Source organism: Rhea pennata, chromosome 1, assembly GCF_028389875.1.
Source record: "Rhea pennata isolate bPtePen1 chromosome 1, bPtePen1.pri, whole genome shotgun sequence".
NCBI classification, from domain to species: Eukaryota; Metazoa; Chordata; class Aves; order Rheiformes; family Rheidae; genus Rhea; species Rhea pennata.
Genome location: NC_084663.1, coordinates 78149982 through 78294160, shown reverse-complemented (window position 1 = coordinate 78294160; position 144179 = coordinate 78149982). Strand labels below are relative to the sequence as shown.

Genomic DNA, 144179 nt, shown 5'->3' with positions numbered 1-144179 from the left:
ATTAGATCCAGTCTGATTCTCTGACTTCAACTTATGCCTGTTGTCTCTCATCCTCCCACCATGCACCACTGCAAACAGCCTGGCTCTGTCTCCCTGATAACCTCTTCATAGGTACTGGAGGGCCTTTAGTAGCTTTCTGAAGCTTTCTCTTCTCTGGGCCCAGTTCCCTCAGCCTCTCCTCACATGGCAACTGGTCCAGCCCAACCACCTCGGTGGCCCTCCCTTGAACTCTCTGCAGTTTATTGATGCCTTTCCTGTGGGGGAAGCAAAACTAGACATATATTCTAAATGTACTCTAGCAAATGCCTGGTAAAGGAGGATGATCTCTTCCCTTGATCTACTGACTATGCTTCTGATTAGTTCAGCCCAGGATGCTTCTGGCTTGCATCATTGCCAGGGCACACTGTTGGCTCCTGCTCAGCTTGCTGCCTGCAAGATCCCCAGGTCCATATCTGCAGAGCTGCTCCCCAGCCTGCAAGGTGTTCTTCCTTCTCAAGTGCAGGACTTCGCATTTGTCCTTGTTGAATTTAAGGTTCCTGTTGGCGTTTTCCTCCATGATCCTGTCTAGGTCCCTCTGAATGGCATCCCTGCCCTCATGTGTATCAGCTATTCCATCTAGTTTTGCATCATCTGCAAAATTCATGTGAGTACATTCAGTTGCTGCTTCCAGGTCACTGATGATGATGTTAAACAGGACAGGTCCCAGGGGAGATCCCTGTGACGCTCCCCTTTTCACTGACCTCCAGTGAGAGTATGACCCATTGATCACTCCCCTCTAAGCCTGACTACCTGATCATCTAACAAGTTATTTGTTTTTTTGTGTGTTTTTTCTCTTTACTCATCTAGTTGTCTAGCCATTCTGACTATAACATCCTAAATTGTTTACAAGAATACAGTGCTGAAGGGCCTCACTAAAGTGACATACACTGTTCTCCCTCATCCACAAATCCAGTCATTTTAGTATAGAAATCGAACAGATCAGTCAAGTAAAATTTACCTATTTGGTACTCTCTCTTCTCAGATCTTTTCAAAAAGAAAGGGAATTAAGTATGCTTAGCATCAAGAGGCAATTCATACCTCCTCACAGAGCTGTACTTTCACCATCACAGAATTTACAATAGCCAACAACTTACAGATAAAATATCCTCTCAGAGAGAGGGCCACCAGCGGTAAAGAAATGACTAAAAGCCTTGGCAAGCTTAAGAATCAAGGCACCACGGAGATCAGCAGGTACATAGAGACCAATAAATTCAGTGCCTGAGCTGTTTTTAGGCCCTAGAACATGACTGCCTGTATCATTAGCAGGTTCACTGACATTAGTTGGCCTGTGCCTACTAAAGCTCTTCCAAATATTTGCTGGGCACAATCTGGCAGCTGAAACATCCCAGGTACTGTTCACAACAGGCAGCTTGCATGCAGTTGCCCTGCTTTAAGGATCAAGAATTTACTAGCACAGACACGGGCTCTCCATGATAACTGGCCTCAGAGACCAAGATGTTCCCAGGCACATTTAATCATCTATTATATACTTAGCTACTACACTTTTTTCCTCAATTCACCTTGTTCTGATGCAACACCTTCCTCTTCCCAACAATGTGTGCCTCTTCCGCCTATGAAAATGTCATAGTCGAAAATGAGTTGCATATTATATAACTTTTTTTAAGATACATGCTAATACAACCAAATCACATCTTCTCCCATATGCATTTATGTACCTGAAAGCTACTCTGCAGCTAATTTTCAGAGTAAACTTATCCAGCAGCTGGCTTAATTCTTTTTTCTCATGAGTGTGAAGAAGTACCATCATGTAGCATTTTTTCCCTTATCTGAAGGGTATCACTGCACTGATGACACTCAGACCCATTCAGACAGTTAAATTCCTCCCTCATGTTAATCCATTAAGGATTAATCCTCCCATTAAAGATCAATGAGAATTAGCCATCTGACCACACTTGGTGCCTTGCAAACTTAGAAAGGGGTAATTTTGAGCCAATACTAAGAAAAAGCTCTAGGTTTAGAAGGTCACCCATCTATTAGCTGTGTTTGCATTTACATACTCACTGGTTCCTACAGCTGAGTGGGACACAGTCATATCAGTACCTTCAGCAGGCTAGTGCTGCTTCTCAGGAAGGTAGGAGAGCAGGGAACAGCTTGTAGCTGAAATCTGCCTTTAGGAACAATTGAAGCATCATTTCCAAGTTGGTGGGAGAAAACCCCAACGACATCAAAACTTTTGTATTACGTTAGCTTTGTTGCTAGCTAAACAGTTCCACAAATGCACTGAGCCACGAAACACAAACATGCAATAGGAAAGACATATTTTGTCAGTAAGCTTTTTGTGAATGTAGCACAGATATGAAAATATCAGTAATGAGATATGGCTTAAATGAAAGCACAGTCAGTTTTCTGCAGACAAACAGGCAGTTCACTGAAATACTAGTCTTCTTTGTTAAGCAAGTAGCTTTCAATTACAATGAACCTTCTCTGCTGATAGAACTGGTAAAATCTTAGCCACATTGAGAGTGAGGAAGAGGAGAAAATTATTGACTTTCAGTCATAATTTGGTGTGACACCAGATGTGCAGTGAAGTTGCAGGATGCAGAGATTCCCTAAGCCATCTGTGTTCAGGAGAGATCCAGAATGCAAAGCAACAGAAGTGAGGTAATGATGTGACCATTGCAGCTTGTACCAGCTTGCTGTACTTTTCTCACTATTCACCCTACCAAAAGCAATCAGGATGACAATACAAAGTGTCATGGCACTTCACTCCAGCACAGATAAGCCTTAGGCCTACAAATTGGACTTGTCTGTTATCAATCAAACACAGATCTCTTAACTACGTAACACTTGATTCTGTTTATATTGAAGAAGTACAAATCTGTCTGCCTGTCTTTGCGGCTTACAGTGACGACTCACTGATTACATCAATGAGAGGGATGCATCAGTTCATCAACAATGAGGAAACAGCAACTGGCTACAAAGACTTTGTTCATCCACATTTTGGAACAGATCAGTCCAGTTTACATTATGGTGCCTGTCTCCACGGAAGAAAGCTCAGCTCAGACTGGGAAGTGTCTTCCAGGTTTTGATCAGGCTCCTTGTTGATTCCAGATAGGCCAGGACAGCTGGTTTTTGCAACTTCAAAGTCATGGACAAAATCACATTTGTTAAAGAAAGCTGAGACTTCTCTTAGCTTTGGTCTTGTCCTCCCCTAAAAGGTTCCTCTGGCATGATGGTGGTTTTTTATTAAGATACATGATTTTGTACAGATAGCAGTGGTTACATCCTTTCTCAGGGAACTAAGCACTCCATGAAGTCTGTGACTTCAGCTTGCAGCTGTCAGTCAGAAAGAGAGTGCAGCATGAAGCACATGGGAATAGTTCATCAGTTGGGTATAAGAGAAGAAGGAAACTATCTCTGCATCAATGAGAGTATAGTTTCTGGATCCTGAAATGCAAAAAGCCCAGAACAGGAGCAGAATACTCAATAACTTATTAATACAAACAGAACTAATCTTAAACTCCATCCTCTGCAGGTATTCCCACACACTTAATATAATGGATACTTGTAAACAGACTGTGATTCATATAGTCCCAGGGAAGATGTCACCTAGCATTTAATTTTATTTACATTTATATCTGCCATACATACTTTTACTGGAGTTCCAGTAGGCACATACTCCCAGGTGTTCAAAGTGCATAGATCTTAGTTTTCTTTGACAAAGTCTAGGCAAAAAAGCAGATCTCAGAAAGAAAATCTAGCTCCTTTCTGCAAGTTTTGGCATGATAGCATTTAAAATAATTTTTGTGAGTTTTAAAATGTATATATTTATATACAAATTTAAATATACAATTTTGTACAAAAATAGGAGCCAAAAGGATCTTTGTCCTTCCATGGACTACAAAGGAAGTTCAGATGGTGAGCTTATCTGTCAACAGCTATACCATATATTTCTAAACATGGACAGTTAAGAGTGTCATTGATTAACCAGCTCTTTCACGCTGTTGATTTCAGACTGGAAGAGTAAAGGTTTATCTGGAGGCACATGGATTCAGGCAGCAGGGTCTCAGTTGCATCCAGTCAATGGACAGCTGAAAAACTGTCTTCCTGCTTAGCCAGCAAATAGCAGGGAACTTAGAGGTTGATTTTGTTGGATGCAAGATCCTTTACTTTGTATCCTGGACTGTTGTGTCATGCTATGATCCTCATTTATGGTTTGCAAATTCTTTGTGTGCTTTGGGTTCTCTGAATTTTAAGAACTGTTGCATAAATGACCACTCATAAAAAAAAGAGCACAAGAGTGTGAAATAAAGCTTATAGAAGTCAGTGTGCAGATACCAGTAACTTCAAAGGACTCTGGATTAGAGCCTTATTTCTGTTCAAAATGAGAACATTAAACTGAAGAGTTTATAAAAGAGCAAAATTCCTATGCCAATGTAACAAAATAGCACAACTTCTAAGATGCGCCTGCTCAGAAAATTTAACTCTGTGACAACAAATTAACTACCTATATGCCTGAATGAGATAAAATGAACTCCTTGCAGAAGACTTCCCAACTATTTATTATGAATATAGAAAGTTTACATGATGTTATTCTGTCCAATTCACCGTTTCTCCAGACCATGGCATTCTTCTGTTATGCCAAGGTCTCTTCTTATAGGGGCACCATTTGGAGGTCTATCTCCTTTACATGACAGCACTACATAGCCTCCCTCAGGAACACCAGATCTTGAAGATCCCATTTTAGACTCCATTTTGTAAATGACAGCACTGCCTCCATGGAATTTAAATTACTTGAAGAAATGAACAACAAACTGCTGGGCAATTCTATGAAGAAAAATAAGGCTAAGTGACAGGATTACTCCATACTAGTATAAAACAAGGCAGCTCCAACAAACTTAGTATTTGCTGGCTTCAGGAGATTTCTGAGTAATAGGACTACAAATGAATTGGCAGTGTATCTGAGATTGCTCAGAGTTTTGAGCTGGTATCATCCAGATATAAACCTATAGACCTAGATGTGAAAGGAAGTACTTTGAATACCTCTGCAAAGGAAAAAAGCTAGATCTTCTCACTCATCTGCTGTTTTCCCATCTGGAATAAAATCTCTGAGGACAAGGTGAGCTTTCAGAAGTTTCATCTGGAGGCACGCTGCAAGTACAAACTCTCAAATATAATAAAAAAAATCTAGTTTTCCCATTTTAAAAATATGCCTTTAAATATCCTCCTCCTCTCCTCCCTCTTGAGCTCATCTATGTAATAGTTCTACCACATCAGAAAATCATTCTTAAATACTGGGGAAAAAAAAAAAAAAAAAAAAAAAAAAAAAGTTTCAACTAACATGTTTCTTCCACCCACCACAGAAAGCTCTTTTCCTGTTAAAATTTCCCCTGTGTTCCCCCCTCAACCCCAAAACCCACAATGGGATCACAGTATGTTTAAATTTGGTGTAACCTATAAAGCAGACCCAGAAGCAAGGGCAAAGGAAAAAAAATGGGAGTAAAGAATATTTTCTTTTGGGAAGAATTGTTTGAAGAAAAGGGCAGCATAAAATAGTGGGCTCTGTAGCTTGACAAAAATATAACAGCTTTTGCTGCACTCATCCAAAGGTCTAGGGAGCATGGAGTACCTGAAGGTATGTATATTCTTCTATAGCCAAAAGGGCTAGAATGGTAAGTGATGAAGACTGTGATTCCGGTATCAGACCAGGATTTCACAAGAGATGCAGAAAACCATCAAACGTAAGATCATCAGGAATGACACTGAGTATTTTTGTTGGGTTGCTTTTTTTTCAGCTGTTCATTGTAGGATTTTTAGTTTTTACTGTATTTTGTTGGATTAAAAATTATTTAAACCTTGATGTCTGTCCTCTAAAATGCTCCCTGAATGCACGTCATTGCTTAAGAATTTGGAAAGGTGGAAACAGATGCTTGATCATGTTCTCACTGCATTTTAGAGCAGACAGGAGATTTTCTGACTATGAGCCCATCTAGTCTAGAAAGCTTCTTGCATTAGATAACATCAAAATACAGCGGACAGCTAACTTGCAGGGAGGTGAAAGGGAGTCATGTAATCGCGTACAGGAAACATGAGGGGAAAAGCACACAAATCTGCTTCTCTGCAGTCATAATTTTGTTGAAACGCAACACAAGGAACAATTCCAAATTGCCATCTAAATCTACCTTAGTCACTGCCTCCCCTGCAGAAGCAGACCAAGTGCTCGCAGTCTGCTGGGAGTAGTTCAGAGCATTTTGAAAAACAAAACAAAACAAACCAACCAACCCCCCAAAACCCCCACACAACAAAATCCCGCCTAAGCCCTCACAACCAAAAGTAAAATTTATGCTGTCCTAATACAATCCAAAGGAGGCTAAGGCAGAGTAGCATGTGGCAATCATGCTACTTAAAGTTTGGCCAGTTCTTGCAGTCACAAGGGCTAAAATCCAGAGGAGAAGGCCAAGCTATCACACACTAATAGACCACCCTGGTCACCAAACCTAAAGCAAAGCATCCTCATCTATTGCTGATTTCAGCCATTATCATTTTCCCAGCAGGGTGCAATAGGTGAGATAATTGTATCTGTTCAGAGTAAACAATCTCTCAGTGCTAATGAGCTTGCACACACATTGACAGAAGCCTGCAGTGAGTCTTGGATAATGAACTAAATGATAATTGCTGTGTATAAATGACTTTTTAAAATAAAATTCACATTTAGAAAAGTAAATGGAATATTAGGTACTTAAAGTTAAGCATCCTTTAAGAACAAAATAATCATGGCTTCAGCTTTCCTGCCTACAAAATGGGGATAAAGTTACATAGCCATTTTCTAAATTACTACAGGATGTTTAGATGAGAGTCCCTACATTAAAGTGCAACAGTGTTATTTTCAGTCTCTCTCCACACAGTATGAAGTGCAATGCTTCCACAAACATGCCCTGTCTATAGTATCACATAGTCAAGTCTGATTAAAAAAAAAATAAATAAATAAAGGAGAGTGATCAAGCACATGCTACAGCTGTGCCACTGGGTCAGTAAGTGAGAAGTTAAAATAAGAAGTTCATTCAATAAAATATTGATTCTGGAAACAGATTACAGGAAATCATACCATACCACTAACTTAATTTATGAGTATTTATATTGCAGGAATTATACCAATATATCAAACACAATGCCTTCAACCTTAGTTCAAAAGAGAATTTTATCTCTAAGCTTTAACAACAGGACTGAGAATAATTCAGATTATATGGGCAGCATTTTAGCAGCCCATTTTCATCTTCTTTAAAAGCAACACTCTAATTCGTGATGGTTAAGGATCAAGTTGGGATAATGTAGAGAATGTTAAACATATACCAAATAGTACATCTGTTTTGAATAAAAGATGTTGCACAGAGTCCCAGTTCATTTTTGTTCAACTCTTTGCTGTAAATGTTATAGCTGCTAAGTGAAACCATGCATCAAATAAATACATCACTTAAGCAACACATTGCTAATCAACTGCCAGACATTTTCTGAAATACATGGGTTGAAAATACTTGGGGAAAAAAAGAAAAAGAAAAAGACTTTTCTAAACCAGAAAAAAAAAGTTTCATGTTCTCTCAAAGCACATGCTTCCATCTCTGAGCTGTTGGGAGTGCTACCATAGTCTCCAGGCTGGTGCTAGATCACTGCCTCCAAGTGGGAAGGTAGCAGACATTGTACCATAATCTCTACCAGTCTGGCTGCAGGATGCATTTGCAGATCTGCCTGCTAATAAACAGAATGCTGTCAATAAAAGAATCACCAATATATTCTATTTGATTCATCTGTCTTACAACTTTAATACGATTTTGGCTATTGAACCAAGCAGCCAGCTCATCAGAAAATAGAATTCTTGTTCTTTCTGAAATTCTGATACTTTGATATATTAAAATAATAATAATAATAATAAAACTTCAACTGGAATGGGAAACAAAACTTTCCAGAGCATACAGATTGTCACAAACACTGTATTTGACTCACAGGTAATTTAATTTCAATAATGTCAAAACATTACACTATAACATATTGATTCTAAATATTTAAATTATAAAGTCCATATTAGCTTGGCTCATTATCAATATTTAAACAAAACAAATATTTTTAATATTATTCAAACAAGCGTTTGGCACTTTCTGTGGTCCATGGAGTGAGCAACTAAAGAGGACCCCACACAGCATCAGAGAGGGTTGCTCACACATGCAGACCATTTCCTCCTTCAGTGACCCTCCCCCTGTCCCCTTCTCATGGGCTGATCCCATATCCAGACTTGCTGCCCAGCCCTCTGGGGAAACCCATGAGGAAGTCCAGATATTCACCTCAGGCACAAATGTGACAAATGCAAATTACAGCCAGGTAAATTCTTCTCTTGAAGGACACTAGGGAAGAAGCATTTTCTAGGAAATCCATAGTTGAGATTTGATCCAGGGCAGGCTCACCTGGAGGGAGAATGACCCCTAACCATGGGACTTTGACAAGGCAAAATCACCTTGCCATCATCCTACATCAGGATAGTAACTTTTGTCCAGGTGCTAGTGTGTCTCAGTCTTCTTCCATCTGTCCCAGCACAGGGCACTGAGGAACAAGTTGGCTCCTCTGCATTACCCAGCAGCCAGGCTCCAATCCCTGCCAGTGAGGAGCCAGAACAGGGACTGTCATTCCTGGAGCATCCAGCATGTCCCAGACACAAGTCTTCCCAGTAGCCAGGCTGTAGGTGCCCAGCTACCACAGCACCTGAGCTTGCCACCAACACTGACTCCCCCAAACTCTTTCCCCCAACCCTCCCACCTCTGTGCCTGTAATGTAATGCCCTATCCCTAATCTAAGGCCACACTGCCTTTGAGGTCATCATCCCCTCTTCTTCAGAAGAAAACCCTCTGAAGATAATATTCACATTTCCCTCCAATTTCCCCCCCAAAAAGGGCTGTACCCCTCCTCACCTCTCTTACCCCCAGTGTCAAGAGATAAGGCAGACCAAGGTGTGCCCTGGTGCTGTGCCAAGCCATGGACCTTTAATACCGTCTTGAGTGACCCCTGTGAGAAGGTAGGACACCCCAGATCCTGTAGAGCTCTTCTGCCTCATAAGCATTCCTGGACACTTCCTGCACAGCAATATAGTGAGCCTCAGTTGTGTCCCCAAAACAATTTACAACCTGGTGTTCCTCTCACTCTTTCCCTGCTGCTAGACCACAAAGTGGCTGCCCCTCTTACCGTCACAAGAGGCAGGGGAGGTATGGTAGGCTAACTTATACTCAAAGCTAATTCCTTGGTCCAGGAGAGATGCAAGTTGGAAAATCCTTCATGGAGCTGTAGACATGGGTATGCTCACAGCATCCTCTGACACACCTCACTTCCATAGTGCAAGAGAAACTTGGTGCATATGGACATGTTAAGCAGTGGCTGCTCTTCTGGCTCCTCCAGATCTTTGACTGAATTTCTGGTGGTGCTTCTTCTCTCTCCTCATTATTGAAAACCTCTCCACCCGCAGCCTTATTTCCTTGTTCTCACATGAGCTCTGTCAACCTCCTCTTGATTCTAACCAAGCCAGCCATCCACTACAGCAGGAGGATGAAGAAAGGCAGCGAGGATACTAGCAGCTGTGGAATCTATTTCCATTCCTTTGTATTTTCATGCCTCCAGGCACAAAACCACTGGACACCAGCCAAGAAGGGAATGGCAGAGGTGCCCTGTTCAGATGTTCCCTTCTAGCTCCTTGTTTTTCTGTTTATAATCTTTGACCTCACCCCATGCTCAAATATATATATTTTTTTAAAAAAAAGTTCTCCCAACTTGCCTTTTCTCCTTGTTTCCTTCTCTTTACCCCTTTCTCAGGGGACAGATGAGGAGAGCATTTAGTTTTTATTTTCCTAATGGGGAAAGACGACTAGAAAGAGCTGTCTTACAGAAGCCTAGAGAAGAGTTTAAGACCAATGTAAGTATATAGTATAGTATATAGTATATACCCTGAATATTCAACCAATCTCTCACAGTCTCCATTTTCAGAGCCTCCTGAACAAGACATCAGGGTACTCAGTATTTTAAACTCTATTTGAAGCCCTCTACTTCTTGTATTGGAGGGGGAAAAAAAGTGACTGATCCCTCTTCAGCTTCTTCACCTCTCTTATTCCAACTATGTCACTGTATAATTGCCTCTTTTCCATGCTGAAGTGCTTAGGACAATTGATTTTGATCAAAGAGTATCACAGTCATGTTTCTCTGCAACCACAGTCTGAGCCTTCTCACATTCATATCAGAAAGAAAGAGCAATCAAACCAGTCCACATATACTAATGAATTCTGGACCTGTTGGCTCCCAGGAACATCCAACTATTCCTACATCAACACATATCAGAGATGGAAAGTTTGTAAAAGTACACTCTCACTTGTCACCCAGACTGATCCTAGACTGATCTTCAAATATTTCCTCGCCAGTGTAATTCCCTGTGGTTTTCTGATAACCTAAAGCAGATGTATGTGATGACAGGAGAAATACTTTGAACTTGACATACTGTCCTGTTAGTTTTTTTGTGCAGTCCTTTATTGTGATTGTGAAGCAAGGACACTCCAACTCCCTGTAGCATCTGCTAAACACCATTTACAGTCCCATAGTGATCACAGAATCACAGAATGGCTGAGGTTGGAAGGGACCTCTGGAGATCATCTAGTCTAACCCCCCTGCTCAAACAGGGCCACCTAGAGCATGTTAGACAGGATTGCATCCACGTGGGTTTTGAGTATCTCCAGAGACAGACTCCACAGCCTCTCTGAGCAATACGTTCCAGTCCTCTGTCACTCTTGATCTGGCTGTAGACCCAAGTCCTTTCTACTAAAAGAAGCAATCCTCCTGTAACAGTCACTTTTCAGCATAAAAAAGCTGCCAGCGCAAGGGCATACACACTCAGTGCTTCTGAGATGAGGAAAATCTAGTCACACCAGCAGATGTTCCTGCAGCCAGCGGAAACTGGCACACACAAGAAATGTAACTTCCAGAAAACAATTTGATTTATGGAGTGGGAATTTTTCAAAGGGGCTCTTACAGTCCAAAGGGACCCTTATTACCAGCCCTGCAAACAATTCTTGTTGCTGGTCTTAGCATCTTGTCCTCAATAACTTGTTCTCCTCTTTGTTATCACACAACATAAATCTAAACTACTTGAAATAAACTTTTGTCTAATATTTGTCTACAATTATAGTCACTGTTAGGTTATACCAGCCCAGCAGTAACAGCAGAGCTCTTCAATGGAGGCGCAAGGTATGCTAACCAAAGGAGAATTTGTGCCACTGTAGTCACACCGGGCTCTGAACACCAGTTAATCTGGCAGCAGCTCTCCCCTGTCAGCACAGCTGTGTGCACACCAGCAGTTTTGCTGGCTGAGCTCCACATGCACATGTGATTATTTTTCATGCCCAAGCTAACATTGCTATGAGAGTGAAACTTCCTAATGCAGGCCTGGTCCTAAACTTCCAATATTTCCAACGCTGATCTAAAAGCTCAGATCTCCCTGACTATCAATGAGCTTGCTTGCACATGAACTACAATATGTTAATTTATATCAAAAAAAAAAAAAAAAAAAAAAAATGTGGAAAGGCTGGTGACTCTGATGGATCACAGAACATCAGAACTGCTCTATTGAGAGACACAGGATCATGATGCACATTAGAGCAGAATCAAGCTTCAGCTTTGAAAAGCAGAGAGAAAAACATCCACATTTTTTTAAAACAAGGTTTGGTTGTTTAATTTCTGGGCTTACAGATGTCCTACCTTCAACTCCAGTACAGGGCTGGGAGAGTAAAAAAAAATAATAATGTGGGTTTAGAAATGAATTAATGCATTGAACATTAATGCCAATTAGCCCTTTAGTTGATCTTTAGTAACTTTTTGCTATAGCACCTTACTCCTCTTGCCAGAAATCACAGAAAAAATCCTCTTTGTATGAAAATTCTAGGAAAAATGATGCAATATACACTATTTGATAAACATCTTTGAGGAGAAAACAAAATGATGTGAAAAGGCTTTTGTTCATGTACCCCACATTAGAAATGATAGTTTCTTCTTCCCAATAGTTACATGCAGGTAACTTCTTTTTACAAGTGCTGTAACCAAGTGCATCCTCTGCTATCCTGAAGCATCCTGTAACCTTTTACAGATAATTTTTCCAATTCACTTGATTTAAAAAAACAAAACATCCTTCACTGAGATAACTTCTGTAACTTGTGTGACAGATGCCAGGACTTGTCTGACATCTTGAATCACATGCCAAATAAAACAGTAAAATGGTGCCAATGCAATATTAACAGTGGTCACTTCATATTTTATAAATTAGGAAAATGAATAAGATCTTGAAACATAAAATGAGAGTCTTTGTACTCAAGTATTATTTTACACGTCTTTGATTACTAAATATGTGGATTAACTTAATGGTTTTTACTGTAAGTGGAAAAAATATTAAAGGCATAGGATATGCACAGCATAGTCAAATTTACACCCCTGTAAAATCTTTATCTTTGCATTTCCTGACTTAAAAAAAAAAGAAAAAAAGAAAAACTGAAGACTTTACAAAATCTGTAATGTTGTGGGTAAGTAGAGGGTGAATGGGTAATAAGGGGAGAAGAATGGAGGAATAATGTGAACTACCATTCATCCAGGTATACCATTTGCTCTCTGAACTTTCATTGACAGTGATCAGAAATATTTTATATGGACAGAGCAGTTGCATTAAAATGACACGTTATTAAAATTTTGAATTTGGCCCTATTTGAAATTATGTTTAAAAATTCATCACGGCTGCCGAAATCCAAATATCATTTGTTCACCTTTTTCTATCAGTATCTTTAGTAACGTGGCTTCCGCATCCCTGTTCCTTTGCAAAATCAATAGGTAGCATAGGAGAACTGTCTCCCAGATCCCTGCCGCATCCAGTGAAACAGAAAGCAATCAAATGCAGCAAGGATGCAAAAAACTCCCTGCAGCACTTATGCAGGAGTAGGAAGCAGAAGCAAAATTTCATTAATAATTAAGAGAATTAATACAGAGCCATAGCTTTTGCCACCAAGCACAGATTACTGATGCTGTAAGCAACATCATATTCAACACACAGAAAAGCAGATTAGTATCAGGTAGAATGCTTCATTTCTCTATATAATATAAATAAACATGGTCATCAGTTACAGAGTCTGGGCCAGGTATATGGTGATGGGCCTCCAACCACCCCTCTGTACTGTGGTCAGCCTCTCTGAGCGCTCCTTCCTTTGCTGCATTTAGAATTAATCTCAGATGATCCAGATCAGAGGGAGCTGAAACCCGGATTAGATTCCACTCCCATTTAAAATATAAAAAACTAAGAAAATTAATTAGCATATTGTAGAAATTTGTATAACAACTCAAGTCTATCTAACTGAGCAAAGAAGGTTAAAGAAATCACAGCAAATAATGAAGAAGGGACCTAGCTGGAAGCTGCTTTTCCCAGGCTTGTGGACACCTTACTCATTTCCTTTTTTTTTTTTTTTTTTTTTTTTTTTTTTAAAAAAAAAAAAAGTTTCTTGTCTTAGACCTTTTAAGAAGAAGTTTTCTTTAAAATTTAAAGAAAAATTCTTCTCAAGAATCAGCAATATTCTCTGGGGGTTATTTGAGGCAATTCTGATTTTACAGTTTCCTCTTGACATTGGATAAGGATCTTGGATAGTGTCAGAGATTTGGTATGTACATAAGATCTTGGCACTGGAATATTAAGTTGTCATAGCTACTTTGGATGGTTTCTAAACATGACCAAATCCACAACAGAATCCTTCCCAAGTTTAAAGGGCTCTTTTGCAAAATCTAATTCCGGGTGTTTCAAAGCAAGTGTCACCGTTTCACCAATATGTATTCATACGGCTGATATGAATAAAAACAGTCACAAAAATCAATAACAAGACTTGTTAGAAAAGGGAAGGAGTTCAGGACTGTTCCAAACCAAAGAGTGTCCCCCAAATAGTACATTTTCATGCTCAGCAGGACAATTTTTGTTTAAAAACCAAGATTCTTGACTTCACATGTAATATAGTCTTTCACATAGAGGGTTTACCATTGTTCTTTTAAAAATATACATATTTAACAAATTACAAAATAAGGAGGGGAAAAGAAAAGAGAGAGAAAGAGACTACAAAGCAACCAAGGGAAAAAAGTCGTCTTCTGAAGTAGGAAAATGATCCAAAGCTTTGATGCCGTCTGTAAAATAAATTCTAGTTTGGTAACACCAGTGTAAAACAAGAATAAATTCATCAACTCTAGAGAAGCTAAGCTGTAATTGTACCAAAACAGCTGAGACCAAACTAGGTCTTTAGCTTTACATTTTGGTCAGCTCTCCTATAAGTTAATCAGAATCTTAGCTCAGCAGCTCTTTTTCTCTGGACGTAATGTGGAAAACTAAGCCAGCTTCATCTGGACCTACAGGATGCAAGAACATCTTTGGCTTCACAGCAACAATGCTACTTTGGAGGCATAGTTATACCCTAGAACGTGATATTCTAAACATTCTAACACAGATGAAAGCAACCTTCTCCAAATTTTGTTTTGCCCTAGGTCTTCAGGCAAATATCCATTTTTCCGTTTTCAATGAAAAATGCAGCATCAGAATAAATTGTGAACTCAGACTGTTAAAAGAAGAATGTGGATTGTTGATTCCAAACATAATTACAGAGTAGCTAAAAAAGGAAATAGTAAATAGAAACAGGTTTGGAACAAGCTCTTTAACAAGAACCACTGCCATAAAATATTGCTATTGAAATATAAGTTGCTTATATATATACACATACATATAAATATATAAATATATATATTCAGTATATATATATACACACACACATACACATACATATACACACCCACACACATTAGGTCCATTATGGTTAGAAGACTGGACTAGATCACCTCCAATGGTCCCTTCCAACCTAAATTATTCTATGATTCAAAATAAAATGGATTTTTTCATGTAAACATATTTGGTCAAGAGTTTTCACAGATATTGACTGGATAGGTACAGATATAGCAAAATAATGTACAAATAATCCTAGTGAGACTATTACTTCCTCAGTAATACAAATAATAATGACAATATAGTTTGATCATTTAAGTTAAGTCTGCTCAGAGAAAAATATAATGTATAATGCTTTTAAAGCACTTTCCCTGAGAATTTCCACTAATGAAATACCACTTTTTGGTCATGTAGTACTTTTCTTTTCTCAAAAGAAGTGCTCTTGTTGTGCTCCAAAAGACTCAAGGAAACAAGTGCTGTTGAAAACAAAATTTTATGAACCTTAGACAGGAAAGGCCCTTTGAAAAATGTTTCACTGTATAACTTCTAGGAAATTTAGTCTTAATATGGGATATGCATCACTCATGAACAGAGCATTTAATTTTTATTGCCTTGTTGGTTGAGTTAATTGCATTATAACTGCTAGTAATTTTTCATCAAAACAGGAGAGTATTTTACCATATTTTTTCCTTTTGCTCCACTGGAGTGCTCTGTCTACAAATGTAGACAGAGGATCACTGTTAAATTGAAGTATTTGTGAAAGGAAAAGGAAAAGGAAAAGGAAAAGAGAGGGGAAAGGAAAAGAGAGGGGAAAGGAAAAGAGAGGGGAAAGGAAAAGAGAGGGGAAAGGAAAAGAGAGGGGAAAGGAAAAGAGAGGGGAAAGGAAAAGAGAGGGGAAAGGAAAAGAGAGGGGAAAGGGGAAGGCAATCTGTAAACCAACAGTAAAGTGGAGTCTTAGGCTGACATTACGGTAAATGAGCAGAACTCGCCACAGTGAAGTAATGAAAAGAGGAATACAGCTTTAGGTTCAGATGTAAATTAGACAATAACATACAATAAGTTTTTTGTACTGATTCGCTTATTGCACTTGTGTTACTTGAAAGTGCTTCAGGGTTCCAGTTACAAATATTAACACTGTTAGGTGAGATACTAATCAAATACAACCATAGAAGAGCCATGAACACTCCATCGCTCCTAGAGCATATGTACAGACTCAGTCTTGTATTATTTACTGAAAACCCTACTCCAATTTGAGTACAGTCACTTCTACTCAACTCGATTCAGTATCTTCATATAGAATTCCTTTTTCTGTCAAGGAAGAAAAAGATTAAAGTCAAAATGGGCTATATCGCACTAATTTGAACTATAAATGGAATATTCATTCCAATACAGTTAGAATATGTCCAAAGAGTGCAATTTGTACAAATCTGATCAGTTTAATGTCTATGTATCTTTGCGCAGATACATAGTTGAGGCGTCAGGTTTGATGAGTTATTTTAGTAAATCTCACGTTTCTCCAATGCTTTGATGCAAAACCCGTGTTTATATCTTCATGCAAGTTTCTGAGTCAGCAGGAGTTTAGTTCCCCAAGGTAAGGAAGGCACAATCGGCTCTAATCACTTGCTGTAAATGTTTATGCTCAGGCCTCCCATGAAGAGGGACTGAACTGCTTTCAGCAATTAAAGGTAGATACCAGTAAACACTTTCAGGAAGCAACTATAGCCCCTTTCACTCTTACTGGAAGAACTAAGCTGCTACTGAATTAGAGTGTATTGAGCTTCTCCTCTATCAGCTGAGAGTACTTTTAACCCACAACATGTGAAACACCAAGCTATACACTATCACCACTGTCCTAAGAGAGGCCTGGATAAGGTTTTCTTCAAGATGGGCCCAAAGCACAAATAAGAGTTTCCCAGCTGCTAAATGTAAATGTACAAGTACTGTTATAGAAATATTTTCCATTTCCTCTGCTTTCATCATGGCTTCACTGGTAGTATTTTTTTTTCTCTGAAAAGGACATGGTTTCGTATTCTAATGACGGAAAGATATCTTTTCTTCACACAGTCTTATAAAGTTGATTTTCCTTGCAGACATTTCTAGGACATCCACTGCTTATGAGGAGCAGCAGGGATTTCCCGAGCCAATGAAAGTGCATCTCCTTTCTCACCAAACTGCCTCTCCTTTTTTTTTTCTCTCTCTCTGCTAATCTTGGAAATATAGATTAAAAAGATAGGTGTGCCTTCAGGTGAGGGCAGTTAACCATCAATATTTGCAATCCTAGGGCACTGCGCAGGATATGTACATCCTATACTGCAAACACAGCTGCTGTTCTGAAGAGCTTACAACTGAGCGACAAGAGACCACAGTTAGAAACAAGACCTGAAATACAAAATACCAAAAGAGACCTGTTACGGTATTTGGCAGAAGAGCAGGTAAATTGTAATTTGAACACCACTACCATGTTAAAAGATCACTGATAAGACCTAATTGAATGCTACTCAGTTGTGTTTATCAAGCCAAAATAAATCCAGGAAAAAAACAAACAAACAAAAAAGCTTGTTCATGGAAATAGTGTTTGCTTCAATGTGTCCCTAGAGGTAAGACAGGGTGTTGGGCAGGATGCAATAGCAACTCTATAGGACAAGAGATTCAGGTTTCGAACTCTGAAATCCCAGTTTATCTGGAGAAGGAAATCCCTGAGACCTTCCCAGCGCTGAGGATGTTGAGCGCTTTTTCTGCCACTCTTCTTCCTCTTAAACCTTTCTAAAGCCACAGTGTAGGTGGGAAGAAAGGAACTGAAGATCAGACCTTACTGTTCTCTGAGGTCCCAGAGACAGAAGACTGCACAGCTGAAAAAGATCATTGCCTCCTTCCTCTTCCCTCCTCCCTCTTCCTCCTCTCTCCATACAATTCCTCAGTACTCTTGGGATATTTTGATTTTAGCTTAACTGTAACCAAATTCTGCACTTCGCTTCGGTACAGCTAAGCTAAAAGGCTCGATGAGGAAATGCTGCTGGAACACATGCGCTTTGTTTCATGCAACTGAGGAGTTAAAAATATTTTTGTAAATACTGTAATGCATAAAGGCTGTGAACACCCAACTGAAATTTCAGACTTCCAAATTTTATAAATGTATTTGTCTCTTGTATTAGTAAATGTTACTTGGACAAAAATAGCACATTGTAACAGTCTAATAAGAAGCAGTCTTTCTGATGACGTTTGAGACTTCTTTGCTCCACTGTATGGAAATATTTAAGACTTAAAAGATTTATATTACAGCATTTAAAATGGCCCAGTCCTGTTTTCAGTGAAGTCAAAGAGGGTTTTCCCATCAACTTCAATGGAAATGGCATTAAGGGCCAAGATGCATTTTAACATGATGATCTTTTTTCCCTGTTTTGTTCTAAGAGGCAAGAAGTTTCTATGAAGGTCAAAAAATAAAATATAATAAAAATAAAACAAGTTATCAGGCATCATTCCCTTTCATGGACAGTCATTAATCTCAGTTGAGACCTCTATGAAGGTAAAGTAGGCTCTGAATATTGAAGTTCTGCTACCCACAGTTTGTCAGACATAGAAAAAACATGTTGTATTGCTAAGTTCATTATTGCGAAATTGCAATTACCTTTTAGGATCCTTTCCTGCAATATATAGTACACTGCCTTGTTTGTTCTGAGATGAACCAGTAAGTGATAAAAGCTGGTCCTATAAAGGGATTGGAATATTAGCAAATTCAACAGCCTTTGATACATTTCCTTTTATATGACTGATAAATGCCAAATTAAATAAGCTAAGTATGTCAGTAAGTTACTAAAAATTCACATTTTAATTTAAATAAGGACAAACACCATTCCCTTCAACTGAGTTTTTCCATCAACCTCCAGTGTTCTGTTAGCTTCTTTTCTACTTGCTCTTTAAAATAATGTCATGCATTTCACATTTCAGTTGAGCCTTAAAGACAGGAAAATATTAAAAGCGAATTTAACTTATTGACAAAAGTTACAGAAAATATGAAAATGACATGTTCAAGTATCTATTTTTCTCTTCCTCCCCCTTTTTCTTGTCTTTTAGTAGTGCTTCTGCTACAGTGTCCTAAGCATTAATGTAATTAGTAGAAGGTTTTCTCTGAAGTACCCTCCACTACTTTCCTTATTGGTGTATTTTCCAGTAAGCTTGTCTGACATTCCTTCAAAGATCAATTACAACACCACATCAATCCTCACAAAATGAGCAACTATCACCCAGATAACATATCTGTCTTTCTAACTGCATCCTCTGGGTTTATCTAATCACAGACATTTATTTCAAATTGCTGGTTTTCAGTGATTTATATTGGCACAACTACAAAGTGAAATGAATAAAAAGAAGGATGGAAAATAGTGACATTTCTCAGTCCGTATCTTTTAAAGAACACCCAAGGATAACCTTTTAACGAGCTGGGGAAAATTTGCTGGCTTGGTTAAAGACTTTTATTTAAATTTAAGTATTAGCTGTTCTGAAACTCATTTTTTAATATAAATTTTAAATGAGAATAATACTTGATTTCTCTCTTTTTTTTTTTAGAATTATAAATTGAGTCAGGAAGTACCTAGTATGCATATGCACTGTGCCTGCACTGATGGGTTATTAATCTAGTTTGGTATTACTAAATGGTAGAGTTGCAAAAAATATATTGATCATGAATAAAGGGAAGCTTCTGTGCTTCCTAAAAGATGTATTAACAAAAAAAAAAAGAGCATTTTCAATGTGGTAGCATATATCATATTACTACTTGAATCACCTGATATCAACATTCAGGCCTGCATGGTCTTTTCACTTAATATGTATGTTGTGAGTCATTTTAGAAATGCTCCCATTGTAGTTCGTAGCTGAACATGTTTCAGAAAGAATAACATGGAGGGAAATGGGGTAAGAAACTAAATTGCTTCCTAAATCTTTCAAGCACGAGTTGATACTCTAGGAGGCTTCAGCTCCTCATAATCTGGATTATATTATTATTATTATTATTATTATTGTTATTATTATGATGTTTGGAAGAGGGCTGCTAAAATAAATAAATAAATAAATAAAAACATTTTCCCACCTGCTCTTTGTCATAATTTCTGTCCAGGACTGATATATATGTTCATACATGGAGTGAATAAAAGATAGACTAAAATATTTCCAGATTGCCTTCCTAGTTTTTAGTGAATGAGAAACACACCCAAGAAGGTCTAGCTGTAGTTTAAGGTTCATAATCCCTCAAATCTTCTATTATTTCCTGAAATACTTGCTGTTCGAGCTGAGGTTACTTTCTCTCAAACTACTTTTGAAAACTGCAGCCAACTCTAGTATGGCTCTTTGCCCTTCTCCACCCCTGGTCTGAAAGCATGCAGGTACCGAGTGCTTTTGCCATTATGCACAACGCAATGAGTAGGTCTGAAAACTAAGCCTCTAACCCCATCAGCATCACCCACAGTTATTAAGGCACGGAAACAGTACATGTGCAGCACAAATACCATGCATTTGCAACACGCTCATGCTGCAGCTGCCATGAGAAGTCCAACTTCGAGTTTCCTCATCTCTCTGCGTTAAAAACTTTGTCCATGTAGCATTAATACCGAGAGGCTGGTTTTGAACCTTTAAAAAAATAAACGTGAGCAATATAGGTGTTAAAGTGAAATCGTTTTTGAACATTTTACTTGCTTATTCCTTCGGCATTATGCTTCAGCGTTGTTCTGCTTAAAAAGCCCTAAGTGACCCTTTAAGCTCAAACACATCCAGCCAAACTTTTATCCCAGACAATTACGGGGGAAAACACAGTAATGTCACGCAAACGTGATGCAGTGCCTTAATTAGAACCAAGTTAGCAAAGACAGAGCGAAGCTGTAAATCTCCCGAGACTCCTTTTGGCGCTGCTGCAGGAGGCTCGAAGCCCGCGCAGCGCTGTGAAAGCCCGCAACGCAAGGGCGGCACAACAAAATAGATTAAGATAGTAATAATAAAAAAGGCTTTCAGAGAAAAGCTGTTAGAATAGGGGTGGTATATTTTTAAATGAGAAAGTAAAAGCCAGAAGCGTGAAAAAGCCACGAGGGCAAGAAAACAAAGAGTTAATTTCCAGCCACACTTGAAAGCACAAACGCCAGACACGCAGCAGACGCCAGCCTGGGAAGAAGGCCGGCGCCCTCTGGTGCGAAGGAGCAGCAACAGTGGAAATTTCCTTTAGAGAGCAGCTTTGTTGGAAAGTTCAGACAGATTAAAACGACTCAAACGTGCCGCGCGGACGAGGGTTCACCGCGCCGGGGGAGCTCGCCGGCCCGTCGGGGCCGCAGCGCCCGGTGCGGCGGCGGCGATGAGCGCCCTGCACCCGGGCAAGGGCCGCCTTGGGGGACGCGGGGGGGGGGGGGGGAGGGGGGAGAGAAAGCTTCCCCAACACATGCTTTGCTTTTGTTTATTTTCTTTTATTTTCGCTCCCGAGTCTCAAGCAGACAGGAAGAAAATCTTGCAAAAACAAAAATCGGGTAGTGCACGCGAACACCGCAGGCTGCTCAGAATAATGGTTGCAGGGTGACAAATTTCTCTCAAAGCCGGGCCCGCCTGCTTGCCTCCCTCCGCTCTGCAGTTTCGAAGGGAAACCTAAACGCACCCACAGCAGAAACGTGTTTTTTCTACATGACTTTTATACTAAACGGACTGGCTCTAAAATAGGCATTACTAAATTAAAATTCTGCCCCATTTCAGGTGGTACCCTTAGTTTGACTGCCGCGTGCAGACCTCTCCGCTACCCGGCTTTGAAGTCGTATTTTTCCATCTTTAAAATGAAAGCTGAAGCGGAGAAAAGCAATTGAGCCGTGGCTATTTTTTAGAAACAAATATACACAAAAAAAGCCTACCAACGAACGAAAGGGACGGACAGACTGAAACAAGCGAGCAAGCTGCAGGATTATTCTATTATCTACCTGCTAGAGAAATGCATCTTGGTTTTAACCCCCCAAAAAGAAGGGGGGGTGGAAGCAGAGCGGGAGTGCATGGAGACAGCTTCCCCGCTCATCTTTCCCAGCTGTTTCTCGTTCATTCCCAACGCCTGGGAACAGCCCGTTTTTCAGTGAATGCACGCTGGCAAAAACAAACAAACAAAAAAAAACCCAACAACAAAAAACAGGTAGCCTTTTTCCGCGGGGGCGGCCTCCTCCATAGCAGCCAGGCTGCGGGGCCGGGGGCAGGCTAGGGGCTGGGGGCCCGCCCCGCGGAGGCGTCCGCGGTGCTGCGCTGCCCCGCCAGGGTGGCCGGTGGTCCTCTCCGCACCTGAGGACTGCTGATGCTGGTGATAGGGGTTTCAGCTAGCCCCGCCAGCATCTCTTCCTCTTCTCAGGCTTTGCTCGGGGGGGGGGGGGAGGCAGGCGCTTGGCCTGATCTCTCCTGATACCGCTTGAGAAGGTTTGGGGAAACAAGCAGTGCCGTACAGCCACTCCGTTTTTTTTTTTTTTTTTTTTTTTTTGTTTGTTTGGTTTTTTTTCTTCTTTTTTTCCTGCATACCAACCGAAACGCTGGGAGACTTCTTCCAGCACCACGTTTGCTGCGAAAAAAACGAGCGTCCCTAAGAAAAGCCGGCAGATTCTTGCTGGCAGTGTGCGGGCGAGGCTCTGCACCTCACCTGCTTGGCAGATGTACCCGCAAGGGCTCTTCTGCCGCCAGTGAACTGCCTCAGGAGGGAAAAGATATTTTACTTTTTAATTAAAGGACCCCTTTTGCAGCCAGCAGTAAGTCAAAGTAAACTGTCGCCGAATATACGCAGGAAGGGTCATGTGAAAGCAAATTTTTCCTATTAATAGGACACAGGAAAAGACAGAAGAGCAAACGCGTGCCCTGGAGACAATGGGGGATGTTATCTGGGGTAATGGATTGAGGACAGATTTTGGAGCTCATTATGTAGTGGATACGCAAACATGTCGTTATTTCGTGTTAAATAACATTTTAGAACCAGCTACCACGGCTTGCTGGAAGGAAGCGGGCTTATTTGGAAGAAGTAGTAAAATAGGGGAAAAATGAATACAGACGACAGCTCCCTGTTGGGAAGCTAATCAGCATTATGGATTGTAAACGGTCAACCATCAAGGACTGCTTTGCCACAATTAGTTTTAAATCATAAACGTATAAATACAGGAACTAATTACAAGACTGCATCGGAGTTTATCTAAAAATGACTAGAAAGTAAAAGACCACTCTCGAAAACTGGTTGTATCTTACAGTGTTGATACCAAATAGTCGACTAAGAAAAAATACTGTGCGGGAGAAACCATTGTCCCCAGGCTTCGAATACAACACAGTCTGTTTCAAAAAATGCCGATCAGCTGATTAGTATTTTTTCTAGATAAATATTACAAAATAGAGGCTGAAATTATAGATGTTAAAGATCTGCAAGTACCACGTTATTGCAGATGCAAAAGAACATTTAAAATACGACCTCAACAGTTTAAGAAATAAACGTTTTAGATAGGAAGACTACGCTATCTATTCATTTTCCCTAATTGGAAATAATTGATTTTTAATTAAATGTTTTTACAATAGAGACTTTACAAAACAAGATTTCACTCTTTCGGCTTACAAATATTTTTTCGAATTCTGTCTCCTACTGTTTTTACTTATTGCCCACTTTGTGTTCGTGTTTATTGCGATTTATAATAATATCCAGAAAGAAAAAAAAATGTACAAGGATGAGGGGGCCGATGGTACTCCTTTACTTAAGTCAAAGACAAAATTTCTATAGACTTAAATGGGAACAGAAAGAGGCCCTCCAAAAATTATTGCTGGATGTCTCCTGTTAAAAGGCTGGGTTTATTTTCCCTTCTCACTTCAGTCTTGAGCGAACAGATTGACGCCAAGCCAAATACTCATTTCGTATTTCTTCCATGCGGGTGCGTTATTATTATCGTTTGAAGCTTGGAGGCAATTACACCCTTCCAAGGAAAGAGCTGTTAAACCGGCAAGAAGTACCGCTCGTCTGCGGATCTGAGCGACTCAGTCCGAAAAAAAAAATCAGCGTGATCTTTCCCTACCTTCTCCGCACGCGTCTTTGGCTTGTGCGGTTCTAGGGAAGCTGTGGCACCGAGCAAAGGGGACACGCGAGGCAACTGCCCGCTGCAGCGTCTGTCACCCCTGTCTGCACGGAGCACAGCGTGATCCTCCGGCAGCGACACCGACAGACAGATGTATTAGCAGGCTCACGCACCTGCTTGCTCCCTAGTTTCCCAGTAAGCGGGTGTTCCCACCCAGTAGAAACAGGGCATTTGCTTTGCAACTGTTCTTATCAAACCAGAGTGAAAAAAGCTGAATTAGCAAGTACCCCGAAATATTTTGCTTTCATTTACGCTTCTGATAATTATGTTAACGAGCCATTAACTGTTTTAATGATCCATATAATTTCCTCACCATTGCTCCGTGAAAATTATTATTTATCTGAAACTTCATTGCAATTTCCAGTCACTCTCCGCTTACTGGGGGGTATAATGTATTCTATGAGGAAGGCAAGAGTGCTCACAAATAGAAAAACCCAGAGCTGGTCAAACCTATTGAAAGATGAACGTACTCGTAGGCTCTCAATTCCATTTATAATATACAAATAAAAAGTATTTTCCCACTTGCTAAGCACTCACTATTCCTCTTGATCTCAGTAGGAACTGCTATGTACTCACTCCTTACGAAAAAAACAGGCCACCTTTCAGTAAAGGCCTAACTATGGATTTAAATAACCTAACTTTTAAGTGCCTACATTAACAAACAAGAAATCCTAACGACTTTGTTTCAATCTCCAATTCACTGTACCACGCTCCGAAGATGACATAAACAGATGTGAGCACTGCAGAAACAGTCTGCAAAAGTTAAAGTGTAAAAAGGTAGCCTACCGTTGAAGAAAAATTATTATAGGGGATGTTAGCACAGTAACAGCTGCACTTTATAGTATCAACTGCAAACTCCCTCATTCTCCTTTTAAATTCTACGAGTCTACTAAAAACACATATTCAGTGTGTTAAACTCATTTGTAAATTACTACAGAATCGGGAACCATCTGCAGGCAGAGGGTTTACAGAGCAAGGGGCAATCAAATAAGTATCGCACGGAAAAACTGCTGGGGCCGGGAATCAAGCAATGCCGTCCGAGACCGACAATTTCTTTTTGTGCGGGTCTGCCCTGTGTAACGGATCAGATTTTTGCTCCAAGGCGGGTCATAAATAAAACCTCAGTTTCCAAATGCTTAACTGTGATGTGTCTGAAATCCAGTCCGGAGCCTAGCATGCATCTTTCAAATGCAGTAAAATAAATTAAGCTCCCGCGGGAACTGAAGAAAACAGCCCGAACAGTTTTGAAGGGTAACAGCCGGCACTCCCCGCTCCTCCTGCCTCTGCTCGTGTCGGTGGGGCTGCTCAAAACTGCCGCATCGGGCCCGGCCGGTTTGTTCCCTGTTAAACTAGCAACACAAATAGTTTTTAAAAACAAGACAACAGGCCTCGAGGTAAAACATTACCTCTGTTACAATCTCAGGAAATATAAAAAAAAAAGAGGAAAAAAAAAAAAAAAAAAAAAAAAAGATTAAGGTCAAAGATCAGCAATACAGTACTACGTATTCTTAATTACTGTGCCGAACTCTTCCTCCGCTACGGTCCGACCACGGAGGGAATGAACTTTTACTCGCCTTTTGTCTGCAATTTCTTTTTTATTTCATCCACAAGGCAGAAATCACGTATCTCCATACTAGGCCTCTTGCAATGTCCTAAAATAGTTCAATGTTTAAATAAACGGTATACCGAGGACTGAGATATTTTGACTGACATTTATGTGATTAAAACCGCATCTTTAAATAAATCGTGACAAATTTGTCCTGTGGTAATGCAAAATCAGTAACAGAAAAAACTTTTCTAGGCAGGCACTGTCTTTATTTCTAGTATATACAGTGCTTAGTACAATGGATTAAATGCAGTGATCCCTCAGTGAATCTAAGCCATATGATAAACTACAACGATAAAATATGACTATACCATTCCTTACATAATACCTCCAGATTCTTTTATAATGGTACATTCCTTAGTTACTAGCTATTTTCATGACTAACAACTGCGGGGTTGGCAGAATTAAAATGCAGAGCCTAACTGAAGAAAAGTTTTAGATTGTGACAGAGAAAAAATCGAGTAATGAGCTACCTCTTCCAAAACAGTAAAAAAAATGCAGAGCTTAAGACGATTTACTTATCGTCTCCTCTACCAACAAACTCTTAAAAACTGCGACATGGCAGCTATATACGTGCTTGTAAATCATCGATAGTATTCAGCAACCTTATCTTTAAAATATATTTCAAGGGCCCTAAATATTGCGTGCTTTATTACTTAGGTGATAAAAATGCAGACAGCAGCATTCCGAATTTTCATACTTGGGTAATTTGTTAGAATTAACGACTTAACAAAAAACCCGAAGAGATAAGAAGTGAGAGAAGAGAGTTTTCACGTAAGCAGTATGAAGACATCCTTACAAATTTAAAAATGTGTATGCCCCAGTTCTGCATTTCTTGCACACTGAAATACAATAACATCAGTGAAGGGTATAATTACATCACATAGCAATGAAAGCATTAATTCTGGGATTTAGAAGGAACGTAATGCCTCGGTTTCTTCGTGCTACCTCCCCCCCCCCCTTTTTTTTTTTTTGCCCCCTCCCCGTGTAAGTACAGCGGAGCGCAGGCCCTGGGACAGAGGTGCGCATCGGGTCCCCAGCACCCCGCCGTGAGCGCGGAGGTCGCGCAGCGGCGGCGCCGAGGCAGGGCGACCGCCCGTGCGGCAAACGGCTCCGCGCGCGGTGCGGTGAGCACGGGGTCGGGGCTCTGCTCCGCGCCCTGCGTCCGCGCGCAACTTGTGTAACGCAGCGCTTCCATCATAACGAGTCGCCGCCAAGAAGGGGAGAAATGGATGTAACGTGTCTTCCACGGGGCGACAAAGAACACACAAAAAGGCAGTTACGGCTTCCTCCACACCACTTCACTATATGCTGTCAACACGAGCGCTGGAGTTCCAAAGCACTGAAAACTATCCCCCCCCCCCCCAAAAAAAAAAAAAAAAAAAAAAAAAATCCAACGGGGAGGAAATCGCTCCGCTCAGGTGTTTATTCCAGAGAGAAGCCCTGACAAGAAAGTGAGGAGAGTGAAAATAAAGATGTCTCCGTTGTTTCTTCCGACCGCCTCCCTCTCATGCTGCTTCTAGCTGCAGAGGGTTTGTGGGGGTGCCGGGACTGCTTTTGATCGCGATGGAGTGCGTGGCGGGGGGGAGAGGGGGCACACATATCCGCGAAAGGTCCGTACTGCTCAACCGCTACTAGTCCTCCCTGCCTCCCCCCAACTGCCCTCTTCCCCTCGGTCCGCTGGCGGTGGCTGCCCCGCTGCCTCCCGCCGAGCAGGTGGTCCCTTAGGTGGAGGGCGCCCAGCGTGAGGCGCCTCAGGCCCCACGAGAGCCAGGGTGTGTGGGGGGGAGAGGTTCACTCCTTCCTGCCCGCGGCGGTGGCCGGCGGCGGGACCCCCCTTCTTGCCTTCCGTGCTTCCCCGGTCCCCCGCACCGGGCGAGCCTCGCCGCCCTCCCTCCGTGCCGCTGCCTGTCCTCCTGGGCCCTGAACGCCCTCTGGCTTCCCTCCCAGCCCCAGGAAAAAAAAAAAAAAAAAAAAAAAAAAAAAAAAAAAAAAGCAGGCTCGGCGCGACCGCGTCTTGTCAGCGTGCGGCGGGAGCCATCTGCATGGTCGCTGCAGCCTTCGCCGACACGCACGGAGCTGGAACGGGAAGGCACCGAAAGGGTGAAGGAAAGCCCCTGGCAGGCGATGGGTGGGGAAAGAAAATGGAGGCACCGAAGGACAAGGCGGGCTGGGAGCCCGGCGGCGGCAGCTGGGCCAGGTCCTGCAGCTGCATGGCGGAGGAGCCGGGAAACATACGGACATCGTCGTCCGTTTCTTTTCCGCCTCTTGAGGACCAGGGGAGGCGGGGAGAGAGGAAATGACAAGGTGGCAGCAAAGCGATCCGAGCTTCGCGACAAGTTGGGACACGGGAGCCCCGGTCCGCCTGCAGTGCTACTCCCACGCCTTGCAACACCCCACGACACACACCTTGCCGTGTGTGGTCCGCCTGCGCTAGAAACTCGCGTGTAGCCACGCAGCAGTGCCGCCGCACCGGGGGGAGGGGGGGAGGGGATGGGACTCAGGGTTGGCTCGGCGTGACCCCCGATCTCCCGTAGGGGGACGGCTCCGCAGCGCCGCGGCGCAGGGGGTGCCCAGGCCGCCGCAAGAGCCCCTCCCTGGGCACACGGGCGGCGATGCCTCCTCGCTTCACCAGGTCCGTGCCAGAGGAGAGCAGGCTGCACGCTAATGCCGGCCCGAAACGGTTAAACCCCTCACTGAACTGTTAAACGCTCTCCCGGACGAGAAACGTAAACAGCCACTTCCAGAATATTCTCCGCGCGCTGACTGACAGGCTTGAGTAACGTGTGGTGGGCGCTGGGCGCCCTCTGCCGACCACTGCGGGCGCCGCGCCGCGGCAGGCCGCCGCCCCTCGCCCGGCGCTGCAGCCTGCTGCTCTGCTGCTCCGCTTGCTGGTGGGGGCCGTGGGTCGGGCCGAGCTGCTCGTCGGGTGGCGAGGAGGCCCCTGTCCCGGGTCTCCTGTTCCCCTGCCTCGGCCTGGACCCGTCCCCGCGGGGCGCCGAGAGGACAGGCCTGGGAGGGAGGGGAAACGACCGTTTAACCCCCCCACCACCACATACAGGCGATTTAGGGGAAGAAATACACAGCTTCTAACGCCGATTCCATGGTGTGCAGTCCCTGTGTGTTCCCCCCCATGCTGTTTCTATGATATATTTCTCAAGATGGAAACAGGTTAGCCTTTTCCCTTCTTTTATTTAGCACGTGGGCATTTTAAGACAAAAATGCCGAATTTCTGGCTAAAGCCAAACAGCTGATGAGAAAAATCAATATATAGTTTAAAAGTATATCTCCAGTTCATTAAATCTTTCTCGATTGTTCATAGTTCCTCTGAAAGGGCTGTGAATATCGGATTGCAAATACCAGAAAAATGTAAATTAAGCTGGTCTAATCTGCGATTTAAAATATTCTTGTGATGTCACGAAAGGATGGCTTATAAAATATTTTCATTTAATTAGGAAGTACTAAGAGGATTTCATCAAGGGAAAAAAAAAGAGGAAACTCGTTTTGAATTATGTATATGCTGTGAACTACCATGATTTCTGCAGAAGCTTTGCAAGTAAAAAGATGCAGGCAGTTTTCATTTTTAGGCCCTAATTCTTAAATTATGCAGGCATGCAAATTCCTGTGGACAAGCATTAATTATACAGGTAATCTGGGTTTTATTTCAAGTTTACTCTTAAAAAAACAAAGATTATTTGATGCTATATAAGCTATTCCTAAAGCTTCCATATGCACAAGCTCAGTGCTTGGTCCCTGAAGTGGAAGGTCAGCCTTGTTTTAGACTGGGGAGAATTAGGAGGAAGACCCTTATTTCCAAATATTTTCAAAGCTGAGCTGACCTCTATCTTTGGATGCCATCCAGTTCTTTCAGAATCATATCTCTTGCAAAAAGGAATTACATTTACTACACAGCGCTGTAGCACTTTATTTTGCTGCCCTGTTCCTTCTTACTTCATTGGCACTCAGGTACTGAAATGGCATTAAGATCTTAGATAAATTTAGGTGCCAAAGCACACAAATCTAGTAGTGGGAGATTAGAACAGTAAGTGGTAGAAACTTGACAGCTACCAGTATGTATTGTACAGCTTTCCAAAATTTTTCAAGATTTCAAAAATGCAGTGCCATCTTGTGTGAAAGGATGGACAAATTATTATTACATATTTTGATGGTTACCTGTGTCACTTGCAAGCCATCAATCACTTCAGTGTTTCTGGATTTAAGATACAATAATTTGTAAAATCAACATGTAAGAATTGTATGAATTTTGAATACTGCTTAATCATCAATCCCTTCAGTAAGTTAAGGAAATAAAACCATACTATAAAGGAATACCTTTTTGTAGTAGGAAAACAGAATTGTTGTATGTCACTGTCAGAAGAACTGGATCTGAAGAATAAAGAGTAATGTTACTTTATTAGTGGTCCAAGGAGAAGTAAATCAAATTTTTAAATACCAAAGGAATATTTTAAAATGTTAAGAATTAGAGAGACCTATGAAATGAGTAGTCTTGAGTTCTTTGGAGACGTAGTAAATTCTTCATTTTCCTTCCCCCACTGAATTTTAGCACCATTCCAATTGTTAAAGACAACCTCCAAGCATTAGGTTGTGGTCTATGCCATTAAAAAAGCTATTTTATTTCAGTCTAACAAAAATGTACTCCATCAACATGTGTCTCATTGCACATATAGCAACTAAGAAAATCTTTTAGCTCCTTTCTACCAAAGTAGCTTCCTCAAGTCTTCCACAATCGCTACTCCCTAAAGTTGAAAATACAAACAAGCAAACTCCCAAACCATTTTTCCCACACCAACCAGTGCTGGCAGATACCTGAAAGGAGAACTGGACCTCCTATTTTAATAGAGGTTTTATTATCTCAACACACTGACAAGACTGATAACTAAGCAGCATTTACAATGTGTCAACTTTTACAATATTAAAAGGAAAAAACAGCACGGGTACTGATATGTCAGGGAAAAAGTTTAAGTATTTTCTATACTTAATCAAACTGAGTTAGGTGAACATTGTTAAGCAATTAATAATAAAGGTTTATTAGGGGCCTGGGCAGCCATAGCCTCTCAAAAGCATAGAAAAAGCAATTTTAATATTAACCAGTATCTGGTTAGTAGTTTTTAGGCAGGTTATAATATTGAAATTTTCCTTAGGAAAAACTTCAAAGACACCCTTTTATGAACAGAACATAGATGTCCAAGCTCTTTCTTTGTTCTAAAGATAACTTCTATAGTCCAGGTAAAACTGCTCAGAAAATGAACATGACTAAAAGAAATCAGCATTACAGAACCTGTATACTTGCATCTTCTGGTGACATTTTCTTGAGATAGGAAAGGGAGAGAGAGGAAGAAGGACATTAAGCCCTCTAAAAGAAGTCCGATTCAACCCATTGTTTGTGAAAACATGATGAAATGTTAAAAAAACACACATGAATTATCAAAACATCAGTATTCCATTCTCTTTGCTTCATTATAAGGGTAACGTGTCATATACTGTCTGCTTTTAGGACAGCTTACAGATGATTTACTGAATGTACATACTTAGGACTTGCAAGCTATAAAACTGGATGCTGTGGTGTGCTGCAGTTAAAACATAAATAAATACAGTGTAAATCCCGTGTAGATTTGACTTCTAAAGAAACTTCCTGCCTCGGGAGAAAGTAGGGGGACCAGACATCATGTCTTCTTCCCCGTGTTGCATTCTGTCTCTCTATACACATTGTTTCTCCTGCCCTAGGGCAGGAAGCCACTTCCAGCTTAAGGGTGGCTGGAAGAAAAAAGGCCAAGGAGCTGATCTTCAATTGTATGGAGTGAACAGCAACAGATGGAGAAGCAGGAGACAAATGAATTGTTCCTTCTCTTCCCTTTCTGAATCCCTCCCTGGGTTTATCAAGGGTAGTTGTCATTGTCAACTAATGGATATGTAGTCTACCAACTCCTATTGGTTAATCCACTTTTTGGCTATATTAGATTGATAGAAAAAAAAAGATTAATTAATTGGATTAGAATAATATTCTTCTGTAGCATAAAACAATAGTGGGAAAATAAGGAAGTCTATGAAAGAAGTACCACTGGTATCAGGAAAAGAACTTCAGGATTCTAAGAAGTAAACCTGTGTTTAAGTCACATTGGTATAGCATCACAGAGATAGAGATACACAAAGGGATGGCCTGGTTCTTGTGAGATTGAGAATGACATAAAAAAAAAAGAGAAGCAAAAATTAGCAAAATACCAACAGGATATTTGGTCCTGTGGTTTAGTAGGAATCCAAACAGAGGATAATAAATTTGGGTTGTGTGGTCTGTAGCATCTTACAAACTCAAGCGCAGAACATACAGAGAGAATGGTAAAAATAGTAACAACTGGTGGAAGAGAAATGGAGAGTTGTAGACCTGTCAACAATACAATTGAGCTCCTTTAAAGAAGCATGTGAGATTTACATAGCCAGGTATGTGTCTCAGGCTGTGAGAATTTTGTGTATGTGTGTGTATCAAGTTGCTTGTTATTAAATATGTCATGGGCCAATGAAAAAAAAAAGAAAAAAGAATAGTGCATAAACCAGAATCTATTCTAACACTGTGTATCTATTATTCTGTTCTTTCTTCTTTAAGTAATGGTTTACACTTGAAGCAGTGATTTGGAGTTGAACCCTGAGTAAAACAAAGGATTATCTGTTTATCTTACGGTCCAAGGAAATTTGTTTAGTATATAGGATTTTTTATATTTCATGCTCAGTGCAACAAAAGCATTGGATATTTGGGGGGGAGGGGCAGAGGTGTGCAAACTGTTTCCTTCTCAACAGTCTTTATCATTCAGAATTGTTTCCTGTTAGATATATCTACATATCAGTATTGCCATTGTCTTAAGTGAATTTATTCTGATCTGGTCTACTCTTCCATTTTCTCTAAGAGACTGTGAAAGTATTTTTTCACAGACTGTTATACTGAGCAGTCATAAGATAGTGTCTCTGGAAACTCCAGTAGTCTTGGGAAAGATGAGTAAATTACCATTTTAGTACCCAATCTTTCTGAAGGGAGTAGCAACAGCCACTGAAGGCTGAGGCCTTGTACTTCCACAAAATTCCCTAAACAAGCCAACTGATTCAGGGAATCTCAGGATGTATATATGGTGTCTTTAACAAGGTAAGCCTGATCACCTTACTTGTTTTCATCTCTTGGAGGAAACAGTAATTTTTCCCCATTTGACCCACGTCAGTAATTAAACAGATAAATAGAGGTCAGCATGTGAGAATACTTTTCCATCCTTTCCCTATAAAGAGCTACAGTTGAGGCAGTCACCAACTGTAGAGATGCCTTCTTCAGGAGTGCCCTCATTGCAAGTTGCCTGAGACTCGCCAATATCTCACCCTCTATCTGCTAAAGCATTAATAATCTTCTCAGTAATAACATCAAAACATCCTTGCTGTTCTTTGCAAGTCATGAAGACAAAGGTCTGGCTCACAGTTTTCGCAAAACCATCAAACATTCAGCAAAACCATCTCAAGCATCCAGAGAGGATGGTATATTTATATCTTTTGGCTTTGTTATTGCTTCTTTTATATCAGCCAAATCTACTGGATTTATTTAGGTTTCTCATAGCTAATAATACTACCACTGTCCTTCATAGCACTATTTATGAACTGATAGCAAATCATGTAGAGAAGGAACTGGCATCAGCATCCTCATCTCCTAGCTGAAGTAGGAGGCAGTGATGGGAATGACTCGTATGAAATCATTCAGGAGGCCAATGGTTCAGTGACAGCACTAGGTATGTCAAGGTCAATACAGTATGTCATTTTTCCAGAGAAAAATTCATTATCGTCATGACAAAGGCAATGAACAATGATCATTGAGGTAACCTATGAGGAAGAAATGTAAGGTGAAAGGCATCCTTTTGTCAGTCTTTGTGTTGTTTGAGTAGGGGAATTACTGTTTGACGACATTCTCAGCACAATGCTCTGAAAGAAAGTAGTACATTTAAAACAACTGGAACTGAGTTGGTCTGTCAGCATCTCCAAGAAAACCATCAGAAAAGCCACATGAGTCTAAAGTAGAAGTGACAAATTCTGATTTCAGAAAGGGAGCTAACCTGGCAAGATTATCTCTAGAAACAGGGCCTTGTGGAACTATTGAATTTGCTGTAGGATAACACTTTTGAACTCTTCAGTTTTTATTTTTATTTCTTAAAAAAAAAAATCGAGCTGTTGAGTTAAAAATAAATTCTAAGAAATGCCGAAGAAGTGTCTTATTTCCTGTATATTTTTAATATAGTTGTTCTTTTTATCAGTGCTTCCCTTTCCAAAATCTTTCTCTCCTTCACTCTCATTCCAAGTAACACATCTATTTTCTTTTCATTGCTTGCTGACTCTCTTCTCCACCCCATTTTTTTCTTATATCACTGTTCTTTCCCCACTTCTCTGAAAATTACTACCTTACATTTTCTGTTCTTACAGTCCTTTTTGTCAATCAGTAAGTAGGTATAATAGCCACCCTTAAAGCCCTTTGAATACTTACTGTCCTATATCAAACTCTTCCAAAGCATATACTTATGCTACATATAGAAGACAGATTGCTGTGTATTATGCCACCAAAAAGTACAATTTATTAATAGTGCAATCTCCAGAAGAGTTGACACAATTCACTTCTAAGAATTGACAGGTGATTAAGATTTGGCTTCCATGTTACAAAGGAGAAGTACCCATATGACAATAGAAGAGCTGAAAAGAAAGTTCTAGAAAATTGCATGTCATTTTTGTGTAAAAGTAAATGGACACCTACAGCTGTCAGCCCAGAGGTTTTTTCACTCTGCCTTTATGCTCCGTTGACTGAGAGACATTGTCTGTAGACAAAGTGGAACATTGCCTTTACAATCAAACTAAGTTATGACTTTATAAAAGAAGGTAAAATTCTAATAAGGAGAGATTCAACCAAGACTCTGTGTTCAGTAAAAGGAATAAAAACGTTTTCATTTATGGCTCATGGAGCTTCAATAGACAATAGACAGCATAACAATCAGCTCTGGTGTGAAAGATCCCTGTTACGTTAAGCAAAGAGCAAAAGGCAAAAGACAGTATTAGCTCTGTCACGCACACAGACAATACAAACCCATAATGATACTGTGAATGAAGCTTTGTATCCCTTCGGAGAAAACAATTTACCCAACCTAAGGCTCTCCTACATCCAGAGACTGTGCAAAGCTAATGTGAAATCAGTGAGGAACATTTTGCAGTGTGGTTCCAGCCTCCCAGGCCCCACACGAGGTCTGAAAGGAGAGAGGGAACTCACCACTAGCGCCTGGGAATCAGCAGTCCTCTATTTGGGTGCCAGTTTGGGGAGGAGGAGGAGGAGGCAGTCGAGTTGGAATTCCCAAATTCTTGCCTGCAGTTGCTATGTCCACACCAGACAATAAAGAACTATAAAGATAAAGGAAGAATTATCAGTGGCTCACATGCATTTGCATGTATGCAGAGACCTTATCAAACTGTTTCCTAGCATGAGTTATGTTAGATACATATGGATCAGTTTTCTTTGTTTAGGGCCTGTAAGCAAATATAGCTACCTCACAACTATTCTACTTTGTATAAAAAAATCTCCATGGACAGATGATATTGTATCACCATTTTCTGTTAGTATGTATGAGCAATAGCACTACTAGCATTCCTTATTAATATATATATGTAATAGTATCACGTAAAGGTCATAAAGAATTTAGTCTCTTGTTTGCTAGCCTTTGTACGAACAGGTAGCAAAAGTCATTGCCTGCGCTCAAAGAACAGGGAAAGAATTTCATGTATCTCCTGGTATGAAACCTGTCTGTCCTACATTTTCTCCAAAGATACCATAATTTTTCACTTTTCTGGAGGCAGAGTTGCAAGCACAGAGGCATCTATACTTGTTTTCCCCTCTCTGTTAAAAAAGCAAAAAGAAGCCTTGATTCTAGAAGCCACGGAGAACAGAAGGCTTCATAGTAAGGCAGTGTTTGGTGACTTGATTTGCTGAACTCATTAAATAACTGATAGTGGCTCGTTACTTTACATCTTTCCCCATTGTGATATCACAGCCCAATCTGAGGGCAAACCTGCACAGCACATGAATGTTCCCCTGGCGCATGCGAGCCCGATGGCTTACAGGATTTGTTTTGCATGCTCTCACAGGTCATCTGCTCCCCAGCTTTGCAGCTTTCAGGGGGGCACATTGTCTGGGCAACGGAGGCAGGGGCTGTGTTGGGTCACACAGCAATTTCAGATAAAGCCGAAGTGCAAGTGTCATGCCAGACAGGCAAAATGGGGAAGCTACTGCCGTTTTGGGCTTCTGCTCAGTAAATCTGCATGTAGTTTTGAAAATATTTTTTTCACATTGTTCGTAATGCATGTAAGGTATGTTAGCATTGCATTCAAAAAAAAAAAAAATAAAAAAGTTGAGAAGCTTCAGCTAGAGTGGTAGAGTGAAGGTGATGAAAGAGTAGAGGCAGTCAGCACTTCTTAAGATTTAAACAAAGGTCTCTGCAGAAATCTTGTTCTAAGATTAATCAGACACTGGAACCAAGCAAAAAGTTACATCTGAAAGCTAAAGCATGTGCTTTTAAATGTTTCATAAATTGCTTATAACTGCACAAAATACCACAGGGTACATATGAGCACCCCCACATGTAGCTGAACTGCAGCCAGATAAAATATCCTGCAGCCTTTGCTGATAAAACTGATGAAAGAGAGGCTTATTGTAAGAGAAAGAAAATGTAGGAAAGATCTGTAGATAAGTGATCATTATAATTCCATGACCTTAAACTGGATGCATGTTGCAAGGGGAAAGAGGATATATGACACAGACACAAGTATCTGATTAATTGTTTAAAGGTAAAGGAAAGCATGTCAAACCTTTCTAGATTGTTTTGAAATGTAACAGATGTGATACAGTTGTATGACAGAATTGCAGTGTGACAACACAACTAGGTTAGTCAAACTAAGAACTGATACATAAAGGCAAAGATGAAAACATTAATGTAAAAAGGAACAGAGGTTTTGGAAAAGAGACACAAGGGCCAGTAAAAGAAATTTAGTTGGATACAGCTTTGTAAAACAGTACTTACAAGACATCTTCATCTAGAAACCTCTTTAATGGGGCAGATTTTTTACATTTAAGACACTAGAAACAGACTGATGTCTGAAGAAGTAGACTACTGAAGTATATCTCCATACTGCTCTGCACCTTTAAATGAAATGTACTTCTGTCTAGGTAGAACCAGTAAATGCCCCTTGATGATGGCTCGGTGGAAGTGACAAGAAGCCAAACAGGCCAATATTCTCATATTTTAAGTTCACAGAGTCACAAAATGATGAGGTTGGAAAGGGACCTCTGGAGATCATCTAGTCCAATCTCCCCCACTCAAGCAGAGTCATCTAGAGCATGTTAGGATCACATCCAGGCAGGTTTTGAATATCTGCAGAGAAGGAGACGCTACAGCCTCTCTGGGCAACCTGGTCCAGTGCTCTGTCACTCTCACAGTAAAGAAGTTTTTTCTTACATTCAAGTGGATTTCCGGTGTTTCAGTTTGTGCCCATTGCCTCTTATCCTGTCACTTGACACCACTGAAAAGAGTTTGTCTCCATCCCCTTGACACTCTCACTTCAGATACTTATACACATTGATAAGATCCCCCCTCAGTCTTTCCTTCTCCAGGCTGAACAGACCCAGCTCTTGCAACTTTTCCTCATAGGAGGGATGCTCCAGTCCTCTAATCATCTTCGTAGTCCTACGCTCGACTCTCTGCAGTAGCTCCGTCTCTCTCTTGTTCTGGGGAGCCCAGAACTAGATGCAGTACTTGAGATGAGGCTTCACCAGGGCTCTCTAGAGAGGGAGGGATCACCACTCACAACCTGTTGGCAAAGCTCTTCCTGATACAGCCCAGGATACCATTGGCCTTCTTGGCCACAATGGCACATTGCTGGCTCATAGTCAACTTGTTCTCCACCAGCACTCCCAGGTCCTTCTCTGCAGAGCTGCTTTCCAACAGGCCATCCCCCAGCCTGTACTGGTGCATGGAGTTATTCCTCCCTAGGTGCAGGACTCTGCATTTGCCTTTGTTGAGCTTCATGAGGTTCCTCTCTGCCCACTCATGTAGCCCTCATTTCCTGAGCTTGCCTATGAGAATGTTATAGGAGACAGTGTCAAAAGCCTTGCTGAAGTCAAGGTAGAAAATATCCACTACTCTCCCCTCATCTACCCATCTAATCAGGTTAGTAGCATTAGTATCATCAATTCTATGCCTTCAAAAGTAATACTTGACTCTCTTTCCCCCCAGCCTGATTATGAGATTTACTTTAAAAAAATCAAAGTAATTTTTTTAATGACAATTTATATGTATTTTATTTTCTTAGAGGGACATACTTTCTGGGAGGAGAGAAAAAAATCACATTTGGTAGTTTTTCTTGGCAACCCATACCTAGTAAAAAAAAAATCCGGAGGTTCTCATCCAATTTTTTGTTTAAAAACAGTAAGCATTGGAAAGCATGCAGTTAGTTATCAGAGTCATTTTTAAACACAGCATTCACAAAACTGAAATGTGACACTTGTATTCCAAATGGGAGGAGGCACACTGATACAGATTTACCTCTAAATGATAAGAGGTATACAATAAGAAAAATAATAGTTCAAATGTTGGTGTGAATAAAGCTGATAATTGCCTGTTTTTATGCCAAGATGATTATTGGGTCTTTTAATGAGTTAGAAAAAGAAATGAATGAGTAAAAGCTCAGTTACAAGGTATATAATATGATCCAAACATATGGCTGCTGTTATAAAGTTTCTTACTAGTTGCTGAAATTTGGTGAATATTTGCTTGATGTTAGGAAAAAAGATGCTGTTATATGGTTTCCTTCACTTAATATGCTCATTTCAAAATGTTTCCCTAACACAAAGCTGCACGTAATAGCTAAAGCTTTCCTATGAGAGAGCTGTGCACTTTGACTGTAAACATCAGGTTTCTGGGAAATGTAGTTTAGAAATTAGAAAAAAAAAAGCAGCTTTTTATATTATTTTGATTTTATTTGCAATTACTTAAATTACAAGATTTTTATATGCTTAAATTCAGTAATGATTTACTTATCTGCTTGCACTTCCACAGAAAGCTGACAGAAAATCATTTATCAGTTTATCAGAGAGATTATGGATAATATCTTTGAAAGCAATGAGATGAAATTCTAAGGAGAATTCACATGATTAAGCTGTAAAACCAGCAATATATTAACAGATTAAAAAGGGGGTAAACTCATCTGGTTTGTGGTCAGGTCAATGAAAAATGAATAATGTTTGTACTGCTCAAATTAGAAATGCATATATTCTGCTTATCCTTTCACAGCGTGGCAGTGGGAGAAAGAGCATAATCAGGAAGAGAGGAGGCAGCATAGGGGGAACCTCACTGTACTCGGGAGCTCCAAATGTTAAAGTCTAATTGAATGGAAGGAGAGCACTTTACAGTGAGTTGTACCATTTTATTTATTACCATTGCTATCTTTTTCTTCTCCTACATTTCTCTTGTTTCTTTTAAAATAAGTATTCCTGCTGTATACCTCAGCCTTTTATGATGAAAGATACCTCCTTAATGGGCTAGCTGGAGAGGGAATCCAAAAGGCCTGCAACTCTAGACTCACAACTTAACTACATGTAATAGGGATGAAGCTAATACTAACTGACGCGGCAGGTACAGTGACAGAAAGAATATAGTTGCAGCTGGTGGTGTTTTCCATTCAGGATCTTAAGGGGAAGAGCATTTCTCTCACATTTCTGCAAAGAAACGGAATTTCCTCTTAGCAGTGGTACAAATGTGCTGTGTTTCCATCTACAACCTCAGCCAATCCCTTGACACCTCCGGCCTTACCTACACTGGGATGCTGCCCAGTTACCCACACTGTAGGTGTCTTCCTGAATCTACACTGAAACAAGGATGATTGTTTGCCTTAGTAAGTTTTCAAAGTTTGTTCCTGTGATGCAAACAATAATTTCTAAGTCATATTTAAAATTTATAGTAGTGCAATTTCACTGGGACAAGAAATCAGGCCAAATACACAGCATATGGCTTTAGTCTTTAGAGGCTCACTGGCAATACTTACTTGTAACTTATAGGAGCCCAGAATAATTTTGCATCAGGTGGAGTAGGGCTACACCAGAAGAAGATCAGTTAGGAATATAGGCTTGCTCCTATAGATTTCTTAATAATTTGTACCTTCCTTTTTATTATTTTAAAATTTCCAACACAGTATATTCAAGAAAAAAATAGCTTAATATATCATTCAGCTATCATAAAACTACTTATCCAGACATCTAGCTTTTGAACAGAGGATTTTAAGAGATAAATGTAATCTAAAAAGAACATAACATCTCTTGTACTCATCTTTTGAAAACAGAGATAAATTAAAATGATGTTTGCCCACCTGGACATTTCTGAGCATATGATTATAAAACATACCTGGAGCATGTCAGTCACAACAAAATTTACCTCTGAGTCCTGATTTTTCCTTTGCTGCATCACAGGTAATTCATGACCTAGAGACCTGCAGTGGTTCTTAGAAAAAGGGGAGAGAAAGGGTTCCCTTTTAAAAAGCATGAAAACAACAGTACTGATTACAGATTAAAATACTGGACTGAATTTATTTTATCTTGATTCCAGCCTTAGTAGGGATGCCTTAGGCAGACAGCAGATTGGATCAATGAAGTTGCCTCACTCTTAATACATTACTTGAAATAGAGAATGAAAATTCTCCATAGAGTTTCAAAATTTAAAGTTTCAACTCGTAAATCTGTGAATTGCAAACCTAATTAAAAATGTGCAAAGACTCCTTTTATTAGACATTTTCTGTGCAGAGACGAGTGAAAGCATTTCTTACTGCAGTATTTGGATGAAATAGTTTACTTCACGAACATACTTAGACACCCACTTGGATACAAACTACATTGCTTTTGGCCAAGCTAGATGCTTTCTGGAACTCTTCCAAGATAAGTCAGGCAGGCATATTTTATATCTTGCCATACTTTATGAAAGAGAATAGAATTTTCTCTGCACAGTGGTTGAAAACAGTCATATAATCATAGGCATTATGGCTAAAAGGGCCCTTGAGGCTTGTAGCTTGAGGCAGGATCTTATACTATGAAACAATTTCATGTAGATGTTAAACTAGTTTTATCTAACTGCAGCTAGCTAACCCCTAAATATTCACTTTTCATCATGGGTCATGTCTTCTACATATCTTCCTATTATTCACCTCGGGGCTATCTCCAGTTGATCTGTATCCGTCTTGAATTGTGCTGCCCAGGAGACACAGTTCACCAGGCTAGGCTTACTGCTGCAGCAAAGAATAAAAGGATTAGTTCACATGCTATGCTCACATACAACATACTGGTTTATTCAGACCAGTTGGATTTAATTTTTTTGACACTATATGTCATTGCTGATTTATGTTTCAGTTCAACTGCTGAATCTTCTGCAGAAAAACTTTTAGACTAACATAGTCAACGTAGATAAGGAGACAGTCATGAGGAAGAGAAGAAAGGAACTAAAATTAAGCCCACTACAATAAAGTCTGTAACTATCCATTTTGCAAGGGAGGAGTTAGTGAGAAAGCCCGTTAATTCCATGTGGTGCTGATGCTTCATACACATATGATGTAGCTAATTATACATTGCTGTGGTTTGAACAGTGTCTCTCAGCTTTGATGAAAAAAAGAAAGTAAACATAAATTTTCAAGCCAGGATTAACCTGAGAATGCAAAACACATGAAATGACAGAGTATGGACACCTGTGTTTGTTATTAATCTAATTGGAGTGCCTGCTAAACTGATGAAATATTAGCAGGCTTAGGTATTATGGGAAGACAGATACCCTGAAAGGTTGAATATGCTGCAAGTTAGGAGATAAAAAAGAAGGAAAGAAAAAGAGGGATAGAAATAGGGAAGAGCAAAGTGTGGGAAGAAGAGAAACAAAGGCCAGTGGCAGCTGAGCCCAAAGTGTTTAATTTTCCCTCTCCCATCAGATGAGTTTCATATCCTTCTGATGAATCAAAGCTCAAGAACTTTGATTGACTTGGCATCAGAAGCTCACTGAAGGACAACCTGAATCTTAAGTCCTAAAGGCAAATAGTAGGGTTGATGGTCTCATAGAAAATATGGCCATTTTAGGTCTGGGGAGCAGTCATCAAGGAAAAGACTTGATGTGCAAAGGCCTGGTAATATATGTATAAAATATTAAGGAATAGTTGTACATACATATAATCAACATAGACAGTTGTAAAGATCACATTAAATTGCATGGCTTAAGATCCTCAGTTGTAAGATACCTCTCGTTTTTAGAGGTTTCTTATTTAAATTTTTCTTCTTTTAGTTCTTTTCCTCTCTTTCATTTTCAGCCTATATTCTCTGTATATTTTCCCTGAGGAGCATTTTTTACACTTTTTTTTTTTTTTTTTTTTTCTTAATGTTAGATGGGTCTTCATCTACTATTGTGTGGAGTAACAGTGCCAGCCAGTGGCTGGCTGGCATAAACGCAGGTGGATGTTCCCTTTGGGAACTGTGACAAGTCTACTAGTTAGCTGTGACTGCTTTGAGCAGCAAGGAAAGGAGAACGGCATTTTCTTGTTATAGAGGACTCGCACCTTTCACCTGCACTCTCCAGGAATTTCACAGGGTCTGTCTTGATTTTGAACACTATGCCTGGAAAGTAGCTCTGTAGAAAACGATGTGATCTGTGACTGACAGTTTACAATTCCCCTTCCTCATCCACACTGCTCATATGTCTAGTCATAGAGCTGGAGTATATGAAAATCATACATGAGCTGATTTGGGTCCCAGTGGGCTCTTGTCTCCTGGTATTCTGAGGATCCCATCTCATCTCAAGGCAGATCATCCCCCTGTAAGGCCCAACAGCTGTGGTGGTCAAGGCCAGACCAACAGTGCTGTCCTTTGTGGCACAGCATGCTTGAGATGCAGTCTGGAATAAAATGAGACTCCTATTCATTCAAGTGAATCTCACTCCTGGCATCTGTTTTTTATTTGTAGTGTGTAGCTGAACACCCAGTAGTTACCTCCTGTTAACTAAGCTCTTGGACAAACTTGTAGGCATACAGAATGTGTGGTGACTTCTGAAGGTTAGTTGAGGTCATGCACTCGTGTGCAGGAAAAGCATCTCCAGTTTCAGGGAATCTGAGTACACACGTTTGTAATGGGTTATGAAAGCTGAAGTCTGATAGGCCTTTGAAATATTTTACCACTGGAACCATGTTATCTGAAGGCTGTGGGTAAGCATGGGGAGCAAGTAGCCATGGGGAATGGATGACTTTCCTTCTGTGGGTTTACAGGAGCGAATATTAACCTTGATCAGCAGAGGGTGAATGGGCAGAAAAATGAATTGCTGAATTTTCAACTGCCTGTATGGACGTAACGGGCCATGCCCATTATTTTGGGTGAATAATAAATAAAAATTGTGCACTAGAGAAAAATTCATCAAATATTTTCAACCCATTTCTACCAATGCTTTTGTATTTATGTATATTACCTTACTTTCAGGAAATCTTTTATTACTAATGAGGTGAGGTTGGTTTAAAACAGTTCAACAAACTTTTCGTACTTTGCCTCTAAAAGTAAAGTAACTATGTGAATTTCTGAATACTAAGGTGAGAATTTTAATATTCTAGAGAAGCTTTTTATTCATAGAATTATTCAGCTTCATAAAATCATGTTGTCTTCAGCCTAAGCTTTCAACTGTATTTAAACTGATATTGGAAGAAAATAAAATCTATCATTTTTCCCCAGTCCAGTATCTGCAAATCAATTAACTAGAGATAAGAGTGGAATAAGTGGTCAGAAATAAAAATAAAAATAAAAAAAAAATTCCCTGAAAATGTTGTTATCTCCAAGCTATTTCAGACACAGCCTAGTTCTGTTTCTTCTGTTGAAACGTCTTTGTTTTGTACAGAAACACGAAAAAGACTCGGTTCAAAGAAGTAGAAGGCTTTAGCCTGATGATGAGGATGCGATCATTTGAGGGGATGGAGGTAATATGAATTTCAGTCCTGCTTCCATAGACTGTTTCTGTAGTTTGTGGGGAAGAAAAAAATGAAAAATCAAAACAAAAAATAAGCCCCCCAAAATCACAAGATTAAATGTATAAACAATTTTTAGAGATGAAATATGACTATTAATCTGAGCCCCTCAGTCTTTCTTAATCCCCCTAACCCGGTGAATGTCTAATTCCCATATGCAAAGTGGAACAGCAAGAAGAAAAGGGCAGGAGAGGGCCTTCCTGCTTTTTTTTCCAACCCTTACCCTCATTTGCAGAGGTCAGGGAGGCAGGCCGCGGTGCAGATCCGCTCTTAGCGACGCGGGCTCCGTGCACTGGCAGCCCAGGAGGGCTCGGAGAGCAGCGGGCTCGGGCACACCGGGAGCGTCCAGCCCCACCCACCCGGCCCGGAGCGCGCTGCGGCCCCCGCGGCGGGGGGGAAGCTCCGCAGCCGCCTGGCGCCGGGAGCCGGCGCGGCGGGGCCGCCGCCTGCCCCTGGGTGGCGGTGTTACCCCACGGGACGCGCCCGCCGCCGCCGCCTCGGGCTCGGCCCGTGCTGCCGGGACGATGGGCGAGGGCTCCGGGGTGAAAACTCGCCTGCAAAAGCCGGCAAAAAAAAAAAAAAAAAAAAAAAAAAAAAAAAAAAAAAAAAAAAAAAAGAGTGGGGAAGGAAGGGGTGGAATGGGAGGCAGCTGCATTTCGAATGTCCTGGGGTGAAGACTTGGAATGGGAACTCTGGGTGAAGTCGAGGAGACTTGGAGAAATGGTTTTGCCCTTCTGAGTTTTCCAAAGCAGAAAGATGGCCTCTCTTGTTAAAAAAGAAAAAGAAAAGAGAAAAAATAATGAGGATAAAAAAAAGTGGTATTGTGTCGGGGGGAGGGAAAGAAGAAGGAAACACATTCAAGAGCAGGAAGGAAAAACTCAGCATTTAAGAAGAGAAATTGTCCATAGTTAAGCGTTAGGAAAAAATGTAGCAGAAGCGCTCGGAAGGCTGCCTGCCTGCGAGACCCAGAGTGTTGGTTATGAAAGACTAAAACTAGAGGACTGCAGGAGAGAGGGAAAGGCAGAGCGAACCCGCTCAGCAACGAGAGCGCCGCGGGCTGCTGCGAAGTGGGCAGTCTCCGCCAAGCCTGTCTGTCCGTCCGTCTGTCACACGAGGGACTCCAGGTTCTCCACTAGCTCCGCATGAGTTACCCAAATCAGGGCTGTTCTATTTTTCTTCGCTGCTTCTGCTTCCCTTTCTCAACTTCAGATCTCTTTACTGGGCTCCGAGGAGACCCTGTTTTGGGGAGCTGGGTGGAGGGGATGACAGGATGCGGGCGGCGCTGACTGCAGGAGTCATCTCAAAGAGACCTACGGTTTCACGCTGCATCTCTTCAACCACGACAGCTTGATGGGGCTTTAAAAAACCCTTTGTTTTATGAGTCAAAACTTTACGACGAAGTTCTGTGTTCAGCCTCTTTTGCTTGCTTGTCACTGCCTGCTTTCCTTTCAACCTTTATTGGTGTGTGTTTAGCTGTTGCTCTTTAGAAGGTGCCTAGAGCTATCTGTGTTTATTGTTACTACATGTATACAACAGTAAGTGTCTAAGTGGGCATAGGTACACAGGTTTATGCATCCATATCTATAAAGCTTTTCACAGTTCACAAGCATTACATGAGTGCTATTTAAGCATGCATATGCATGCAGCTATATGTCTCTAGACAGGGACACGTTGTGTAGTAGACTGGAATAGATAATTCCTCAGAATGTAGGAATAAACTGAGCAACTCTGAAATCAGTGAGCAGGAGAGGAGCAAGGAGAGGAGAAGAGGGAAGAGGAGAGGAGAGAGGAGAGGAGAGAGGAGAGAGGAGAGAGGAGAGGAGAGGAGAGGAGAGGAGAGGAGAAGAAAAAAAGAAAAAAAAGAAAAAAAAGAAAAAAGAAAAGAAAAAAAAGAAAAGAAAAGAAAAGAAAAGAAAAAAGAAAAGAAAAGAAAAGAAAAAAGAAAAAAGAAAAAAGAAAAAAGAAAAGAGAAAAGAGAAAAAAGAAAAGAGAAAAGAAAAGAGAAAATAAAAGAAGAAAAGAAAAGAAAAGAAAAGAAAAGAAAAGAAAAGAAAAGAAAAGAAAAGAAAAGAAAGAAAAGAGAAAAAAGAAAAGAAAAAAGAAAAGAAAATAAAAGAAGAAAAGAAAAGAAAAAAGAAAAGAAAAGAAAAGAAAAGAAAAGAAAAGAAAAGAAAAGAAAAGAAAAGAAAAGAAAAGAAAAGAAAAGAGAGGAGAGGAGAGGAGAGGAGAAGGAAAGCTTTATAAAAAGACTATTAAGTGTCTGAATACAAAGTGAGGAACTTTCATCTCACCAGTTTCACAGGACACTAACCTCAACATGCTAAACTTGCGTTAAAAGCCAAATATTTGTGTTTCTTAAACGAGGAAGAATATTTGGTTGTTTTGGAAAAAATAAATAGTCAAAATCAGTGACAAGCATTTGTAAGTGTACAACAGGGTCGGAATGACCAGAGGGTCTATACATACAGAGACCCACACAGAGACTCTTATTTTAGGATATGGAGCTATTAGCAAACGGCAGTTAATGCCTGCCTCTTTTCGATTAAGTAAAAAAAAAAAAAAAAAAAAAAAAAAAAAAAAAAAAACTCTGAACAATCTCTTTTGCGAAGTGAATGCGTTATAAATCCAGCCGCGTTCCCATACTAGAGGAAGTGAAAAAATACTTCAATCTGAGATGACGAGTCCTTTATTTCCCTTATTGAATACGTTTTCATGTGTTTTCCCAAACACTCAGACTTAAGGACGTGCCTTCTGAAGCACAAATACACACGTAACTCGTACAGGCACAGGCACCCAGACAGATAAGATACGTATTAGATCCTGACACATACGGTGTGTGTGTGTTGGGGGGGGGGGGGGGGAAGCCAGAGAGAGAGTGAGAGTGAGAGAGAGATCCTCCTACCTGGAGCCATAGATTGCAAGATACGTAGTGTTACCTGGGGAAGTCAGAACAAGTAAAAACACATTGAACTTCAGGGCTCTATGAGGCAGTTGATCAAGATCAGTGCTTGCTCATTTTCTCCCTCAGACTGTCTGCCTTGGGTTTTTGTTTTACCATTCGAGCAGCTCTTTCAATTTTCTTCCCTTTTTAGCTTTAATATCAGAGCCGGCTTTGGTCACCATGGCTCTGGGAAGAGCTGCTTATCTTCCCGTTGTTGATTTTTTACAGTTCGGCCGCCTTTGCTTCTGGGTAGCTTCAGAAATGCTCTTGACTGGGATTTAACCGACAGGATCAGTTCGACTTTTTGTGCAATTTTTTTTTATGGCTCAGTCCATTCTCTAGATCATGCACAGAAACTTTCGGAAGTGGATTTTCTACGTGTTTCTATGCTTTGGAGTCATCTATGTCAAATTAGGGTAAGTTCTTGTGCACAACAAATCTCCTTTAAGTCTTTTGGGTCATGTTATTACAGACCTGCGAACAAATCTGTTGCGGGGGGAGGGGGGAGAGAAAAGAAAAAGAAAAAGCGCTTATTGCGCTCTCCGTCGTGTGTCCGAGGGGGCAGCCCCGCGGAGGACTGTGCTGCTGGCCCAGGCTGCGGGCAGAATCGCTCGGCGAGCGAGCGCTGCCGCCGCGCTGAGCCTGGAAGGAGCCGACTGCGGGTGGGTGATGACGGAGCCTTTTATTTGGGACTCTGCTTAAGCGAACTTAAATATGTACAGCACACACACACACACACACACACACACACACACACACACAAAACCTGACAGTTAACTCAGCCGCTGCTGAGGGGACAATATAACAGAGTTTAAATACCAAAAAAAAGGGGGGGGCGGAGGAGGGAGATCTCTGCTCTGAATCTACGCTCGGGGATTTGTTTTATGCAGGCCTAGACACAATTTGCGCTTCTATCCATCACACGGACGTGTTGAAATTAGGTTGACAACTGGCCCGGCTACCTCGGCGGTAAGGCAGCCAGGCAGCGGGCCGGCCCCGGGGCGTTCGGCCGGGCCCTGCCGCAGGGACCCGCTGTGGGCTCCGCCGGCCACCTCGCCGCGAGGGCTGCGGAGCAGCCCGCCGGTTGCTCCTTCTTATTTCACCGCGGCCACCTAGTTACTTGGGTTGCCAAGTTTCATCCTCCGTCTCTCCCACCCCCCCTTACCTGTATGCCCTTATTAATATTGCTCGTCGCAGTAGGCTGACTTGAGTTGAATTTCCACATTCCTGAGCCCCAGCCGAGTCCTTACCTGTCGAGCTACAAACTCTTATGTTAAGATCCTGTCTTTGCGTAGCTGTTTTTTTTTTTTCTTTTTTTTTTTTTTTTATGATCAAGAATGCATAAGGTGAGTTGCAGTCTCAAAATGCTTGCTTCCCACCTCGAAATCAATACGGGGAGGGGGGATGGGGATGGGGACGCCCCGAAAGGGCAGCTCGCCGAGACGAGGAGCAATGCCCGGGAGGGCTGGGCCAGCGGCGCAGCCCCCCGCCCCGGGCAGGGCCGGCGGCGGTGGGGCGGGCGCGGGGGCGAGCGCGGCGCCGCCAGGATCTGCCGGGGCCGCGCAGCGCCGCCGCCGGCGGGGGCGCAGCCGCTGCGCGGAGGGCACAGGGCGGGAAGCCACCACGGGGAGCACCCGGCAGCCAAGGGGTTAGGAAAAGGCCTCTCGCCGCAGGGTCCCCAGCAGGTTGTTCGGCGGGCAGCAGCCGGGCTTTGCCCGCGTTTCCGTCTTCGCTTGGTTTCCTCGATACGGCTTGGAGCCCGCCCCCAGCGCCACAGGTGCCGGCGCGGCGCACGGCGCTGCCCCACCGGCCATCCGCTGCCGGGCGCCCGGCCGCGGTGCGGGGCCGGCGTCTGTGTCCGTGCTCCCCCTACACCCTGCCCGTGCCCGTAAGGCGCCTGCTGCAGGCAGGACGGAGTTGCGGGGGGAGGTTTCCGCGGCGCTTAATACCCGCACTGCCCTGTGCTGCGATCAGCAGGGCCCGGTTCTGTCACTCTCCAAGCTCAGATTTACAGGGATTTAAATGTGGAGTGGATTTGATGAGGCTGCGTATCCGTAAACTCAGTGCTACGGTGACGAGGGCACCCCATCCTCTTTGGTAGCAGGAGGACTTCGTGTAACACATCCCTCTCGGAGGAGCAGACCAGCTCAGAAAAAAGGGGTTGCAAAATACGGGTATTGTTATTCCATTTCCCTGTGGTTTTATTTCTAAAGGAACAGAAGTTTGGGCATATGATACAGTCTGGAAGGCAGACTTCTTTTCGAAATTGAGTGCGGCTCTTTTAGAAGGGGGTTCAGAGCAAAAAAATTGCAAGAATGCAGTTGAACCTAGCCTGGAAGTAAAACCGAGTGGACAGCAGAAACAGTAAAAGCCCTCATAGAAACCCCATGAGATCTATCACCATGCCTGTAAGGCGATGAGGATACTTCACTTTCTCTGAACAATAAGAGAGAAATTCGCTCTGATATCCAGGGCTACTTCTAGACTAGACATGCGGGATGCAATTATTTCCTCTTTCATCAGCCACTGGAACTACCATTTTGTTGAAACCATATCCTTTGAGTGTAATGATACCTTTTCTAGGGAGCTTTTTGCATAGAGAGGGAGAGATGAAGTGAGATAAAATGTAGTTTGTCTTCCAATGCATTAGCTTTAATTTGCAGGGTGAAGGAGAGCGACATTGTGTCAGCAAGAGCAAAGAGTTCAGATTCTGCAGTTATTTTACGTGCTACGGAGGACATGTTCATAAAATGTGGTGCAAGCTCCACTTTCTGGCTGGACAGTAGCAAACAGGAGTCTAAGGGGAGAGGACGTAAAGCAATGCACAAGTGTGCACCCAGCTGTTGAAAGGGGACATAGCGTGGCATGGCAGGGTCCCACTGTTAGTTTGGTATAAAGCAACTGCTATTTCCAATTAGGAGGTGAGAGTCCGAGAGTCCCCAAGTAGAGAGTCCTCCCTCACACCAAATTCCCATCACTTTCATGTCTGTTTTATATCCTGAGGCGGGGGGGGGGGGGGGGAGGTCTTGCCAGAGAGAGAGAGAGAGAGAGGCAGGAGGTGGAGAGGCGGGAGATAGCCCTTAATATTTCCCTCGACGATGAGTCTGTTCCCATGCTACTTAACCCAAAGAAGGGGACACGGGGGATAGCTGCGGTAGTCTCCACGCTGTATTTTAGACACTATTGCCTAAACACAGCAGAGACACTATTGCCACAGCAGCAGAGTAGGAGCCCTCAAGGAGGAAACTGACTTGCAGTTTACATCCGGGCACTAAAACATAGAGCCCTTGCGACCCTGCTGGCGCCAAAACTCTCCTCGAGAAAATAGATTAAATCAAATACTGACCTCAGCTAGCAGCAGGATTGAAACAGAAATGTTCCTGCGAGGATCGCGGAGCAGATAGCTCCAGTTTCATTAATAAATATCTCGAATGTTAAAAATCACAGCTGTCCCACGGATGCAAATCGCCGCGGATGCTCTGAGGCTGACTGATGAGACCATTGGAAAGACAGAGCCACGGGCTGTGCCCACACCAGGGCTCTGGGGCAAAACACGCCGTTTCCCTTCATTTCTGGAGGGAAAAAAGGGGGGATTAAACCGCGCTAGGGGAAGTGGTGACGATCCGACTGCAGAGGTCAAGGCGCGGCTCCAGGGATGCTCGAGGGCTGAAGGAGGTGGGAGCGGGCACTTCCCAGGGAAGCAACGAAAGGCGGCTGGGTCTCTTTTGGGGGGAGTTGGGGAAGAGGAGCGGCGGCGGGGGGGGGGGGGAAACTTCCCTTGTCTTTTGCGGCGTTTGCCGCACGCGCCAACGAAATCCCGCTGGCCTTGCGCCCCGCCGAGGCCGCCGCGGCAGGAGACCCCGTCCCGCCCCGTCAGGGCAGAGATGCCGCCGGGCCACAGCGGCGCCAGGCGGGGCAGAAGCGCCTCGACGGCGGCCTCACGTGGCGAGTGGGGTCCGGGGGGACCCGGGGCCCGAGAGGGGCTTGGCGAGCCGCGCTCAGACCCGCTGTGCCTCCAGCCTCCCCGCACCTTCCGACCAGGGACCCGCTCCCCAGCGCCCCCGGCCGCTGCAGCCGCCACCCGCGTCCCGCACGTTTCTCGCCAGCCAGACGCCCACTCGCTTTAACCGCTCTTCCTTTGCCCTCCTGCTTTGCCGTTGCACCAGACTTCAAACTCCGCGAATCTAAGAAATACCCCGTTCCGACCAGACAGGAGAGCGGTGCTTCTCCGCCGGCCACTCCGCCGGTCTGCGGCAAAACAGAAACGACCTGGCGATGCACAGATCAAAGACAAGGGAAATACTTCATTCGCACCTGCTCGTGTTCATCTGCTCTCTATCGCATGGTGTCGGCAACCATTTCATTGCCGCTCTGCCTCTGTTTTATCTAGGATACGTACGTTTGTGGAAGAAGGAATGACAGATGCTGAAATGCCCATATTAGGTGTTACCAATAAACAGTCGCCTAGAGTACCACACCATTTTACTGACGGGAATATATTCCGTTTAAAACACGACAAGTGCATTTCTCGCTGTCTCACACTGACATGCATATGGAAAGAAGTTGTATAGAATTTAATAAGCTATTAACATTCTTATATTTTCCATATTACGCTTTCTAATTTAATAACTGGCCCAACTCTTTAGAGTAAAATCTATCTTCCCGAAAGCAAACGGTACTATTGCTTTATTCACGACAATTTTACTCCCTCTACATAGTTCAGCTCTGGGTAAAATCAGCTTCGTTCCGAAGTTACGGAGAATGGCAAACCGTGTTCGTTTCAGCTAAACCAACTCAAAGTCTATCAGCCACATTTCGAAGTTTTCCAGCTCCAGCGTTTACTTTTCATTTTTAGAATTCATTTTTCCCCTCCGAGTACATCTTTAAAAGCGGCTGCACATTTTAAAATATATCTGAAGCCAAACAAATGGGAGAAATAAAACGTCAGAAATTGGTATTAGTTCTTCCAGTTCACGTTCAGCACAGCTGCACCGATTGCGTTTTAAATATCTGATAGGGAAAACGAGCACACACATATATAGTATATCTATCTATCTGACTACAGATACACACATGCATATACTTAAAGAAGTATACAGAAATACAACGATTCAAGGATCTGAAAGAAGAATAAAGAAATCAGATGATTCTAGAATCTAAATAATTGTAACAGGGCTTAATCCTCCATCCCTTATTAATCAAGATTAACGTTTTCCAAAATGATGTTAACTGAACAAGCATGTGCTCCTCGATTTGCAGACGAAAGACGTTCAGTGAAACAAAACCCAGTAAAGACTCTTAGCGTAGAGTCAGGGGAAGACAACATTTTTATATGAATTCTGTAATTTCAGTCCTTTTTGACAGGCTATTTCGTTGAGTCGCAGAGACAGCTGTGCCTGTGCGGTGGGACCAGTTAAGTAGAGGAGGTGTTCCCAAGATGCTTGGAAGAGTTTGGCCAAGAAAACTCCTTCAGTCATTAGGGAAATAACTGGAGACGAACAGTTGCTAACCTTAAGGAGCGAGAAGGTTTCAGAGTCCAGTTCTGGCTGGCATTGCATTAAATCGTCTACGATGCACATTGCTCTTTCGAGGGTTGTTGTCAAACCCTAACCCCTGGCAGCCGAAGTGCAAGTCTTCCCGCCAGCTCTCTTGTCACTCCAACTTTTCTTCCGACAACAACAACAACAACAGGACAAACACACAACGAGGCGAAGAGGAAGAGCGAATCGCTCCCGCTCCGTTTCGCTGCCGCACCGTTTGCGGCTCCGCTGGGCGAAACGCTCCCGGGGCAGATCCTGCCGCCTGGCCCCAGCCCCAACCCCTCTCTGCGGCCCCGGAGCGGCAGCAGCCTGGCGCAAAGGGAACGCACAGAAGTGAGAACTAACCTGTGGGGAAACGTCTCTTCAGCCTTGCATCTTCTAGAAAATAAAAAGAAAACGAAAAAAAAAGAAAGAAAGAGGGAGATAAGGAGAGAAAAGAAAAGAGAAAGCGGTTCTTGTCCTGGGAGCAGCGAGTGGCGGGAACCCAAGAAACGCTCCCAAACCCCGGCTCCTTCATACTAGCCCCTTTCTTCCCCTTCTCTCACGCGAAATCCAACCCCGCCAGGAAGCAGCTACGCTTGTGTGTAGGTCTTCAATTCTCACTCCGGCAGGCTACGACAACATATATGGTCTTTTTTTTTTTTTTTTTTTTTTTTTTTTTTTTTTTTTTTTTTTTGGAAGGACCCCCTGAAACTTAGAGCTTCATTTTTTCAACACCAGGCGCAACTGCAGCCAAGCTTCTGCCGAGGCTGGAGGGAGCACGGAGCCCTTCGGGGGAATTGCGGCAGCCTCTTGTAATAAAGCAATTAGCCGAGACCGGGGCTGGGAGCTGCCAGCTCCCTGGTTAGGATATGTGCCGGGACGAGCCGAGGGGTGCCACTACACACGCCCGGGGTGAGCATCCCCCCGAGCGCAGCGGCAGCGGTGTAAAAATGTACTGGGAAGCGGGCGAGGATTGCGGGCAGAGCAAGACGTACAGAGAGGAGAGAGGGCTCGGCCGGGGAGCCCGGCTTCATTGCAGCCTGGGATAGATCAGTGTCTTTCCGTTGTCATCCTCCCCTTAAAAAAAAAAAAAAAAAAAAAAAGAGAGAGAGAGAGAGAGAGAGAGAGAAAGTAGGCGGATTGCAGGGACTGACTGCCCAATGGCAGCCCCGAGTCTCAGGAGAGTTAGAGCGAGGCACTTTCTGCCATCCAAATCCCTTAAACCATCCTCATTCCAACACGAGAACCCACTGTAACAACTTCCAACCACTGAGACATGACAGGCAGGAGCCCAGAGGCAGCAGCAGCAGCGAGAGCAGCAGCAGCCGCACATACTCTGCACAGGGAGCAGCATTAGCACCAGGGGAATCCTAGACCCAACAATACAAACAAACAAACAAACAAACAGACAGACAAAGCCCCCCAAGCCCAAGGGACTGGATTCCAACTCAGATTCAAGCCACAGCTGACACCAAAAAGGGTGGGGAATTACGACCAGGGGGGGCCAGAAAGGAATAACCAAGGAAGCGAACTCCACGAGTGTAAACGGGATTCAGCCATGATCCTTTTTTCATCTCGCAGTGTGTTACTCTCAGTGTATTACCCTCAGATTTTCCTCATCCTTACCAGTGGGAGTTACCTGTAAGTGATCCAGATTTTTTTTTTCTCTCTCTCTCTGAAATACGGTTTGAAATGACCCCGCTGTAGCTACCTAGGGGCAAACTGGCAAAGCAAGCAGAGGGAGCCGGGACCAGCCAGCACGGGCGAGCAGCTCCGTGCAGCGCGCGGTGCTGAGGATGGTGGTGGCGGCGGAGGCGCTGGTCGGACCCTGCCGGGGCACGGGGGGCACCGCCAGGTAACTGGGCGGCGGCGGAGTCGGGGCGCGGAGTCGCCCTCCCGCCCGCTCTCTCGCCCGCGGGGCCCGGCGTGCCCGCAGCGCGGCGGCGGCGGAGCGCGGGGCGCGGGGCGGCCGGCGGCTCCCCGGGGGACCGCGGCGCCGGCTCCTCCTCCTGCGCGGCCGGACACAGCTGCGGCTTCGCCGCTTGCTGCGCAAAGCGCGTTTCCGCGCCGAGCCGCCGGGCAGCGGCAGCCCCAGCGCCGCGGCCACGGAGACGCTTGCGAGCTGGGTGCTTTTGCTCAGGAAGGGCTCGGCACTCCGGCAGTTAGAGCTGGCTCCAGGAGCTTTTCCTTGTGAGGAAGGGGGTGGAGGTAGGGGTGGGGGAAATGAGAGTCGGTGGGTGGGACTGCAAGGAGTTTCGGGCTCGGTTTTTTAATATCTATATCTGTATCTAACGTTGCGGTGCATAAATAGCGTCTGCGATTCCGCGTGGGCTTTGGAGAGGGTCTTGGCGGCGGCGCTGCCACTGGTCCCGCGGCAGCTCCCCGGCCCTGCCGGGGCAGCGGGACCAGGGCACCCCGAACCGCACCGGCGAGCCCGGCTCTCTTCGGCGCTGCGCTGCGCGGGGCGCGGCCGAGGCGCGGAGGGGCTGCGGGGGGAAGTGTAAAGCGCTTCTCGCAGTACGCACATTTTGGGGGCAGCCGTGGGGAGACGAGGGCGCTGGGACAACAGACCCAGCTTGCGGAGCTCGGTTAAAACCTGGACCCTTTCCCGCCCTCGAGCATCCCTCTTCCCCCTGAGCCTCGGCCGTGGGAACTGGCGTGTCCCTCCTCGCAGGACCCTGGAGCGGGGATCGGGCTCAGGAGCGGGGCCAGGGAACGCAGCGACAGGGGGTGATGGCCGCTTCGAGGTCGGCCCGGCCCGGCTGTGCGGAGAGAGGGCCGGAGAGGCTCACTGCTGCTGCAGCAAAGGGCACGTAGCGGGGGAAAACCTGCTTCACTTGACTACCTCACAGTCACCTCGTCTTCGGGGTGGGCACGGATTTCCCTTTTCTCCCATCCCACCGCGAGCACAGACCTTTATACATTTTTTTCCCAAGGCGAGTGCAAAATTTAAGCTCCTACCCTTGAATTGGGTGTGGATTTATATATCTATATATATGTGTGTGTGTGTATGTGTACGAAAATATATACCTTTTTCTCTGTATGCATGTACGCGAGCACATGTATTCGCACACAAAAAAGCACGTGTGCGTCTCGTGTTTTTTTTTTTTTTTTTTTTTTTTTTTTTTGGGGGGGGGGAGGGGGAGGGCTACGGAAAAAAAATAACCCACCGGTATGCAAGAAAAGTAGGAATAAACACACCCATAAAAAGAAACTAAACGCCTATTTCTACATTCTTAATTCTTAATGAAACGCACATGCCTTGGCTGCTGATTTTTAAAAGCGCTTGAGTTACAGAACCACGTTAAGTTTAATTTAGTGGGATGCTACTGCTGATATACCAAATAGCCAGAGCAGTCTGTTTCTATTCACAGAGGGGGAGGGGTATGTCTGCTGGTAGGTGACCACTTGCTTGTTTTTTTTTTAAGCTACCCTATCTTTTTTTTTTTTTTTTTTTTTTTAAAGGGGAGAGAGTTGTAATAAATAAAGACACCCTTTTAATATAAACGCAGCCATATTTTTTTCTCAAAACCGTAGGAAATTACTATCCTACCAAGTTTTCCTTCTATAAATAGTTCGAATCTTGAAACAAAAGTTTTAAACCGCACACCAGATGCTGGGATGCTGGCGGTTTCCCTTGCTGTGTGACATAATTATAAGGTCCGAAAGCAAAAGCTATAGAAGTATAATAATAATACTAAGGCGCCTGCTGCTGAGGGGGGAAATACAAGGGAAGCAATGCCTGCTTTATTTGGAGCTAGCTGCTCTGGAAAGAGTTTTGGAGTGCCGATCTGCGACGACGAGGATGTGTCGCGGGTGAAGAGCGCCTTTGCCTGTGCCACGGCGAGCGCATCCTGCCGCGGGCAGGTCGCTGAGAGCCGGCCGGCGGGGGAGACAGCCGCTGCAGCTCTCCGCGCCCCTCCGCATCCCTCCGCGGGCCCCGGGACCGCGGCTCGCTGCGGCTCATCCCTCCGCCAAGCGCGGAGCCGTCGGGCAGCGTGAGCTGGGCACGCCGCGCAGCTTCGCCTTCCTCGCGTTTCAGAGTTAAAAGAGAGGAGTTATTTCAGTGCTTAATGGATAGTAGCCTAGCGAACTTGTGGTGTTTATCTTGTGGGTAAATATACTTCTCTGGCTTACTAATGGTAGCTTTTGAAGATTAAAGCATAGTAGAGCCTGTTCGAGTATTATCTTCTGGTGTCTGCTTCTGCTAGTCCTTGCTCTCGGGAGGGGAGGATGCTTCCCAACCCAGGCTGCTATTTAGTCTACTCTCAGGCACTGTCAATGGTTATGTTAATTTTGCCCGAGATCTCGACTGTCTTTTGGCTCTGCGAATGATCTGGTACTGCAATGCTAAAAACTAAACCGTACTGGAGAATGCAGGGGACGTGCAAAGAGAGTGCAGGGTTTCCATGCGCCGCCTGCACCAGTGCGTGTGATCGGGGTGGGGGGGAACAGCTCGTTCATTCTGCTAAAAAAGCTGGAAAGCAAAAATCCCACCAGAAGAATGGAAAAGGCACCAGGGCCTCAATGTTTTGCATACGATAGCTGGGTAGAAAATGAAATTATGAGAGATGACACTCAGAATTAATTATTTCAAGAAACACACGCCTTTACGAAATCGATTTCTATATTCTAAGTATGCCATCTATAAAAGTCATTTTTTTAGTGTGCTTTTGCCTACTAACCTTTGGCCTCTGAGCCACTGTAAACATTCTTACAACCAGAAGCAATTAGTCTGTGACTTTTTGAAAAAGAAAACTGACTACAGATAAAATAGCTGGTTGTAGGATGATTGATGCATTTTAATGCTTTGGACATATTTTGGTAATCCAATTACATATTTAAAGTATAAAACCGACATTTAATAATATCAATGTAATTAGTATAAACGTCTAACAACAGGATTATATATAATACAGTTTGGCACTGTTTCTTGTAGTGCATGTTTGAGTCTGCACGTATCTATATACATACATAGATATCGATTTCGTTTCTTCTGAAGAAGATGATGCTATTCTAACTTCCCATTTGTGTATGCCTTTCACTGTTCTTCTGTACGGTTGGATGCATTCATTACCAACATGAGATTCAGTTTTTAAGAAGCTTATTTTGGGGATTATCTACCAGTATATAGACAGAGTTAATTCAGTTATTTGCTGAAAAGTGATTGGGGCTAATCTGTAAGAGAGAGACTGCATGTACATAGCAATAGCTGCATAAATCTTCAAAGCTACTACATATTCTAGCATCATAATATAGCAAATAATGTATATTAGTGAGCAGATTGTTTGTACTGGCATGTTACAAAATACAGAGGGAGAAAAATGCATCTGTGTTTTGTATCTCTTCTGTTGATGCTCCCATGTCTGTACTGATTCCAGTTTGCAAGAGGTGCTCCTCCACACTTGTGAGAAGTGGGTTAGAAGGAATAAGTGTTTTGCATGTGCCTTCAGGAAAATACTCTTGCCTAATCTGTAAAGATTAGGACTGCTGGAGGCAGTCCCTAAAGCTTGTCTTTCAGTCTGTGCAGGGCAGGAGGGAGCTGCACAGAGAAGGGATGGCATGCTCTTAAGTGCAGCCCAGTCAAGAGGATGGTGGGCACAGCATCCCCTTTAACACCAATCTGTGCAACAGGTACAGCAATAGTCATGGCTACACTCTTCTCATCCCAGTTATATCAGAGCTATCTCCACCTCTGTAATAAAATTGGCTGATTTTGGAACTGGATTTGCCCCTGGCTCAGTCTGAGCTACTTCACCTCATTTCCCTGCTCTTGTGCCTTGTTCAGCTCATTGACTGAAGATGTGTGCTCTTTATGGCAAGCTGTCTTGCTCTTCATCCCCATTTGTGTAGTGTCCGGTGCACAAGAAAAACTCTTTTGGGATCTCTACCGTTTCTACATGATACTGACTGTTTCTACATGATACTGTCATAATAACCATTTACAAGAGGATTTGGAACAGGACTTCAGTTTCAGAATTGAACATGTCCAGAGGTGTGTTGGCTTAGAGACAGAACAGGTGAAACTCATAAGGACATATACTATTTCCAGGATCACCTAAAATTAAGGCTTTTTTTTTTATCAGGAGGAACAAAAAAGGATGAAGAAGACTTGTACACTGGGCTGTCAAAGTCTTTGTAGGCTTGGCCTATGACACAAGCTCTTCGCATGTATTAAAGCTACCACACAAGTATCACACTTGGTGATAGAGATATGGCTTCTAGGTAGCTCTAAAGCATATGTCTACCATTTCTCTCAGAGGCAGCCCAAAACAAAACTCTCTGTCCAAAATCTTAGAGTTTTTGCTCAGCTCAAACCTTGTATCCAGATTGTAAACATCTGATGGGCAGGCCTTCACCTTGGCATGGTCTAGGCCAGATACTCACATTTTGAATATCCCTGAATTCAAATGCATCTGAATATAGCTGCCTTTCTGCTTCATTTGTGGCAACCAAATTTGGATGGTTAGATATCTAGCACACCCTAAAAAAAAGGTAAAAAGTCATGATTTAAGTCAGTACTAAGAAAGGCAGTATGCAGAATCCAGAATAGGCAGGATGATAGCTTGGAATTTTTACATACGTTGCTTTATTAACATAACATTACAAAGGTGTATAAAGTAATATTAAATATTCAAATGAATGAGTAAGACAAATTGCAGATATCCTAGCATATTAAACAAAGAACAAGACTAATCCCTCAGAAGAAAATCTTTCAAAGGATTTATTAAAGAGCTAAACAAAGTGAGCTGCAATTGTACAGTTAGACTGACACACACATTTTAGGGAACTGGAAAAATACACCATGTGTAGCTGGCAATATAGCTTTCTAAAAGGAGGATGATTCCAAGTGTTTTCTCAGTGCATGAGGCTGCATAAGTTAGACGGAAATACTGTCAGAAAGATTCTTAACCCACAAGATACAATTTAACACGCTAGTCCTCCCAAGTCCCTGTAAGCAACAGAAAACTGGGAAGACCTATAGATCAAAAGCATTTGCAGATGTGCTAACACCCTGCATTATAGAATGGGTTAATGTTGGAAGTCTGACTTCTTCAGCCCATTGCCTTTTGCACGTCGTTTTACCCTCAGTGGACTCTCGCCAGTGTGGCTTCCACATGTGCTTGCAAAACACCTCTACGTGCACCTCTGACTGATGCCTTTTTGCAACTCGAGGTCCATCTATCTGCTTGATTCTTTTCATTCTTTTTGTTCTTCCTTCCTCCTTGATGCTTCTTCATGAGGCATCTCTGCAGTGCTACCCCAGCCTGCCCAAGTTCAAGCATATATCTTTCATAGTATTATGTTAGCAATTTACATGGAAGAGCTACAGGAAAAAAAATATAGCAACAGAATCTCGGACTCCTCTGGAGTCTTAGAATGGAACTGAGCACTAGCCAGGCCTTTAGTCATGAGAACGGTAGATCCTAGAATATCCACATGAAAGCAAAATATCCATGACTTCTGGGCTCTGGGGTTTTGCTGTGCACATGTGAATACACTGGCAAGCAGCTGAACAAATGTGTTACTGGCCACCGCAGATTTAGAAGCCCAGAATCACTCAAGAAGCTCAGAAAGATTGAGAGTTCGGGTGCAGGAGTGCTTTGGAAGGAAAGCTGCAGATAGCAGCCTCCTGGAGAGGTTTCTTTAGTCCTCTAAAGGCTGATAGCTCTCTCCCCCTCTCTTTTACTCTCAGTTCAATCCTCCCCAAAAGGCAAAAGGATACATCCCCCCCCCATCACTCCACTGCAGAGAATGGCATAGGACTTGGTGGCTACTTCTTGTCAAGACAGCTCCTATGCATTTGCTCTTGCTAAAATCTTGCAGAGGGAGTATTACAAATACTTTGACTGTTGCAAATGTGAAGAAATTCTAGACACAGAAGGTCCAAATATTTTCTGAGTATAGTTCTTTGCCCCATATGTGATATACTTCTGTGACTTAGGTCTTCTGTTACTGTTGAAAAGTTTCACAGAATCACATAATTGGTAAGGTTGGAAGGGACCTCCGGAGATCATCTAGTCCAACCTCCCTGCTCAAGCAGGGTCACCTAGGCATGTTAGACAGGATCGCATCTAGGCAGGTTTTGAATATCTCCAGAGAAGGAGACTCCACAACCTCTCTGGGCAACCTGGTCCAGGGCTGTCACTCTCACAGGAAGGAAATTCCTCCACATATTCAGGTGGAACTTCCTGTGGTTCAGTTTCTGCCCATTGCCTCTTGTCCTGTCACATGGCGCTACTGAAAAGAGTTCAGGCCCACCTCCTTGACACCCTCCCTTCAGGTACTTAAACACACTGATAAGATCCCCTCTCAGTCTTCTCTTCCCCAGGCCAAATAGGCCCAGCTCTCACAGCCATTCCTCATAGGGCAGATGCTGCAGTCCTCTGATCATCTTTGTAGCCCTGCACTGGACTATTTCCAGTAGCTCCATCTCTCTTTTGTACTGGGGAGCCCAGAACTGGACACAGTACTCGAGAAGAGGCCTCCCCAGGGCTGAGAAGAGCAGCAGGATCACCTCCCTTGGCCTGCTGGCAACGCTCTTCCTAATGCACCCAAGCAGACCATTGGCCTTCCTGGCCACAAGGACACATTGCTCATGGTCAACTTGTTGTCCACCAGCACTCCCAGGTCCTTCTCTGCAGAGCTGCTTTCAAGCAGGTCAGCCCCTAGTCTGTACTGGTGCATGGAGTTATTCCTCCCTTGGTGCAGGACTCTGCACTTGCCCTTGTTGAACCTCAGGAGGTTCCTCTCCGCTCAGCTATCCAGCCTGTCCAAGTCTCTCTGAATGGCAGCACAGCCCTCAGGTGTATCAGCTACTCCCCCCAGCTTGGTAGCATCAGCAAACTTGCTGAGGAGGCACTCTGTCCCCTCATCCAGGTCATTGATGAAAAAGTTGAACAGGATGGGACCCAGTACTGAGCCCTGGGGGACACCACTAGCCACAGGCCTCCAACTACACTCTGTGCCACTGATGACAACCCTCTCAGCTCTGCCTTTCAGCTAGTTCTCAATCCACCTCAAGTTGTTAGGATAAACCTTTATACAAAGCACTAAATTATCTTTTCCATACGTTTTTCTTAGGCTTTATTTTCCCTCTAGAAGGTAGGTGTTTTGAAGCAAGAGTTAGCTACCTCATTCAGTTCTAACGAAATAATAGACAGATTTTCTAAAATTAAGGCTAAGGCCAAAGGAGTTGCTCTCATCATCATAAAAAAAAATCCACTAGGATTTGACAGCAAGATAATTATCACCTAATAATTATTTTACAACAAAATCATATCTTCCTTAGGCAATCTGAAGACAGGCTAAATTAGATAGTTGTATCTTTTTCTAGAAATAATAGTACATACAGTTTGTACCCATGTAGTAGCTACAGTTTTGAATATTTATTTTCTTTTCAGCCTATGCCTGTGGGTCAGATTTCCCCGGTGGCAGAAACCCACAAAGGATAAAATTCACATTTATGCAAAAATCCCACTTAATCATCATAGTCTTTGTTCCAGCTCTTTGTCCAAGGTCAAATTTCACCCTGAGTTCCTAAGTAATTAGGAAAAAGGACATCCAGTGGCATTGCAAGTGTGCAACTGAGGGCAAAAGCTAGCCTCATGTATTTAAAATGTGGCATAGGAACTTTCCTCTGTGAAGTGCTACCAAGTCCATTGGTGATCATACTGTGTCCCCCGAACTGTTTATTTGTGATATAGCCACCCTGCTGCTAATCAGTGGCATCATTTTCAAAACTGCATGAACTCCAGGCACTTTACTAGCAGATTTGCAGTTTCAGTTTGGAAAGATGCAAAATGCAAAGATGACACTAATGACTTGCTTCTTCCCTCTGGACATACCTGGAGTGCATCACATTCAGAAACATTTTCTTCTGGAGGACCATTCACTTTAAATTTGTACATCACTTTGGCATGTTTGTATCTCACCTTTTCTGGCCCAAAGGCACCTCTCGCCAAGGGTTACATCCACAGTCCACTAAGTTACTAAAGTGGGAATGACTCTGCTAAGTCAACTGAGTGTTTCTGGTGCAAGTGAGAGGAGAGTCAAACATGAAGCCAGCACAAGTCTTGTTCTTCCACTATCTGTTCTAGCACAGCCTTGGCATAAGCTACTGTATTACACAATTTAAAGGGAATGTAGCCTTATTTCCCAAGAATATACAGCGAAAGCAATATTAATAGGAGGCTATTCCTCCATGTTAGGCAAAACCCCAAATCAGTTCTATGGGCTATTGAAAGAATCATTATGGCCTCTGGTGCCAGTAAGAACTGACATAAAAACAAAACATTATTTATTTTTTGAGGGGAGAAACACTTCAAAAGCACTGTGGCATTTGCTTGTTATGTGCAAGCCATTGTGGACCAGCCCAGCTTTCAGTCTAGAAGTAAACGTAAGCCATAAAGATATAAAGCACTGCTTGCCTGCAAGTAGGGCCTGGAAAACAATTTGAGGTGTATTTAATTTAAAATTATTTAAGCACAGCAGTTCTGGAACTGGATATCATACCCACCCTTCTAATCTGGCCAAAGTAAGACATAACTGTAAAATGTGACTACTATTTAATAATAGTGTCTTTCATTCAAGGATGGTAAGTGAATTAATCCTCCCGATATTCAAGTGATCTGGGCAAAGACCATTTCACTCACCGCTGGGGTGGATTGCAGCAGCTGCCTAATAGCATGCAACAGAGCTGTATTTGCACGCAGAACCAAAGCTGCTCCTGGCAGCCGCAGCAGCCGCCTGAGGAAGCACCTGGAGAAGCCCACGTCCATCTCTAATTGAGCTGGAGCCTGGCCAGGGCAGTGGGATAGCCCCTCTACAAGTTACACTGTTCTGGGCAGATTTTCTTCTGCAGTGAAGACAAACTCTGAGACTGAATGGATGCCTCTGACACTGAATAGCAGTAGCTTGACTTCTGCCCACCTGAGTTTCCCACAGCTTTAATGGGGCAATAAGGAGGCTGGCATAGCTAAGGAGTGTGTGTGTGTGGGGGAGCTGGGGAATGAAGGCTGCTGCAGCACTTTGCAAGTGGAAAATGTAGTCTAAAGTGCCGTGTTGTGACTTTCAGTGACTCTTTCCTGACCATAAGCAGCTGAGGATGACATGATTGCATCCTCTCTGAAACATGGCATTGCTACAAGCCACCATGCAAGCCTGGCTGGTGCGGCAGCCTAGTCTCAGGGAGTGTGCAGGCAAGCGCCACATACTGAAGTCCTAAGTGTCATCTGGGATAGGGCCTCCTTCTTCCATGAAGCCGTCCATCTATCCACCCATGGGAATAGTCAGGAGGGGCTTGGCAGAGGAGCAGGCAGGACATGGTTAAGGGAGCGTGGAGGGGAACGGCAGCATCTCTCATGACTCCTTTGGCTGCCTGCCAGGGAGCCATGTGACTGGTTGGTTAAAAGAGTCCTCTCAACCATGAGATACTTTCCCCTCCGCCTCTGGTTGTACCTTTTCTTTTCTGAACTTAAAAGAAAACAAAACCTACCCGCAAAACTTTCCACGTTAAAGTTATATTGTAGACTGATGACTCAGGGTGAGAAATTCAAGGGGAATGAACAGTAAGGGGAACATTTCTGAATCAGACCTGTTGTGCTGAGCCTTAAAGGAGAGGAAGATTTGCTGGATGGAGAACAGCACTGCTTTACAGTACAGTGAACAGACAGCAAAGAATAAGGCTTAAACCTATTCTCTGCTGCTGTGGGCTAAATCTGTCAGTGTAACTTCAAATACAGTGGACTTCGATGCTATCATAAGGGCCAAAGGTAGGGGTACATATAAACAGGGCTTCTTCTGATTCACAGTAAAACCCTTTTTCTCCACTCCCATGGCCTGAAGGGTACATCATCTAGCTTTACAGTTTGGGGTTGTTTTCTTTTACTGGCACCTCTCATCACAGTATCTGAGCACCACCCATAATAATGAGATTGGCACATCCCTAGTAGACTTCCTGGAGTCTTTTGTTCTTTCCTCCTCTGTTATGGCAAAGCTCTGTTGAGGGTAGGTGCTTTCGAGGGGAGGGCTGGGGTCAAGTTATTGTTGTTAATGTCATTCTGGTTATGTTGCAAAAGATATATCAAAGAGGAAGTTCTTGCACTGTGACCTAAGGTCATCAGAGTCTGGATTAGTCTAATCTCTGAAAGTTTGTTCCCCAGATACATCCTTTCAACCGAGAGTAACTTACCTCTGGGCTCAGAGCTTTGTCCTGTGTTTTACGATCTTCATTGCTCTAGAGAAGCTCAACAGGCTTGGCAGAGGCAGAGGTTTGGTCTTTCTGCTGTTGTTGGGCCATGATCTGCTAATTGCTGTAAAGGTTAGGCCTCACGCCTTGAACTGGGGATGAAAGAGGAGGGGAGCAGTGGGAAGGACTTGCATGCAGAGGCAATATGCATAGAGTAACCTAACTTGGACACATGCTGCCTACTTTGAAGTCTGCATGCTGTTTTCCTGGTCAGACCACTTTGGTAGTCATAAAGCCTGTGTCTCACTTTGCCTTTGCCCCCTTTTGAGAGGGAAGCGCAAAATATTTTGAAAATTGCCAGCAGGGAGATCATCCACCTCCTTAGATCCTCTTGTAGGCTGCACTGAGTGGTTGGAAAAGCAATGGCTGGAGAGTGACAAGTTCAGGAACACCATAGCTGTTGTAAGGCAACCCCCAGTAACGCCCAGTAACACACAGTGCAACCTGCACTGAGAATGTGAGGGATGTAGGACAGGACCTAGAAACAATGTTATGCTGCTCTGTAACTCCTAAGTGCAGCTGGGCTTCAGAGCAGAAGCAAGGTACAGTCTCCATGTAAATACTTGATGTTAAGGAATGCACTTGCGACAAGCATATGTGCCTGCTCCGATGTACTCCTTTCTCCACCTCAAGCCTGTGGTGTGCCACAGCCAGCTCCTCAGCAACAAGACTTGGCAGGTAGCCCCTGATGAGATAATCATGGCCCTGGGGCATGAGGAGGCAGGAGGTGCATCCAGGTGCTTCTAATCTGTCTATGGGTGTGATCTTCTGTGGTAACCACACCCTCAAGTGTTGTTTTACTGCAATTAGGAAATTTGTTCAGTTTAGGTCAAGTACTCATATCAGGGTGCTCTTTACATCTGACATGTGTTGGCACAGCAGAAACATGTGGATGTCCTTGGTCAGGCAATGCATGGTGCTAGGCTGTGTACCTGCAAATAACAGAGCAGAGATTGTAATTCTGATCACTTTATTCTGTTCCTATTCCCAAGCCTGGACCTTCCCTTTCTGTTTCTTCTCATGAAGACTCACAAATCTGAGTATTAATTCAGGTGGAAATAAACAAATAGGAATGGGTCCCTGGGACCAGTCACTCCATTTAAGGTGTGTCATGGACAAGTAATCTTTCAAGAGTTTGTGACTTCTGCTTCCAGGAATTTCCATTTTACAGGGAATGCTTTAAAGAAACAAAACACACAAACACTGCACTGCAATGAATATCAAATGGCTGTGCCTTCTTGTAGGTAGGAGATGCATTGCTTTCATAGGCTGGCTTGCATTTCAATCTCACTATAGGTAGGTATGGAAGCTATGTGTTGCAATCAGTCAGGTAGGGAAAAATATCAGACAGATACTCATGCAGGTTCCTTCTTATTAAAGACTTGATGTTATAAAGCCCCAGAGGTGATGAGGTTCCCTCGCTACCACTGAGGTGAATAGGAGATGGTGGGCAGCTGCTTGCAGAATTGTTTCCCCATGTCTTTATCTGGACAGAGCTGCTGTTGCTTGCCACATCTGCTGTAGTACTGTGAGACATAAAAAGAGAAATAGTACAGACTTAGTTTCTAATTCCAGTGCTGCCCAGGTGCTTCACTATATCTTTTGGGAAATCTTTCTGCCTGTGCACTGTGCTTCCTACTCCAACCTTGTCTACTTAGGCTGCAAGGGGATGATCTCTCTCTCTACACCTTTGTACAGCAAAACATGGGCAAAGTTTGTGTGTTTTGCCCTCTGCTCAGCCTGGTTAGGTGCTCTTGAATGTGTTACAATACACATAATTACAAATTTTGGCTCCATCCAAACCTTGCCTAAATGACTGCAGGATTTGGCTTGAAGCACTTTGTCAAGACACTGCTGTTTATTGGAAAGAAATGATATAAGTCTATCAGCTCACTGGGGAAGATCTCCCCTGTTGGATAAGGATTAACAGAGCGTATTTTACCTCTGAAAATAAAACCACTTTCAGTGGTAGCAAAAGTCCTCAGTTTGCTTTTCTTCGTATGTCACACACATTTTCTGAGGTGTATCAAATCTTTGCTTACAAGGTAGTTGCTAGTATATACCTAATTAGAAATCAGCTCTAGCTTTCTGACAATAGCTGGCACAGATTACATTCACGCTAAGACATCTTGTGAGATAATTAAAGCGATGACTGACAACATGACACCGTGAAAGGAATGTTTCTCAAAGTGGAGCCACTTCTACTGGTTGCTTTTACATATTTTGTTAAATGTAACCCCAGTATAACTACCATGACTTTGATGAATTCCCCAGGAATGAATATAGCCCCTTGTTGTTCTGAGAACTAATCCTGAAAATCTCTCAATTTCTGACTTCTTTTCAAATTCATATTTAAAAACATATACATGAATATAGTGCTCACGAAGAGTGCTTGAATCACAGCCCTGGAAAATGAATTCCTCTCCTTAGCCACAAACCAGTGCAGCACAAGCAGAGGGTGTGTGAGCTTCCCCGCTCCACCCCATCCTTGTGTCTCATCCATGACCTAGAGGGGCAACCTCTAGCTAGGCATAAGCGGGTGGCTCAGTCTCTGTACTTATTTAATCCTTGGCCAGCCTGCTCAGGCTGCCAAGAAGGGTGCCAATTGTGGTGGTGGTTTCTGTGATGTGGATAGTTGTCCACTGGGAACTGGATTAAGACCATCAACTCATTTCAAATACTCTAGGCCACAAAACATCTGCCAAACGGTAACCATTTTTTTGGTCAGTACTGACTTGGGTCATGTTTGGATCAGCAATGAAAGGCTCCATATCCCAATACCAATCCCCTGAGCCATACAGTTTCCCGGAATATATATATATATTTTTAAAGAAGGGCAACATTTTATATTGTCCTAAATTCCCCGTTCCCTTTGATCTGCTGTTTTTCAGTGTGCAGATTAGCCCTTTTAAGGTGTATAATCTTCATTACTTCATTATAAGAGATTCAGGTACAGGGAGAGATTTTGGAAGATGGCAGGTGGCAGATCCATGCATTGTGATCCAAAATGAGCTCTCAAAGACAGGAGATGCATGCTCTGGCACCTCAAATGGCTGATCTTAAACCTCCACACTTACTGAACAGTTCCTCAGTGGGAAAACCGTTGTTAAACTGAAGATCACACTGCGTTCTTCTTTGCTCTTGTTCTTTCTGAGATACCTAAATACCTATATTGGATCTATGGCACCAGCTAACTTCCGACTGCTGCTTGAATTTTCTGTGGTCCCTATGACTACAGTCTCTGAACCCATTACAAGATTTAGCAGCCCAGGTTGTAGTGAAATGCCTTATTTCACAGATACTGAACTCACTGAGCAGAGACTCATTGAGTATTTGGCTCAAATCATGCAGGCCAGGGAATGGGAGTGGAGTTTTCCTGATTACAGCCTCACCCTCAAGCCATTACGCAGTCCTTCTCAGCAGAGGTAGGGACAGCTGAAATTCTTAATTTAATTGGCAATGAATATTATTGCCTCATTTGGTTGCATGTGGATGCTCAAAAGAGAATTCATCTGAGAAAATGTCTGGGATAAGAACCACATGGTCAGCACACTGAAGAAATGTCATTCTGACCTTTCTTGGCTAGTATGAATCTGTACAGTATTGCCACCATCTCCCCTGAGCTGAACTAAAGCCAAAGAGGTGACTGTCTTTCTTTTTTGTTTTTTGTTTTCTTTTTTTTTCCTAGGGAGTAATTTACATTTGTGCTAGCACTAGGGCACTATTTTGATTGCATTAGTTATTCAGAACAATGAGTCACCTACCATCTTCCCTATAATATGTGGAAGTTAAACATACTGTCATATCAAAGGAGTGACTGTTAAAAATCATGAGCAAATCTGTTACAGTTATGCATGATCAGATGCAGTATGCAGAGGGAAAAAATTGATAAGCTATGTTAAGCATGGAGTTAACTGCTAGGTCTTGGTAGAATCTGTTTTCTATCACACAAGAAAAATGCCAGATATCTCACAGTGGTTTATTGCTATTAGACTGTGAAACATATATTTTAGACTTCCTTTTATTTTGTTTAAAATAATAAGCAAAAAATTATTTTATTCAATGTATCCTTCCACTGCTAAAAATTGTTTCTATTAGGAGAAATTAAAGAAGCTGTAAAGACTAGGGAAAAGATTAAGTTTGAAAGATTATATAGAGATATAGATATGTATAGAATACTTAATTCTTTAATTCTTAAAAAAATAAATGTATCACTAAAAAGCCCACTTTTTTTAAGTTTCTCTGCTAATTTGGAGTCCTTTTATGTTCAGTTTCTATTTTCAGAACAGAAACTTCCCCTTCAACAGCAACTGAGGATAAAACAGAAGAAAGCACATGGAGAAATCTAAGCATGCTGGCTTAAGAGAACTTGTAGTTACATGCATGTATTTAGGCAGACCACTACTGAAATCTAGAAAACATAGGATGTGTGCAGTGCCCAGCACCCTTGTATGCTCTTCCCTGAATAAAAGGGATTTTGACACGATAACTCCTTCCTACACTGGGTCTTAAATTTATGTGGTAACTCTCAGTTTTACTTTTTCGCTAGCAAACACATGAAAAGTGAGCTAAAAGAGCTGAAAGCACACAGTATTGCTGAAATTTCAGCTTGGATCTATGAGTTTATGTATGGCATTTTTTTTCCTTTCAGCCTTTTGGCTGTGTGCAAAGGACCAAACCCAAGAGCTTAGGGATGGTGTGTGGGGGAAGTGAGGGAAAGCAAACGTGGGGACAGCAAGGGCCAGGGACCTGCGTATTCCCTGCGCAGAAGAGAGAGAACAGCGAGAAGTGTGAGGTGGAAAGCAGAGTGAGCAAATTAGGAAAAGCAAAGGTGACAAAGCGTAATAGCAGAAAGGAAGAAAATTGGAGGTTGGGGAATTATGAAAACTAGAAAAGACAGAGTTGGAGAATGAAATGGGCTTTAGGATGGTTGCCAGAGACAGAGAGGCAGTTCAGCCTCTAGCCCGATCGTCCTTTAACCTGTGTGCTGGCCAAAGCCGTGGCCCTATCAGTTGATCTGAAGTTTAATTACCTGAGAGTGCATTTTTACGACTTATTATCAGGAACGTAGGCTGGGAAAGAGTGTAGTCTGGAACTGGGAGACAAGCACAGAGGTAGGAAATATGAGCAGAAAGCATAAGCAGAGCAGCTCAAGAAACCGATCTCACCTAAGAGATACTTGGCTCTGCTGCTGCTGCTGAATTATCCCTGAGGAGGGATGTGATTGACCATCTGAATTGTCCCTGAGGAGGGATGTGATTGACCATCCCTGGGGAGCAAGAGAGACAACAAAAGCCAGAGAAGACTACTTAAAGGGCTAATTTCAGTAAGCAAAGGATGATCCCCTTTTGAGGAAGGAGGGAGGGGGCAGAGGTGAGGGAGGGGGAATGTAAAAGAGATGAGAGACAAAGCACAGTTTACATCAATACGAGAATTTGGCTTTGGAAGAAGATTTTCTGCGTGGCTGCTCCACATAAATTGTGCTTAGCTTTAAGGTTGCAGGATTTGGGGGTCTGGTGAAAGGCTCTTGAATATAAACTCTCAAGGACAATTTTACTCTTTAGCATCCCAATATCCTATCATCCACTAAACCTAAAGTCCTAATGTCTTATGAAGGTGCACTTTGAAGTTTAGAAGTACAATAATGATACAATAATAATGGGACCATGGATTAAAGAGTCTGTTTACAAGATTTAATTTGTGAGTATTGGGGTACTAGGGAGAAAACGTAGTTTTTAACCTCAGATCCCACAACTGTAGTGCATAATGTGAACACATACTATCACAATTCTTCAATCAGATCAAAAGCTGTGTAATCCTGGTATGCAAGTGTGAACTTAGACAGTCTGAGGGATGCTCTGTGTTTCCTTCCTCTAGAGCATGAATTCATTAAAAAAAAACAAGCTTTCAGAGGGTATAGCATTGTTTGCATACAGCCAGAACATGATTTCTTCTCAAATTAAAGCCAGCTCCTTTCTTGCCATCACTAGAACTCTCTTGAATATTTCAGCTGACAAGGTTCCTGTTTTTAAAATATACATAGGATCTATTGCTTGGCACACAACAGAGACTTTGGCTCCATGTCCTATTTGTTTTTGTTTCTTACTTTGTAAAGTATTTTGGGTTATACCTTTATTTATATAAAACTAAGTTCAGTACCTTGCATCTTTCACATCATTTTCTTCTTTTCTGTTACTTTCCTCATGGATATGTATATATATACATATATGTATATATATATAAGGGATTTAGAAGCTATAGAAAGACTCAGGAGAAGGCACTTTATGACTTCAAGTGATTTTTGGATATTCTTTTTTTTTGCCTTGCTTAGAATTATCCTTCCAAAGTTTCACCCAATATTAGCTGGAATGGATGCCTCATACATGCATATATTATTTCAATATATGTCTTATAAGCCTGATTCTCAAGATTTCACTCAGCAGTTTTCACTAAGGACTTACATGCACAGCACTAAGACCAGGCAGATGTTATTGTAAGCTGGGTATTTTATCTCATCCTTTTGAGGAGCTTAAATTAAAGTCCTTGAGATGAACAGAGCCAGTTTGTCATCTGAAGCAAACTATTTCACCAAAACTAATCCCAAAGTAGCTATGCCAGTTTGAGTCTTGTCCCCTATCATACAATCACAAAACTACATTTTTCTCTTTCTCCCTTCGCTCCATCATTTTCCCTAAAATAACATAATTAAGGAAGGAGATAACCAATAGAGAATCACCCACAGCTGTCACAAGGCTCAGAAACCACCTATGATCCATACCGGTGCATTCTGCTCTTTCGAATAAACCTGAAGTCACCCGCTCTCACTGAGATGTGAATGCAGAGCTATGTTACCCAGAGATGAGGAAGCACAGTCTAAATACCTAGAGAGAGGCTCACGCACGTGTCTGGCAATACATGGCTGCACACGCATGCCATCACCCAGGCAGAAGAGTAAATGCTAGCTCTGGCACTTTCAAACTGAGAACACATATCTGGGCAAACATAGGTTATTATAACTCTGGACAGCAAACCACAAAGGCATTTAAAGAATCACCACCACAACATTTTGCAGAATATTATTACAACTGTCACCAGCAGTTCTGTCTGAAATCTGAAAATTGCAAAGGACAAAATTTAACTACCGAGAGGCAAGGAATTTTCAAAAATTGCCTGGAAGTAGGCAGGCACATTTCAGACCAGATGAGAAAATGTTGGGCTTTGCTGCTAACCACCCTGCAGAGCACAAAGGAAAAACTAGTATCAGCCTGATACTTGTCTGTAGCTCTTCCTTTAAGACACTGTCTACACACGTTCTCATTAATATTTATAGAGCACTTTCTCGATAAAGAAGAGTTATAGAGAGAGATTTTTCTCTCTCTCTCTCTGTACTGCACCACCTCTGGAGTTGGAGCTACAAGGACTAACTTTAATACAGCCCTTTGTCAAAAGCTCCAGTTGCACTACAGCTGTACCTTTGGAAAGAGGTTTGAATTTTATGAGAAAGAAAATACTAGAGTGGATAGGCTCATCTGGCCTATACTTGCAGCACAGGCAGGTTTCCTGTGAATATGTCACAGCATCAGTGCTACATTGCAGTTAAACTACATTAAGAGACCTGGTTGTACATGGCCTCTTGTGTGGTTAAAAAGCTTATTTTACAAATTTATACATTCTTTATTTTATATATGTAAAATACATGGTATTTTGCATTGCTCTGGATTTTCATTACGCAATATTAACCCTTTCCGCTTGTCTCCCTAACACAAGAAGTTGTCAGAGGACAAGCAGAGATTTGGATATAGGGATATAGAAGTTGGAACTTCTAGAATCTGGGAGGCTTCCCCCAGGAAAAGTTTTTGGTGGCTTGAACCTTTCAGACACCTCCTAGAGAGGAGGTGGAGCCAGGCTGTTGCACAAAGGCAGAGAACTTGAATTCTTTCTTTCAGTCCCTCAACATGAACCTCCCCATTCTGCACCCATTTTATCTGCTACTTCATCCAAAAATGGTTTAGAAGCTAAAAGCTTCTAATTATATATAGTATTAGCAGTGAAATGCTTAAGCACACCAATTGCCATTTTTCAAGACAAGCAGATTTGCAGCATAAACTGTGCAGCTCCCATTTCTCTGAGCATGATTGTTTCAGCCTTTTTTCAGGCTTGAGGTAAAAGCAAAGTTGCAGTAGTTTGTATTTTGAAAGGCTACTGAAATAATTATATTTAGGCTCAGAATGGTGCTGCAGTTTCCAAATAATGAGCAGGGGCATGTTAATGTAGGTGGCCTCAATTCCTCCTCTTCTGAGGAGGAATTTCTTTGCTCTGAGAGTGATAGAGCACTGGAACAGGTTGCCCAGAGAGGTTGTGGAGGCTCCTTCTCTGGAGATATTCAAAGCCTGCCTGGATGCAACCCTGTCTAACATGCTGTAGGTGACCCTGCTTGAGCAGGGAGGTTGGACTAGATGATCTCCAGAGGTCCCTTCCAACCTTACCCATTCTATGATTCTGAGATTCAATCACTGCCTGGGTGAAAGCCTGCCAATCCATGCGCACGGTGTTGCTGAATGTGTGTAAGCTTCTTCCAGCAAAGCCTTGCTGCTATTATCAAGGATAGCCCATCCCCAATAGCAGGGATGGCTTTCCTGGAGCCTCTTGCATGGGCATGAGCAGGTACTCCTGAATCCTGCGGTGGGGTTGTAGCTTCACAGTGCCCAGGGCAATACCATGGCTGGGTCTGCCCTCTACGTGACGCCTTGCATGGAGAAAGATTTGTCTCAGAACTATCTGAGAGATTTATAAAATACACTGTTTTTATTACTCACCATGAACCATTTTTTAAAACACCATGAATTCAGGTACTTTTCCAGCACTGGCATTGTGTTTGACTCCACAACTGATGGTACCCTGACAATATGGCAGTTAGCGCAGATCAGGAAAGTGAAATTCAGCATCTCATCATCTCACCTGGTGGTGTGATGCCACATAACGTGAGATGTGATAATTTGTTATCTAGTGTAATTGTTGGCAACCACACTAAAATGCAGTTACCTTTTCATATGGTTAAACAAGCTCCTACTGCATATGGTAGAGTGAGAATGAAAACATGTCATTAATGGGAGAACTCCTCTTGAGGCAATCTAAGGCTGCTAGCTATACAAAAGTGCAGATTCCCCTCAAACCGAGAATAAGGTTGTATAAGGCCTAGAAATGGCTAGAAGACAGTTCCTAGCTCCTCAGTGGTATAACACAGTGATTTCTAGTGGCAATGACTTATAAGACCTTACACATCAAGCCTGTCAATGGCCCAAAGCTGACTGTTGCATCTCTGACGTGGGAAATGCCATATCTGGGGGAAATATGTTTGTTTATATACCAGTGGTTTTATAACTTCTGCTTAGGTTAGGAATTTTAGAAGTTGCTCCAGTAAGCCTTGGTTAATGGATTGAAAGTGTGAGAGGTGCAGGATAAATAATGTATTAGGTAGTTGTGTAGCTCAGCAGTTGATATAGCTGCAGTGTAAGTGATATCAATGTATGTGCTGAACAAAGTGATCTTTATATCAGGTTCCTGCCTAGCTTAGGTCTGCAGGAGGCTGATGTTTTGTGACCTAAATTCAGCAAAGTACCTAAACCTGTGAGTATGTCCTTGATCCTGATTTGAACTCAGTGAACATACATATTTAAAATTTTCCACACGCTCTTAAGAGCACGTCTACAGTCCATATCTAGTGTGCTCCGTAGGGCAAGAATCAAAAATCTGAGTGTCGCCAGCAACCACTGGTGACGTGTGTGCTTCAGTCACAGCGCACTCCCCAGGGTGGGCTGTTGCTTCACCAGACTGTTTTCAGTTACATTTTTTCCTTCTGGCCAGGGCCATTCAGTTTGTTCCTTTGCTCTCAGACCTTTGCTTGGACAGCTTGGGTCATGTTTTTAAGAGCTGCAAGGGGTTCAGACCTCTTTGCCAAATCTGCCTGTAATTATCAAAATGGAATGGGACAGACCTGAATGTGCAATATTTAGAATACGTAACATTACTCAGATGCCAAAGTGAGATACGAGCTCTTTAGGAAATCAGACTGCTCTTGTGCTGGAAATCTGACTTCCAACTTTTTGGAAAACCTGGGTGATAGACAGACTTTCTTTTAATAATCTTTCTCTGTTATCATCCTTGGCACTGTTAAAAGCTTAATGAAGGGAATAATTTGCACTGAAAGCCTGGAGAATATTCATTCACTCAGTACTGTCTGTACATCTAGTTGAAGATATCTGCATTTCCTGGCTACACTTACAGTGCTGTCTCCATTCTCAGTGCCTCAGCAGACAGAGATGCATCCATTAGATGTGGCACAACTCCTTATTTTCTGTCTTCTCCAGCTCTGCTTTAGGGAGAGTCACTCCTACCCTTCTGTACTGTCAGCTGCCAAAAGCTGGAACCATTTGTTGTCATTCTAACATTTGGTATTTATTTTTAAGATGGACCTCTGCTATGTGACTGCTTATGCAAAGTAACTTCTAGCAGGGCTAATCTCTAGCACCAGTGAAGTTCATCATCTACAAACCAACTGTTGCTCTAGCACAGAAGAAAAGGGAAAAACATGCACAAAGGCACAGTGCTGTGCAGAACAGGGATATTAAGACAACCCCAGTGAGAGCTGCTACTGACCCCAGTTTCCTATATACATATTGCCAGGCAACTACTGCAAAGAGGACAGTCATTTCTTTGGAGTCCTCAGTGACTCCCATAGAGTTAAACAGACTTTGGATAAGGCTACATTTGTTTGATACAATCATTTGCATTAATAGATGTGTCAAATTACTTCAGCTCCCTCCCAGTTTAAGACACAGCTGATTGATATGGAAAGAGGGGAGGTTGCAGAAGAAGGGATCTCTCCTTTGAAAGCAAATAAATGCTACCACTTCTGCTAATTGCATAAAAGTCAAAAGCTAAGCCATAAATGGTAGTGCAAGCCTGAGATTACTTGACAGCCCTGTTATTCAAATGCAGAATGCTGTATGAGGCAGATATAGAAGAGCTTAGTGTTAGAAAAGGCTCTTATCTTCACTTGTTAAACCACTCATGTGTTACGACAAGTCATCTTCAGCCTAATAAATGAAGATTAGCGCACCAAAAGCAGCATTAAAAAGTAGAGATGCAGAAACAGTAACAGTGGGCCCAAATGGCCCCTGATCTCTGGAGAGCTGACACCTCAATCCGGCCTTGGCTCAGGCTCGTTTCTCATGAAAATCCTGAAATTCACCTGTCTGTCATGTACTGATGAAAATGCATGGCAATTTTTTGATACGCGAATTTACCTCCCAGTCCAATTAATGTACTGAAAAGACTCCTGCTGATTTCAATAGGTTTTGGACCAAGCCCAGGAGTGGCTGATAATGTGCAGAGAGTATTAACATGCCTAAGAAGGATGGCAGATATCACAGTTTCTGCTCATATTTGGTAGCTCCTATTAAAGCAGGCTGCCCAGGCATACCAGAGAGGCTCCTCAGAGATGACTTGCTATAGAGGGGCAGAAAATTAGCCTCTATGTTAGCTTCTAGTTGTTTTCAAAAGTGAACTGGAATACATATTTATGTGTGTAGGATTTTTTCTTTGAAAAATTCAATATACAGAAATCACAATTGCTCCATGATAAGAGGTTAACAAAGAGAAGAACTAAAGGAGCTATCAAAGGAAGCTGTGTGTTGCAATCCATTTGAATGTTTATCTGCAGCGACATGCAGAGGTGGATTTACACAACAAAATTTAGGCAACTAAGAGAGGCATTCAAGTTAGGAGCCTGGTCTTCCTGGATGCCTTGTATAGTTAATAGAGAAACAGGCGTATCTAAGGGGGTAATTCAGTCCACCTCTGCTCTGAGTCATCCTGGGAAGTGGCTAACTTTCCTTGGTGGCAGTGGGAACATAAGGCATCTGGTTGTCTAACTCAGGCACTACCAGCAGCATTGTGAAGAGCACAGAAAATGGAGCCCAATGCAAAGCCACCAAATACATCTGTTAAATTGCTGTTGAAATGAATTGGACTTACCCTGGGTACCTGTCATGGTGAGATGCAAGAGAGCCAGAAGGCAGCAGATGGGAAACTACAGAGGCAGAGGCCCAGACTCTGCTTTGTGCCTCTGCAGAGACTACTGGCAGGTTTAGCTCAGCTGGTTAGTTCATGGTGCTGCTAATGCCAAGGTCGTGGGTTTAGTCACTGTATGGGCTATGCTGAGGGTTGGACTAGATGATCTCCAGAGGTCTCTTCCAACCTTATGATTCAATTCTGCCATTAAGACTGCATGTGGATGCCAGGCAGTTTAGGGAAAATGCATCACTGAGAGTCTTGCACTGCCTGTATTTTTAGTTTGATAAACAGGAGCCCCAGTATAAATTAAAATAGTCCTGCTGTGTTGCTCTAGTGGCACCCCTCTTTAGGCTATTGGACAGAGAAGAGTGTTGGTAGTGTTAAAAAGCAGCATTTCTTGGAAGGTGAAATAGTGAAGACCCACTTATACCAGCCCACTACTGTTTCTGAAGCAAAGCAAATTCTCAGTATTTGTTATAAGTTACCAACACCACGGTCAACATACAGTTGAGGAGCAGGCAGAACAAACCTGTTTTCTAATTAAGGTAAAGGATTTGGCAGCAATATGGGGAGAGGGAACACAATCCCCAGAGCTGCCTAAGTATGCTTGGGACTTCCGTGCAGCAAGAATGAATCACAGGGTGGGACAGGGAGAGAGAAAGAGAAGAAGCAAGCTCAGCTCTGGGAAGGTAGACAGTGTGGGTGGAAGGCAAATACCATGGATGAGGAGAGAGCTGCTGTATGAGTCCATTGAATCTTATAGACATTAATGTTTATCATAAATACCAAAGAGGTTTTATAAACCAGCAATCCAGTAAGCAGTAAATCACAACTGTTTCTTGTGGTTAGAAGAACAAAAGAAGAAGACGTGAGTGAAGGGATAAGAGATAGCAGGACTGCGAACACAAGGGAAAGGTCATTGTGGGAGATGACATAGTGGAATATAGATTAGCAGCAACTATGTGGCATGGACAATAAGATCAAATGATTAACTTTTCCAGAAAGATGTCATTTTTTTCCATGTAATCTCTTACTAAAAGGCTGCTAGAATGCACGAACAATAGAAGAAAAACTCTTTTTACTGTAGTGGCTTTTCTTTCCATAACTCTCTAAGTTTTGCACATAAACTATTTCATTGAAGGATACTTTTTTTTTTCTTTTTTTCCAAGTTCTATTTCCTGCTAGTATTATATTGCTTCCTTGTTTTGGTTTTCACACAGCACAAAATATGAGGCTTAAAATCTATGCAGAAGTATTTTTAACTCTAAAAGTTGCTTTGGGGGAGCTTTGTCAATGTGGTGATCACAGTTTACTATTTTTTACTTCACAGCAACATATCTCTTACAAAGGGTAAGGTATTTCTTGGAGAACAGACTGCAGTGAATTTCGGATAGATTTATCGGTGCTGGACTTCATCAATTCTCAGGTAGTTTCACCAAAATCTACAAATTTAGAGTACTATTCAGAGTGGATATAGAAGTGAGAATCTAGGCCATATTTGTTATAAGTTAGTACAATACCTACTAGCTAATGGATAGAGAGAGAATATTTACTTGAAGTTATAGGAGAGGTTGTTATCCATTTAATTTGGCTGAACTTCAACCAGTTGTGTTGGAACTTTTCCTGTTATGTGATTGCCTCCCTAATTTCAGATAAGATAGTTCAGATTAATCTTAGAAAAGGCTACAGAAAAAAGATAGTCTTCACCACTATTTCTTTCATAAACCCTAGAGTGCTCTTGAACAGATATTTGCAATTGGTATCAAGGTTATGTTCAAAATTGCATTTAAAAGCTCTAAGTTTGCATTAAAGTTTCAGTTTAGGAGCTAAGTTTTCCAGAGAACTGCCTATGAATCCTTGGTGTGGTTTCTGTCAGAGTATATATTAGCATATGGTCTTTAATTTCATGGTCACATTTTTCTACAAGATCACTGCATCAGCAGTGTACACGCTGGGGAATTTACTGAAAGTGCCTTTGGGTGTGTAAGATCTCCTTCACGGGTTGCTGAAAAGGAGAGATGTGTTGATGAGCACAGGATTGCGGGAGGGAAGAAGGAAGGTCTTGGGAGTGAACAGTTTGAAGGCTGCTACTGGGAACTACATTGTGTTCCTTCCCGTATCCTGACTCTTCATGTATCACTTGTTAAGTCATTTAAACATCTCTTTTTAGTTAGAAGTAGTGGTTCCCATATTTGAGTGCTTGATTTGAATTCCTAGGATGTGACATGCTTAAGTGGGGAGCAATTACAGCAGCAGTTGAAGGGAGTGGGATCAGTATTTCAGACAAAGAAGTATTCCTCAAACTGGCATCCCAAGACATGCCAAATGGAGCTCCTTGAATCACGGAATGCTTTGTAGCTAAATCCTGCTAAATCTGTAAGGTGGGAATAATCATATCTCCTTCCCTCAGAAGGATATCATGAACTGTTTTTTTTTTTTTTTTTTTTTTTTTTTTTTTTTTTTTTGTGATTCTCTCAGATGTTGTATTGATCAGCACCACACAAAAGTAAAGCTTAGGATTCCTCAGTAAAATGGAGTTTGAAGCACTAATAAGGCCTGGGGTGTACTCAGGGAACAACAACGAGATAAAGAAACAGAGCAATTTTGGAGTAGCTTTCTATCAGATACTATTACATAATGCTTAGAGTGGTTAAATAGAAAGATTGATAGCATGAGCCAGGATAACAAACTGATGTAAATTGTCCTTCATTTGCATTATAGCACAAAAGTGCTGTTCATATTTGATTTTCTGAGGCTTCCTATATGACTTATCACAATATATAAGCTCAATCACTCTTAAATTAGAAAGCTAATTGAAACCTGCTAAATCCTAAAACCTAACAGTTTTGGATTTTAGAGGCATTGCCCAAATTTATCCCTTCTATTACTGTCGTGACTTTGGTATTTGGTTTATTGCACCCCTTTCATTTTGAAGGTTAATCCTGCTAGCTTCACTCACAATAAAGAGATACATAGACTTAGCTTATTACACTGGACTTCTTTGTATCAACAATTCAGTAAACAAAGAGACATATTTGGATGCCTTTGCAGAGTGAAAAAGAACTACTTTGTGCATTGCAGAAGAAACAACAGCTTTCACAGGGCGAATTAAAGCTTTGCCATAGAGCTGATGGAAAACTGCTAAGTGATGATTTCACATGGCGGTTTGCTGAAGACTGCATCGTGCTTACAAATTCTTGGTTAAATCCAATATCTCCTTTAAACTATAAGTCTTATTAAAGCAAGGTGTATTTTTAGATAAAAAGACATTAGACCATGTTGTAATTTCTATAGCTGCCTGCACTGCTGAGAAAGTGTTGGGCCAAACTCTTGTCCTTTGCAGGAGAAGCAAAGCAAGGTGGGTATTTGTGAGTACAGATATGTGCAGGTGTTTGTAACAAAGGCAGAGTGTTTTGCTTCTCTTTTTCATTTTTTTTAAAGAAAAAAACTGTAAAAGCTGCAGCCTGCAAACCAGCTTGGCTCTGTTTGGCCAAGGGAAATTAAAATGGGTGATAGCAGAAGCAGGATATTGTGGAATACATCTAATGGAAGAGTGATACGCTGAGGTTGACCAAAGCTCATGGGACAGAGAGTCCCTCAGCTGCCTGGTGATCTGTCCAAATTCTGTCTAGAGCCACATTAGTTGGAAGATGTTATCACATCATGACTGCTTGGTGGCTGAGGTGAAAATGAATGTGGTGACTTGACAGCAGTAATTAACACCCCTGTTGCCAGTGGCAGCACTGAGGCCAGGAAAAGTTAACAGTTCCCCCCTCACAGGGGCCTCAAGGTTGTGGCTAAACTTCTAGGGATGGTATGCAAGTACTCACAATGCTTTGCAGAAAAGAGAGTGGGTGGCTGGGAAGAACCTGTGCCATGGGAAGCAATGGATTAAATTCACTATTTCACTGTCTAGCTAGCCAGAGGGAAAATGGCAGGATTAGTTAGTGAAGAGAGAAGGCTGTATCTTAGGATGCTACTGCTAGGGTCATAGGGCAGAAAAAATTCATGCTGCAGAGGTTTTGGGTTTCTTTTTGACTATCATTTGCTCTCATTTGACAAACATTAAGATCTGAAACAATGACTGAAAGCTGAAAACTGAATAAATCCAATTTTTATGACAGCTAATATTTTTTGTAGTAGTTTTTTCAATTATGAGAACAAACCACTAAGAAAGGTGATGGGCCATTCATCTTGGCAAGCATTTGCATAAAGCCTGGATGCCTTTCTGGCACATACTTTCTTCCCAGTTTCTCAAATGTGTAGTTTATAAGCACTGCTTTATAAGCTCAGCTACTCCAGATTGTGAGGAAGACTTGCGACAAGCAAGGAAGGAAAGGGGAGCAAAGCAGAAGAGATGTGGGTTACTGCCAAGTAGGGATACAAAGCTAATAAATTAATTAAACTTCTGTTGCTTTTATACTTGAGCTGACCTATGATAAGAATCTAAGATATGATATATTCCGTATGTCCTCCTCGTCTTTAGAAGGAGATAATCCATACATAGGATAATAATTATTTTAATATTAGTGTTAGTCTGTTTAACATATTTTAACTTGAAAATGATCCTTAAGATGGTATTGCTGAGCCATTTGAAGGAGCTATTTAAAGATTTTAATACCTACAGAGGTGGACCTTCTCTGGAGCTGGGAAACACTGACATACCTGTGGAACAAGTGAAGAGAATGGGTTGTTTTAGAATTACTACCTTGGTAACAATGTCAGCCCAGCTAGGAAAAATCATGAAGGCAGCTAGCAATACAAAACAAAGTCCAAACCCAACCACTCTTTCTCCTAAAAATGAGCAACAGTAACAACAACAAGAAAAAGATCAAGATTATAAAAAACTGTGTGCAAAAAAGATAATTTGGATGACAGAGGGAAGCACTAAAAATGATGGTACTCTAATTCTTTTCTTTGCTGTCCTCTTGTTCATTACCAACAGCACATATGTGGGAATTGGCGAGTATGGGCCTTCCGATTAATACTTCTCTATTAGATTAATGCCTAGCTCTGAGACCTTACCATGACAGAGGTTACAAGAGCAGACAAGTCACTATCCTGGCCCACATACAGCCTAGGAAGACAAAAAAGATAAAGGTTAAGAAGTAAGAAAGAAGCAGTAAGAAGAAGAAAGAAAGCAGTGAAGCGGCTTACTCAAAGATCCATAGCAGGTCAGCTCAGAGCCAAAAGTAGAAGCAGGTTTTGTTATTTTGGTCCAGTATCCAAGCCCCTGTGGACCTCCTGGGAGAGAGGTAACTAAGGAAAACAAGCCCAGGTTCCTATTCACAGCCATGAGACTCTAGATATCCTGCATCTATCTGATGCCTCCCTCAATGAGTCTTGGTGCTCATGCTACTCTGTTCACATCTTGAATATCAACTCATTTCCCTTGGTCACTGCTTTAAAGAAGTTTCCTACTGCAACCTATCCTGTTGTGCATTTCACAATGGGGCAAATTGACTGACTTTCTATGAGTCAATGACTCATCGGGAATATTTCTCAGATTCCTGTTACAAATGCTAAACGTGCGGGATGATCTGGCCTATCATCTCCCAGATATGACATTATAGTGCTATGATACCTCATTCAGAAGGACAATAGAAAGGTAAATGAGATAAAATCCCACACAGAGTATGCCGGGAAGACTACCTATGCCATTTAGAAGTTGTGAACCTCTAAAGCATGGAGGACATTCAGGTGGACAACTAAGAACTTAGTCCAGTGTGCTGCACCTATTTGGTTTTGATCATGTCTAAAGGTGTGCACCTTTTGGAAACTACAGCTAACAATTTTCTATAAACTGCTGTGTGGGTTTGTGACCCCTTCCTCTTACATTGTACTATAATAGTCAGATTCATTTAACCCAGAAAGGGAGAGGAAAATTCTGCAAATTTCAATAAGCACTGAGGAGCTGAGTAAGAGCTGACAAAGAAACTGAATTTCAACAAATTTCACTAAGTTAAGACAGTGGAGATCCATTTAAGATATTTTTTCTCCAGTGACAGGAAAAGTACCCCAACTCCTTTTTTAATTAAGGTTCATTCAAAGCTTTGTGAAGTGAAAGATGTTTGGGATGAATTGCCACATTCGAATTCAAAACAAACAGGTTTTTGCATAGTTCTGTGCCTAAGTATTTGCATTTCTAGCAGTCCCACATTCTCATCTATTGTTAATGCTAGGAATGTCCAGGCCCTGATGTTTAGGATCCTAGACTTTTCGTCAATTCTTGCAGGACAGGTTCTAAAAATGACTTGGTTTGCTTGTATAGTGTTTCACCATGCTCAGAGAAAGAGTCAGAATGTGTTGGTGGATCCAACTATATAGCCCATGCCGTTTAAGAATAGCTCTTAGAAAATAACTCATTGTAGCAAGGATAAGTTTAGTGTTGCTGCAGCAGTACTAAATTACTTGATAAAGTTGCCATACAGAAATCACAGAAGTGTCAGTTCCTGACTGCAGAAACTCGCAAGATCTTCAGATCTTCACAAGGGCCTAATTCTTCATGTTTTTCCTTTTTTCAGTCATCTTTACCAGTGTCAGATTATGATTTGGCTGCTTTTTACTTAACTTTCCTTGTGACTTAACATAGGCCAGGACAGCTTCAGGTTGCAAGTCAGCAACTTACAGTCCAGTCAAAGGATCCCAGCCAGTAAGAAGGCAGTCCATCAATAAGGGAAAAAAAAAAAAGAACAAAAAGACCCCCAACCCCAAATGCTCTTAACAGTCTGTCTACCTGCTTCAGAGTAAGGGGTATTTAACTCAGATCCTGACAGCTTGCAAGAAAACAAGTTTGAAAATGTTAGGTTAATTCTGTGTGAGTTCAAGAGAAATATAGTAGCTTTGAAGTACAGATGATATTGTTTGAATCTACGTTTACTGCAGATATTTAAATTCATAAAGACATAAGGGCATCACAAGAAATCAATGACCAAGAACACAAATTCCTAAAGCAAATACAATACAGCTTTTTACTTTCACACTATTGATTTAAATCTTGATGAAGGTGGTAGTTAAATGGCAAACACGAATGAGCTTGACCAGCAGTGGGATAATTTCTAAGAGCTCAGAACACCACAGCTACTGGTATCTGCCATTGTGTTGTTGACAATTTCCACACAGAATTCAGGGACTGAATGGTTATTGAAAAAGAATTATCTTTTCACTTTCAGGGGCATTTTTTCCAGGTCAGCACTGAATACTGCAGTAACTGGACACTGAGAAGGAAATAAGGGAATCTTCTAGAACCTCACCAAAAGGAACAGTCCAATTTTGTTTCTTTCTCTCATGCTTGCACAAAAATAATACACGAACCACATCTTGGAAGAGCTGGAGGAGAATCTCATATATAATTGGAAAAAAACATCAGACAAACACCCATAAAACTGAATAATCTCTCTCTCTCTTTCTCTCTCTCTCCTTTTTTTTTTTTTTTTTTTTTTTTTTTAATCTTGGCTATGTAGCATTTTATTTTCATTTGCAATTCCTGCATTTGCATGCTTAGCCATCTGTCTCAGGGTCTGTAGGAAATAGCTCAGTCACATCTGCCACAGCTGCCATGTTCATACTTTGTGACAGTTAGTATAACCAGATCCAGCTTAGCTTGGGTACCAACAGCAGCACAGCTCAAGAGCTATGGAGCTTGCTGTGGACTAATCTCCCTAGTAAACACACAGCTTCTTTAGACAAAACTGTGTTTCCCTCTGCCAACGTTACGTTGCTCAGTGGACTAGTTAGTATCTCAGACAGATCTCTCCCCATTTTGCAGTCACAGCAGTGATCACATTATGGACATAGCTGGAATCCTAACAACAGAGGGAAGCAGGTTTGGTGGTGGAGATCTCATTCCCCTCACAGTTCCAGTTTTCTCTGATCTCTCCTCTCTCACTCCTGATAGATATTAGTATTTCAGTCCAAGTTTGCTGCAGACTTCAGTCAGTAGAAATGACTGTAGTGGGCTGCAATATGTCAGGATCTTGTACCACTCCATTTCTCTCTTTTGGATTTATGTTTTCCTTCTAAACGCTGATTTTATGTCATGGAAAACATTTCTTATGGCTGATGATTTTTCCTCTGTGTAGAGGAAACACTGGACAGAACAGAGACTAACTCATCAAGAAACTTACTGTCTGCGTTCATGTTTTTCACCAATAAGGTAAAGAGTGGTTTTGAGTTTAAGAATCTGTCTATAGAATTGATAATGACATTTGAATCTAAGATATATCTGTCCATTCTGAAGGAGTCCTGAAACACTTTACAGCTGCAAGCCTTGTTCCTGTCAAAGCTTACATGTGTGTTTAATTTTGTACTCGCAAGGTTGTCCCAACAGGCCATAAAGTTAAATACCAAACCGTACCTAAATTCCTAGGTGGAATCATCCAATTCTGAATGGGAAAATATGAAAATGCAAATTTTATTGAATTTATTTGAGTAATTGCTGGGTTTTCTGCCCCAACCTTGCCAGGGAAAAAGCTATGTTGGTCATGAGGCACATCTGTTCTCAACTAATAGAAATCTATTGCTCCCTGCCAGGGTGTGGCCATTATATGTGCAAACGCAGAAAAACAGTTTAGACAGGAAGGGAAGAATATAGTATGTAGTTAATCCTTGCAAGAATTTTGCACAGACAAGTATAATTTTCTATTTTTTTATCAGCTCTCTATTTCAAAATAAAATGCCAGAGAATTTTTAACACCACAAGAGATCCAGCCCGCTGCTGCATCTCTGAAAATGCAACATCAAAATGTAGTACATGCATAATCATTCATCATCATCTATTCTGAGTATGAATTATATCATAAAGGCTTTTGATATCTCCAGAGGAACGGGATTTTGGGTTAGCGAGAAATTGCATTGTTTTGTTCTACAACAAAGACACTGATTCTTGTGAGCTTTTGGGAGTTGGTTTGTGATGTTTGGATTGTATTATCAGGATAGTACACCATATGGGTTAGTTGTCAGATCCTTCATGAAGCTTTTTAAAAAAGAAAAAAACAAAAGGAGTGATTTTCTTACTCTTGTACTTATGTAAGGCAGAAAGAATGCTGTGGATTTTTTTTTCCCTGGTTGATGGGAAGTTTGAAGCATAACAAACAAGATGTTTAAGAGGAATCTAAAGTATACTTTAAGACATGGCATTAAAGTACTATTTTATATAACCTTTTTGTGAAAGCTTTCAAAGCATTCTCTTCTATTTGAAGAACAAATACTGAACAAATATGTGTTAAGTTCACCCACTGTATTTTTTTTTCCTAAAAATAAAGATAATACAGCATTCTGTAAGTATTTTTTAAGAACATGAGAAGTCACAATAAAAGCAATCAACTTGGAAAACACTAACCACCACAGAAGCAGCAATATGACAATCTAGTTCGAATAGCATGAATTGTGATTTTGCAGTTTCTGGAGGTCGATGGGGTGGGCTTCCCCACACAGAGAGACAGCTTGTGTCTCATGGTCAAATTTTCAAAATAAGTAAGATTTCTGTTGACCCTCCAAATGGGTGGCCAACTCATCACAAAGAATTGTCTGTTGACTGAGTAGATTTGTGACAGGGGTGACTGGTCCTACTTACAGACTGAACCCATGACCTTCTAATCCTATCTCATAGGTAGTGCCTGCTAGATTGTTCAATGGTCATTAGACCTGGGTGAATAAATTAGAGGAAAAATTGAGCCAATCTGGGGATTAAAGGTCCAAAGAACCCAAACTCCAGCTCTCAAACTTATTTTTGGATTTCAGCTTCTGCATAATTCTATATTTCAGAGATGTGCTTTCCTGTGCTATATGTTTGCTTTGCCTTGATGATAAACTTCATTCGGGATTCTGTAGGCTAAGCTGGATAGCTCAAGGAGACAGTACAAGTCCTTTGTCTCTGAGCTAGTGAAACTGGAGTTTAAGGATTCACTTTGATGCAATAATGTAATGGTAATCCAATAAAATCAGGCAGTTTGATTTTTACTGGGGATGAAAAGCTTGGAAGTTGAATTCAAAAATGCAAATATTTGTTTAATTCTAGAGCTGTTTGCTTGTAGTGATATCAGAGAAAAAGTTTTATACCATATTCTGTAGAAAATCCATGAATTATAGCACTTTCAGAAGAATATAATGGTGTGGATGCTTAAATCTAACTCTGTGGGACCCCTGAGCATACAAACTAGCCTAGAAATTAAACAAAGAGAGATTGCTTTTCAGCCTGAAACTGAAAGACATTTTTCCACCAATACATGTCATTCTTTACGACAAAAATAGACTTTTCATTGACTTTGTTTTGAGACACAAGAGAAAGTCCCAGTAAGGCTTGAAATGATGCTACCTCATTTCTTTTAACGATTTTACAAATCTCCAATTAGAGCAATTCTCATCTGTAGTTATTCTAATTCTCTGATATGCCATGAAAGCAAAGCACACCAAGCCTACTTCTGCTATGACTTATTGAGAAACTCTTCCTACATTGTAATTCTAGATAGTCAATACTGCACTAAAACTTACTTTAGATTTATCCAGTATTGGTGGGAACTAGCATAAGCAGTATTTCTTAGACTCTTAAAATAGATGCTTTTAAAACATGACCTGGATTTTAAGTATTTAGCAAGGACATTTTTATTTGCCAGAGGTTATCCTGTCTCAGATAATAAAGGCTTTAATGTGAATATCAAGTATAATCTATGCAAATTGTGTTTCTACACTTTTTTGCCATACTTCCCCTCCATCTGCCCCACATTTTCAAAATCAGAGGCTGCAATTCTCCTTATTTGCAAATCAAAGGAGTGCTGAGAACCAGATGATAATTGCACAACTGCTACTGTTCCATTAATGAGGGGGTGAGACACAAGTTCAAAGAGTCAAAATATTTTTGCAGGGTCAGTTTTACACAGCTGCAAGACGGCCTTAACACTGGCTCCATGCAAGAACTGGCAAAGCCAGAAGAGAAACTCACAGTAAAATACAGATTAAATAGTCATTTTTCCTCAGGTCTCAATTCTCTCTCTCTCCTTGTACAGATACCTGTTTTCAGATTTGGCACTGTTTTGCTTTGCTTTCCTCTTAGACTGCTTATGAATAATGTAGAACTAGAACAAACCAATGGGAGTAGTGTTGTTGCCTTTTCTGCTACATGCCGTTTTGGACTGTGATATGAAAGAAAGATGAATATTTTAGGATTTGATCTGAGATGTGGCATAGGTGAGTGAGGAACGGTAAGTGTGTGATAGAAAAGAAATCCACTGGCCCCAGTTGTAGTCAGGTATAAGGTCACTGCCTAAATTAGAGCCAGCAGACAGCCCAGAATGAGTGGGTAGCCACTAACATACAGAATGGCACAAAATGTACAGAGTAGCAGAATCAATTGTCTTATTTTTGTAGCCCAGTAGGAGGTGGAGAGTGTATTTCTTTCAGTGCCAGCCATGATATTCAGTTTAGCTTCTTATGCAAGAAAAACATGGATCAGGGAACATTGAGAGGAGCTATAAAAAGGATCAGAGGTCTGAGAAGAAAAGTTGAATGAGTTTTGAATGTTTGAGGAAGAGCTGAATGTTTTGTTCTGGAGAAGATTTATCAAAAAAATGCAAAAGATGGTGCAAGATGTCAGTGAACAAGGCATTCTGTGTCTTCACAGAGTATCAGAACAGAAGTATTGAGCTTCAATTATAGAAATGTAGGTTAGAGCATAAGGGAAAATCAGTGTTTTAATGGACAGTAAAGTCCTGGAATGAATTGTTTAGGAAAGTTGTGATGGGATCCCCATTATATGTAGTTTTTATAAGTAGTGCTAAACAAACATCTGTCAGGAGTGAGAAAGGTGTAGCTGATCCTGCCTCAGGGAAGGTGGATGGACTACTAACCTCTTAAGGTCACTTTCTGTCTTATTTACTTGTTTTTGCTGTTAATCATATGCTGCCCCCTTGCCATTCAGAAAGGAGTGATTACCACATTGTTTTCTTACAAAACCCTCTCTGGGGAATGCCTCTTGTTCAGTCTCCAGCATTTGTGGTCTTGTAACATCCTAGCGGAAGCCTTTCACTGTAACCATACAGGAGCTAGTTCTACACGCTGCTGAGCATACTTATTTCAGGCCAACACAGTGTGCTGGCATGTACTTAGCTTATAGATCCTTTGATATATATGTTCTGCTGATACACTTAGAGATGGGCATATGCTTTAGTTTAACAGGGTTGTTAAACTAAACAAAAGCGTTCACTTACAAGCTACAAAACACCTTTTGCAATGGGACATCACATCCTCCAGATACCTACTGGGGGAAACGAAGGATGCAGGTTACCGATTCCAAATCTCAATGCCTGCCCATGACTGTCCTTGGCTATAACCATGCCCATTGCTAACTAGCCTTGCTTTCTGCATTGCTCGGTTACAAAGTCCTATGCCTCATGGTGCAGAGAGTGACAGTGCCACAGTGCCAGAGCTGGGCCCAGAATTCAGTTGTGCTGCATCCAAAGCCACATTATCCAGACAAAAGCTACCTTCCAGTACCTGTGCCACATCACTGTGAAATTCAGGAGATAACTGAAAAGTGATATGAAATTTAATGATACTTAAATCATAGGGTTTTATATAAAGTTAATGAAGTTTCACAGACTTCAATATAGTCTAAAATGTTATTTTTAAAGTTTTTCTTCTGTGGGATGGTTAAAAGTAATTCAAACAGAAAAGTTACACTTTTCTATTGATTTCTACTGCATTTAAGAGTAAACTGATTAAAAAAACCAAATCAGGGCTAAAAGAATAATAGTACTGGGAAAAAACATAAAAAATATTTCTGTTAACCAAGAAGGATTTTCTAAGAGCATGAGGCTGTCAGGAGATGAAGACTAGCGTGTGGCTCACAGATTGCAGTTTTGCCAGTCACTCTGGTTCCTCACCAGGATTTTTCAGCATTATTGAGCCTGCCTTGGGTGCTTATGGGCTGACACTGCATGTGCCACACCATCTGGGTATGTACCCAGTAGATTACATTTGCCACATTTTTATGTAGCTGTTTTAGTACCATCTCTGCTGTCTCAGCTGTGAATCTCAGATGATTATTATCACCTCTTCAAATACATTCACCCTTTGGATAACATGGTTAGAAAAGGGCATTTTTAAATTATCAGTTACAGAGAGAATAAAAGAAAAAGGCAAGCAAAATGTAACATTAAAAGAGACATAGCCAAGCATCATCATCAGTATAAAAACAGGAAGAAGCTGAATGAATATATACCATAAGAAAAGTGTATTTTAAAGTAAGGGGTGTGTGTATGTGTGTGTGTATGCATGCAGGGAGGGAAGATGTCAGAAGAAGGACTGCTCCACCCAGCTGCTTTCACAAGCATATAGTGATTTGCAAAAATGCTGGTCCCAGGGACCCATCCAACTTGGGCCACTGGGAGAGTAACACAGATGCACAATAATTATGCCTAGATCAGAGAAAGCACTCAAAATGTAGAAATTCCCCCTGGAAAAACATCTCAAAATGACTTCTGCTAACTCTTCTGAACACCTGGAATAGGCTCAACAAGCTAGGGAACTAGAAAAAAATCCTCTGTGGTTTACTATGGCTCTTACATCACTCAAAATTAAAATTTTGAAGCAAGCAGCTAAAAGAAACCTTAGAAATTCATGGATAGCCTGTTGGGTGTTAGATTGCTTTGTGCCGGAGTTGACAGTTCAGATTACACAGGAAACACAGTGCTTCTATTCACAGACAGTACACACACTGAATATAATAACATTTCAAATGTTTTGAATTCTGCGTAGGATATACATTTTTTGTATTCTACATAATTTTGGAGACTTCTGCATAGGATATACACTTTTTGTATTCTACATAATTTTGGAGACTTTTTCCCTCCCATTTTTTGTGTTTTTCTCAGACCATTTTATAATAATGTCCAACTTCCAGAAAAAGAACTAAATGCCTGACAAATCTCGTAGTGCAATAACAACTAAAACCTATTTGGTCCTCTGACTAATGTGAATAGCCATATGTACATAAGCGATCTCACAATTTCAGTGGGATAACTCATGTAATCAAGGTAAGCATAAACTACCTTTCTGATTGATCATAACTTCACTTTGCGTGATACTCAAAAAACAGTGGGAGCACTGCTAGATGCAGAGAATGAAGGCCTACTCCATAAAAGTTTCACTTACAGTTAGTTTTGATGTAACAGAAGGTTTCAAATGATTTTGTCACTCAGAAAGGTCACCAAACGGACTGAAAACAAAAGATAAGTTAATGCACAAATAGGCTATTCAAAAAATATTCATTTTTTACATTGGCAATTTAGTTCGACATTTGCTCAAATACATGTTGCAAATATTTTTTTACCTTTTGTTTTTAGATAAATATTTGTTAAAACTATATAAAAACTACTTAATGCAGTGTTTCTATGCTCTGTAGTTCTTAGGTACCTGCTTTAGTGCAAAGCTTCTATGTCTTAGTTACATTTGAGGATTTAATGTTTATTATTCTTTATGTAGGGATGTGTTCTGATACATTTACTTTGGCTGACTTGCAAGTTTTAAACTTGCAGTTTAACAGCAAATTTCCCATGAAATAAATAGGACTTCATGAAAAGGAAAGTATGAAGGGTTGCAAATATGCATCTGGCATATTGAATCCAGAGATAGATCGCTTGCGTTCAATGTGCTTGTCCTAACAGCATTTCACTTCCTTAAAGCTAGTTTTGCAAGATATTATCTGAACTGTGCTAGTTTAAAGGGACCTTCGTAGCACCTCTGTTTCAGCAGCATGCTTACGTTGCAGCCACCTAGTGAGTTCATTTAAAGCCATAGCAAAAAACTCATGATTGCAAAATCTGTCTAGGAAGCAGGACAAGCACCCAGGCAATCAGACCATGTTGAGCTCTGTTCTATAGTGGCTACACAGCAACTTCTGAACGGTCATTTAAAGCTGGTTTGGATATGTCTATCTGATGCTGAGGTCACAGCAGGATGATGACACAGAATTAATCTGGTCTGAGGGGCAGGTTAGCTGTGTAGGTACACTGTACATCTGCAACACCAGGAACAGGAGGGAAGCTGCATCTGCCACTTCATTTAAAATTAAAGAGAGGCTATTCTGCCATTTAAGCAAGCTTGTGCCTGCATAATTATGAACTCTCTTTTTGGTTGTGCTAACCTGTCACTGAGTAGTAACATGTGATATGGCATTTTACATACTGGTAGCAACCGGATGGTACTGACTAGAGAATGTGGAGGGTCTTCTCAATCAATAGAAAAATATCCGAAAGGGACAAAATAGCTTGATTCTAAGACCAGAGTGCCCAGGAGAGACCGCGATGCAACTAGTTGCTCTGAAAAGGGGCAAAGCCCTGCCTTCGTACCCAGCTAGGTAAATGGTTTACACTTCTGGGACTTCATGTTTGTGTTCTGGTTTCTTCCGAACCTTGGAAGCAATGTAAGTGTCTTCACTGTAAATGAGTGTTCACTGGCTAGTATAGTTTCAGGGAAGTAGGGGAGATGAAGAGAGAGAAGTGGGCCAATGATCAAGAAAAAGTGCAGGGATCAAGGCTCTGCAACCAAATTGAGAATATACCAAGAAGCCAATGATCCTCCAGGTATGTTTGGGCATGGGTAGGGACCTGTCCAATCTTTACACCTCTTTCTTTACACTCTGTACTTACAGAGGAGAGGCTGCTCTTCTGGTTGTGCTGTGATTTCAAAGGTTAATAAACTGTTCAGAAAAATCAAGAGAAGACCTTAATGCTCTTCACCCCCTGTGTTGACAGGCTTGCCTTAAATGGGATGATTGGCACAGAAGTGCACAACAGTGCCACTATTTTGAGCAATACATCCATTTCAGTAGTAGAAACATGCCAGTAAGTAAACCTGACAGCATAAAGCATATGGGGGTCTTGTTTTATTTTGTTTGCTAATGTTATAGAATTTGATACTCTGGTATTTCATAGCAATAGCAAAGATCTACCACCAAATGAAAAGAAGAAATAAATCATGACTCAGAGTTTCTTGGTGTATTTGGTGTATAAAAAAGGTGAATGTCACTGACAGAGGGAAAGTAATTTTTTCTCTTCTGCTGCTAATTCCAAGACTTCTGTCTTTAAGAGTCATATTGGTATCAGGCAGAGAGCTTGATTTGCAGCCATATATTAGTGCAGAAATAGCCACCTCCGGTGGTCATTTAGTCCAAATTACATATTATGTGTGAGGTCGGTAAGTCCTCTTCACTTTGCTTACTTGAAAGCACCTCTTGGTCTACTTTTTATGCCTTCCCATTCGTAGCTTAAAGCCACATACGTACACCTTCACACTTTGCAAACACTGCAACATAGTTTTAAAAATAACATAAAATAGTAAGATTTCCAACAGAATGGTTCATTTGGTGTAAATCAGCAGAAGTTCACTGAATTCAATCTCACCGACTGCCAAGATCTTGGCTAACAAAAATGAATTCCTACCTGAACCACCACAGCAGTAAAGCCAGATTATTTCCTTTTGGAAAGCAGAAATCTTCCTTTCCAGTAGATCCATTATTAGGTACATGCCTCTTTCACTTCATGTATCATGTCCATGGAAGCCTTATGTATGGAAAGTCACAAAATTAAGCTATGTCCTATACATAACCGTTAAATGGAAAATAAAACAAATATATTTTTAATAGGTTCCACCAACAGTCCACTTTTAATATTTAAAAAGCACAGATGCATACCCATCACTGATTAAATGATGTTTTAGCATGAACTAGCCAAATGTAATATGTGTTTCTTCCTAGTAAAACCATAGCAGGCTTCAGAGCCGCACCATGACTGGGTGCAGTTTCAGCAGATCTCAAAAATTAAGGTGGGAATAGTCTAGTCAGTTCTTGGACTGTTCCTGAAGGACTTCACCTTTATATTCCCCTTTAATTTTCTCACAAGGGAGAGCAGTCTGACAAACTTTGGACAAAACCAAGTATACACTCCAGTTATGTTTAATTAAGGCTTGGAGCTGATAAAGATTGGAAAATGTCCATATTCACACATATGTAATGGAAAGAATTCATTCTTTCATGTTTGTTTTATGAAAAACATAACAAAAGCTTGGAATTTTATGTCTAGAAGTGTGACATTTTTATTTTCCGCTGATACTGAGTTGTTTTTGTGTAGACCCGTGGCTTATCTCTTCCAGTTATTTCAGTATTCCAGAGTTGGATTCCCCCACAGTGGAATCACAGTATCTCACCAGTGTTATTCTGCAAGGTGATTTGCTTTCTTCTATGGTGAATCCCTGTTCAGCAAACAACTGCTTAACTTCCTGTTAGATATCAGCATGATTCATTACAGTAATAAAGGAAAAGAGAAATGGGTGGAAGGAAGTAATAATACTAAACAAAAATACCAAATGCAAGTACTCAGACTGCACCTTGGCATTCAGGAATGGACATTTTTGTTACTGATGATGGAAACTGCTCAGTACTTCACAGCAGAGATGATAGCACATAACTTGGATGCTTGCAGAACTGAAATGGTAGATCCTGTTAACAGTGTGTATATATAGTCAGAAGAAAAAAAAACGGTATGAAGCAGAAGTATTTCAGCTTGATTTCTAAATCTGATAAGGTCTGGAGTTTTCAAAAGGAATCATTTAATTCTATATCAACACCATTTTTCATTAGATTTAGTAAGATAAGTTCAATTACCTCATGTGCTTCGCTATCTCCATTGCTGCAAAGACCAAAGTAGGAATAATCCAGCCTTTCACAATTTGCCTTGTGCTTTCTAGAACAGATGTTGCCTTCTCTGTAGCTTCTGACACAGGGCACAGATTGCTAAGACCTATCAGTTTACTCTGGTTTAGCAAATCAAATGCTTTTCGAAACCCAAATTACTTCGGAATCTGTGTTTCCTACACTTCAGATTTTATAACCTCCTATTTTAATTTTATGATTTTTATATATACAAGATGTGAATGCTTTCCACCATTTAACAAGAATGCCCCTAAAATAATGTGCGTATAGACAAAAAAGAAAGAGCTAGTTAAATAGGAGCTTGTTGTGCAAATTCAGAATGCCCGCTGTAAGAGAATATCTACGTGTCCAGTTCTGCAGAGTGATCTATATGATAGGAGACATACATACCTGTGAGGCATTTCTGTCTTCTGTGGGCCTTCTCCTGCTGTTAACATTTTCTTACAGACATCAATGTGGAGCAATGGCTCCTAAATACATACATGATCATCGAAGATTACTATCTCCTTGAGATTATCAGGACTTCATATCAGAAAGGCCTGCTTTCTGGATCAAGCCTTCACATTGGTCTGTTCTAAACATAACTGAAAAAATTAGAAATAAACCCATTACTTTTTTATTTTTAATAATTTTAAACATATCTTCTGGAGAAAACATTAACACTCACAGAATCACAGGATGGTTGAGGTTGGAAAGGACCTCTTGAGATCATCTAGTTCAACCCCCTTGCTCAAGCAGGTTGCACAGGATCGCATCCAGGCAGGTTTTGAATATCTCCAGAGGATAAGACTTGTTAGTTCTTGCAAATGAAACCAGTGGCTAACACATCCTGAAAAAAAACTCTATAAATTGGCCTCATATTTATGAGATAGTAGCCTGAAAATAACTGAATGTAAGTAAACTGGAGATGTAACATATTTCTAATATCCAGTCACGTAGCAAGTGCTGCCCGACAGAAGGATAGTTAAAAATTATTTTAGTGGACTAACCATGGATCAAATTAGCTATGGATTAATTTACAATCAGTCTGGAATATCATTTTGGGAATATTTCTCAGGGAACATCCTGCCAGAAATACTTCTCAGTCATAGATGCTCTTGCTTTCTCTTCCTCTGGCATGATGAGTAAAGGCCAGTGTCAAGCACTAATTAGCTAGTGAGTAAGAGAGTCAATTTTTGTCTGTAACCACTCCCATCTCTCCTATCTTGGTGTAAAATTACTTCAGCTCTCCTGCCTTAGGAGGTAAAAGTGAGTACTGCCTCCCAGTTACCCTTCATTTTAGGCTCAGGACAACTGATATTCCTATGAGTTTGCACACTAACTGAAGATGTGTGCAAACTACAGACTCCTTATAGAAGAAGGTGCTCTAATGAACCCAGTAACAGGGCTACAGTAATAGGGCTTTCACCATGTTCATTTTGGCTAATAGCATTCACAACTGGACTGCTTCTTCTGATACTCCGTGTAAGCTTTCTTTTTGGTAACAGATGCACCAGAAGATGAATGGAATAAAAGCAATGTTGGAAGGTACCACATAAACGTGTCATCTCCAAGGAGTTGAAAGCTTCAGCCCTGAGCCTACGCCCTTATCAGTGCCCATGCTTGCTGCTGCAGTGCAGGCTGTGGCCCAGGTCCTTGGCTCAGCAAGTAAGCCACAGCGCTGCCTGTGCTGCCATCTGGGACACTTCTCCTAGCTACGCAATTTCTGTCCTCCTTTCTCTGGAAGCCTCATCATTTTCTTCTGGTTTCACAGACGCAGTTTTGTGCCTCTCAGCTGGCAGGTAGGAAAGGGTGTGAATCCAAGGCTTTTTTACAATGTCCTCCATCACAGTCCCATACAAGGATGTAATGTGGATTCTTGTTCTCAGTCCTCCCTAGAATATTTATTTAGTCCAATCACTCCTCAAGCTCACCTATCCTACCACTTTCATTCTTGATCGTGCCATCAATCACACTATACGATCTAGATGGCTTTTTCTGATGGACTCCAAGAAATCTCTGCCTGTCATATAATGTGAATGCTTGTGTTGCTATCAGTAGCCCACAAGTCCAAAGACTTGGTTTGGAGCTCCAGTAGAGATCAGTGCACCACAGGGCAGAACTGAGCAGGCTTATTTGATTTCCATTTCAATAACACATGCACTGAACAATGATTTCTTAAAGCCTGCTGCGGAAAACAAAATTGAAAGCATAAACATATGCAGATGGAATTCAGAGCTGGGGAAGCTTCTGCCAAGTTCTGCAACTTATGCATGCTCAAAATATTTACTTAGGAATTCTTAATTAAATAAACCATTCAGTAGTGGTGTACTGTTTCAGATGTGTCACAATGTCACCACAAAGTATGTCAGTGGTTCCTTTTAACAAAGATTCCATTATAGAGCTTTTTATCAGACATTCTGGGGTAAGTTTTCAGAAGAGTGCACAGAGATTTAAGCAGTGCAGCTCCTCTTCTGCTAATGGGATTCGTGTGGCTAAATCCCTTCATTCTACCCTGAAAATGAAGCCCTACCCAACAGCAACTTAAGGTGAATATCGAGTAACACAGCTAGGGGTGACATCATGGTAACCCTAAGCATGCTTATTCAAAGCACTTACAGTAAAGCTGTCTCGGCAGCTTGGGGGGAAATGTGTACTGCACTGCTTTGCAGCCAGGAATACAAATTAGCAAGGCTGCTGGAGAAGGTGTAGCTCCTAATGCTGCTCATGGGCCATAATAAAACGTTATTTGTGCAAGCAGTAAAAGCAAATTGAGACTACTTTTTAGGGCAGATGTTTTTTAAAATCAACTGGATTAAGTGCTTTGCCTGTATGAAATGAGTGGATAGTTTAACATCTCTTTTCTCTTTCTCCTTTTGTTAAATAATTGTCTAACCCCAATTTTAAGGTCTTTGGAGAAATCTCAGTGCACTCTTGTATCTGTACTGGAGTTTGGGGGGGAGAAGACTGGTCAGTTACTACCATTTATCTATAAAAACTTACTTCTATTTGATCATTTTGTCAAAATTCACTCCTAAAAGATTCACTTTCATATAGTGCATATGGTGGTACAACTATCCATCACAGAGATTTATTTTATATCTATATATTTACCACTTGTGTAAGCGCTTCCAAAACATACTGTTTAAGTGACTACCTCATCTGAAGTTGCAAGAGCAGAATAATATTTGAAATCAATGAAATGATTGATTTGAAATCAGTTAGGCAAACATATACGTTTGTAAACGTAAAATAAGGACTCAAAAAAGCTATTTATGAATGAGAAGTATGCTTCTCTTCAGACAAGCAATACTGCATTAAATTTTGTTATTAAAATTTACATGATTTTTAGGCCTCAGTGTTTATTTTTTAAAGAATTTTCAGATATTTCACTTTTATGAATTGCTTAGAGTATACAATTACTCACATTATTGTGATCTTTCAATTTTTCCAAATAATTTTGTAAAAAGGAAAGCTAGAGCTGTGTAGCTCCCAGACAGAACACACAACCATAATGAGTAATACAATCTGAAGGAGAATTTTCACTTTTTGCAACAGTAGTCATCTGCCTTTGCACACTAAAAAAACAAGCACTATTTCAGATAATTAGCTGCAACCTTGTCTCCCACATCCACAAATTTTTGATTATATCCAGACTATGACTGCAGATATAGGTATTTTTTCAAAGAATGATAAACTTGAGAGTTCAGAATTGCGATGCGGAAGCCATGCCTTCCAAAATATCACTGCTTGCATTCGGTTTGTTGTAAGTTTGAACTGTGAGGTCCTATTCAAACCGAGATTCAGATCTTCAGAGGTTTTTTTTATTTAAATTTAACTGATTATAACTATAGCTCAGTTTCAGTGATGGCATTTCCCTTGGATTAATGATTGATGATTAAGAGAGGTAAAGACTCTTCATAAGGCGGCCACTACCATTAGTTACTTTGGAAGTGCAGCATGGTCCTACTAATACTATTTAACTGGTAACTCACGTGGATGACCCAGTATACAATTCCAAAATGTGCTCAGGCTATTGCAGTGCGGTCTGGTCACAATTACAGTAAACTGCACCAGAAATCTTAACAAAACACTGAACTCAGGATTTCCTTGTGATAAGAATCACGGGAATTTGCACCACAAGGAAAGATTAGATGGGAGAAGATGCCAAAATGTGGCGTGCGGATCTGTCTTTTGATAGTTATAAAGCAAAGCATTCTCCATCTAGTAACAAATGTAGTCTTCAACCTGCCAAGGGCCAGGAGCACAGCACAACCCTTCAGAATGTGTGACAGAGGCAAAAACTGAGGGACGCCGCAAGAAATAGCAGAGAGGAAACTTGAAATGCTGCTGGGTGCATTTCTTTAATATAAATAAAGTTTTTCCAAAACCTCAGTTTCATGATTCAGCATTTCTATTGGCACCAAAATTATAGTAACAATTTAAAAATAGGCTAAACAAATCTGAGGGAATATGATGGTAAGTTCAGACCAAAGAGGAGGAAGTCCCTGGAATAGTAGTAGTAATAAATAGTAGTAATAAAAAACCTGAGACCTTCCCTCCCCAACCTCCAGTAATTAAAGGTTAATGCTTTTAATAGGAAATACCTTAAAGCACTTTGCAAACAAGCGGTAATTATGATATCCTCACAGTATCTTCTGAGGCAGATATGATCACACTTAATTTATGGATGAATAAACCGATCCACAAAATACTTAGACCAGGGCCTGCTGGAAAAACATCGGGAGACAAAAGAATACAATCTTTAACCCAATTATTAGACAGTAATAGTAGTAGCAGTAGTGCATGGAAGAAGCAACCAAACTAAAAATTACATACAGGGTAGCTATGGTAGCCAACTCTTCCTGTTTTCCTTTGTTTTGTAAGTCATGAGTGTTTGCTGTCTAACTTGAGATATAGTTAGCAGGAACTGCTGGGGCTCAGCAGGTTTTAGGAAAAAGATGTCTAAAAGCTATCTCAAACCAGTCGTTAAAGATGAGAAACAATCAAGAGCTGCAGTCCTGTTACAGGCTAATGACAGACAGCCACCAAAGATGGCCTCAGCAAGTCACCCAGAGGATCAGACTTGGGTACCACTTCTTGTGTACATCCACAGAACACTGACTCACATGAACATTTGCATAAGTCTATTCCTGAGGACCCAACCCCAGACTCCTTCAGATTTAGAATTTTTAGACAGGTTGGTGACTGAAGCAGTACACTGCAAGGGATCCTCTGCTGCAAGGCTGGAGCTGGAGAGGTCACACAGGTTGACTCATAAAATTGCAGCAGGCCTGGGAACTTGCTCCATGCCAGAGATGCAGTCAAAGCCACTGAGAAGGCATTGGTTAGAGAAGGGACACAGCCTGGAGAGCTGCTCTGTATGCTGAGTTGATGACGTAACCTGGGGTTTTGCTGCCAGGAAGCCCTGGCTGCTCTGAAAGATGACTAAAAATTCATCCTCTTTCTTAGCTGATCCACTTCCTGTGTTTATGTAGAAACATCCTGACAGACATAATATATGATGTGTATTCCTTTCAGACTCCCTCCATGAGAATAACTGTTGACTAAATTGTAATTACAGAGTCCCATGTCATCCTCGCTTCTTCAGGTTACATTTGCATTTATTGACTGCATTTGTTGCACTTATTGACTGTGCTGGTAACTAAATGTACAAGGGCTGCTCCTGCATCAGATTGCAAGGGTAAAACTGATGGCAAGGAGGAGGAGGGCACAGTACTAGGAAGAGAAGTTTTATTCCTAGTGGTGGAGACAGGCAAGCCTAAAGAACACAGCTGGACATTCAAGTCCTGGGATGAATTTGCAGAGCTAGTAGTTAAAAACTTACTTTTCCTTGAAAGCCTGGTGAATTTGCTTGGAAATCATTAGGACAAATAAACGCGGGACTTAATAATGTCGTTTATAGAGGAGCATTTCACTTCTGGAGCACAACTGCATTTGTGAGCTGCCCTCTCTACTGCCTCCCTGTAAACTGAATCCCCACTGTGAACTCCTCTACAGTCTGTTTGTGATCCATTATGTACAGTGTGTAACTGCAATACTAATGTATTTGGCTGAAAATTCAAACTATAATGTTTTCTTAGTCACTGAGAGAGGCATCCAGTTACTGCTCTTTATATTAAAAGGTGTAATGCTGTAGGATATTATGTGCCTGGATATACTCATACTCTGTACAAAACATCTTTCCCTCAGCATCACTTGAAAAACGAAAAAGAAGCAGACTTGGGCACTAGCATGATTCAAAAAAGGATTCTGGCATTTTAGGGTGGCCAGAGAAAGAAAACAATATTCATACTTTTCAGTATTAAGAAGAGCCTGATGTTTTAAAAATAGAATGTTGATATTTTTTCCTATGATTTTCAATACACTTTGAAGCCAGAAGTTACTACTTAATGCATCATTGTACAGGTCACAGAATCTGATTACACCAAATTCATAATTTTTTTTGAACATTATCATATCTCTTGGAAAGTCTCAATCTAAAGACATCATCATTAGAGTATTTTATACTGTAATTTAAGCAGAGGTGGGCCAGAAACAAAAATCTTAGCTCAAAACCTGCAGTAGTCTTGGTGACTCATTGGTTCCTGTTTCTATTCCAACTTTGTTCCTCAATACCCAGAGGAACATGAATTAAAGCTAGAGGTCCAAGCATTCGTATTCCAACCACTGTGAGTGGTCAGAGCTGCAACTACGTTTTGTTCTTATTTTTGTTTAATAGGAAGTGCCACAGGGCATGCGTGCTCTATGTTTGCAATACCTTGTCTCTATATCTATAAAACCCCAAACCATAAATAAAAAAATGCAATTGGCAAAATTTTCATAGATTGTTAACTTTGGAAAGGATGCACAAACACCTATTAAAAGCAGAGTGAATCATCATGGAATTTCCACTCCACAGTAAAACTGATATTTCATTTTGACAGGGGAAGAGTTCTTCATTTCATCCTTTTTGCTCTGATTTTAAGTTTATTGAAACGGCAAAATGAAACACTCTGATTTTGCTGAAATGCAACATTCATGTAATTTTTCAGTTACCTTTGAGATGAGTTTGATAAATTCTCATAAAAATGCTTCAAATTTGTTCAGTCAGCATTCTCCAAAAAGAGCATTTCCACTGGGATACTTTGAACACTAACATTGGTGGCTTAAGTGTACATTCAAGATGGAGTGAAAGGTAATGGGGAATTTGCTTTTTATCCTTTATTACTCTATACCTATGGCAACTTCCGTTACTGGGAAACTTGACTTAAACCTAAAGTGCCGCAGCACAAGCTGAGAAAGCATCTTTACTCTCATATTATAGAGAGAGTCAATAACAGCATTGACTGGGAAAATATAACTACCCATACATTTCAATATCCACTCTGGGACAAGCTAAAGAGGGGAGCAGGTTTGAGAGCTATTGCACTGCAGCTAACAAGGATCAGGCAAGGATCATAAATAGCATCCCCAGGCATCATTATGGAGCAGGATACCTCAAGGCCACAGCACAAGGCCTGTTTTGCTAATGCAGCTAGCTCTACTCTTGCTAGCTTGCTCAGAGGCAATTCAAGCATCCCTGCGTGCTATTGAATAGATGTGGTCTGAGGCATTACTGAATGTGTAACTATGTTGTCTTATTTTTCCAAAATACTATTACTTAAAATGTTGCCTGTAAAGCTGTTGAAAAGTGAGCTGAAAAATGAAAAAATGCACTAAACTGAAAACACATTGCAGGTGCAAGTTATATGCAAGCTTTATAATTTCTGAAAATATACTTGAAGAATGAGAAATACAAATGTTTCTGATCTGGATGGCACATATTAAGGATCACCTGTATGTATGCCATGATATTTGCCAGGTCTGAAAGTACTGTTATGTTAGTGAACTTCCATTAATTGCTTAGTACTCTGAACGTAATAATGGGCAAGAGGATTGGTAGAGTCAAGTCATTCTCTAAATTGTGTTCAGTGGTTTCAAATGAAGGATGGATGAACCGGCTACAATAATTAAAATGGTGAGCCTGAACCTAAGCAAGCCATTCAAAGCAGATCTGAGCTTCAGACATTTGCAGACTTCAGTTATGAATATCCATTATTTTCTGCTTTTAAATATTGCTTGCTTTCCACATCTCTTTAGTTCATGGCTGTGTGTAGGACTGGAAGCCAAAGGGCCAAAATTCCATGAGGGAGCCTGTTCATGTGGTATTTCTGGCACAAACCAAACTAGGAATTACTGCAAGATTTCCAAACCCATTTGCCAGACCAGAGAGGTTGGGATAAGTCTGTATAATTATAGGAACCAAACTTCCAGCCGTTCCCTGTTAGTCCAGTGCCTTGCCTGCCACACAGCAGCGTGCAGCCAATGCGGTTAATGGTCTCAATTCAATTCTAATGTGTCTTTCTGCTTTTCTTCAGAGCTTTGTCATCTGTGGTGGCTTTAGGAGCTAATATAATCTGCAACAAAATCCCAGGCTTGGCCCCTCGACAACGAGCGATCTGCCAGAGCCGCCCTGATGCCATCATTGTGATCGGAGAAGGGGCACAAATGGGAATCAATGAATGTCAGTACCAGTTCCGGTATGGGAGGTGGAACTGCTCTGCACTGGGGGAGAAAACAGTCTTTGGACAAGAGCTTCGAGTAGGTAAGGGAGTCTCTAAACATGCTAAAATGTTGCATGGGGGCTGTTTGTCTTTTAGCGTTTTCACTGTGGCCCTGCAAATGTTTACATCCCTCAGGTGCTTGCTTACCGGAGTTAAACAGTGATGCTCCCAGAACAACAGTGGTCTTCATTTTCTCTTTTCACTCACTGAATAATATTTTTCAAGAGACAAGAAATCTTTATTGCTTTCCAGGTTAAGTCTTCCATATCTGTGTGATTTAACACCTAGTAACAACCCAGATGCCTACACAGGCACCTAAGGACATAGCCATCACACTATCCTATTGTCATGACAAGCAAGTGCATGTTGTGGTTGGTCAAAATGGAAATAAGATCAGCTCCAAAAAAGCTCCACAGACCTCCAAAAGGTTAAGCAAGGTTAAGCAGTAGGAAAGTCCCAATCAACTGACAGAAATATAGTGCACATGACATTGGCCTTGGAGTAAAAAGCAGTAATATATTTCCATTGTAGCATTACCATCATATTGTAAAGAAAATATTACAAATAATTTGAGGTGGGAAACATAGTCAAAGAATATAATACAGGATCTTAGTTTGACAAACTTGTAGCTGGCAGAAGTTAAATGGTCACTTTCCACTTACCTTATGTCCTATATTATTTCATAGGAAAGATTACGCAAAAAAACTTCCAGTACAGAGAATATTATTTTCCTCATCATCTTGCTCAGTATTCTGACCTCATTCCCTGCCTTCCCTCCCTTCCCTAAAGGCTGCCCACTCACCCTCACCCACCTCTAACACTGTTGTTCAGTGTTAGAAAATCATTTTGTGCTATGTGGCTCTCATAAGGGTACTCATAGTGATACAATTCATTTTTCTCTGTGGAGCTGCAATATGTTCATATTGCATCAGATTCTTCTTTGGGTGATTCTTTCTTGAATTCAGTGGTTCAGGTGAGTGTTCTGACTGCAACATGGCTGAATGTGGTCAGATGTAAGATCTCTAAAAATGCGTGAAAAAAATGGCATAATGTGTCATCCCATTTGTGCAAAGAGGCGATGTCTTACACGGTGGTTTAGCTGTTACTGGAGATCAAGGCTGTGATTTTTTTCTAACACAGCTGTGAAGTGAACATCAAAAGCTGAGATATGCTTAAGATAAAGACTGAACTGAGTATTTTTTCAAAGAAAATGCAAGTCTGAGAGTCTGATTGCAGCTGGGGCATTTTAAGGACCTAGTGGCTTAGTTGTAAACTGGTGTGACTGAGTAAGTAGTAAGTATGTAGCTCAGCTGGGAGAGCATTAGACTGAAGATCTAAAGATCCCTGGTTTGAGCCTGGACTTCAGCAGGTGTGTGTGGGGTTCTTGCTACAGGTTTGCACAGAGAGATTATGGAGTCTTCTTCTTTGGAGACATTCAAAGCCCACCTGGATGCAACCCTCTCTAACATGCTTTAGGTGACCCTGCTTGAGCAGCGGGGTTGGACTAGATGATCTCCAGAGGTCCCTTCCAACCTTACTGATTCTATGACATTCATCTAAGTTCATTGACATCAGAGAAATTGAGTTGCCCCAGCAGAAAATCTATTTTATAATCTTCAACCGTCACTCCATACTGAATCACAGAAGTGGAGAGGCTAAAACTAATAATAATCCCTTCCCCTCCTGCTCCAAATTAATGGCAAAAGAAAATTCTGAGCTTTTTGAACGTCAGAACGAAGTTTGGTAGAATTTCCTTTTGATACTGAAAAGCTGGTGGTGAGGCAGGAATTTACTAGGCATTCAATTTTGCTCATCAGTGCTTCTTTCTATACTTATGATATTTCTAAATCTGTTTAGAGAATGCTTTTTACCCGATTTTTGCTTTTTAAGGTGACTGTAACTAGAAGATATTAAACATCCTCAAGACACTGTATACAGGAAATAACCTAACATTTGACTTCCACCTTCAACTTAAATGAGTTAAAAAAAAAAAAACCACCTGTCTTGGCTATTAAAAGCACAAGTCTGGTTGATTTAATGCTTGTCTGTCTTCAGCTGAAAGCCATACTGATGTTGATGCCAGAAAATGTACCAGTGCCAAGCATGCTGTAGACATACTTTTTTATGCTTCATTGTCTTGATCTACCAAAGCCTGTATACATGCCCTGACCATTAGACAAGTAAGTTCTCCTAACTTCCAGGAGATCATTTATGCCCTCGAAAAGTGACACACTCTGCAATATTGCACCATTGTGTCATTGTTATACTTTCGGTGAAAAGGTTTTTACCACTTCTGCTTTCCTCTTTAAGCTGAGAGTCTTGTGAAGCCTCATTAACTCCATGTGCATACAACAGCAACAATCCTCTTCACTGCTGAGGCAGTCCTTTGGTCCTCAGAAAGCTTGCAAGTGAGCACAGTCAAATGCCTAAAGAACACTAAAGAGTCATGCCTGTGTTTTCATTCTGAACGATTCTATACAAAATAAGAGCCACGAGGAACAATAATTATTTGGCATAAGGACAGACCAGCTACCAGGATGTTCAGGATGTGTGTATTTGAGCCTATACAAGGCTCAAAAACAGAGTCTTCTTGAGCCATTGTTCAGGTCCCATTTGCCAAAATGTTCACCAGATTCCTGACCTCCTTACTGAACCTGGGTGGTTTCTTGCAATTCTGAAATGATTGATGTGGAATTTGGTGAGTTCTTTTATGACTTAACCAAAACACAGACAAATCTTGGCAGTTGCAGCTGAGTTTTGCTTTGACATTTGTTGGGTGTGAAACCACACAGACTATAACAGATGGAAAAAGTTTACATGACCCCTGCCAGCTGAACCAGATGAGTTCCATGCAGGTCTATAAAGGCTTCCTTCCATAATCCATGTCTGTATTTGTTTTATTAGTGGAGTAGCACCCAGAGATGATGTGGTCAGTATCTGGAAAAGGGACAGAGTTTAGGAAATGGTGGTATTACATTGGTGGAGAAAAAAAATCAGTGAAAAGGGGGATAAAGTTAAAAATTATAATATTTAAAAGGTTCAAAACCTTGTAAGCGTAATTATTCACATGTGTAGCAAAACACATCTGTATCTGACAGATACAGAAACATTAAACCAGACATTTGGTTCCGACTGAGCAGATAGAAGAATTAAGGCTAAAAAGAAAAGAAAAGGCAGTATTTTGACCGCTGTTGTTATTCACTTCTCCCAAGGGAAAGCTCTTCTAGCTTCTTCCCAGAACTTCTTAGGCAGATGAATGATCAAGGCAAGTCATTCAGGTTGTAGAGAAGACCCTTCTTTAGCTATTGGGCTAAGGCTCTACCACTGCCACTTACTAGTGAAGGTTTATGCGTAGTCTAATCTGCACCCGAATGCAACACTCCCCTCCCCCCTCCTTTCCCTCACCCCAAACCCCTAAACTCACCCAACTTGAGGTTTGTCCAATAGCTGTGCAATAGATGTAACTAGCCATCTCTTGGGTGCCAGTGTGGTCCAAGTGTGCACATCTTCTAGCCACAACCAAAAAACAACAGTGTGTGACACAAAACCCGCTGTCTAGCCTCAGGTCTTCCAGGATCTCACTATGCCAGAGAAATTCCCTCAAAGTTAGCTATGCTGAATTAGAGCTGAGGTCTTTTTTTTTAAGAAGTACTTCAGTAAATGAGTACATTTAATATATGGGGTTTATATTAAAACAAGGCAAATAGGTTGTTCAGAGGACAAAATAACAACTGTAACAATTATGTTATACATGGGGCATTCATATTTATGTGAAAGATTTACTGCAGCCAGAGATAAAAAGTGACAGAGATCCAAATTAGTAGCATGAACAAAGGATGTGGCATGGGATGAATTAACTGAGGATTGTGTGCATTTTTTTTTTTTTTTTGGTATATTTATAGCTGGGAACATTTCCATAGTCATGCTGCCCCCAAATAGAAGTATCACTGCTGTTTACACACCCTCTCCCTGTACACAGTTATATTTGACACCTTGCTGCACTCAACTCTAGTATCCACACCAGCTTCTCACATAAAGGTACTTTTGCACTCTTCACTCATTCCTCTTGCCACAAGATGCCTTCTTTGACCAATGAATTCACAAATTAATTGGTTAATCACATATCAATCAGTATTATATATTTGATACCCATCACTGAAAGATTAATCTCCTACCTACTTGTTCAAGTCAAGGCTCCTGATCTGGACATGTATAGACTCTGGTCCTTTCGTGTTACTGATGCAAAAGAGCTTCAGATCTGAGGACTGGTCTCAATTGCCTCAAATGATGGTTGGAGCAATCTCTTGTAAAGATACCTCTAAAATGTACGGATCATTAATAACAGTTGGAACCAAATAACTCCTTGGCAGCAAATAAATAGCCAGTGCAGCCTCCAAAGCATAGAGTCAGAATCAATAACAGAAGTGAAATCTATTATTGCTTGAAAGTGCACTACCCTGGCTAATCGTTTGTGCATTGACTATTTCCGCTGCAATTCTCCAGATTGAAGTGCTCACAAACAGACTGCTCTTGGCAGTGTTAAACCTAGGGCAAAAATGAAGCACAGAAGATAAAAGTGTCTTTGCAAAATAGAGTTGGCAAGATATCCAAAGTAATCTGTAGATGCATCCTTTGTTAGACTCATGACTTGGAAGACAATCAGTTTTAATAGTGTTCACATGACTGTACTTCACATACTTCAGAATGTCCAAAATACAACTTTTCAGACACAATGTAGGGGAAAATAACTCTTTGAGACAGAAACCTGACAGGGAAGAATCAACAAATTACTAGGCAAAAAAACAAGGGAGTGCTGAAGGTTTTGTAAAGCTCTGACCTTCTGTATGGATTTGTAGATTTCTGACATCTTGAAAGGATGCTTCTGCAGGGAGCAGAAGTCCCTTACTTGCAGCGAGGGGCTTAAGAGAAGAGTAACATTTAAGTAACCATGCATTTGCTCAACTTTTATTTCACACTCCAGACAGAAAAGTAGAGGGATAGAAGAGAAAACTACAGTTTTAAGGGCTACTGTAACTGATGCATGGATTTTATGAACTCACAGGTGAAGAGCATCTTATAAGCTATTTTGAGAAACGCTATCAGAAAATAAAGTGGAACATTATGTACACACATTTACTCAGGCACATAAAAGCACAAGACAAAGAAAGACAAGTATAATTTCAAATGGAAGATTAAGGAAAGGAGGGGGTGTATCTTCTTAAGGAAGGATACTCATAAACAAAGTGGTAATCTGTATATTTACACTGGAAACAGACAGCTAAACCCACACTGCATCTCAGTGTTTTAGCTGTGAGTCTAAAGAGAATATCTCTTGAAAGATATGTAAGTGATGGCATCATGGAGAAATGGTTGGCATTTTACCACACATGCTGTGGAGGTGTCAGTCAGTAAATTATTCTTGGTTCAGGGCATATATAGGCTAAATTAAATTTGGATTCAGATTCACACGTGAATCCAGTCATTGTTATTCTGGGCTATTATAATGGTTTAATTGAGATGTCAAACATACATAAAATCTTCCTACCAAAAATGGGAGGAATAGAGAAAATCATTATTCTCCAAAAATGGAAATTCACATCCAGGCAGATACATTAATCTAGCACAGTAGTGTCTAGTTCAGTGTGAGTTGGCCAGCCCAGAAAGCCTGACTTTCAGTACAAGCAGAAAACTTCCAATACATGAAGACAGGCAGAATTCTTAGGAATGCTTTACAACGATACTTGTGTTATAATGCTATCAGCAAATCAATGAAAAGAACCATAAATGAATCCAGATAGTTTACCTAAAGTAAGTACACTTCTGTCTCTCTATTTGTCTTTCTTTCCTCCTGCCATTTCTTTTTCTCAAATACTTTATATTGTCATTTTCCAATTTTTAATCAATTTACATTCTGAGTGATATATTTACTAATGCTTAATAATATTAATATATCAGGTTGACTCTAAGTATATTATTGTAACATCTGTGTATTTATTATGAGAAAATCTATCTTTACAGACTTGTGTTAGATCCAATAAAAACAATACAAGGGAAAGGAAGGAATCATACAGCTGGAAACAATTTGGAGGGGGAAAAATGAGTTGGAATTAGATTATTTTAAATGTGATACAGAGCAGGGTAGACCCTTTACCAAAGGAAAGGCAGTTATTATCTTTGTCATAGCAGTAGGTGCTATGATTGGTTTAGGCATTTGTCAGTTAGTACGAACTTCGGTTGCACAGTGGCCTCCAGACCTAATGTGAAAAAAGATTTTTGGTCTTTTGCTACTGTCAGAGAGCATGGCTCCAAATTACAATGTCCTATTAGCATTCAAGCAAACGATCAAAGAAACTTGTTTCCACTGATTTGAACCGGATAGCTGAGTTGGTGCTAGGATCTGATAAAAAGGATTTCAGTGTGAGAGGTGGCTCCTCAGGGGATGGTATCAGCTTTCCACTCCTACTGAAGTAGGCTATTTGGGAGGGCAGGAGAGAGGTACACAGGATGTATTCAATCAGCTGCAGTCTGCGCTAAGACTACGCACAACCTACAGAAGGCCACATAAGACCGGTACAAACTGATCCTCTTTCATGAACAGAGCTACCTTGGAATGATTGCTGACATCTATTTTACATACTACCATGTTGAGCCACTGCATTTGCAACAGTATGTTTAGTTAAACTAGTGGATGGTATAAATACCGTGGCAAATTTAATGAGCTTATGCAAGTATAGCTATTAATAGAAACACAGTAGTGTACTGCAAGATGAATAATCCTTGGTTATTTAGAGACAGAGCGATTTCTCATTATTAAGTTGAATTAAAAAAATAGTGAGATACGCATAGCAAGACACAACTCGTATTAGCTGGGTAACTGATAGGCAGGCAGAGGCAGACATTAAGGAGAAGAAAATACAAAACCTGAGGAGCTCCTCAATCTGCTCATTTTGCAGGAAGAATATATCAGACTGTCTCCAATACTCATTGCAAAGCTGCCTATTGAATTTCTCAAACAGTGCATTCCTTTTCACAGATGATATGATGTTGCTAGAAGGAGGAATAAAAATATCTTTAATCTTATCGATAACAAGTATATATGTGCTAACTTATTAGATGTATTTTATACATATTATTATTGCAGAATGATTTCAGTTATGTCAGTGATGATCCCTTAAATTGCAGTACGAAGATAGAAAACCATGCTGGACTCGAGCTGGGCTATTCCACCTAAATAGCTGCACATTTATATTAATTACGCTCTAGGCACTAAGTTAGTATAAGGCGTGCAAACTGCATGCTTTGTACTTACCAGAAAAGTTACCATAAGGCATTAGCTCAGTTTTTACAGTGCACTTCAGTCTGACAGAAAGCAAAAAAAAAGGGGGAGTAAAGCTCTGGTAGTTTAGTTGTTACAAGAAAAGGTAAATGAGAGGACTATATATTTTGCATTAACATATTTGCAGGAAATTAAAGAGCAGATTCAAATAGTTCATACTTTGACTGTAAAAGGGTGGATAAATGTTTTACTGTTAGAAGCAGCAAGACAAGAAGGTAACCCAACCCTGAATAAGAAAAGAACCCTGTCAGCTGACAGTAGCAGATATTGGGAAGAGTTGATTAAAAAAAAAGTTACAAAACAACTACAGTGCTAAGAATTGCTATTATTTTTACTACTGAGGAGACAATCTGTTATGAGCAGTAGGTTCAGACACTTCTTAATTTCAGCAGGCTTCTGTCATTTGGAGGCTTTAAAAAAAGATAAGAAAAATGCTTATATTCTAAGAAAGTACTGCCTTATTAAAGAAACATTCTATTATGAGAGGAGTAGGTTGAAGATCCTCTCAATTCTGAGCTCAGCAATGCATAATTTTGTAATAAATTAAAAGTAATGTTTCTTGATTGCTTTGAGAAAGCAAAAAATGTGTGACACTGAATTGTTCAATCAAATGTGTAGACAGAGCCTTCTTTTAGGAAGTATCTTCTAAACATTAAAATTTATAGATTTTGAGTATTGTCACTGTTTGTGGGGCTTCGGTGACTTTTTTTTTTTTTTTTTTTTTTTCTTGGAGACTGTCCACACATCACGGGCCAATTTTGTTTCAGTTATTCATCCTGAAATTCTTTTTCCTAATCATTCCAAGATGCTGAAGAGTTTTGCTTTCTACAAAAGTGTGTGTGTCCAACAGGTGAACTAGTTCTGAAATTCTGAAAATCATCAAGAATCTGAAAATGGACACTCCGAAATGGAGGTTCCCCAACCTAGTGAATCAATTTAAATGTTTGTGGGTGATAATTTTTCTGTGCTTTAACAATTTCCTTAGATGCCAGCACCCCATAACAGCCTTCATTAATGCTTTCAAAATACCCTTAAAAAACACAGATGAAAAGATAACATGGAAATGGACAGTACCATTTGTAAATTATGAATTGCCAGCAATACATTTTATTTGACTTTTTTTATTTGTCCTTTGCTACATTAATTTCATCATCTCTCTTTTTGTCTCCCTATAACAAAATTTGTCGAGCATATATAATCTGTAACATATATACCATTTTCAACCATTAATATACAATTTAATATGCAATTTACAGTCTCTTATCTTTTTGTAAGGTACTACTACTCTCTAGTTCAACTGCAACTCATTTGTTTGTTTTTTTCCTCAAGGGCAATGATTTTGAGAAAAGAATAAGTTCTCTTAAATTAAAATATTATCGTTGCTATTTAAATATTTACCTCTGGCAGAATGTTTGCTTTAAAAGGCAGATATCCTTATTCTAAATATAGCACTAATATGTTAATATAATTATTTCATGAACTCTGCATGACTTGCAGCTAGATGAGAAGTGGTAGATGTTAACCTGAATGAAATCTGGAACTTCCATTCTGAGAGGAGTGCTAGCTTTTAAACTTTGATTTTATTCCATTTTGCATACAAAAGCACAGTTTTTCTTGGAACAGATATTTTTCTATAAACATTTTCAAACTAAAACACACTGATATACCTGACTCTGAACAACTTAATTTTGGTTTATTAGTGCAATTCATTTTAAATTAGTTCTCTGATTTAAATTAATTTGCCTCGATTTAAACTGATACAGAGAGCTGTAATTTGGGAGACTCAAGTCTCTGTATCTCAGGAGCTTTGCTCTCTCATCCTTCTGCATCTAGTCTAAGTTAAATGATTCCATAGGACATCACACCGTTTGGTAAGAGACATTACACACTACAACATACCGCCTTCCTATGATCTTGGACCTATGGCTATAAAAAGGGGCATTATGCGCTCAAAAGACCATGCAGTTGCCTGGGGATGCAGGTTAATACTTGGTTTCAATGGCTCAAAACAAAATGGACTTAACGTTTTATTAAATGGAATAGTTCCTTTCAATTGGTGACATGGAATAGTAGTATTTTTTTTTTTTTGAGGGGGGTGGGTAGTTACAGTTTTGGCACTCTACAGTCATCCTGATAAAACTCTAACAAGCCATAGTGGAAAATGTTTGCTGTTATGTGTAACACGGTCTTTCAGGCAGAGCCTGTAATGACCCATAACTCTTTGATCCTGGCATGCTCATCACTGGCCCACATAAACCCCTCATTTTCTGTTGCATTTAACTTTGTCTTTAGCTGTTCAGGATAAAATTTTCCATGTTACTGGTCTGCCTCGGGATGAGTGAGTCAGAGGTCCTGTGGAGAAGATAGTATGCAAATTCTAGACTATTATTTAATTAAATACTATATCATAATTCGGACACAACAGGGCTAACTAACACAGCAATATTAAGTTTGGCATTTCTTTGCTTTCAAGTGCCTGACTTGGAACGTTAATGTTCCTTAATGTCATTTTTTCATGTCAATATGTAATAAAATTGCTGGCTACAAATGATCCATAGCGTGCTGATTGAATTAGTTATTTCTAGTGTCCAAGTCCTATTGGTCAATGACTTAGAATGTAACACACACTTAGGAAGGCAAGTAACATTTAAAATTAAATAAAGTCTAGTGCTGGGCCTAATCCAAAATCATTGGAGCAAATTCTGGTCCTATTTCAGTCAATAGAGCTTTGCTACTGCTTTCACCCAAGCCAGGATTTTACAGCCACTGTAAATGTCCCTGGCTGTTGAGTGTGAGCTTAAAGTTGAATTTCATAGCAGGGACTTATCTAGAAGCTAACTGATAAAGTAGAAATCAACTATACAATATTTCATTTTTTACTTACAAAACAACTACGCAAACAGGTTTTGGCAAATCTTGTCACTACAAGAAAAATTCTGAATGTAAAATGAAAGTTAGTGCAGGATAACAATTAATGTATTGGTATAACATCCTGCAAATAACTTAGGGTTCTCTAATGACTTTGAAGATTCCTTAAGCTTTACTAATGTGGTCACTATGTTATTAAAGCATCTTCCCTGGAATTATAGTTGATAGGTTTGGTCATCTAGTCCAGCCTCTACATCAAGCAGGACAGACTAAATATATTAGACCTCTCAGTTACAAGTGCAGCAGCATTCCTTCCTTACCTCCACTGTTCCTGGGTATACTTTCTGTTTGGTAAATCATCTGTTTCTTAATCAAAAAGCTTGAAGCACACAGTGAGGCATTTACAAACATTACAAAAAACACAGCAATCGTTGATCAGTACATGTTGGTTAGCTAACAAATGCATTAGTATTCATGCTTAGATCGCTGATCCATGCAGTTTGTTGTCCTGCCTCTAGTCACAAGCAATTTCTTTTTCTAATGAAGTAGTGGCACGTTCCAAATACTACGTCTGACAAATGTATTATTTTCTAATTAAGAAAATTTTTCGTGAGTGTGGTGCATGCCTTTTTAGCATTGATTCAGTTGCCTGTGATGGTAGTTTATTTCATACTGATGTATTGTATGCTCATAACTATGAAGTCTATCATTATTATTAGAGATAAGAGAATCAAATTAAAAGGAAAGAAAGAGAAAGAAAGAGGACTATATCATATGTTATTTGGAGGCTTGAAAAGATGAACCTAGCCTGGTAGTGCTAAAGGTAGCTGTTCTTTCAGGCTTCAAATTAGCCAAGCACTTAAGTTGTAATCTGTTTACTCAACATCTGCTTAGCTTTAAACCCTGTGTTTTAACTCCTGTTAAAGTAAAAGAGAGTTTGAAAATGCTTCACTCTAAGCACACGCCCAAGTGGTGTGCAGAATATAGGAGTTAGAATGAATGCCAGCACGCAAGATCAAGTGAGGGTTGATCCTTCAACTAGTAGAAAGTGTTAAACCTATCCAATTCTGATCAGATTTGGCATTAGGATTTTAAGCAGATCCAGTAGACAACTGCTACCCATAAGTGTAATCACTTGCTATCTATGATGATATCTAAGCTACACAGGATCAACGTTAGATTACTGAGACTGTGAAAGAAATGTTTCCTAAGACTTACCCAATGTTGGTGTAAGAAGGGGACTTAGATGGCTGAGGTGTGTTTAAATAGACTGTCCTCTCTCCAGAAAGCCAACAGGTCTGCTGAGAGGAGGGCAGATAAATCTCCAGATAGTAGTTCAACAAACATGGATAGACTTTGATGACAATAGTTAAAGACAAATTATTGTAGACTGTAAAGTTTGTTCAAGCTGCTAAAACAAACCAAGCTTACTCATGGATGATGTTATACATGATAACCTGTTGATTCATTTCTGTATGACAACATGAAAACTTGTTTTCTATCCAACTCAGCCTCCCCTTGTTCTATTCAGGAAAGGTCTCCACACAATGCCCTATCTGGCAGGGTCAACGCAATCTTGCAGGAGGGGAATGATACAATGAGTAGCAGTGGTTTCTGTCTCTATTTTTGAACTAAATGGCTTCAGACAACAAAAGTAGAAAAACGGGGAGTCTCTTCCTCGCTTCTTTCCTTTGGCCCAAGTTCATACCACACAGCTTCAGGCATTGGTATGAGATGTCTAAGATAGGAAGCTAGTCAGCCTGTATTCCTTGTATGGCCAAAGAAGAGAGAGAAGCTCTTCCAGAGGGTGATTTGGATTTTAAATTGACTGCATGAGTGTCTGGAGGTCCCTGTTGATTATCTTGCCAGCTTAGACTCCCTAATTGTGTATCAAGCTTGCTAATGGCTAATTTTGGTTTCTGTCTCTGAAGTTTTTCTTCCTTTTCATATGAATTTCTCAGAGGAGCATCTGGATCTCTTATAAAGTCTTACCTGTTTATTCCACATAACAGACATGGAAACATGTCCTTCATTGAATGTTCTGGCTATGCTTGGTACTCATTCACTGTTAGTACCTACAAAAGTTGTCTTGATCAATGACTTTCAGGCAGATACTGTCAAGGAAATACTGCAACCACAGGCATACATACCGCCACTGCTATTTGGAAATTTAAGAACAAGTGGGAGTCCAAAATTACCACCAGATGGTGCACCTATTTAGCAAGTGACAGAGACATGTTCCAAGAGAAAGGGCAGCCACTGCCTCCAGCAATCCATCAAGTTGCTTCCCCTGCTGCTTATTGTCAGTTACGATATAAATTGAACGTGTTTGAAACATGGACCTGCCACTCATATTATTCTGTTAAATTTAATATGGAGTATGTTTTCAATCTCTGCAATGGAAGCCTTTAAACTGCCTGGCTAGTGGTATGAGGAATTGGGAAAGACTATAGCAGATCTATGCATGTGTGTTGAAAGAAAGGAAGAAAAAGAAATGGGCCAGAAGAAGGAAAAATCAGTAATGGGGAATGGCAATGCAAAGGCTCCAAAACCAGAAGCGGTCAGTACAGAGCATCATGCGCTGCTGTTTTTTAAGTGTGGCTAATTATGCTTATTAATGGGTAAGTGGCTGGGAGAAGGTTAATGTGAGGACATTTTTGAAAGATATTCTTGAGAGAAATGTCAATGTTTTGGAGGACTGCCAATGCCAGTAACCCAGGCAGAAAAAAACATGAAATATTTTATTAGCTGTATAACAAAGATGATGAACTTGCCTAAACAGTGAAGTTCTTCTTTAACTGCTTCTCATCCCCAAATATTTGTGGTGCTCCATACCCAGATAAAGATTAGCACAAGTTGATAAGTATATATTTTCTGCTGTACGGTATACAATGTCACAAGACCATGTCTATCTTTCACGTTGTTTTGATCTAAATCAGTACATTATCATGTGTAGGATTTGACTATGTTTCTCTTCCCATCCTACTTTCCTTCTTGCTTTTAAGAAAATTTTAAAGAAGCACATAGGTTACTGGCAATCCTCATTCATGAACACTACAAAGTTAATATAGAAGAAAATATTGTGGTGAGTGGAAAGTCTCTCATTTCCTTGTACAGATATGTCTTTTACTGCTTTGTTTTGTTTTGGTATGTTTTAAAAGGTGTCATAAAAAGACTTTAATATATTGCCACTGAATGATTAATTAGAAGGCTTGTTCTTTTAATTACAATGTGACCAGTAATGAAAAGTCTGAACTGAAAATTTCCTCCGAGTAAAGAGTGAAAACTTTTGAATATTCTTTAACCTGAGAAGTACTAATTCTGAGTGTATAAAATAATTTTTCACTCTCTGTCCAAGCTGAAATGAAGGTGACATTTAAAGAAACTCAAGAAAACTCCCATCCTTTTATTTTTCACATTCCCTGTGGTTCTTCATTCAATGTGAAAACCACCATTTTACGGTTAAAGCATGGACCAGGAGATAATGGACTTGGACTGTGTTCCCAACTATGCCATCTATGTCTTTTGTGACCTTGGGCAAGTTACTTCTTATCTCACTAGGTCATAATTTCTCTGTCTGGAGACTACAGATGACTAATTTCTATGGGGAATTGGGAAGCTTAATAAACTAACTGCAGTGGGGAGATGTGAGGTTAATGAACACTGGTAAAGTACTCTGGTATCGTAAAATGAAAATGGTTTCTGTTAATGTCTTCTTATCTGACCAAGAAGCAGAAGATGGAAATATCATGAAGGGATTTGTTCTTATAGAAAGTAAGTCCAGGCCTGAAAAGAAGACTGTACTGAAAAATTGCAGTACTTATGAGAAAGCTTTTTCTCATAAGATTACTAACCCAATTTGCATAAGAGGGATGTCTGGAAACTTTAGGTAGTTATCCACAGAGAGTGCGAACTCAAATTTCACAAAACAAAAATATTCTGTGCTTACATGTAACATTAAAGAGAGACAGAATTCATCCCACAGGAACAGTAACTGCAAGTTACTTTTTGTATGCTCTCTGCTCTGTATGTGAGCTGTGATTCTTGGAGTAAATCTTCCTGTCCAAGACATTCTTTTTCTAGCTACTGGTGCACAGTGACATCTTGACATCAGCAATGAGGCTTGAATACTTTCTCTCTCTTTTCCTTTCTTTTTCTCCTTGCTGTCTCCCATTTACTTTTACTTCAGCATTTCAGTAATGCTGAAACAAAGTTCCCTTCTCTTTTGTTTGCTTTTCTCTTGTCCACTGGTCAACGTTGCTTTATTTCAGATGCTGTAATAACTACAGCATAAACACAAGCTCTTAGCAGGAGAGTTAGCTGGGATTTCCCTACCCTATTACACAATCATAAGTTTCTGCAGCACCACTTTTTTGTTTGTTTTCAAGGATTAGTGGCAATATTCCACATACTACTGACATAATGAGGCATAAGCTTCATTCAAAGAATGCAGACACTGATTTTTAAAAGACGCTGGACTACTGTGTTACTAGATGTGGACACGGAAATTTTGAAAGGCAATAGACTACCCTCAAATTTGAGAGCTAGTAAGATTGCTAGTGGGCTTTTACACAGCATGAGGTATTTCCATGAATATTGTGCCTTGCTCAAAGTTAAATTCAAAGTGTCTGCTTTGAATATCTTATATAGCAGCCTGTGCATGCTGTCACTTTGTGTTAGCCAGAGGAACATTACTTCATGTGATAGACAAAAACACTACTTGGTACAATATAGCCTAATCCAAGACTTTTCACGTGGAACATTTGTTTTGTTTTGGTTTTAAGACATTTGCCTTTCAAACTGGTCTGTTTTAATTAGAGCTCAACCTGAACCACAAACGATGGATTTGAACTTTCCCAGAGTTCAGTGGTGTTCAGATCTGGCTTTTGGTTTGGCCCATCATAGAGATAGGGTCAGCTTAAAAGTACAGATCTGGAAACAAACTTCTACAAAGCCTGAGGCTGTAAAGATTATTTAATGAGACCCATATCTCATTTTAATTGTTGATTTGCAGTAGTGATATTTGCTAGCATTTTTTAAAAGTACCTTTACGTAAGCAGCATTAACTTGGAATACCAAACTATCTATTTAAATACTGCTGTATTTAAATACTCGAAGGCAATTCTCTGTCCTATTCCTGGTCACAAAGCCTAGATCCAGGTCTGAAGTTGGAGTACTTTTAAGGTTTATAGCATTTGCTTCTGAGCTTGGTTTAAAATTCATCTTTCACTTTGAGGACATCACAGCTAAAAACAATAGTAGTTCTTTGTGGACTAAAACTTTGATCTTTTATCCTCATAACATTTTGATTTTTCAGCTGAAAGGGTAGTTAACTCACAATGCTGGCATCTATTCTGTTGTCTGGTCCTCATGTACAAACCGTTGTAGGTGTGGATCATCATCTCAGGATGGCTTGTACAATACCTGGCAAAATATAGGCTCAGTTAACTGATGTTAACACCATACAAATAATAAATAACAACCAGTAATCTAGCAGATAAAATAACCTGACTGATAGGGATGGTCAAACAGTTCCAGATTAGACAGTGATCAGTATGTTTCATGATGCCTGAGAGGATTAAAATAATTGCCCTTTGTTTTTCTGCATCTTGTCACTTCCTAACTCCTGTCAGGATGAAAAGCTCAAGAGCTGAAATACTGTAAAAAAGATTTTGCTCTTGTGATGTTTCCAGACTCATTTTGCAAACCAAAGAGGTTTGGATAAGCATCCAGACTTTGTGTATTTATCCAAAATCCTCTGAGCTTTTTACTCTTTTAAATTTCTTTCATATGTATGATTTGTGTTACATCTTGCTTACTGGGGCTACAAACTAGACTACCAGGCAGAGACCCTTCAAACACAAAAAAGGATGAACATCATTATTTGAACCTAGCTCTCCTCTCAGAAAGACCTGTAAGGCAAAAGAAATGTGAATGCAGACATCCAAGCAGTGTAAGAGCACTTGGAAAATATTTAAGTAAATTTGAAAGTGACTCCCATTCAGCCCTTTCCCCACAGTTTTCTCCTTTACTTTCCACAAAATTTAAGCTCTCACAGATGACACCAGTGATTCATGATGTGCCTGCCCAGCTATTTACCCTACACCTGTAAGATGCAATCTCTGTAGCAGAATTAGCAGAGGGAAGGCATGCTCATACCGATGCATGGAAAACCCAGCCTCTCAGCTGAAATCACCAAGGGTGGGCTTGTTTGGGCTGAATTGTGAACTAAAACAGATGAGACATGGTTCTTCTGCTACCATGTGCAATGCACAGCAACTGGGACATGGTAACATCCTAAACAGCCACATCAAAACTGATTGCATCTCACCTGTCTTGGTATGGTATCTGAGGAGGTGCGAGTACATGGTGGCAGGAGCAGGCTTCAAATACCATGCACTTCTCCTGTATTGATGGCAGGCATGGTAATGCTGAGCATTGCTGTGTCCAAATCCCTTTAAGCCTCTGACAACAGCTGACATACTGCAATAGGATGCAAAAAGTAGAGAAGAAACTCCCTAGCCCCAAGGAACAGTGCAGCATTCATGGAGCTGTCCTGATCCACCATTTAGCTGCATGGGCGTTCTCCCTGAAAACCCTGTTGAATTTGCCTATCAGATGTGAGATGAGAGCTCTACAGCTGACTTCCTCTGTGGTCTTCCCATGAAGGGAATATCAAAAAGAGGACTACTTGTTATAATATTTCCTTTTGCCGTAGGGATAAATGCCTTAATCTTGTTGTGTCCCAGCTCATCAGCTGTGAAACAGAGCTAAGAGTATTTCCCTTCTATTCCCCTCTCCAGTTGAAAGACTCAGCTCTTTAAGGCAGGGACTCTATCTTGCGTAAACAGATTTGTGTCTAACACGAATTTCGACTGGGTGTCACTTAGCTATATGTAGTTCAAATAATTAGAGCAAAACAGTACGGGTGCACTCAGAGAATCTGCATGATATATTGAGATAACATTCATGATTTAACTAAGTTGCCTAAAAAAATTCTGAAGTGAAAGCTGAAATTTCATCTGTAGCATCCATAAACACTTGCACACACAGATACACACCCACAGACACTCTGGCATGCCCAGATATAAGGGCTTAGTGCTTACAACTATCCATAATTCAGCGAACTCTTTAAAAGGTGTTATTATTTAACATGTTTCTACAGTAAAGCACAGGTGTGCACAGTGATTTACAAAAGAACGCAGACATGACCACTGCCCTCAGGGATTTGTTATCTAGGTTAGAAGTGACATAAGAAAATACAGGGAAAGATGACTTCATGCAAATGGCAGTACAGATTTATTTTTAGAGAAATGTTCCCCTACACAGTGTATTTATAAATCAGGCCATTTAAATGACTGAAAAGAGTTAATTAAAATACTGATGCAGCAGAGTCCATGCAGTAAATCCACTGAGAAGGTCTGATTCTGCAAGGCAATGACTTCTTAACATTAACATTTGTGGCAATGGGGATGACAAAAGGTTTGTGAAATTGGGTCCATAGTAAAGTCAGATATAATCACAGAATTGCAGAGTGATTTTAGGTTGGAAGGATCCTCTCCTGACAGTCAAGGAGAATACCCATTCTGTACTGCTTGATTCACTAAAGGCCTACAAAACCCCTACACACGAAAATCTCAGTGACCAAAAAATTTTGCTAGTGCCTTTCTCAGCAGTTACATCCTGCTAAACTGGAGCAGAAACTTGACTAGAAAATCAATTTGCTTTAAAAATGTAATAACATTGTTCCCCTCTCCATGATGGAGTCTTTTTTTTTTTTTTTTTTTTTTTTCCTGCCATTTTCTTCTCTTTCTGGTGATGCAGAAGGCATATTTTCTATTTCTTAAGTTGGAGTTGACAATCTTTCCCTTGTTGAGTGCCACAGATCCCTCAGAAAACTTTAGCAGGCCATATTGTAATACAAAAGCACTATCAGTAACAACCTTAAAGAAAAAGGAAAACAGAAAAAGGTATGTCCACATATCTGCAGATTCTTTTCTTTTTTTTTCTTAAATTGTTTCATATCTCCTTGTGAAATGCCCATAAAAATAGAGAGCATAATGCAGAGGCAAATCCTGCACATAAAAACTGTCATCATGAATGAACTGATATGACTGAGTTTTTCTAACAACACCTGATTCCTCATAGCCTCTTTTCATTTAAGGACATTAATATGTTATAGGACCCATTTTTTTTTTTTGAGGTGTCTTCAAAAGTCTATGCTCTACAACAAGGGGTGCAAAGAACTTTAAAAAAAATCAATACTCTGCAAGATATCTTCAGCTGAGCACTAACATATTACAATTACAATTATGATATATCAAAACACTAGTCATTATTAAAAAAAAAAAAAAGCCAAAACATTCAATAGGGAATCATTAAGTTCCACAACAAAACCTCAATAGATCTAGGCACAGAACACAGACAGGAGACTATCACTCTGCTCCAGCTATTGCTTCCCACATACTACTTTGATGGTATTAGCAGTAGCATTGTGAAAACACAGTCAACTGTGACACTGCACAGACTTTTGTCGATAGTACAGTGTATCTGGAAACTTCTCCGTGTGCTTTGTGCACTGCATATTTCTCAAACCATAGTTCTGTGCATTCTTTAACATACCATGCTCAGCACCATGTTCGGACTAAACCTTAACAAAAACAAGTAGTGGTGCTTTTGAATCAAAACTTAATTTCCCTGTTTTTGTAAAAATGAGATACAGATAGTTTGTTAGCTATGACGTAATAAGAACAGTTTGCTACAACGAAGAGAAGTTTACAAGTGAGATGCTAAAAATTACCTATTTCTCTGGGTGTTTTAATATACCCTCCCAAAAGCTCATAGCCAGCTTGCTAAACTTGCATGAGCTGTCCCAGAAAAATCCAAAGGACATGCTGCCAAAAGACAGTCAATAATAGAATTATACTCGCTTTAGAACAGTAATTCTGACAATTATTTACAGTTGCCAAGAATTAACTGAATATATTTATGAAGTAAATTTAAGAAAAACACTCCCGTAAATTGTTGGAAGTCTCATTACAGAAACCCCTGTGGAAAGTACCACCAAGCCTTCAGAAAATGACCATGAAATTGGAAAAGCACTTGAAAAAATGTAAAAAGCAGAGGCACAGTAAATAGCTTTTTTTTTAATTGGCATGCTTCCAAAAGTACTAAAAATAGTGACAGCAAGGAGCTGCAAAGAGGCAAGTGTGAAATAAATCTGGCTCATGTACAGCCCATTCTAAAAGAAAATTGGACAAACCCACATAAGCAACTGAAAACAATCTAGTTGAGAGTGTGACTCTAGAGCGATGGCCAAAATCCTAGCACCTCCAACCCTAAAAACTTAGTGGGAGTCTAGAGATGAAAACTGCTGAATAACAGAGGACTCTGTGTATAAACTATTATGTCATAGCATTACACATTCTCAGTTCTGAAAGCTGCATCATTCTCTGTCCCTCCCAAGTGTAACCTATAACAGACATAAGGAACAGTCTACAAGGAAGCCACTGAAATTATGTTAAACTCCTGGTTCTCATTTGTTTAAATTCAACATCAATCCATTGTGATTAAGACCACCTATCTGGATGAAAAAAGTAAAATCAGACATAACTATTTTAATTAAACAGTAACAGGAAAGAAAAGTTTTAGGTAGGAAAAAGGAAAAGAATAAACATTGTAAAGAGAATGTTACCTGCATGATAACTGGAAGACTCAATTAAATTTCAGCGGGAAGTCTGGCTGGAATAACAGCTATTCAGTCTATATCAGGTTCATCATTTGTGAACACTTCTGAATGCAGAGGTTAAAAGAAGAGTCATATGACCATGATTGACTATATCTGTTATTTTGACAACAAGCTCCACGGTAATCTTTCAGTCAATATTTTGTCAGTGAGTAGAAAAAAACCTCAGTGTAGTGGACTCAATGAAGAGCATAAAGGAAGGATAAGATCAAGAAGGCCAAAAAATGTTTGCATCAGCCTTCATTGAAAGGGTCAATGGTGAGCAGACGCTTACAGAATTAATATCACAGCAGAGGAATACAATCTCAGTATTAGGTAGAGGGAGGTATTTATCTAAGCTGAATGTTTTCTAGTCAGCTGTCCATCATCTCAGAATACTCAATGAAGCCGTTTTAGAGCCTCTAGTCCTGACAGTCATTAGAGCTGAAAACCTGTGGAGAACTCTGATTAAGAAGAGTTTAAAAAACAAATGCATTGCCTTTGTCAGAATGAAAAAAAAGAGAGGAATTCCTGGACAAATCAGCTTAACTTCAGTAAGTGAAAAAATATGCAAACAAAAACCCATTTGTAAACTCATAACTGAAAAAAGAGTTGACTGGTAACAGTCAACAAGAATCTGTCAAGAATAAATCATGTCAAACCAATCTAATTTCCTTCTTATGTCACCCAGATTCTCAGAGGCAGAGAAGCAGCAGTTTATACCATACGCCTTGGTTTTAAAGGAGGCTTTTGACACTGCCTCATATGACATTCTTCTAAGAAAACTATGAAACTGTAACAAAATGGGGGCATATTGTCTGGAAACTCTACTTGGAGGGTAACTATCAAAATGGAAGGAGGTACTGAATGGGATTCCTTGGCATCTGTGCTGCATCTGACCCCAGTCAGTATTTACATTCTTGACTTGAATGAAGGAATAAGGAGTGCTTATTAAATTTAAAAATGATGCTAGGCTAGGAAGAACTGCAAGGAAGCTGGAGAAAGCTTGAGTCAAAACTGAAAACGATCATGAAAAATTGCAGAAATGGTCTGAAAAAAAAGAAAAGAGAAAAGAAATAAGAGGTAAACAAGAAAGACAAATAAAGATCTATATCCATTTGTGGGAATAATCAGTTGTACAAATGCAAGATGGAAAACATCTGGCATGATAGCAGCTGCACAGAAGACAAGCACAAACTAAGTAAGAGTCAAGAATGTGCTGCTATTGTGAAAACACTGTACTGGCATGAGTAAACGCCAGCATAGCATGCAAGACACGTGAAGTGCTCCTTCTGTTCTACCCAGAATGAGTAAAGCCTCAGCTGGAGTGCTCAGGTGTATCTCTGTTGCTGCGCTGCAAGGGATGTGCCAGCTAGTCTACAGAATCCAGGCAAGTGCAACAGGAATATCGGAGGTCTTGAAACTATGTCCTACAAAGACTGGTGGAACAAGTCTAGAAAAGGGACAAAGGTATTTAAATGTTTAGAGGCTGCTGTTAGAAGAATGGAAAAATCAGTTCTTTGTAGAGTAAGAAGTGGTAGATTTACATTCAGTGAGACAGTTTCAGGTTAATATTGGTAACACATGTATAACAACAGGAGCTCGCTGCACTGGAACAGGCTGTCCAGTGGGCCTGCAGCATCTCCACTGCTGATGGTCTTTAAAAGCAGGATAAATAAAAAGCTGTTCTGAACGATATCTGTATTATTAGCCTATGTTGAGGGATAGCTGAGGGGTGGACTAGAAGATCTCTTGAGGATCTTTCTATTCCTACTTTTTAATGGTATTTTCTGCTTATACAAACTACAATATTTTGTAGTTCTTACATGTAGCACTGGGTGTAGTAAATTAGAAAACTGGAAAAAGTATCCCTATTCCTGCATTCAACTTTTAGCTTATAAACCGAGAAGTCCAGAATCAGTTACACTGAAAATACAAATAGAGAAAAGATCTGTTCCAGACAGTGAGAAAACTCTCACTGACTTCTATTACCCTTGGATCAAACCCAAAGAGAAGAGTCTGAAGTATTTTCTTTAAGAATTGCTAAAGAATATGTTGAACAAAATAAAAAATTACTAGGCTTGCTAGCAAAAAAATTCATCCATCCCTACCTTAGGTGCTACTGTTTAATTTTAGTTTGCTTATTTAGATGTATCTATAGCTTTCTGCCCAAAAGAAATTACTCAGTGTGTCCTTAGCACTTGCAAAAGAAGACATGTCCAAAAGGATTGGTTTGGTAAAAAAAAAAATCTAACCTATGTTGTGGTTCAATTCGTCTTACCACTGACCTATATTGAATTTTGTCATACAATCAAAGATCCACTGGTGTCTACAGACTGTGTAATTTTTTTTTTTGTTTAATAGAAGCATGTAACTTTTTTCTATCATTGTTGACTTAGGATTTAGCAAATTACTGTCTAAACGGTATCTATTCCACAGTCTAATATTTGAAATTAAATTATAGTTCTATTAGATGACATTCAGTAGCACTCTTATTCATCTGGCTGCTGACAGAAGACATTTCTGAATGATATGTGGAATAGTAATATCTTTACCTAATTACTCAGAAAAATAGATGCCTTGCTAATAACTATGAAACAATTAAATATTTACAGCTGCACCCACAGCTGAAAGACAAAAATATATATTTAGCCTACATGATTCTCAGCTGATTGTGGTTATATGCTGCTGAATATATATGTATTAGAATGTAGTAAACTACAGCAATTATGGAACTTGTAATAATTTCTACGTCAGACCATACTAAGTTTAGTGCTCAGTTAGCAGTCTAAAAGTTAGTCAGAGGTCACATCTAAATTAGGGCTAAAGTATAGGCTGCTCCAAGATTGCAACAATGGATAAATAGACTCGCTCTATCTATCAGAAACTGCTCATTTTAGGAAGCAATGATCCAATATCTGTTTGTGCGAGCAGAAACTGCCTACACTAGTTGGTGGAAGAGCATGTTTTCAATGCAACCAGCAGTCAGAATGCAAATGAAGTTGGGCAAATGGTAGCAGCTCTGACTGGCAGAGTCAGAGTTTTCAGATCACAGAATTTCTGTTTGCAGTTCTGTGTTTCTGAAATTAAAACAAAAATGTCTTGTTTGCCACCAAAGAAGGCATTTCTAACATTGAAATGGATGAATTCAAGGATTATAATGAAAGCCAAACAGTCTCTTTTCCATCAAAATCAGATCTCACTGGAATTATTCCAGTCTACAGGACATTATTTTTTTTTTTAAATCAAACAAGGAATTTTTCTTCAGAGACACAGATAGTGAGCAAATATAATGCCAAATTATTGGAGTAATCAGGATATTTACCAGGAAAAGGAAAATCCAGCTTCAAGTTAGTTGAGTCAAATCCCAAATCTGCTGCTATTTGTAATATTCTCTTTCCTTTTCATGAATGTTTTTGCAAAGTCTTGGCTTTGCTTCATTGCAGAATAGGAATATTTTTGAATATTTTTTCTGAATCTCTGAAAATTTCATAAAATAAGGTTATTGTTCCCCATTCAGATATCACAACAATCACTGTTTAAATTGTTTTAGCCACCTGAAAAAGACTTACTTAGAAATGATTCCATGTGATGACATGCTAATGGAAAGCTCTGAGCAGACACGTTATTTGAGCACAGAGGTTTCCCTTTCTCCTCCATCAGCATTTTCTGAGAGAATGTATCGATCCTATGTGTTTAGAGAACTGCTGAGATGTTTATACTGAGTCTGTACTGAGTTCAAGAGAAGTTTCAGAACATCTTCTAATTAAAAAAAACAAACCAAAACAAAACACGCTTAATTCTTAGCAGGTTCAATTGAACAGCATTTACTGAAATGACCTAACTTGCAAAAGGAATCCAATTTTCAAGATGAATTTTCTTTCTGAGTTTTTCTTATTTTATAACTGTATTGGGATGCAACAATGATCTTTTCAGAGAGTCAATATGGTTTCCACCTGGTATTATCCCATGACTTGACATAATTTCACTACTCCTGTAGCTTTCAAGTGGATCAAAGAAAGATGCTTTCCTCCAGTGCTGAAGGTATGATGGTGAAGAGGGAAAAAGAGAAGAAGATAAATACATAGAATTTAGTTTTAAACAACTGATCAAGGGAAATGCCTTGTAAAAACTCCTGGACAGGTCACTGACAAAGTGGCCATTATAAAATGACTTACCTTCTATTCTGGATACATGTAGAATATGTTGAAAAATAGCATTGAAGCAGTATGTCTCTAGTCAATGTCCTAGTAAATCTCTTGAACTATAGCTGTATTCCATGATAACAGTACCTTGCTATTTTTTATAGGCTTTCCTGCACATGTTTCAAAAATGTCTGAACTCCTCAAAAATCTTCCTGAGGCAGATTGCATTATCATTTATTCCTGAAGATGAAGGAAATCTTGACCTTTTCTAATATCTAATGTTACTGTATTTCCAGGTTTTCAATTTATAAATTAGGAATAGGTATTTTAAAAAGGAAATGAAGAAAGAAATCCTGCAGGTCCATAAGATATACTTTAAAGTATGGGTCTCAGCTTGACTTCAGCTGGAGAGTGAGGAAGAGAGGAGTGAATATTGATAGGTATTTTTAGAGAATATACTAGGAACTAGAACAGAGATTCCCAAACTTCTTAAACTGTTTTGGAGTGCTATCAACCCTCAGAATTTCTTGTGGACCACCAGGCATCGTTATCATCAAACTTTTAATTGAAAACACTATTAAAAACACTGTTTAATGTAGCTCTGTGGATTAGCTGCAAAATTTTACCATGGCCTCCTGGACCACCAGTGTTCTGCGGACCATGGTTTGGGAACCACTGAACCAGACTACACACATAGTACACCCCAACAAAATATTTCTGTGTCTGAAAGTCAGTCCTTCCAGTGCACACTGTACTCCAATACTACACAAGTGAGTTTAACCTACTCAGTACCTGAAGAGCATGGAGCGCTCTTATTTTTCTCTTACCTTAATTTTCTTTTTTATTGCTTTGGAGAAACAAGTTAATGGAGCCAAAAAACAGTTTATGATTGCTTCTTGTAGGATCTCTCTCAAATCCAGCAGTGGTGTAACCTTTCAGGAAGCTATCTATAAAAATAAGAAATATTAAAAAAAACACATTGTGCACAGGTCATTCCAGAACAGTTAAGATATCTGTGAATCCTAAAATAAAAATTTAAAAATAGCTTCTGAGGTTATTTCTTTTTTTTCCTCTAGAAGGAAAGCTTTTCCCCTCCCTCACTTCCCAAATCCATTAACCATGTCAAAGCTCTGTGTGTGGTCATTAAAGCATTTCAGCAACTTTCTACAAATTCTTTACAGTTATTCTTTGGCTGCGATACAAAAAGATTGTTTATCACCAGAAAAATACTCAGAAGATGATGATGATAGCACCAAAAAATAGTTTTGTAGGAAAACATTATAAATGAGAACAGTAAAACCTGAAGGGCCATGATCTAGCCCTAAATTAAGTCAATGCCAGGATGCAGAGCAGGAAGCAGCTGCAGTGTTCTTTTCAGTCATTCTGCCACTGTATCTCTTTGCTTACACATGCCAAAGGTAACTTGGCCAACTAGTGTCTAATAAAAAAAATGGGTTTATTTGCCTCTCTTCGTATAATCAGCATCAATGGCTGTAATATGGAATTGGGAAGAAGGAACCTTGGCAAGTAGTGGCATCATAAGAAAAGAAAAACTGAACTTTGCACAGAAACAAGCCTATGCTTACATGACAGTAGTTTAGTTGTTTCAGAGAGGAAATAAAGCTGCCACAGCAGCTCACTGTGCCCTGCACACTCAAGAACCAAGATAAGGCAGAAGTTTGATTCAGAGTATGAATGAGAAAGAGGAGTTGTTACAACGAAGCTCATATGCAATAGAAATCAGCAAAGGAAAGAGCTGATCTCTACCTTGTCTTGAAAGAAGAAAAAGCTGCCTACCTTGTCTTTACAGGCCTCTTTTGCTATACTTGTCAGAAAGCATTAGCAAAGGTCACTACTGGAACACTATTAAAGATGGATGAACAACCTTCCCCATTTGTGTCCTAGCCCTCTTGCATATCTGAAAAGGTCTGGTATTTCCTAAGGTATCTGAATACTCATTTTTCCCAAGCAGTGCCAACACGTAAAGTCAGCTATTATCTTCCAGTGTGCATTGCCATCAGTGACTTACCTATTCTTCATCTGAAATACATATAGTTCTATTCAGCTAGCCAACCTGACTGGATACTGTGCAACCAAACTGTGTTGCCTCACCTCATCAATGTCCAAATGCATCGCCCAACTCCCCTCTGGTTAAGATGGGACTGTTGCACTGCTTGTGCTCCCTGGATCAGTAAGCCTCAGTCTCACCAAGCATTTAAAATAAATGCATAATTTTTTAGGAATGAGAAATACACACAGGTAGTGATGCTCTTCTTGCATTCCCACCTGATGCTGCTGCTGTACATAATATGTGTAACTTTCTTCAGTAAGTGCTGCCTTTCTGCAAACCCACCAGCTTTTGGCTTCTCTCCACAGGAAGCAGGGAAGCTGCATTCACCTATGCCATTACTGCTGCTGGGGTTGCACATGCTGTCACAGCCGCCTGCAGCCAGGGCAATCTCAGCAACTGTGGCTGCGACCGAGAGAAACAGGGCTACTACAACCAGGAGGAGGGCTGGAAATGGGGAGGCTGCTCTGCGGATATCAGATATGGCATTGAGTTCTCCCGGAAGTTTGTGGATGCCCGAGAAATCAAAAAGAACGCTCGACGGCTGATGAACTTGCACAACAATGAGGCTGGAAGAAAGGTATTCTGGAAAGGACCAGGGATGGGGAAATGTGTGTGCTGGAGGAAGGAGGGAGGCTGGTTTGATCTAAAGAGGAACTCCTGAACAATTCACCTCTTTCTCTGGCTGGTATCCCTCACCCGTATCAAATTACCTGACAGTGTTTAATGTTTACATTTTCTTGTTGTTCCTTTTTATTCCAAGTGACTATGTATTACAGCGCCTGTCACTGTTCTTCTAAATATTTCTGCTTCGTAAGACTTCTTTCCAATCCCCCCACTAACAGCCAGGACTTTGCTGGAGCTGTCTGGAATAATGACAAATCTTTGCGTTTCATCTCCTTCACAAATATCTAGCAAGAGATGATGGGCTTGTAATGGGACAGGACTGGACTGCTGCATTGCTGAACTCCTATAGCACTAGCAGCTCTTTATTCCATCCAAAAACAAAGCACTTATTTGACCACAGCTCTAATCAAATACATCAGAGCAAATGCACAATTGTCCACTTCTCACTGGCAGGGTACAAACAGCTGTATGGTAAGTGTCACTTTGGAAGAAGAAACAATTTCATGTCTACAATCACTACCGAGTTGCTTGCAATTGAAAAAATAATTCGGCATAGCTCCGTTATGTTTATGTCCATTGAATAACTATCCTCACAGCTCTCAAAGTTTGCCCTTTAAAAAGTACAATAAATCCTTCTACACAATATACACCAGCCTCAAAAGAGATTTTACTGATTTCCTTCAAAGTGTTTTCTTCTAAGTGAAAAAAGTGTATTTTCTACCATCCAGCATGTATATATTGTGTTGTAGGAGACTCCAATACACTACTCCTCCCCATGCAGCCTCCAAAGTCAGACTGATATTTTCTTCTCTAAAACAGTGTGTGTTTTTATTCTACACCAAGCACTAGTTGTTGAGGTCAACCTCAGAGATGGCTGAATTGATGGTGGCAGACACAGTACAATCATTTTACAGTCTGTATTTTGGAGAATGCAGCAAAACGTCCAGGGGATTGCAGTTATGCACTGAACCTGAGAGGTTTATATGGATAGTTATCCACTGGGGGAAGAGTATTACACAAATTCAAAGTGATGAAAGAGACCAAATATGGTGCCTAATCTCAAGTGAAGAATAGGATTCAGAAGTGAGGGAGGAAATTCATTCTGAAGAGCACAACAGAAAGCAGTCTAAGAGTGGTGCACTTTTTTTTTCCCTAAAAGTGCTCTGTCAGGTGGGTAAGAGCATCTAATACAAGATTGCTGCATGGAAAGTCTTCCATCCTGGGCTTGGTCATCTCCCTTAGTTGAGGTGTTTCAACTTGGCATCATGCATTGTGTTTGGAGGTCAAAACAGAAGAAAGTCACATGTTAAACTTGCAGTGGAGCACTTAGTACGGCTAAGATGGATTATGATCCCTATCAAAACTGGCAGCCTCATGTGGTACTGTGGACACCCCCCTAGAGGTGATATACGTCCTGTTTTGAACATATTACAGTCCTGTCCCATCACAAGAGGGCCAGAGGAGCAAAAGTGGATGCATAGATGGAGAACAGTGAAGTCACTCGCCCAAGGGCAGAAAGCAGATCAGTATCTGATCCAGGCACTGATCCCAGGTCCCCCAGTTCTAAATACAGGCTGGTAACCAATAGACCACATTGCTGATTCTTATTAAGCAAATCATATTTCTATTGTTCATCAGAAATTTCATAAACAGGGGGATGTAAGTAAACCAAAGATGTGTGTTGGTACAAATATTTCTGGTAGCAGTATTCATGTAAATGCCTTTATTTTAACATTTTTAAGAATTTCATTTTCTGTGAACGTTCTTCACTCACATTAATATTTTCGAGATCTGAAGAAAAAGGCTTGTAAATACTGACAAAACAGGCTTTTCCCCCAAATACAGTTCTTTACAAATAGTGTTTTGGAATTCATCCACTCTGTTGTTGGTATTTTTCAGTAGTCATCTATACCCATAGAGTTTCATTATAGTCATTAATGCATCGTATCATTTTGAAGACCTAAGGTTGACCGAAACGGTTTGATGAAATTCTTTGTTTTTGTTTTTTAAGTACAGCCCATCAAATCCTGAGGAATGTGATCATATAAAAGATGGTTTGAGGGCCATGTCTAGAAATAATGTTGGTGTTATGACATACATTCCCATGAAAGGGATATGCAAAGTTGTAGAGTATATTATACTTGGTGATTTTGGTTCATCTGAGATCATCTGGTATTTGTATAAATTAGATATTCTGAATCTGAGGATTAACCAAAACTTAATGTCAGAGCAAAACTCTAGAAACATGGGTACATTGTACTTTTCTTTTCTGTATTGGATTTGTGAAACTATAGAGTGTTATGCAATTTCAACCTGAAATCACAAGTCTCTTCTGAGAATCTCGATGAACCTCCTACATTCATCTGATATTTGGCAGTTTAGGGGAGCCTGTATAAGCTTGGATTAGGTTATGAACCTGAAACAAAATCTGAAACAAGTAGCTTTGCTTGCATGCAGATGTCATGCTGACACACTCTACATGGTCCTTGTTCACAGTCATGACAGAAATACTGGATTTATGGCTGCACAATTGCTTGAGTGTAACACTGAATTTACATCTTTCTTCTTTCTTCTTCCAAAATCTCACAGCAACCTAAGGGTAGGATTGACAAGACAGTAAACAAAATACATGCTTTTGTAGATTCCTACAGAAAACCTACAATGAGCATGTTTCTGTCAACCATTAATGTATTTCTTAGTTACAGTTCAATCTTATCAAAATTAGTATTAATGAACCCCCCCCCCCCACACAAAGAACTTGAATATAAACTTTAGCCAGTTCTCTAAGGTTATATATACCACAGGATTTCCACTCTTTAAAACCTCTCCCAGTATTTACATCTATAATACTAGAGCATACCAGCCTTTATTAGGTCACACTGAACTGGCTTTTTGAGTTGGGTAGGATCAACAGTATATAGTCCATAAATTTACTATTTTAATTCTAGCCTTTTCTCTAAATCTCAGAGCTGCCTAATACAGAAACATCAGGAATGAAAGGATGCAAAGGGCCCCCAGTGTCACCTAAAATTATTTCCAACTTGCTCTGAAGTCAGTGGAAGGCCCTCAATGACTTCATTAGACTTTTATCAGGTGTTGAGAAAACCATTACTAGAAGCAGTATTCAGGAGTCTGGTTAGCATTTTCAACCCCAAGGCAATAATACGGGTACAGTATTAAACACTGCAAGGAAAGTTTCCTGGACAATGGCAGGAATTTTGTCTGTTCTCAATCTCTCCCAGTGCCTGTCCCAGAATTGCCTCTTCTCTCAGATATGCCTAGGAGTCAGAAACATTTGTAACTATAGCAGTGACTGTAATGTTTTGCTATCATAGGGATGTTCCCAAAAGCTGGCCTGCTTCAGTTTTGTTAAAAACAGAGTACTGAGGAATTTCTTTTAGAGGAAAAAACAGCATGCTGTATAAATAATTACACAAACTTTGGAAAACAGATGAGGGGGAAAATAGTTTTGGAGGCTGTTTAACTTGATTCTGGAGCAGGGATGCTCAGCACAGCATTATTCTAATAAAGTGCCTCCTTGAAAAAAACCCAGATATTTAGGCTTTTGGGGCAATTGCTGATGACTGTGGAAAGACTGAATCCCCTAAATTGCTCTGCATTGCATTTCTAAGAATTGTTTCAGCTAATGACAAGTTTGTGAATTTTCCAATAAGTTTGTAATGAATAGCACCAGTGACAAAATAACAAACTTTCCATCAATGCAAAGAAATAAAGGCTTAGGGAGCCCTGGTGACATGAGATGCTACTGATGGAAAATTTATGCTTTGCGACAAAATAGCGCCACGCTGTGCAAAAGAGCAAAGTACCTAACCAGTATTATTTTTTTAAATGTCTGCTATGATTCAGAATGGAAAGTACAAATGTGGTAAACTAAGCCTCTGCCTGCCCCCTTCCCATGGAAGACTAGCATAAGTCTAATGCAAATGTTGCTGTGAAAAGGGGAAAGAATGGCATGTTGCTAATCTGAATGATTACAAAGAAATCTGTGGGCAAAACCTTGATATAGTAATGAAAAATTAAATAGCAACAAACCCAAGTAAGCTTTGCTGCTGTTTCATGAGACCGCTTTCCACCATGTATTTTTAGCAACAAGTATTTTTATTCTGGGATAAATGTACTTAGAAAGAGTAACATTTGGGAATGCATGCTATTAATCTTAACTTTTTGTTGAAAGCTTCAAAACAATGACCTGCACTCATGGGAAATCTCAGTTAGAAAAATGGGGGATTTGTTTGTTTGTTTTAAAGGGGAGAGGTAAAAGAACAAGCTGACAAATTGGTAGCAGATCACAGCTTTTACCAAAAAGAAAAGAATAAATATTTCCAACAGTTTATCAATCAATTAGGTTCTTATTCTAGACAATGACTGTGGTTATGTGGAGAAAAAACTGGTATATATATATTTTTTCCCTTCCAGAAACACACCCACAACACTTGGTGCCAGAAACTCAGCCTGGTACCATCCCAATATTTTTTCCTTTGTAATGTCAATGGTTTTTTCTTGTTGTTTTTTTGGAATGCCTGGAAGATGACAACATCTTATTTTACATTTGAAACAATAAGAGTGTGGGGACAAAAAAATTTTCAGACTCTCTTTAAATGAGATTATTCAATTACTTGGGACAACATTTCCATCTAAGCCATGACTAGTTCTCACAGTTCCTGGCGCCACAGAACTGTGGTACTGGGAAGGGTTTTTTGCTGACATGCTTTGGCGGTAGAACAGCTAATGAGGTGATTTGATGGTCACCATTCATTAAACATATATGTATGTATGAATGTATGTGTATATATATATAGTTTATGCATGTACATAATTATATATAATTATATATGTGGTCTATATGTGCATAAAATACATCAGGTAGTGTTAGCTCAGCTCACCTCACGTGAAATATTTAAACTAATAAGCTCACATCTGCAAGATGCTTGGCCTCCCTTAAAAGATTACAGACTGTCCTCACTGTCACCTAGCAGCAGATGAAGGTTAGACGTAACCTAGCAGGAGATGAAGGTTAGACAAAACCCCCCAAAAAGAAACTCTGGATGAATTGCACCAAAGTTGCAGTGGAAGCTGTATTGCAGTTTCAAAGTGAAAGCTAACTGATTTTATGCTCCTAAATGCCTAAAATGTTCTTCAAAATATGACTTCGGTTCCTAAGATATTTCAGCGATTTAAAGAATGTGACTTTCCAGGTTTTACAGCCCTCGGCCCATTATTTGCTGAAAGTTTCTTTCTCTGAAAGAAATGAACTATTTCACTGCACGTCCACTGTGAAAATACTCATGAAAGAAAAACTTTCGATAGCTGTGCTTGATGGCATGCTTTCCACTTTCCCACTAAATTGATCTGCAGACAGATATAAATCCACCTTCAAAAAGTTCAGTGTTACAGCTTGGGTGGGTTAGATGGATAGCTAATACTTATCCATATGTCCTGAGTATGCAAGCTTTGGCTCAATATCTCATGAGGGTAGTTCTCTTGCTTCCAGTTGGGCTGGATTTACTAGTCTATTTTCTTCTTCCAGAAACACACCCTTAACATTGACTGCCAGAAGCTACATCTGGTACTATCCCAACATTTTGGACATTTTGCATTAAAAGTAGAGGGAGAAATAGCCAAATATTTGAGAACTTGCTAAAAGGTTTTATTCTAGAAATGGGCATATCCATGCATATGATGCAATGTCTGCAGGACACACATAACTTTCATATAGCAAAATATTACTACACAACCCTCTCCCCCCCAAACCTGACATTTCTATATTGCTTGACCTTACAAAAACAAGAAATATTTTCATCCCTTTAAGATGATATTTGAAATTTTATCTGCAAACTTTACAGCAAGTTCCATAGGAAAGATAGTGAAATATTGCAGTTTTAGTTGGGTTTGCGATGATTTAAAGGGTGCTTCTCAAGACTTTTGCTTTAGCATTTCACTGGAAAAATAAAGTTCAGAAAGTTTTGACTCATTGCAGCAATTTATTGCTCAAAGTTAATGCAACTCTTTTGAAATTATTTTCTCTCTTCTAAAAGGCCTCTTCTAGGGAACAGGCATTGCTGAGTAAGGCTCTGTAAACAATAATGACCTTCATCTGATGGGCAGCAGGTCCCAAAATCCAAGGCTTATTTTCCTGCTAGCAAAGAGGAGAATTTGAGTGACCAGAGAAATGTGTCTTCTTCACTATTTTACATGCGTTCAATGGGGATACTGTGGGAGTGGGTGCCTTACCTCAAGAGGAAGGTAAAGGGCAGGAGGACTTGAATCAGGCTCTTCATACCTGCTGGAGTCTGCCCTGTTGTGGGGGGGGGGGGGAAGGCAGTCTTGCTTTGTGGCTGGATCTAGACACGCTGCAAAGTGGTGGCTCCACGTTCCCATTGAACTAAACAGTAAGAAAACTAGGGGTGTGACATGAAAGAAGTAAACACAATAAGTCAGTGCCTCATATCCCATGCTGCAAAGTATAAATACTATTTTGATGCTAGATGGAATGGCTTCTGATTGGAATGTGCAAGAGAAAAATATGTAGCTGAAGCACCCATATTCTTCTCTTCCTGGCTCTTTGCCTAGTTCACAGTGAGTGTCAGCCTTTCTTTCCCAGGGCTGGGTACGATCCAATGAGATGTGATGTGAATTCCTCTATTTTGGGTTCTCTGATATCCTATTAATGAAGAATTTTTAAGGATATTTGTATTAGAGGAGTAGCATTATGTCCTACTAGTATTAGAACTCTAGCTATTGGAGTCCAAAAAAAAAAAAAAAAAAAAACCAAAAAAACAAAAAAAAAAAACAAAACCCAATTTTGTTTCCCAGATGGGTCCTTGAGATCAGCATTTTGACAGTAGTCCTTGATCCCTGGCTACACTGAGACTTAAGTTAGACAGTACCCATTTACAATATATGAGCCAGTGGCTCTCATGGCCACAGCTGCTTGAGTATCAAAGTCAATGATGACATCCTAACACCAGAATCTGTCTCTCTTAATATGGGCATTACTCAAGGCAAAAGCTGATCACTGGTATATTTGATGGGAGAAAAACTCCTCAAGTTTTCTATTTCTTTTTGATTTTGCAATCAAAAAGTAATATGGATTTTGTTACATTCAATGTCTGGTCCAAAAATGTGCATTTCCACTAAGGAAAACAAAAATCAGAAAAGTAAAGCCAAAACAAACACACACAAAATGTTACTATTGTTTTTACATATTTTATCCAGATAGGATTTTTAATAAGTACAGAAACTGTATCTGATGTTATGCAGTTGGGTCTAGATATGAAACTTGAAAAATGAGTTTCTTTTCATGCATATCACTTTGTTTTAATCAGTCTTTGCAAGGATTTTCTACTTAACTGGCAGTAGACAACCCTCAAATTGCATTTTCGGTGCATGATTTATATAGGTATAAAAATATGTGGAACAAAAAAGCTTGAACATTGTATTTCACAATTCATTTAACAAACTAGCAGTAGTAGTTAGAAAATTTTACTTGGCAAGATCATACTGGAGTGGGAGTGGGTCTGTATGTGGAAAACGGACCTAAAGAATGTTCCTACCATTAGTCTGAGGCAGTGCAGTCCAGTGATGGAAATTTGCTTTGGGAAGTAGATCTTGCTGCAAACTATTCAAGATTAGATATGAGGCACTGACATATGACAAATGAAACTGCTGAAAGAGTGGGTCATATGAGCTAATGATTTTCAATCTTTAATCAGGCACCTAACTTGGTATAATGTATTAGATTTGAGTAAATAAGTACCTTTAAGGCTCAGGGTCAAAGCTTTGATGGGAATTGTGCTGAGGACAGTTATATGAAGGCAACATTAGTTACTCCTCATTCACAGCATTAAGTGCACAGGGTCAAATTCTATCACCTTGGCCAGGCTCAGTGGCTCCTTGCTTGCAGGTGGGAAGTGCCTTGAAATACTCAAGGAATAACATGCTGCTTACCATATAAACGTTAAGCTACAATAATCAGGGATCTCTGTATGACATCTCATTGGGCTTCATGGACATACCTCCTAGAAAGCTGGAGAGCTTGTGAGCAAAAAGGAATGTTCAGCAGCATCTGTGGGGAAACAGAAAACATTTTACTTTGAATCTGCTTAGTTTGGGCCTTCTATTCCCTGACCTCCAAGTTTTTGGGCACAATTTTATACCCACAGCTGACTGTGGGCACATAAATTATAGCATTTAGGAATTTAACTACCTGATGATTGGGCCTGCACTCAGTGTTGTAACCCCAAGCATTCCAAAATCATGAGAGAAGGCTCAAAAAAAAAAAAAAAAAAAAAAAAAAAAAAAAAAAAAATCAAGACAGAATAAAGTTGCTGGAGATGGTACTACAGTGTGTATCAGGCTATGCCTAACAATAGCATATCAACCAAATGTGCACGCGTATGCGCACGCACACACACACACACACAAACATGTATCTGCACATACATACCTAAACATATATATATATATATAAAGATATCAGCTAGGAAACCACAATGGGTAATATCTTTGTTTTCGAGAACGATACAACTTTCTCTAGTAAGAAGAAGCACATCAGTGAGATATACTGAGGCTCCTTAGGACAATGCCCAGGGTATTGAGCCTGCACAAGAATTAGAGCCTTGCCTCTTTAGCTCTGCTCTTCTCACTCTCAGAGCAAGTTACTGACTTGGCCTTTTCCATCTAAAAAATAGATATAACAAGCCAACCAAGAACCTGACAAAATACACACTAAACCCACAAACCTGCTCTTCACCATGATTTCTTACTTGGGGAAAAGAAGAACTCAGATCAGGCATGACAGGACTGGTCTCATTCCTAATGCTTTCCAGGAAGTCCTTAGATCCTGTGGTGCTCTCTGGTGAAGGTGTGGAGAAGGTTGCCTCTTTTTGCTATAATTTTTGCTGTAACTGCATGTTGGCTAGTGGTTGAAAGAGAGCTGTAGAAAATGGCTAGTTTAGGAAACCATGCTTTAGACTTATCAAGCAATGCTTACAAGCATTTTTTTATGCATACATGCACACTTAAATACCAATTGATTATTGTCACACAAATTTGCAGAACAGGTTTGGAATCTTACTCGGGGATCTTTGAGAAATCACATCCTCCTGCACAGACATGAAGTAGAAACAAAGGAACCTCAAAAGACCCCAGAATATTTCATACAGCCTCCCATTACACACAGCCAGTGAAATGCTGCTGCCTCTGTGGTTCAACCCAGCAAGTATTTTGCCTTCACTTTTTTCTATAGAGAAGTCATAATGGTGACGGTTCTTTAGAGAGCAGGGGCCTTCCCAGCATCCACAGAAAGCAGCTTTTAGCCCCTTTCATTTTCTTTTTAGAATATCTGCAGCTATAAGAGCTTTTTTACATAGCCAGTAAACCTTCTTGGTATCTGTTTTTTCTTTCTTGATCCAGTGACAGTCTGCAGTTCCAGAAAGTCTAAGGTATTTTTGAACTGGATGCTTAGCTGTCTTATACTTGCTACTGTATCTTGGCAGGGGAGAACCAAAACTAAATATTCTCTTTAATATTCAAACCCCAGAAATTTGGGAAAAAAACAAAACATACAATTTAAGTGAAACTCGAACAACTCAGGAGGGTGCCCTCTATTTGCAGGGATAACCAAAAGCTGTACAGTTTTTATTTTAAGGCTAGTTTCTTAAGCAGTAAGCATTTTTTACTTCCCTTCTGCTTCATTATACCATTGTACTCAGATTTCTACCCTTTTATCCTGTGCCCATTTCAGTCATGTTCTGGGATATGCAATGAAACCACTACAGGAGATGGACTGCAGCATCAGTAATGCTTCAAGACAAGCTCAGTGGCTCATATTTCTTTGTTAGCATCCTGTTGCAAAGGAGAAAGATCAGCCTGCTTTGTTCTTTGGACTTGCTTTTCACAAGCTAGTGACAACTGTGGGTGTAATGGTAGTCAGGTTTAAGCGGTAGGGCGAGCGCAGAAAAACAGAGTAGCTTCAGTGCGGCAATTTACCCCTCCACCTCACAGGAGAAGTAGGAGGCATCTGCTGGTGCTCCCCCTGGGTGCACATCAGCACAAAGAAGGGAAGTGTGAGGAAGGGAACTGCATGCCAGTGGCTGCACAGCTGAAGCACAGAAGAGGCTGAAGTTAGGACATGGCTGGGAGCTGAGCTCCCGCCAGCACTCAGATCCCTCCTAGGGCTCATGTGACACTCACTAGAGTAACCTTTTCTGATGGCAAAACTGCTACTGAGCCCTCAACTACATCCACTGTCGGAGAGAGTCTTACTGCAGCAGCAGATTTTATTTCCTCTAATGATGCACCATCAGGGTCCTGATGCAAAAAATATATATTTATGACTGCACATTTGCTTGATTTGCTGCAAAAAGTCCTGCTTTTAAAGGTGGTGGTTTGTCCTGTGGGTTAAACAGTTAATAGGTGTGTTGCTATTGCCACTGCTGGTGCAGCTGAAAGTTTGCACTTTACAGTGACCGTGAAGCCACACAACATAGATGAAAATTAATGCTAGTCAAAATCTTTTAAAGAATAAAGGAACATTATTTGAAGGAATTAAGATTAAATATTTGGATTTTTTTACCTTATATTTTCCATTTTCAAAATAAACGTGATTTGAAAATCTTTTTACATCACTGGAGTTCCATGAACAGCTTTGTTTCTAAAACCACATCTTCTGAAATTTAAGTAAATCTTTTCCACTGTTTGAAAATAGAATGCAAATATTTTCTTATACAATGACAAAACATTGCATTTCTGATAAAATATCATGTAAAACAAAATGTGTTATGACCATTTTGCTGGGAAGCAAGAGTATTTACAAGCATGCATTTGAAAAATTTCAACCAGAGTTAATGAATGTTGATATGAACTAACAGATTGAGAGTAAGGCAGTCTTGCAATAGCATTTTTGTCCAGTAACAATATGCAAATGTCTGTACATGTAGGTTCTTGAGGAGAGAATGAAACTGGAATGCAAGTGCCATGGAGTTTCAGGTTCCTGCACAACTAAGACCTGCTGGACCACACTTCCTAAATTCAGAGAGATTGGATATATTTTGAAAGAGAAATACAATGCTGCAGTGCAAGTGGAGGTGGTACGAGCCAGTAGACTAAGACAGCCAACTTTCCTGAAGATCAAGCAGATTAAGAGTTATCAGAAACCAATGGAAACAGATTTAGTGTATATTGAAAAGTCACCCAACTACTGTGAGGAAGATGCTTCCACAGGCAGTGTTGGTACCCAGGGACGGCTCTGCAACCGTACATCTCCCAACGCAGACGGATGCGACATGATGTGCTGTGGAAGAGGTTATAACACTCACCAGTACACCAAAGTGTGGCAATGCAATTGCAAATTCCACTGGTGCTGCTTTGTGAAGTGCAACACATGTAGCGAGCGGACAGAGGTGTTCACCTGCAAATAACGGCATCATGTTCAAATGAACAGAACAAATAGCCACAAGTGAAGAAAAGTGGAGTACAACAAACAACTACAGCATCATTTTGCACATCTAATCTTATTTGGGGGGAAAAAAATCCCTCCCCACTACTTATACTTCTAAGGATGGTGCATTTTGGCTGGCTAGCTGTTGTAACTGCTTTGGAAATAAGGGCAACAGGATTAAGGTGACATTGGCAACCTTACAACCCTTTTTCTCTCATCTGTCTTTTTACTACAACCTGGGTGTTGTAGCGTTCTCCTAGTAAGCACTCAACTTACACATGTCAGAGAAGCTGACTGTACTGCAGTTCCCATTAAATTTGAAAGAAAAAGACATTCTAACGTTTTACAACAACAAAAAACCCCATGCCCTGTGCAAATAAAGACTTTCTTAAGGAAATGAAATCTTCATTGACAACAACACAGCAGTCTGGCTGCAAAAATCTAAATTTCTAAGAAAGTAGGTAGAGAGAAAACTACAACTGACAGGGAGACAAAATCAGTGGTGGAAATACTCCACTATCAGTTTGAAAAAATAAAGTTCACAAGATTACATCAGCTGCCAGTGACACTGGAACTCTTTGAATGAACATTTAAAGTAATTATTTATGTTTTTAATAGTATCAGAAAATTCTAAGCACTAACGGGTAGCTATGTCTTAATTCTGTACTAAATGTAAACTTATTGGAACTCTGACTTTATGATTTTTGTATTTGGTTCTCCCTAAGTTCTTCAATGCTACTGATCTGTTGTCACTCCACTATTAGAGAGTTCAATTACTGTAGGCCTTAAGCAATTATCAGAACTGAGCAAAAAAGATCATGCAAAACTGTGGTTACAAATGCTTGACAAAGACTTTTCCCTGCTTGCCTCCTGAATAAGAATGATTCTTTTACATTCAGGCACAAGGCGTGGAACACCTACCTTCAGCTCACTGTGGGGAGTTTTAGGACACACAGACATGCTTCAACAAGTATCAAAGATTTTGCTTTGCAGTCAAATGCATTGGTAGGATCTTCCAAGCATTATATTTCCCCTTTTGACAGTTAAAGCTTATTAATTTTTACCAATAGTTTTAATAACTTATGCTCAGTCTGGACTGGGAAGGTGATAAAAATACAGTAGCTAGACTTCAGGTTGCTACAACCTATGAGCTGTGATCGCTTCTTGACCATAAGAAAGCTAAAATTTAGGTTCGTTTGTGTTACCACTATTCTAAGGTTGTCAGTAACATACTCCTAGTAAATATATGAATATTAAGAAAGAAGCTGAATTTTTATACCACGATCAACTCTAATTCACACACCTTTTCCCTAAGAAGGATTTAAAAAAATCCTCCAACCTTTTACTACTGTAAAATCTAGTGCTTTTAACCTCAAGAGCCAGATATACCTATTTACAATACAACACATTTAATCATGTGTTTGCTTGTAGCAAGGATCCCTACCTGACTGTCAGAAAATTTGAACTAAAAATTTTCTAATGTCTGCATATCTGCATATCTACATTTGCTTCATTTTATTACTTTTAAGAAGTTGCACAGCCATGAGGCCTCTGTATGTAATGTGGAAGCACTTGCCACACAAGAGTGCTCTTGGGGCAAGGAGGTGGTAGAGCTACAGCTCCATCAGTTCCCATGCTGGGCATGTGAATAACCTAGGATAATCTCCCTAATTTCTGGGCCTATGTTATCAAAAGTAACTAACAATGCGGAGACCTTGGTTGGAACGCTCATGAGGACCTGCCTGCCTGACAGCAAGTACTCACCCTCTGAAAATCAGACTCCCATAATGAGTCTCCCATGGAGCAATCCCAAATCAAGGCACTCTTTTTTTTGTTTTTGCTGTTGGTTTCTAAATACCAGTGAGAAGTTCAAATCTTGGTGTGAATGAGTGCAACTCCACAGAAATCAACAGTGCCCCCTGAAAATGCTACAGTCACTTCATATAATTTCAAGTTCCTACAGATTCATGGGTATTGCTGTTGGATAATAGTGATACACTGAACTTTCACTTCATTCTTGACAGGAAGCAAATAAAGCTCCCAAGCACAGTAATGCACAGTTCTATGGTACTAGATACTGTAAATATATTAGAATAGTATTTGTTAAGTACAATTGAGGAATCCAATTAAGTTATATTATTGTATATCGTTTAAATGTCTATAGAGTATTTTAAATTATTGTGAACTACACTGCATTAAAAAAAGAAAAAAAAGTTATATATTGTAACACCAACCACTCTGAAAAGTGGACCAAAGTGACACTTTCTTAAAAAAAAAAAAAAAAAAATCCACACACCCCTATTTCAAATAGGTGTTTCAGCTGTTCTTCATTGTAAGAGTACTACTATTGGACTAGCTGTCTAGAACACAGTTTTTCAGAGCATCATATAAAAATTTTGCCCATGTAGGGGTGTGGCATTCAGAGAGGTGCTATATGGCACAAAGCAGGGGCTGACCACAGAAATGCATGGACTTTGAACTATGTCCCAAGGAAAGATAGTTTGGGTCGGAAAACTCCATACCACTATTGTACAGAAACATAAAAAACAAAAAACAAGACATCCTTTAAACAAAGGTGTCTATGAGCAGAAATAACTTACAAACAACTTTATTAAAAAAAAAAAAGCAGTTTGGTGTCAATGAACTGTGACAATAGAGGTTTGAATGGTATTAGCAACACAGCATGGTTTAACCATACTTAGTCGTGACAAAGCTCAAGATACTGTATGTCATTAAAGATATAAAAGCAAAGATCAATTTGTTTACTATGTTAACGTTTTATGGCAAGCAGAAAACAAAGGATGAAATGTGTTTCTATTAAAACTTATTTTTTTCCCCTTATAGCCCTCTTTCTTTTTTTTTTTTTTTTTTTTTTTTTTTGTTATTTATCTAGAAAAAAGATAAAAGGCAATGATGCCTTATGCAAAGGTTGCTTGTGTACAGGCTTCTTTGGATGAGAAATGCTATAGAGTCTCCAAGTCTACAGCAGCCCTTATGCTTATGAGAAGCAGTAATGAAAACTCCTGTGTTAGATATCAAAGTCCAAAGTCATCTGCTTACACCAGTGGCACAGCGAAACTTTACTAGTGACAAGCTAGATACTTCCAGGGACTTCTGTTGGCTCAAATGAGAGCAGAAGTCAGAAATTTCTGTCCTTTTTGACAGAAATTTGGTACTAGGCTCCAAAACAGTTCTCTGTCGTGCACTTCTCATTGTAGATTGGTGAACAGAAAAGAAAGAAGCATACAGGAGAGGCCTGAAGGCCCTGACTGA

At 40.5% G+C, this 144179-nt stretch overlaps 1 protein-coding gene across 2 annotated transcripts; it reads left to right on the top strand.

Annotated features, from left to right (window-relative positions):
* The first annotated feature begins 46886 nt into the window (after positions 1-46886).
* WNT7B (Wnt family member 7B) lies at positions 46887-140886 on the top strand. Of its 2 annotated transcripts, none has more exons than XM_062570835.1 (4): positions 46887-46957; positions 102492-102718; positions 129127-129398; positions 140407-140886. In XM_062570835.1, exons 1-4 carry the CDS (start codon positions 46887-46889, stop codon positions 140884-140886), a joined length of 1050 nt encoding a protein of 349 aa, XP_062426819.1. The 2 variants fall into 2 exon arrangements, with proteins under 2 accessions (XP_062426819.1, XP_062426813.1); XM_062570829.1 differs by lacking the exon at positions 46887-46957 and adding an exon at positions 53622-53704.
* Positions 140887-144179: the final 3293 nt, after the last annotated feature.

Bases quoted from the DNA above. Each gene is read 5' to 3' on its own strand.
- WNT7B (XM_062570829.1), top strand. From the start codon at position 53,622: ATGATCCTTTTTTCATCTCGCAGTGTGTTACTCTCAGTGTATTACCCT. The intron at 102,719-129,126 runs GTAAGGGAGTCT...TTCTCTCCACAG, and splicing joins TGGACAAGAGCTTCGAGTAG to GAAGCAGGGAAGCTGCATTC. The intron at 129,399-140,406 runs GTATTCTGGAAA...CTGTACATGTAG, and splicing joins ACAATGAGGCTGGAAGAAAG to GTTCTTGAGGAGAGAATGAA.